Raw genomic sequence first — 144,179 nt, 5'->3', positions numbered from 1 at the left:
TGGTGCGGCGGCTGCAGTGATGCGGACGCTGCACCGGTCCGTCGTGGTGAAGAGGGAGCTGAGTGTAAAAGCGAAGCTCTCAATTTACCAGTCGATCTACGTCCCTACCCTCACCTATGGCCACGAGCTGTGGGTAGTGACCGAAAGAACGAGATCGCGGATACAAGCGGCGGAAATGAGCTTCCTCCGAAGGGTGGCTGGCCTCTCCCTTAGAGATAGGGTGAGAAGTTCGGCCATCCGGGAGGGGCTCAGAGTAGAGCAGCTGCTCCTCCACATCGAAAGGAGCCAGCTGAGGTGGTTCGGGCATCTGACAAGGATGCCTCCTGGGCGCCTCCTGGGGTTGGTGTTCCGGGCATGTCCCACCGGGAGGAGGGCTTTAGAGCATATATCAACAGTGTGCATCGGCAGTGATGCTTTTCTCTTATATAAAAGGTAGGGTGGCCTTCTTTAACAAAAAGAAGACAGCCAGAGTGTCTGGTGTTTATTTATAAGGCTCTACTTCAAAGACTTTCTGGTCACCTGTAATCTCTTATTACATTTAAATAGAGTATTTACAGTGTCAGGTCACAGGACTTTCTAACACCAGCTATACATTTTACTCACGCTGGGCTTAGAAAAACTGGATGAATGGGCGCTCAGTGTGTTGAGCGGGCGACCACGTGACATACGGCTGAGAGCAGCCGGCCCAAGTTTGAGTCTGACCTGCAGCCCTGTGCATCATGCCTTCTCCTCTCTCTCTCTCTCTGCCCCTGCTTTTCTGTCCTTTCTTCACTGTATCTATCAAAATACAGCAGGAAAAAAAGAGCCAAGGTCCCGATCTCAGCGAGGCTGCATGTTTAAAGGATTTAAGAATCATCATAATAAAATAACTTTATCCAGATAATTAATTTGGGGTGTTACTCTTTGTTTGTGGAGGCATGACCCTGGATACAAACATCACAGTGAATCAAGAAAATTAGCTAAATGCATTAATTACGGCCAACAAAGATAAAAAATTATGTGGAGGGAATCAGAGAATCAGAGTTAGTAAGCATAACCAGTTAGACCACTACCCAATAACACAGTCTGATGGTGAGAGTTAGCAAAATAATTATAGATAGTTACTAGTAACTTTGAAAGAGATTTTAACTGAAAATTAGGTAACATTCCATCTAACACAAGGACTGAGTTATCTTATATGTAATATCTTTATACGTATAAAACTTTTATTAGAACTAACACAAGCAAAGGCACAAATTAAACATAATAAATGCCGTAACTACACGTAAAACAAGAGTTGTACATGATTAATGAATGACAATTAACAGTAACCTTCACCTCAAATGCAGCTGATAAATAATGTGGTGAGATCAGAATCGTATTTAAAAGAAGAAAGTCGTTTAAAGTTTTGGAAACTGAGCAAACAGAAGAAGTCTGGATACTTCTTGTATGTGGGTCAGCATTTTTCTGAAGGTTGCTTGCTGTGGTTACACAAAGTAATTCAAAGCTGCACAAAGACTTATGGTCTCTTTATATGTGAGCCTTTGAAGATAAATCCACAAAAGTCACATCGGACCAATAGCGAATCTGTTTATCATTCAGTGGCTATTCTCAAAAATGTGACTTTTGAACTGACGTAACAGGAAAATAAGTCCTGGAGATTTAATTCAAATTCAGACTCTCAGCACTGTTTGGATTATCATGGCATCAAGCGTAACGGTGGGCAGATTAGCGTTCTGTAAAACAGGAGAAATAATGAGCAGAGGAAACACGCTGCTGTTCGCCTGATCGGTCCTGCAGAATTTATTTAGCAAGCACAAGCAGACATCTTTGCTTCTTTTGTCACTTAGCTTAACCACAGTTGTTCACTGTCAATCAACAGTATCAACATAAAAGAAAAATGCAGATAAAATAAAAAGATACACATTTATCATAAACAAATGAAGAAAAGAAGCCAAGGTGTCATGTGAATGGTTTGTTGTGAAGGCTTACATTCAGTCTTCGTTGTGAAGTGAGCTGTAACTCATTCTTTAGAAGTGAATTTAACTTAGAGCTGCAGGAAAACATGTTTTTCTCTCTCTCTGGTGTCTTTGGTGGTTGAAAGATTCATCGTATGGTCACACGTCCAAGCTGTTAAACATTTGGGAGGCTTGCTAGCAAACATGTCGTATCTATGTTTTTAAATTACAGCCATCTTTAGGAGTGTGTTGTACTCCGTGTTGAAGAATATTAAATAATTCCTTAAAGTTAGTTGGAAACAGAAGGTCCTTATGTGTGACAGGTATACAGCTTTCCCTCCTGCTGTGTCTGAATTTACTCCTGATGAGACAACATGATGTCCCACCTTCTGCTTCTCTGGGATTGTAAAATTCATATATTCTTACTTTTTATGGTCTTTTATAACAGACATGCCGAGAAACTGTTTACCTCTTTACCATTTACATCTTGCACTATAAAGTTTTTGTAGTCCTGAGGATTTTTTTCGAGACTTTTGCAAAGATTTTGGATATATTCGAAATATAATGACCTTGTCTACATAACACACAGTTGGCTAACAAAAAATCTGAGCTTGCCCTTTATTAATCGCCGATAAGTACTGTGTGTTTGCATGGGAACTACAGCACTTCAGCCAGCAGAACCAGCTTCAGCACTGGTTGTGTGGGGAAGCCAGATGACATTATTGTGTGGTGTGACCTCCCCAGGCCACATCTTGGGTTTCCCCTCCCTGCATGAAACATCATTATACCTTCTTTATCTCCAACAACCAGACTTGCCACCATTATTACCTCAAAAGCCTTCCTACATGCAATCCCTCCGGTCTGACATCACACAGCTAGTTCTCATGACACTGATCACCTCATTCCCCACGTCACATTACTGCCAGAGGGGCTGGAGATAGGGAACTTTCAGATGGAGAAGAGTGTGCCTTAGGTTTGTGCGTGCAGTACGAGCCCTCAACAAACACTGTGTGTTTCTGTGTAAGCTCTGACTGGGACGACAAATTTCCTTGTAGGCAAGTTATAACAATCTATCACGCGGAGCATTTAAAAGGCTGATTAAACCAGCAAAGTATTTATTGATCTGTTTTGAATTCAGATTTTAAATTTCCATGCATGACGTGCAAGGAAATAGGAACCTGTTGCATTGTTATTTATTCTGATTTAAAACACAGAGACATTTTTACATTTCTCAAAGACTTTTTCTTGTGGGATAAATGCTGTTCGTGCTTTCAAGTCTCACATGCTCTGGACAGTAAAATCAGGCTCGGGTTTGGGGAAAGAAGGAGGTGGAGAGGGAGGGTGGAGGGGCCTTCCTGAGAAGTCAAATGACCTGAAATATGATCACTTTAGTAAACCTCTGAGGCAAGATTAAATTCCAGTGTCACACACACTAGGTTGAATTTCTTCAACATGCTGAAAAAATTTTTTTATTATTATTTTAACTCTCCAAACATCTATTCCTTTGCTAAAAGATTTGTGAGGGGGGAACTATTACTTCATAGCTAATTAATTTTCATACAGTGCTCATAAAAGCGCACTGAGACGTTACACTGTGTGTGTGGAAGTAGTCATTTATCATAATTTGTGTTTCTTAGAGTCGGTTATTAATTGGACTTTCTTACATTTAATGCTGTGTTTATTCGGTCGACTGTAGACATCCAGGGACTTTTTTTTAGAGGAATAAAAGTGTGCATGACCGGATCACACTACCTTCTCCATCCCTAGGAAATATGATGTTATGTGATGGGATCACGCGGGAGTCAGTAAATCCGGTAGTCATGCGCTAATCCGGTATTTAAGGTCGTCGGTTCAGTGGTTTTGGGGGGGAAACAGAAGTGGAGTCTTGCGTGGGTGCATGGAAGGTGGAGGTTTACACCCACTCATTTGGCAGAGAAGAAATAACTTCTGATGTGAAGTGATGCAAGTGTATTTTGGGGGAAAATAATTAGTTCAGGTTTGTACTCGAAGTCAGTCAGTAAAAACAGACTCGAAACCAGCCGTGCGTAAAACTTTGGCAGCGACTTTTCTTTTTTGGATAATGTGGCAGTTCTGCTTTTTGGTGATTGTGGGCGCGGTGGTTGTGAGCGCTCAGTTCCCCAGAGAGTGTGTGACTCCAGAGGGTCTCAGGAGTGGACAGTGCTGCCCGTCGCCTTCTGGACTGCCTAATGACCCGTGTGGCTCCAGCACCGGGCGTGGACAGTGTGTGTCGGTGGCGGTGGACACACAGCCGCATGGGCCTCAGTACCCGCACGACGGACGGGATGATCGGGAACGATGGCCCAGCCGTTTTTTCAGCCGTACCTGTCAGTGTAACGGAAACTTCAGTGGTCATAACTGCGGCCGCTGTAAACACGGATTGACCGGGCCCAACTGTGACCAAAGAGTTCCTGTTGGTAAGTGCAAAAAAGCTGCCAAAAATGTACCAATTACGCGCATCTTGGGTATTAAAAACTGATTTCCAATTAGCGCGACCGGTTGAGCTAATATGTTTTTTTTTCTCCAATGCTATAATCCTCCAGTGAGAAGAAACGTGATGCAGCTCAGCGCGGAGGAAAAGCGTGCGTTCGTGAACGCATTGGACCAGGCCAAGCGCACGGTGCACCCCGATCTGGTGATCGCAACGCGGCACTATCCGGGCATCTTTGGCCCTGACGGGAACACCACGCAGTTTGAAAACGTCTCCATCTACAATTACTTCGTTTGGTCCCACTATTACTCCGTCAGCAAGACCTTCCTGGGCGCGGGGCAGGCCAGTTTTGGGGGCGTGGATTTTTCGCACGAGGGCCCCGGTTTCCTGACCTGGCACAGGTACCACCTGCTCCAGCTGGAGCGAGACATGCAGGTGAGATCTATAACAGCGTACACTGTAGTATTGCGGATGTCATTAGGGTCTTTTTAACTCAAATTTGAAAAAGAAAAAAAAACTAACTGATTTTGTTGCCTGAGAGTCGCTAATCATCACTTAATTGTTTATCGACATCTTTAATTTACCAGTTTAACACCGACAAATGTCCTTCTTGCCTCCCACCACCCCACCCTCCCCTGCCCGCTTGTTTTGTTTTGTCTAATGCGCTGTAATGGCGAAGAAATCATAATTGACGAAGCAATGTCACACCTTAATAAGCGAGCAGCGCGCAAAATGTGACTTTAACCACTTCAAATTAGAGATTGGATTCGGTCTGCACACCATCCATTTGGAGAAAACAGCACTGAAAGGAGCTTTGTTGAAGAGGCGTTATTAGACTTTAACGATCACGAAAGTGACACGTGGAGAATGTTAATAATCCGCTCCAGGGTCGGTGTTGCATGCATCAGTCGGGTCACAATTAAGGGCAGAGAATGAGGCTGCTGTGTGTGCTGTGTGGGTTTGAACCCTGTCAGTGTTGGACTCCTGCAGAGAAGCTCCTTCCTTATCCTGAGCAAGTTTCTGGTTTAAATTGGGATCCCTAATTAGTGTCTTGTTTTTTGTTGTTCTGTTTTCATCCTCAAATCTGTCACACTGGTGAAGTTTGAGGGAAATAATAATAATAATAATAATGGATTGCATTTATATAGCGCTTTTCGGGGCCCTCAAAGCGCTTTACAATTCTACTATTCATTCACTCTCACATTCACACACTGCTGGAGGCTCTTTTTTTCTCCAGTAAGAATTAGAATGAACTGTCTCTGCTTCTTGTCCTGCTGCATTTAAATCATATAGGTAAGAATGCCTGGATTTTATTAGTGTGGTGGGGGGGTTTCTATCTTCAACTCACTCTTTTACCCGACTGGTTTCATATCAGCAAGCATAGACTTTAAAAGTGGGATTTGGTAAGTTTTCCTTTGATAAACCACCGGAGAAGAAGAATTGAAGGAGGGAATAATTCACAGCCAAGCAGACAGATTATGTTCCTTTGAGATTCATGAATATTTTGCCCCTATAAATCCTCTATTGAAACATTTTCTTTACCTTTACGCCTTATCTTAAACTACGAGGTTTTGCATTGGAAAGTCATGAAATAAGTCGGAAGCAGAGCAAGAGCGCTGCACTGCAACTTCCTTTCACAAAGTTTCATCATTTCTGAATCCATCGTGACTTTATAGCGCCGTATACATCCCCCCAACTTCTGTCTTCATATAGACGTTCTACATAACTAAAGGGATTAAAAAGACTTCCACTAGAGCTTTCTTTTTTAGCACAATTTATTAAAAATAAACGAAACTTTAAATTAGATCAGAAAGATTGCAATACCGACTCTTCAGACTGAATGCATTTGGTTTGCATCACAGTCAAATACATCCTTATCCATGGCGACACACTCTAACCCAGCCATGCTTTGATTTTATTCATACTCAATACCCAGGACATGCTGCAAAACCCTTCCTTCGCCCTGCCCTACTGGAACTTTGCTATCGGGGGAAACACATGTGACATCTGCACAGATGACCTGATGGGAGCCAGGAGCAATTTTGACATGAACTCTCTGAGTTCTAACTCCATATTCTCCCAGTGGAGAGTCGTCTGTGAGAGCGTGGAGGACTACGACACGCTGGGAACCATCTGCAACAGTGAGGCTGGAGACTGGTGATGTTGCAGTGATCTGTGGGGGGGTTTTGTTTTGGAGTTCTTTTTGAAAATACGGTAATATCCAGGTTGTTTTCCTTTCCCTCCCTCCCTCCAGGCACCGAGTCTTCTCCCATTAGAAGAAACCCGGCAGGAAATGTGAACAGGCCTATGGTCCAGCGTCTCCCGGAGCCCCAGGACGTGGCAGACTGCCTGCAGGTCAACACTTTTGACACGCCGCCATTTTTCTCCACCTCCTCTGAAAGCTTCAGGAACACCATTGAAGGTGAGCGAGCACAAAGATATTTCTGTCTGTCTGTCATACAACTCTTTTGCGTTCACATACACAGCTTTTCGTGCCCTTTCGTGCTATTTTGGCAGGCTACAGCGCCCCCAAGGGGAACTACGACCCTATAGTGAGGAGCCTCCACAACCTGGCTCATTTGTTCCTGAACGGGACAGGAGGACAGACTCACCTCTCCCCGAACGACCCCATCTTCGTCCTGCTCCACACCTTTACCGACGCAATATTTGATGAATGGTTGAGGAGGCACAGCCCAGGTCTTTCAGTAGCATCTGTTTTTAAAAAACGTATTGTCCTTCATAATGGCGCGGTGAGCTTTTGTGCTAATTTAAAGTGCTTCCCGACAGATGCGGCTGTGTACCCAGAACAAGATGCTCCCATCGGTCACAACAGGCGCTACAACATGGTGCCCTTCTGGCCTCCGGTGACCAACTCGGAGATGTTTGTGACCGCCCCTGAAAACCTCGGTTACTCTTACCAAGCCGAATGGCCAGGTACACATTTGACCCGCACGCCTTTAATCTCGCCTTCAGAGAAATGCTCAGATGACCTGTAATCATTGTTTACTCCTGCCTTTCCAGGTGAAAATTTCACCCTGAGCGAAATAATAACCATGGCCATAGTCGCTGCCCTTGTGGTCGTCGCGGTCGTTTTCGCTCTCACCACGTGTGCTGTGCGTGCCCGGTCTCACAGGAAGGAGGGCCACCAGCCTCTGCTCGGGGATCAGTACCAGCGCTACGATGATGAGAAAAGCCAATCTGTTGTATAAACTCTCTCTCACACACACAGACACACACAAGCCCCACTTTAAAGCGCCTCTTTGTCTCACAGTGACACGCTTGTGTGGTTTGTTAAAGTCTGAATCTGTTCTCACTAGAACATAAAATCATCTCTTTTGTTGCTGCATTTGTGCGTCTATATTTACAAATAGTGCAGATGTAAATATTGACTTTTACATTTCCTACTTACTGAAGACTTTTTATAATGAAAAGGCCCTGAAATAGACTTTCACCCCGTCTCTGCCCAGCGTCACCCCTCCAGGACCCTGAATTTGATCAGTGGTTAAAAAAAGGCCTTAAATCAGGAATTGCATATCAAGATCAGCTGACTTCTAAGTTCAGTGTTTGCTGATTCACTTAACAAAAAGGGGGCACGCCTGAAAGGAATGTGCCAGTGAGCGTTTTACATCCATTTAAAGTAATGAAGGAAGTAATACTTCCTGAACATGACTATCGTTTTACTAACTGCATACTCTACATCATCCCCTGAGTTTATCTGACTTTTTAGGTTCGCTTGGTTTAGCTGCACAATACCAGAAAAGGTATATTTTATCAAAGTGCCCATGCAATTAAGCCATATTACCCACAAGGGGGTGCTGTAGTTTAATTTCTAGAACTCTGCAGGACCTACTGAACGTTCAATAGATAGATATGCTTTTTTATGATGTGTTAAGTTACTGTTTCACCTGACTTGAAATGTTGCTAATAAACGAAGAAGTAGAAGGAAAATAAAGCACAGTGGTGATTTAGATCAAATGTAAAAGAGTGTCAAGAGTCTTTATTTTCTGTCTTTTTAGCTGAAACACATTTTTCATACAATAGTTGAAAAATGTAATTTATACTTTTGTATTTTTACATAAATAATTCTGTTGAACTTAGGGGCTTTACATTAAATAGTTTGGCATCTGGGAATCATTTATGCTACTTAAGGGTGTGAACAATGCAGGCCCACGGGAAAATCACAGAATTTGATGTGGAACAAATACAGTGTAGAAAATTGGCATAGATAGCAGTGGGCATGGATTTCAGGCTCATTTGCTGCCCTGCGCCCTCGTGCAGATGGTGTTACGCGATAAGCGGCACTGCCCACGAGGTTAAACACTGTTTGCATTGAGTTTTTTGCAAAGCAGTGAAACAAATGTTTAGACTTTTTGTGAAACGTCTTGAAATGTCATGAAACCATGACGCTTTCTTTCCAGGCTCTTTACACTACCATGACCTGGATGATTGAGAATCTGCGCAGAGACGTATTTAAACTCTTGACTCAAGAAAAAACTAGAAGAAGTTAGCTTCAGCTGCTTCATTATTCACAAAGGGTGTTTAGTTTTTACACCAGATGGCCTTCTTGATAAGAGCCCCAGAGGCCTTGGGTGACACCAGGGATCTTTTGCTTGTTAGCCAAGTGTGTAAACCCCTGTACTATGGAGCCACTAATCCTAATAAGTGCCCTAATATTACAAAGGTTTTAGCATTAAAATAAACTTAATGCTTAAAGTCTCCACAGAGACCCAAGTCTCCTTTGTTGTTGGGTCAGGAAGTCTGACAAATCGAGGGGTACAACATGGACCTACTTGTTGTATTGACCCCTCGTGACAAGGGAGCAGCCTAACAGTAATCTGGCATGGTGTTGTGTGCGTGTGTCGTCCCTGTGTCTGACAAAAACCTTTACACCGAGCAGCAGGTATACCATCGCCTCAACATCCTACACTGTCGCATACATATGACACAAACAATGCTATAACGACCCCCATACACATTGAGGTGGTACTCAATTGTAATGGAAAATGACCAAAACCAAGCAGAGCAAACTCAGGCTGAGTAGTCGCTAACGAAAAGAGGCATTATATTTTCAGGGGGGGCAGTAACCATGCCCTTCACCCCTCTGGACACGCCCCTGCTATAACTTCATTTATCACTTCTAGCAACCGTCTTTTATTACAGTTACAGGACTCTGAAAGCACCAGTTGACTGTGACTAGTTTCCCTTGACAACACGAGCTCAGCTTGTCGGGGGGGTCACGAGGTGAGAAAATAAAGATAATTAAAAGACCTTGCAAAAAGTTATTCATAATAAAATTTTAAACAGTCATGCTTATTTTCTTTGTGGGCTTTTGCCACCGCTTTTGAAAAATAATATCCTGGAAACACCTCTGCTTTTTTATTTCTCTCGCTCTCTCGTCTCACCTGTAGGGAGTCTGGTTTCAGAGGAAGCTCCCCCAATGGGAGGGTCCGCGGAGAGCGCGTTGTCGTTAAACTGTCCATTCACGAGCTTAAATGGGAGGTCTGTTGCTGTGGCAGCGGTGAGTTTAGCGTCACAGCGAAGAAGCTGCGATGAGCGCGCGCCTTAAAACTTTTATTAGCATACTTTGACTCCACTCCTCTCTGATTAAAGCTCACGCGAACAGCCCGCCAGGCTGTGGGAATATAACCTCCGTGGTCGCAGATAACTGTCCTGACTGCGTGTGTGACACCCCGCGATGGAGGAGGACAACAGCGTCATGCGAGACTTGAAGGACATAGAGACGAAGTTGGGCCGAAAAGTTCCGGACAGTCTCTTTCGCTCTCTCGCCGGAGGGAAACACGACAAGTCCGCAGCGCCGCATTCAGGGAACTGCAAATGTTGCGCTAACTCTGCGGACATAAAAAGACTGGAAAGCAAAATGATGTTTCTCAAACAAGAGATGGTGAGTGTATTGTCTGAGCTCTATAATAGCTTGCAAACAGTTTAAGTCTTCTCTTTAAAGCTTAGTTTCAGGTGTTGTAAGTAATATTTTAATAATTACTTTCAGATAAATGTGGTGGCATCGTTGTTTACTGCCAGGGTGGTCTTGTTTCTTCTGTTGCGTTCAAGGACCTTACCTAGACACAACAGCATTACCTGAGCTCCAGGTATAACCATTAACTGTGAACGACTGTCACGGGGGCAGGTGACAGCCGTTCACACTGTGCTGCGGGCAGAGGACTGTTTGTGAACTCCCGTCACCTCAGGGCGCTCGCCCCCTCTCCTGTCGTATGATCCAGTCCACTGCAGTTGTGCAGCTGTAATTATCTCCCCATGCTTGCATAGTTTTATCTGCAATCACTCAAATTGTTCTCAAATGTCCCTGGAATGTCCTGCTAGTCTCAAACTCCGACAGAGTCGCAGCAACGCGCCATTTTAAAAAGGTCAAGACTGGTATTAGGAGTCCCGAGCAGATGGTGTGTCATAGCCAGCAGACTGACCCGCTGCCACAGATCTCGCTCTGATAGGATTAGTTTATTAAAGATTACTGTAAGGACAATAGTAGATCTGTAATTGGCTTTTTTTAGACTTAAATTTTTGGTGGCAGTTATTTTGTTATGCAAGCATCCTGTAAAAGGAAAAAAATACTAAATGAATTTATTTTAAATGAAGTGAGTGTAATCCCAACTGTGACTGGTCTCTCATTTCAGCCACTAATCCAATCAGACCACTTCCTGCATGCACACTCACAAGTTTGTGCCAAGAAAGTAGCATTTAGCTTTTCTATTGCATTATTTGCGAGCCCAAACTAATCAAAGGAGCAAATGAACTGTAAACTGCAGTCCCACCAGGTCTGTTTGGGGTTTTGTATCACAAATCATGTTTTGCATCCAGTGCAGACAAAAACTGTGCTGCACTAATTGTGTTTCTGATATTCATTTTGTGATAGAGACCCAGTGGTGCCATCCTATTAACACAACATAGCTGCTTGGCCTATAATTCTGGTGTAACTCCATCTGCTGAGCTTCTGTGTGTGTGTTTGTGCATAAGGCAGGTGGTTATACTTGCAAAACAAACACACCGGCAGCAATGTGAGCCAAATGAAGGGTGGTTACAAATCCACTCTAAAGAAAGGCTGTTGTGTCAAAGCAGCTGTCTGGAACAGTCTACCAACCCTGTCTGCCTTCATCTGCCTCAGAGTGTTTTCACTGTAGCAGGATGTTGCAGCTGCCCCTTTACCAATTTTCATTCAGACCGGGCGTTTGTCACCAAGTAGACGCAGGGGGAATCCCTTTTGAATGACTCCATAGGCAGTTCCATCCACCCTCAATAGCATGGTTTGTCAGGGCAGGAAGTTTAGTCAATGGCCATACTGTGTAAAGTAGGCATCGTTTATCCATTGTCCTGAATAAAAACTGTCTCTTGGCTGTGATTTGACATGCGTACAAGTCGTTTTTCCGGTGTCACATGACCCAACAATGACTGGAGTAGATTGTGTTTTCTCTGACTAATTTATCTGTGGGGGAGAGTACTATTTCTGAGACCAGGAATGATCCTTGAACCTTGATGCTTACAGTAGCAATACTGACACTGCTCGTTTTTAGTTGTTTTCTTGGCTTCCACTTTACTTATGAGCTCTATTTCTTGCACTGTTAGTGGACTTTGACTCTGTCTTTAAATTGTCACGCCACAGCTACTGGCAAGAAGTAGTCCAATGCCTGAATTACGCTTCAGCGCGAAATCTACGCCATAATCTTCCAGACCAGTCGGACTCATTGTGATCTGTGTTGACCGGACATGTAGTTACATTTCTCAGGTCCCTTCAGGTTACCTGGAAGGTTACAACATGAGGTTAAAAGGAGTTTCCAGTTACGACTTCGATTTTCCTCAGAAGTCTATATCTGGCATAACTCATACCTGTCTGTTTATCTACAGATTTAAATAGGGTGCTGGTGTTGCTCACGTGGCTGTTACAGGTTACGTAATTGCTGGGTCATTTGCTCCAGTTCTGTCATTATAAATGCTAAGAAGTACACTTTTCACTACTGTGTTTGTTCTTTTGAATGCATAACTGTTAGGCAATTACAACTAAATAAAATACTCTACAAGCTCCCCTGCAGTGTGCTCAGAACAGTCAGACAGTTGAATCTGGAATACCATCTTTGCTCTGGAGATGATGAGAAAATAGTGGGACCAACAGACAAGTCACACAGTAGAAGAAGAATATACTGGCTGGGGAGAAAATAATTTGGTATGTGAAGCATGATAAGACTTTGCAAATGTCATTTTAAGTCAGCCCACAACTCTTTGTCTCAAGCTGAGCAAAGAGGAAGACTGCTAGAACCCAACTGAGATTTTTATGACCAATGCCGATATCTGCTGATTTAAAAATTTGATCTGTCGGGCACATGAAATGTAAACAGACTTCTCAGACATTTATCATGTGTAGTTATTTATGAATCCTCACTAAGATGATATGACCGCGCGCTTTAAAAATAGTCTTGTTTTGTTGTCACGACAAGTAATGGATAACTCGTTTACCTGACTTTGGTCAGATCAGCTGGTAACTGTTTATGGCGTTTCAAACAAAGGCTCTAAACACTAGTGGCATATTTAAAAAGGGAACTTCTTCCTTTTAGTAACAGAAGTACTTGAACTAAGACAAACAATGTCTTTAAAAAAGATTAAATCAGTTACTAGTAAAATAAAAGTAGGTAAGTTACAGAGGCCTGGATGACCTCCTGTATTCCCCAACCAGTTGTCAAGTCGTTGCTGAGAGTTGCTGGGTGAAATTGGTACTAAAGAGGGTCCTACATCAAAAACCTTTTTGTGATTGCTTCGGTCACTAGCAGATTGCCTGTAGTTTGTATGGAAAATGCCTACATGTCTGCCAACAGCTACCGAATACCCTAGGCACATTTTGCAAGTGTTTGTAGACAAGTTGAAGTTTTTCATACAAACTACAGTGGCCACTGCAATCTGCTAGTGGCCAGAGTAATCACAGGATGGTTTTTCATGCAGCCCTCTATACCTTGTTACAACTAATTTGAGCTTGCAAATGACATCAAGTTCGAGCAATTGCCCACAACCCAACTGGAGATCGTCAACCAGTCTCTAGGCATATGTGAAAGGGTCTAATATTACAAGGTGTAGGTTAATTTTTCTTTCCCCCCTTTAAGTTAAGCTTACCCACTGCTTACATTAGCCATGTATTTAGAGAACAGACATATTGATCTGTTAACCATATTTCCTGAAATGCGAAATGCAGTGACCTTACTTGAATGTTTATTTTTCTCCACAATACAGGCAAATCTGCGAGCCATTGACGTAAAGCTCATGCAGCAGCTTATGTCCATCAACGAGGGCATCGAGTCCATCCGCTGGATGATAGATGACAAAGGAAGCGTCGCCAGCCATGACAGCAGCCTAACCGGCAGCTTATACAGCCTGTCGGACAGCCAGGACGGCGCCTCGCTGCGAGGAAGCTTCAATAGTTTGAATGATGGCAACAGTGACGGCCTGGATGGTCTGTCTGTGGGTAGTTACCTGGACACACTAGCAGAGGACCTCCCGGATGAACCCTCGCCTACGGACCTTGATTGTTTTGTGGATAAAACGGTGATCGACGGCGACGCCTTTGCCAAATCGCCTTTGAAACTCAGGGTGGAGTCGGATGAATACTACTGCTTTGGATAATAATGATAAGCTAAATGTGGCGATTACAGAGGGACTACTGTAATTTGTGAAGAATGGTTTTCAAAAGTATTCTTCACTTTTAAAACAAAATGCTATTTTTTTTTCCTCAAATTGTAGCGAGATGTTAGTAAGTCTTACCTGATGACTAATGTTACGTTTTACTTTCCTGACTCTGTCGAATCGACGCGCCTCTTCAAAGCGTTCACGCTTAACATTCATGTCTTAACACTTTAAACGCAGGTTAATTGAAAGGGTGTTTTATCATGATTCAAAGTTCTTGTTTTCAGCTATCCAATACCTCACCGGGTGTATCTGTCACACTTTTTAGCCTAAAGGTATTTTCAAAGGTGGGTGTGGAAAAAGTAGAAACATCAACTGAACAGCCGATTTTCCTCACTATCTGTGGAAAACCCGACTCTGAGTTTGCGTCAGGTCAACCACAATCAGCTGATCCAGACTAGATTGGGATTTAGCAGCCATTTGGAAAATTGGACATTTCATGCTGAGCGATTCTCGAGGTAAAACAGTTTCAAGTGATTAGTCTAAGTGTCACAGCAAGTGCACTTTGCTTCCATGCCAAATCCTGAGCTCCACTGCTGTATGTGTGAAACTTTTAGTTCTGCTTTTTATTGTTTTTGTTTTGTTTACCGACAAGAGTTCCCAAGTCAAACTCTGCTCAGCAGTAGTAGTTAAAGCATGTAGCCTAAAACACAAGAGATTCGTTGCACAGATTCTTGACTGAAAACCAAAGCAGTTTGATTGTCTCATAGATAATTTAGGGCCTGCTTTAACAGCAGATGGGAGGTTTATAAATGATGGACATATGTGGGACACATGTTTTGCTCTGTGGGCAGATTTTAAATTCACTGTTGTTAAAGAACAGTTTAGCGAGAGCGATACACCGCTGTACATACATGTGTTATTTTTAGCTTTAAAGCTCCTGTGTTGACGTATCTGACGTTTGTATTCGCCTGCTTTTTAAAGCAAAAACTGTTTTTTGTTGTTGTTTTGTTTTTGTTTGATTGCTGATGATCTGTTGTGGAAAATGAAATAATATATTGTGATTTTTCTTGCTCATTGTGCTAAGTTGTTTTGTTTTTTCTTTAAGCAAAGAAACTTCTAAGTATGATGCATTCTGAACCTTTAGGTCCCGTTTTTAGAAACAAACCTCATTTTGGGATCCAAATGAGATGGAACGTGAACCTCACAGTGCTCGCCTTTTTTAGCTGATTGAAGTTGAGAATAATCTCTTAATAATGAGGTCAGACTCCGCGGTGCCCCGTGTAATGTGCCGTGGAAAATTACCCTTGTTAATTCACATTGTTAAAAACTCTAAATTGGGCAAATAGCTGTTTATTTGTAACCTTTAAAATATCCAAGCTGTTAACAAAGGAGGAGTGTTTGGAGTCATTTTCTTTGGCTGGCATAAACTAGCGTTATTAAAGATGACAAATCATGCTGCCAGAAACTCACGAGTATCTGTCATCTGGCTGGAATGACTGGACTGCGTCACTTGAGAGTAACTAAGGCAAACAAAGACGAGACAGAGCTATTGCTGAAATGCCAGCCATGCAGAGTCATTGACGGGCTGTTATGTTATTCTCATTTGCAATGCATCGCGCTGGCTCCTTATCTTTCATGTGATAATTGCAGGTCCAGACGAGCTATAGAGGGTAAGTCTTCATGGGAAAGATGAGAACCCTGCTCTCATCGGCCTGCAAATGAATGAGTGGCCTTTGCCCACTGTACTTCAGCTAAAGACCCCTGTAAAGCTGAACCGGGCTGATTCCATTAAAACCAAAAGATCCGCGTAAATGACAGCGTGACCTTCATGTCAGCAATTCAATTAAAAACAAAAAAATATTCTCTAAACTTTCCCAAATGTAATGTCCCAAAAAATATATCCATATCCAACAACTGATAGCTCATTACTTGCAGGGAAACTGTTGAGACTAGAGTTAGTGGCCGTGAAAGAATTGGACCTACCGAGCAGGTTCTGTCAGTTTATGCTGAATGAGTCTGAGTCAGAGTGTTGCATGGTACACTACACATGAATGGCAGCTGCCATTTGCCCATTTTCTGTGGTTTTAACAAGTGTACGTTTGCTACGTGAAAGGGACTACCAGTTGATGGAGCTTTTAAGATAAAGACAGCTGCCGTCTTTCAGCGCAGCATGCAAGACTCAAACTTTCATCAAGATTAAACTTGAGCCCATCGTCATACTTCATTTCCTCTTGATGCCAACATGTAATGACATCTTTAGAAATTTAAGCAAGGAATGCTGCTGTCAGTGCTTTATTACAGTCAAGTTTGCAGATTCTCCCATCAGCAGCGACGGCCACACTACTCTGGGGGTGAATGACACCAAGGCTTTGCAGAAAACAAACGAGAGGAAAATCGGCTGCAGTCGCCCGTGTTCGGGGGGGAAAAGTACAAAACAATGATTTATTCATTCCTTCAGTTAGTCCTCCGTTACTTCACTTGTGCACATATAATTCCACCGCCGTACAGTCGAGACAGCAGCTTCCAACGGGGATCCATTAGCAAATTAGACACTGGGGTTGGACCTGTGCCACAAGATGAAGGGAAACCAATACTGTCTGGTATCTGGGAAACTGTCACCACGGTACCAAATGAGGATACGGGATATGGGTACTGGAAAGGGGTTCGGGGGGGGGGGGAATCAAAAGAGCCGGAGACGGCACGCACCCCTCAAACGGGAAGCGGCACATACAGGCTAAACATGTCGCCTTATTTTATTCTACTTTAATTAGCTTTTCTCTCTGCGGCTGTTTACTTTGTTTCAGAGTGCTGGAAGTTCTTCTGCAACTTTATATCAACTGGAAAAGTTCTATATGAATAAATATCAGTGCTAAAATAATCTATTTCTTTTATACCAGGATGTAGAATGAATGTGGCTCGGTGGGATGTGCAGTCACACTTGTGGTGGACAGTAGTGCTTTAAGTTATCTTTTCTCTTTTTTTTTTAGCTCTATTACAATAGCAGGCAAGAGGAGCATCATGCTGGGAAGTAATGAAGCTGTGGAAAAGTTTCTGTAGGAAAAATCACTTAATGAATGTCAAGGTCTGCTGTAATGTTTTCCCTCACATGGCATTTTCTGCAGTGCCGATGGGATGATGGCACGCAGATTCATTCTCGTTAGATTATTTTTTGCTTTAAAGTCAGATAAACTTTAAAGAGAAGGTCTTGAAGGAGCTTCGTTGGCCGTCTGCCACGCTGTGAATCTGTGAATTGTTCTAAAAAGGCTTTGTGAAACTTGGCCACTCTTGGGATCTGCTATGTTCACAGCACAAGATGCTTGAAACTGTTTCCGTCGCTGCAAATAATAGATGTTAACGATGGCTGTCTGCGCCTTCTTAAATTACTCTGCTGGCATTTAGAGAAGTGCCCTTTGGGAGCTTCTGTAAACATCACATAGGAACATCGGAGAAACCCAAATACAGAAATTGGACAGCTTGAGAACTTGTTGCCCTCCAGGCTGGTCAGGCTGCATTCCAGTCATAATTAAGCCAGAGCTGAGTTATGAAACTTGATGCAGAGTGCGCTAAAGCAATAACTCGGATGCAGAGCTGGATTTCTTCCTTTAACAGTCCAAAAAAAGAGCGTTGGCATTGGCAAAGGATGCACGCTAAATACAGGGAGTGCTTGGTTACTTATCAGATGTGCAACTACAAAGATTAGAACAGTAACCCATGAGACCTAATCTGCACTCTGCTGTTCAGGAATCTCACTGGATGTAACAAATTACACCTAATTCACCGTAGTGTTTTACTGGTACAGTGAACCTCAATTTGTTTATTTTTCAACTCAACTCTTTTCTACACTTCTAGTTGCTTTTATAATTTGTTTTTTTTTTACTACTTTAGAGTAAATCTGGTGACGCCATAACTCATTATCTTCAGAAACTCCCACCTGTCAGTCAAACACAGATACTGTAAAACACTGACGTATGTTCTGGGTCCGAAAAATGCCTAAAAAGCTGCATTCTGTCTGAAGGCCGTTAGATTGCGATAGTTGTGGTTTCAGAAAAACGTCCAGTCCTATATTAGTCTATGAGAAATCAGCTTTCTGAATTGACCTCTGGAAACACTTACCTGATGAATTTATGGGCTAACTCATTCATTTTGGGTCGTACTGAATAAAAAAAATTAAGACTTTTTAAAAAATAACTATTGGTCATACTGTGTTTATAAATGGAGGATTATCTGTGATTTGAAACTGCGCATGCCAAAGGATACAGTTTCACAGTCACAAGTGCCCCGCTCATTTCAACACTTCAGAATCAGATGTCCAAAACCAATAAGAGAAAGTACAATAGCTCCGCCCACTTTTTATGCTGTCTGTGCTTTGATACAATTTAAGTGGACGGGTTGTAAAAATGCTGGGGTGGGGGGATAAATTGGCTCTTGTTGCCAAAGCAGTTGTTTGCACTAGGTAGTATGTGCATGTTTATCTTTGCTGTAAAGTTTGATATTTTAACATGAGCGTCTATGGGGAGTGACTCACTTTAGAAGCTGTCCTCAAGTGGCCATTTGAGGAACTGCAGTTGTTGGCTTCAGATTTTTAAGTTGATTTAAACTGAAATTGAAACTGATAAGATTTATTCATTTATATTTCTAATCAGTAGTATATCATTAAAAAGTACAAAATGCTACTTTCAGCAGCTGGTCCCGATCAGCACAGTGGAAAGCTCCACATGCTTGGTTAGAGAGACTTGTTAATCTGTTTTTTTTACACTGGATGCCCTCCCGATGCAGTTCCAGATGGATTTATGTCTCCGTCTGAGATTGAAGTGGGAATCTCTGAAAACTTTTGCAACCAGCACATCTACAAGCCTAAAATTATAAAATACTCTACCAGTAAAATTAGCCTAAGTCGTTGAAAGCTAACATAGTGTAGACCCAAAACATAAAAACTCCCTAGTTCGAGATGAGGAGGAGATGCAAATTTCTTGGAGGGTTGTATCAGGAAGGGCATCCCACCTAAAGATTTGCCAAATCAAATATGCAGATTCATCTGGTGGCATGACCCATTATGAATAAGAGAGCAGCTAAAAGAAAGATTAAGTTTAAATCTTAGCCTAAACTGACATTGACTTAGTCTGAATTAAGGATCATGCCTCATTCAATTTAAAATACATTAATACCCCTAACAATCAAGCCTGACTCTATACTTCCTGCATGATCTCACAGCTTATTGGATTAGACTTAGATGGCTAATAGTAGTATCTCACAACCAAGCCAAATCTGTTAAAAGTTGAGGTTTCTAACTGATTTTGCACATCTTTTATTAACACCTATAGTAGCTACTAACAACTGCTCCTGATAACGGAAAATGAAAATAGCTGAAAACTAGCTAAAAGAACCAGAATCATTGGTTTTTGAATGTTGTTATACTGACTCATACTGGTTGTGAAAGAATTCCTTCTTTTTTTTTACACAGGCACAAACTGGTAGAACCAGTTTTACTCTATGACCACCTCTAATGTCAACATGTCTCAACTGTTGAGGATGTATTCCACTGAATGAAATCCTTTCTTTTGTACTGGGAACTGAGGATTGGCTAATTAGTCATCAGTAACCACAAAATTGTAACCTTTATCCCGCTGACTGATTCACCTGCATTTTACTCACGACATCTTAAGTGCTATATAAAATACGTCACATAAAAACAACCACCCCTCTTCTTTTTTCTGTGGTTTAGTTATTTCTTTCTGTATTCTCTCTACCCAGCCTGTTCTTTGCCTTCATTACTCCTTTTGTCTTACGATATGTGGGGTTGCCCAGTGACTGCCTGGCTGCGGTTGATGCATTTTTGGATGGGGTGCCTTTTCCTGACCGCTCGGCAGCAGCCTGAGCCGTTGAGCCAGCTGAGATTAAACAGCAGCTAAATAAGCCGGGAACCTTCGGCAGATAGAGAGAACAGAACAAAACAAGCGTCTATCCCATTTGATCTCCCCTTTTTTCACTCCCCTTTTGCTCTTTCTATCCAGGCCAGGAAGCCTTTCCGTGACTATATTAGGAATCAAAGAGACTTGTACAGAAGGCACTGACCCCGTCAGAGCGTTTGAACTTTTGCTTTGCTCTCCCGATAGCGAGCTTGTGAGTCACGGAGGAGACTGAAAGAAAAAATATGTGGTATTCATTTTTGCTTTGAAGTTTACAGAAGTCGTAGCGTTTCTCATTACTTCGGTCTATTTTGCCTTTGAGATAAACCTCAGCCAGTCAGCGTGTTTGATTTGTAATGTGAACAAAGTAGCCGTGCAGCTGAAAACAGACACAAACAGACTACACTGAGTTATTCCCACATTAATTATTTCCTCGCTGGGTCGAACTAGCGCCAATAAGGAGCTCTCCTAGCGACAGGCCAAAGAGGTCAAGAATCTTTTCAAGTGTTTCCTGGCAACAAGATGACCCTGCGCTGGGGAATACCATCGTTGTAGGCAAGCGTAGTTTGTTTTGTTTTTCCCCAAAATGACAGATTCGTGATTCAACAGACGCTCATTGAGCTAAATGAGGGCAGCTCGGGGTCGGCAGGAAAGCGTTACAATTGATTGACCATTGAGGTCAGGAAACCTTTATCTGATGACTTAATGATGACCTATCACCAGTATATTCACTCATCTGCTGTTTTTGATCTTTTCCCTAGTTCTGCCCATGTGAGTGCTCTTCTGTCATCATTTCTGCACATGTTACACCAGATACTGCAGCTTTCTTGTCACTGTTGGATCTGTGCTCCCCTATAAACCGTCATCCTTCATGCAAAAGAGATGTGATCCTCTTGGGAAAGTACAAATTCTGCTCAATGTCCTGCAAGGAGGGATTCTCCCATGGTCTTTGCGGAGATGCTGTAGTCGCCGCTGTGATCTGGAGTCGTGTTATAAAATTAGACAGTAAAAGAAAACAATCGTATCGCCATTTCTTCTGAAACTATACAACATCAGATATGTTGTAATGTTTGTGGCTCATCTTCGTGCATTCGTAGCTGTCATCTGCTTTTTTGTATCACATCAAATCTGCCTGTTTCTGCTCCTTCTCAGTCTTTCTAACAAATCCACACTGACAGACACACAATGCCGTTAGTGTCCCACCTCTCTGGAGGGCCATCCAAGTTCAAACCACCAAATTTGCCACTAAAAGCTTCCTCTGCACTGCAAAGCTGGTGTAACGGGACCATGAAGGTTTCACTCAAGTGCTTTGGTTTAAGAGGTAAAAGACCTCTAATATCCAAAGAGGGATCAGGGTGCAAACCGGCAAGGTTTCCTTGGCACCCTCTTAAAGCCCCCTCATTCAAATACACAGCTTCAATGAAAACACAGGGTCATTTCTCCTAGAGGAGGATTTGGATGCTCTCCACTGTTGAGATGTAATTTTGGTAGATTCAAATTACCCACAAGTTTGCATGCCAAGGAGAAGCAGATTTAGGGACTGTGGAAATCTGGAGAAGAGTCGGTTTCCTCGGCATGACTTTTTGATTTTGACCAAAATTGTAGCCTTCCAAAATATCTCTTTCTACATTTGTCATCACCTAAAACATCACAAGCATGGTCTGATATGTTCTGAGCTATAGCAGAGATTGTACAAAATTGAATGGTCTGGAGAAAGAGAGATGAAGCGGTGGCACTGGGACGGGATTATTATGCATATCCATCCATCATCTTACTATAATATAGAAAATGAGCTGACCAACTAAAACACAATTTAGAGTCCTGCAAATACCTCCATCTACATACGAGCGGAAAGGGGTTTTCACCCACTGCAGTCCTCCAAAATTTCAATTGCACATCACTTTAAATGGCTGAACTATGCATTAGTCGAATGCTAATTGGTTGATGGGAAGGAAGGAAAGGAAAAAACAAAACCAAAGGCAGACGTTGCAGTGAACACTTTTCTGTTTCGCTTCAGGTCTTTGTGCATTATAACGTCACTCTTTTCCACGGCTGGCTGACGGACCAATAACAGCACAGGTGAGAGTGGCCCACAGACCGGTTGTACCACATACTTTGTACACTGCCTGCAAGGACAGCGGAGCTCTCTCCGTCCCTGGACTCCCACTGCATACAGGCTCTCGCTGTTGAACCATAAATTCCACTTAAAACTGGCACACAGTTACAACTTGGGCCCTGAAGGTTCTTATCTATACCAGGGGACATCATGTTGCTTGGCAACCACCTAATGGGCATAAAATAGATTTTATGCTCTTGTAAGACCTTGTAAAATCATTATATCCATTTATTTTCATGACATGTAATTTATATCCACAAATCTTACATTTTACATGATATATTATGATGTCATCACGTTGCCACACGTGGGTGGGTGTTGGTAGTTACAGACCAAACATTATTGTAATATGTGGATGTACTAGTGTTAATAATTATTAGTAGGCAACACTTGCTATTGAGCACTTGAAATACTAATCGACTAAGCCAATCAGTCATATTTTATGTACAAATGAGTAAACACATGTAAGCAATGTCCAATTGGACAGCTAGACTGGTGCAATCCATCATGACATTCAGTAAAGACACGTGGACGTGATAAATAGCTTCATATGAAACATACACAGTACCGGTTGGGATAATGTTTAACTTTGTCCTTTAAACTATACTTTTTTATGAATGTTTACTTAGTTTTTGATATGTGGACTATTTAGTTTAATCCTTTTAAATCAACATCTCTGGTGTATTAAACTCTTTTCACAGAGCTGAAAGAGGACAAAGAATTAAACTACATCAATAGCACACAATGGATTGTGGTTTTTACTGCTGCTGACTGAGTAAACAAGAGCAAGCAAGCCTTGGTACTTGTATACTTTGCAGTATTATTAAATGACCATTAGTGATGATATTGTATATAAGATCCACTGCAATCTGTTTCATAAAACTGAAGCGTGTCATTTAATTAGAAAAAATATAAAAGGGAAAAAAACACCCCCAATTAATTTTAGTAAAGTTACGAACTGGTCAATGTGTTTAACCTGAAAGTATAAAAAGTAGGTTAAAAAAAACTTTTCTTTATTAATAATACTGTACTTGTGTTTTCTGGCATTCCTCTCCACACATTCAGCTGCTGAAAACTGACGCTGCTGAAAATAGGCCATGCTTTTGTCTCTGATTACTCCTTCATTCAGCCTCCCAGCCCCCATGTACATACCCTATGGGGATAGCCACCTGTCTCAGCTGACTCCTGGGATGCCTCTTTGGCCTTACAGACAGCCCCATTGTGCTGGGGTGGGGTGAGTGGGGCTAAAGCCTCTTAGCCGGCTGTTACTGATAGGACTCAGGAGACTTCTGCTGTCTGGGAAGGTTTACAGAAGTGACAAAGACTAACAGGGTGAACCCTGTTAGTCTTTGTCACTTCTGTAAACCTTCCCAGACAGCAGAAGTCTCCTGAGTCCTATCCTGTATTTTTTGTTGTCATTACTGATTTCAGGTTTGCATTCATGGGTTTGCTCAAATGAAGGATTAGGGTTAATCCATATAGTCAATTGTGCAGTACAGACCAGCTGAGATGACACCAGCTTTAAAATACAATATGGTGACTGGAGAGAGCAAAAGCTGACCTGACAGTGTTCAGGCTGCTGGTTGCATTAATGATTTCCTCTGTGCTGGATCATCGTGTGAATCACTGCTGCGCGGCGCGTTGACAGCTTGTCCGCTTATGTAGATAGATGACCAGATAGTGTGCTCCTGCCTGATGTAGCCACACAGGTGAGGATGTTGTACTTTCTGCTCGGAGACTAATGAAGACTAATGATCTTGCACATTGCTGATAGGGTAAAAGCGCTGGAAAAGCAAGTCAGATTTCCTCGACTGAAAAACTATCGAGCTGTAAAATATCCTGCTAATGGCCACTCAGGAACACCTCTTCAGATATTTATACTTATACATGAAAAAAGTGCCAACCTTCTACATTATTGAGGTGTTTGGTATCACATGAGTAATATGGTAGTATAGTTAATTTTCTTCTACTTGCAAGCTCTTCATTAGAATAAATTCATGGGGAATCTCTGCAGCTTGGCAAGCAATGCAACATAGCATGGATTCCACTGCAGCCCACTTCTGAAAACAGAGGGATGATAGATGTGTGGCTGCAAGCCTTTCACACAGGCATCCTCTTTTGTTGTACAGATGTTGACATTCCAGCTTCAGGAAACATTTTACAGCAGTGTAAATGTTTGCTGTGGGATTTTTGCTTATAATAGTGCTTTTTTTAGCTCTACGTTGTGGCATCAAGTTGTTTAGACTTCTGTGATACTGATGTGGTTAGATAAGTAGCACACGGAGTTGCTGATTAGTTTCAGCTGCTTTGCTGTTAATTAAATGAACAACCCCCAAAACAGGAGTGCTGTAAGACGTGGAGGCCACTGACATTTTGTGGAGCCTGGTTAGCATTTGTCATAGAATACCAGAACTCTGTGCTTTTCGCAGATAAGAGCAGGTTCATCTTGAGCACATGTGGCAGACGTGAAATGGTCTGGATAAGGCGTGGAGTCATACTTGTTACTGTTCAGGATGACCAGTTAGGTGGTTGGTCAGGGATGGTCTGGGGAGCCATATCCGTGGAGGAACATATAGACCTCTACCAGCTTGGCAACTGAACCGTGATTGGCATTAGGTATCGGAATCAAATCCTTGGACCCATTGTCAGATCCTACGCTGGTGCACTGGGTTGAGCTCAGTGATGACCAGATCCAGATCTGGACCACCATCCCTCATCTCATTAAAAGCATGCTCCGACATTGTCAGACGTGTACATATCTGTGGGGGTCATACAAACTACTGAGTACCATTATGAGTTGCTGCAATGAAATTTCAGAGAAAATGTACTAGCCTGCCGCATCATTATTTTTGCTTTAATTTTCAGGGTGTCTTTGAATTCAGCCTTCTATAGGTTTCATTTCCGTGACATCCTTTAGTTCAGCGGTCCCCAACCCCATCGTTTGGTACTGGGCCGCGAGAGTTATAGTTCAGGTGTGAAATTTATGGTTTTCAGGGTTTTTATCGTTATTTTTTTATCGTCATTAACTCGGTTTCCCTGGGTCTTTTCCAGTGTGTTATGAATAAATCCACGACACCTTAAAGGCCGGTCCGTGAAAATATTGTCGGACATAAACCGGTCTGTGCCGCAAAAAAGGTTGGGGACGGCTGCTTTAGTTCGTAAAACAATGCCCCTTCCATATCAGCATGATTTGTTTCCCCCCCCCCATTAAGATCTGACGAGTTCTATAAGTGTTCCTTTTATTTTTGCAGCAGTATTTAGTGTTGCAGTACTGCCTGCACATACTAAAGATAAGAGCCCGAAGCTTCAGACTGCTCTAAAGCTTCTTTGTACTCTTGGCTCAGTATCATGTCTGTAAGATCAGATAAGATCAGATTTAGACTCAATACTTGAAATGTGCAATTCACTTGTATTTTTATTTTTTATTCCTATTTATTCTATTTATCCCCTTTGTATATTTTATTTATATTTGTCTCTGTATTTATATATGTGTGTGTGTGTGTATGTGTGTGTATATATATATATATATAACAGTTCTGTAACTGTAACTTCGGTCGTTGCTGTGCTTTTTTTGGAAGTCGAATTTCCCACAGGAACCCACCCGAGGGATTAATAAAATTCTATCTTATCTTATCTTATCTTAGATATCTTTAATATGGCCAACTGAGGGAAACAGCACTGTCTGTGAACACAGACACCACATGCTGTGTAAACCCTCTATTTATAAGAGGCAAGAAAGCTGACTTAAAGGAGGATTGGCATTAAAGGCGGAGGAGCCAAAACACCTTGTTTAGGGAGAATGGATGAATTGAGGGGGCTGTATCAAGCTGTTCTAGTAGAGTCCAGAATATAATCCCAGGAGTCCACTTTAAAGCAGAATAACTCAAGAATGATGTGTTGTCGAGAATCTGCAGCTCATCTCCAAATAAAGTCTGTAAGAACACTTTGTTTCTTCACACACACCGTATCAATAATGAATGTCAACCCTCCTACCAATGAAATCTGTCAAGTCATGAGAAAGTGCCCCTTAATGGTCTTATGTGTTTGCACGGCCCTGCAGCCATGTCTGTTGGCAGCTCGTTTTGTGCGCCTGTCAACAAACAGAAATGTGCTGACTCTGTGACGAGCACGACAGGAACAACACCGACTGGGCCAACGTGTGCCTTTATTCCGAAAAGCCATTAACTAGATCCTCGGAGCGAGGCGGAAACTTAGCCAAAAATGAATCAGATTTCACTGGAATAATAATAAACAGTGATGAACGGGTAGCGCCTCTGTCGTTTAGTTTGCCTGCAGGACTCTCCGCGTATCAGAAGAGCATAAATCTGTTCACCTGACTGCAAGCAACAAGTTCACGCAGGTCTGATGGAAAGGGGTTTTTTTGTCCTTCTTCCTTTTGAATTCCCTGCAGCTTCAGTGAGATGAAATCCTCGCAGGCAGATGACACTTTCTGTCTGACATTTTCTCAGGCATGTGTTCAGCGGATCTGCCACTAAATAAATAAGCTCTGAGAGCCTCGTAAGTAGCTGTAGGGCAGTTATTGTAACAGGCAGCTATTTAACATTTAACATTAGCATTCAGGGCTTTGCAGCATGCCTTTTTTTCTGAAGGAGTCCTCTTCACGGATAAGAACAACAAATGTTCATCTATTATATATATATTTCACCTAGTGTCATCGCCTTTCTGGGCACACACACGCACAGTTTCCTGGTTCACACGTCTTTAAGAGCGGTTAAAAATATTTCCCTCCTGAGGAGTCTTTGCAGAACCAGACTAAAGAACGTGCTCTTATCTTTAGAGGTGTCGCAACTTTGTAACCCACGTCGCCCCCTTTCTTTCTTTATCATCAGCGTGACAGCCAGACAGACTCTCGCCATCAGTGCAGTCCAACCGCAGGTGAACCTTTGGCTGTTCCCTCGCATTCCCATGATGGGATTTTTCACAATGATTAGAGGACATGGTTACACTCATTTTAAGCTTGAAATCTGCTACGGAAGTCAAAACCGGCAGAACTATCTGACATCTGTGGTGGGTGGGTAGGTGGGTGGATGGATGGATGAGGGGATATAAGGCGCAGTGGCAACAAATTTTTAAACAGTTCAACCAAGTCATGAACTGCAGTGATTCATTCACCTGGTTAGGGACATGTAAACATGCTTTAAAGCACTACAGAGGCCTTCTTTCAGCACGCTGTGGTCTCATTTGGAGCCAAGTGGAAGTGCTCGCCTCTTCGCCCTGCGGGGCATCCTCGTAAATCAAGCAGAAGAGCTGGTTTTTAAGTGCAGCAGCAGCCACAGCAGCAAAGGCCATAGAGCTGCTTAAGTTATTGTTGCTCTTTGACAAAATACAGAGGAAAGATGTTGTTCCAGGTCACCTTTGGAATTTGAGCTGCATTTCCACGTTTGTTTCTTTCCTTATGTTGCGCAATACTTTCGAAAGCATCGTTCCAACGATGATAGTGAAATAAGACGACAAACTTTTCATTCAATTCACAGTTCACAGAACATTTGGGGCTTTCTTCACTTTTTCTTTTTCTTACTTAAATATCTACAAAATTCCAACATTATATCTCACCAGTATTTTCCAGCATCTCCAGCGCAAACACTGCAAACTTACATCATCAGCCTTGAAGCTATGACCTGCTCTGTGACTCTACAAAGGCTGTATTTTATGACTTTATTAACCTTTTACAACAGTACAACGACAATTGAAGGTTAAGGGGAGATAATAGACGTGTGATGCAAGTAATGACTTGGTAACCTTCCAGATAAAAATAAAGATTTCTGTGGTTGATAGCTCCAGATGGGTTGTGTTGCCCTCCACCAAACTTTCCAGTTCACAACCATTGCAGCCCAGTTTTAAATAGCTGTTATAGCCTGAAGGACTAACAACAATGCCTCTAAATAATGTCATCTTCACGATTGTAAAAGCATATCGACGTGAATCCAAAGTTAGGCGAGCAAGTTGAAGCCTGAGCGGGATTATTTATAGCGTGCCATGCGATTTGACGATCAGCCTAATGGCGCTGTCAGGCTTGTGGAATAAAGATGGAAAACTGGCTCAAACAGCAGCGAGGCCTGGAGGCATGAATGGGCTTTCATCACACTCGCTCTTCCATGATGCATTGAAATCAATAGGATGCTCTCGTTCTCAGCCCAGCGGTGCGGATAGGTGTCAGTCAATACTATGCCCCATTAACAGATGAGGAACGAGTGCATTCCAATGTGTCTGCGAGACCTTTGACATGTTGCGACACAGTGTTATTTTGCAACACTGTTTTGCTCCGCTGATGTTTGATTCCCGATGATATATTGCTTTATGCTGATATTAAAGATACTCAAACTGTGAAGCTGATTGGCTTTAGTGATTTCTTGAACGTTAGGTAGTAGGTGCCAGTAGGTTTGCAGATTTCTTTATTAGAATAATATTTTTGACCTTTTAAAAGATAAACTGTGATAAAAAAAAAAGAAGTATCCATTTAATTTTGCACTTGACCTTCCACACAGGATGATTTGCAGTAAGCGACAAACTCCAGAGCTGGAAAATGATGTCCAGACCAGTCAGTACCCACAGACTCAAAAAAAAATACAATAACACGAAGAAATTGTGACACCTATGAAAGAGCTCTTTTATGCATCTCCTGTTTAAATTCGTTCACGCTTAAAGTTTTGCCCATGTTGGAGTATTTTTAATGCCGATACTGTTTATATAGTTATATATTGCACACTTAGTTTATGCAAGGTTAATTTCCAAGAAGTCTGTACTCCAGCTTTAGCGCTAATTGCCCTCTAGCCTAGCTAGCTAAGTTTGCTAGGTTTAGCTAAACGCTTAGCACTCTTCCACATACCTCTTTTTCAGTTTTGGTAACATAAATAAATAAAGTAAATAAAAGCCACAGACCCAATGCTTAATTAAGGCCATAAAAAGAAATCTAGTGAGGAACAACAAGTGCAGAATTGTTTCTTGTGCAATGCTACATCATCTTCACCTGGACAGGCAAAGTAGCACGTAGCATGGCTGTAGGCTGTTTGGTTAAGCATAACAATTGAGGGCTGTGTTCTGAAATTAAATGAGTATTTGATGAGGAAATACCAAGCATGCACAATAAAAAGCATGCTGTTCAAAAGCCTTGCCTTGCTTCAAGCTCAGATAGCCCTATGCACACCTCCAATAGGCAAACACAGGTAATTCTTCCACCCCGAGCTCAGCAAACATTTCCCAGCAACTATGTCACTGCATTACTTTAGACACAGCTCATAAAGCAATGATTACACACCGGTTCTTATCAGACCCCAGCTGCGGTGATGTAATTCGAGGCTGTAACTGAAATGCAAACATACCAGGGGAAACACATGAGGTGTGTTTGAGGCAAGCAAGGGTGAAGTAGCTTCACATTACCCCTGCACACTCGTGAGATAGTCTGTGTAATATGGCTCATTAACACCGTCTTGTCTGTCTAGCCAGAGCTGAGTCCTGAACTGTTTGTATTGCCAACATGTAATAAGAGCAGTTAAAGGGGGTCAATACCAAACATTTAACGCCAGTGCTTGGTGCTCCTTCATCCGACGTGCGTTGCCGTTGTCTGTGTAAACGACCCTGACGCTCCACTTTGTGCAAACACACCAAAGGGAAGGTGGAAAGCCCATCCTGCATGTGATGTAATGTGGCTAACTTGCAGGTTTACTTTAACAGTCAAGGAACAGGAGGGAGTGCAATGACCTGCAGCTATACTCGCAAGGAGGGAAAAACCTCACTGTAAATCATGACAGCGCTCCGCTTCCTGCTTGCAAAGTGGGACCTTGACATAATTTGGGGTTATGATGGAGAAGACGGAAAGTATGTGTTTGTTTGTTTGGATGTTTACTCAGAGGAATATAATTGTCACCGTATAAATTTAAAGTGGGTAATTCAAGCCTCTTCTTTTTTTTCTTTTTCGTAAACAAGCCTGACAAAGTCAGACGTGAAACATACGAGTCAAAGACTGAAAACGCCACATAAGCAAAGCCCTTTCCTTCTTCTTCTTCTTCTTCTTCCCCGTTCATTCTTGCAGCATAAATGCTCCTCACTGTGGGTTTGAATTGTTAAGACTTGTTTACTGGTCTTAGATAATATTTAGCCTCAGCCATTAATCATTAGGGCCCACGTCAGTAAAGTTTAAAGATGCAGTTCGATCCTGATCTTCGAGCATAACCAGCCGTTTCCTCACATTCCAATCTTTATTAATAATCTAATTACGCTGAATCAATCCATTCAAAACGTCAGTTCAGATAAACTCTCTCCCGAAGCCATCTGTCACATGTGTCTCCACTTGTCGCCAGCGAGCACCCCCACCCTGCTCTTGTTATCTACAGTTGCACCACTGTGTCAAGAGGAAAGGCTGTTAAAGAGCAACTAACGCACGCTGACTCAAACAATGCAGGGGATTGTGGGAGCGTGTCATGGGCTGATCTTCCTGACAGGTAAGTAAAGACTCGAGGCAATGGGGTCACTTTCCAGGAAGGTCAAACGACTGCCTCAGCTTTGACAACCGCTGGGGGGGGGGGGGGGGGGGGGGGGTACTGTATACTCAGTGTGCTCATCATGAAGCAATTTAACACCAGCGCCGCAGTGGAAATTTAATTAGTTTTGCTTGTGTAAGCCACGCAAGAGAGCGTCATCATAGAGACATGTAAAGGAGTTGTCTGATGAAGCTAAAGATGCAAGCCTCTTTTCAATGATGCCGAAGGGTCCGTGGCATTATGATTGTTCAGGAGATGGGGTTGAAACGAGTCACACACAGATACGCTTATGGTGGAAAGAAATGGGAGACGCATTGTTCAAGTAGGCATGGTCCTCCCTTTGTGTAGTTCTAATGTCACATAGACTTCCGCATACCCTTCTTAAAAGTCGCCTCTTCAGATAAGGAGAGTAGACAGGAGCATGTGTGTGCACTATCAACAAGCAGCTCGGGTGTCCTTGACGCGCATCATAGAGCCAAAACAAACAGCAGCAAACAGAAGGCAGGTCACTGCGCTCCTAAAGGCGCCATCGTGCTCGACTTTTGTCACAGTTCTCTCCAAAATAGTGAGACTTCTCCAAATACAGAGGTTAAAGAGGGGAAATTATATATGAAGCCAATGAGGTAGTTAGAGATGAGGGACCTTGTTTAGCCTAGCGTGTTTGTTTATAGGGTTAAAGTTGTAGATGTGACAGCGACAGACTGGTGACCTGTCCTGGGTGTACTTGCCTTTCATGCAAACCAGAATAGGAAAAGGGGAAGAATAACATGTGAATGTTTCCACTTTTATGAGTAAATTATTAGACAAACAAGATTATGAAGACATACACATTTACCATTGGGGGTTTTTTTTTATTTGGGAGTATTTAAGAGTCTGTTTCTTTTCCATCTACTCAGCTTCACTACTGACGCTCTCATACATGTTAACTACCGGTATTACCAAAGCATCATTACACCAGGAGTTCACTCGGTATTACATTGAACAGAAACATAGATTATTCTACTTGAGGCTCAGCATGTTTAGCACAGGTTCATGGACAAATTCCTTCACAGATGACACAAATGATAACATTTTTTTTTTTACTTTCATGGCTAATAAAAAGCTGCTTTGTCTGTCATCAGTTAAAGCTTTCCCACTAGCTCATCTATGTTTGCCCTCTGAGTAAACCCTTAACCTGCATGGAAGTGTCGCAACGCATCACAATGAAAAGTCCTGTATTAGCAAGTAGGCTAACATTTGCTGAGATTAAAACACGAATTAGCTTGTTTATTTTATGTGGCAGTGTGAGGAAAAACTAAAATGCTCAATTACATTAATAAACACTCGAGAACTCTCAGTCAGGGTAAAGTTCACAGAGATGCACGTGGAGACTGATGAATGTGTTTGTTGCCCACAGCTGTCTGTAGGAGTTTTTCCATTGATTTGTGCAGCTTCAGAGGTTCTTCCAAAGCCAGAAAATGGTAAATCATAGTGTGTAGATTTTTCACACTTCAACTAAGTGAGCGCTCAGTGATAGCTTTACAGTTAGATAACTCACGTAGATGTCTGAGCCCCGTAATAGCTGTTAGAAAAAGACTCTGTTTACTAACTTTTTAACATTTTTCCTTTATCTGTTCAAACTGCTATGTAGGCATGAATGTTTCCAGAACTATATCTAGCATGGGACCTTTTGTGATACTAGATTTGGACAAATTAATTTTTCTCAAAAAAATTGGGAAAAAAACTATCTATGCATCCAACTGCATGGTGGTGGTGGGGTCCGGGGGCCCACATGCCATTGGAAGCCCCAGGGCCTCCAGTAATGCCGATGCCTTCCCTGCCCATGAGGAATGCCTGCTGCCGAGCCCACTCACAAACTATGTTTCTATCTGCTTAACGTTCAGTCGTCGCTGGAGCTGGCAGTAACACTGAGCGCCGAAATGTTTGAAAGGCATCGACAAATCTAAGCTGCAGGGTCAAACACATGAGTCATGGAGTCGACATGTATGCAACAGTACATCAAATAATGTAACTGTTATAATTCGTATTTATGAGGTCAAGAGAGAAGTCTTTTTTCCCATGTAAGAATCAAATGAAGATTTGTCTGATATGTTGATACTTCAGTCTTTTTATGTTTTTGGTTTTTAAAAGAGAGATTTAGCTTCAGCGCCATTGTCGTGGCCATACATTCATGTCAAGCGTGAACAGCGGCAACACCTGATCCCGCATCTAAAAGGCTTGTGCAGACAAGCCGTGTGTAAACCAAGCAGGGTCTCTTGAACCTGGAGGAGGGCTGGAGAAACCACTAATCCCACTGGGGGCAGTTAAAACAACAGGTGCTTTGGGGGGAGGAAGCTCAGCTGTCGAAAGCAGGGGGTGACTGACTTGGGGTTTGCTTTGGAGCAGCTGCAGGTAGAAGCACTGGGTCTTGACCTGGGAGGGCCTGGGTGAAGGAGTGACCCGATGGTTGATCGCGTGAACTTCTACAAGAAAAGTCCCGCCATGTTCTTCTCTGAGAGTCCGCCGAAACCAAAAAAAGCCCCCAGACCTCATTAGACAGAGGACTTGTGGCTGTGCATGAGCTGTGGAGCAGCTGTGCTTGTCAGCGTGTGGACAGATGGGATGCCATATTTTAATGGAGAGCTTCGTCTCTTTCTATCCAGGCTTTATTAGGTCCCTAGTGACAACAGAGACTCTATTCAAGCAAGACCATACATGCTGTTCCACATAAATCTTTGTTCATGCGTAGGCCGCTTTTCATTTAAACTTACTTTATCCCCTGACTTAGATCTGTTCGCCTTTCATTTAAACATGACCTGCAGCGACAGCACACCGCTTCTCTCCCAGATAGAAAATTTATATAGCTGATGTATCGCTGTAGCACGGGATGAGTGCGGCACAATAACCCCTTCGGTGGCAGTTTCAACAACAGCTGGCGCACTTGAAAAGTTGGCACGCCGCTCAAATGCGATAGCTAATTTAATAAACACACGTTTATGGCTTGATAAGCTTCTATTCCTGCTGGATTTAATGACAGAATGCGTTTGAACTCTTATCTCACGTTCAATAAAGTGCAAGATGAAGAAAAATTGGGACGCTGATTGAATCCAAAGGTCACTTTTATTTAATTCAGTGTGAATAAATGCAATACTGTCACTTTTGACAGCTCTTGAAAATGCATTTACGGGGATATAAGACAGAGAACAGACAGAGAACACGCTACGCTGCACAACACCTGTCCAATGACGTCGAAAACTACAGAATGGATGACTCTGTTTCGGGTAAACAACAAGGTCATAAAGGACTCTTTAACCACTCATTCATACAAACCTAAATAGCAGTCAGTTTACTTTTCTGTGCACTTGCAGGAAGTGAACAATAATACTTAAAAAATACTGTGACATAACACCTTACACATCAGCTTTAGCAGCACTATATTTCAGTGAACGGCTCTCACATACACTCACACACAGACACACTCAAGCCGCACTTTCACATCTTTCCCTTCAAAGTCAACACGCTTCACGTTTCCGATATCCGACTTCTCGCCGCTTCAGAACTAAAAACTACAGTGACTTCACGATACATTTGATTAAGAGCGGTCTCAGCAGCGTATGGAAGCCCGTTTCCGCCACTAACGGAAAACAAAAAAAGCATCCATGACTCGAAATTTCAAGAAAATAACTCGAAATTTCGAGTCATGGATGCTTTTTTTTGAAATTTCGAGTTAATAGGTCGAAATTTCAAGAAAATAACTTGAAATTTATGGATACTTGCTTTTTGGGGGTTTTTGTGGCGGAAACGGGCGTGTGCCGACAGCAGTGCAACGCAACGGACAAATAACGCTGTTTTAAGCTAATGCAGGCGTTAGCTAAATCCTGCTATAATCTCCTAATTGTCTCGAGGGTACTTCTTTAATTCTGTGCTCTGAACTGAGTCCGGGGTCACCCCTCAGACTGTTAACAAAGTAATAATAATAATAATACAGGAATACAATTAGTGCTGCCAGCGTTAATCTCGTTAAAATGACGTTAACGCCATTAACGCGGCAAATCACCGTTAGCGAATTAGCGCGTATCCCCCAGTGTGTGGGGCTGGATAGCGCTAACGTGTTAACGAGCTAACCGCGCTAATGTGTTGACGCCATCCAGCCCCACGCACGTGGGGATCCGCGTTAACTCGCTCACGGAGATTTCCCGCGTTATGGCGATAAAGTAATTTTAACGGGATTAACGCTGACAGCACTAAACACAATCCAAAGTGTCCAGTGAATACTTCAAATCCAGAGTGGTGGAATGTTTCTAATACTATTTACAGCCTCGTTGAGATTCCCATTACGACTAAGTAAAGCCTTCAGCACAACACGTGCTTGTAACAGGCCTTCAAACATCACAGTGGCGTAAGCTTCTTCATGATCACACTGTTTGTGTTTCAGTGTGCGGGTGCTTTCACAGACGAGCGCCTCGCTGCTGCTGCTGCGAGTTTGCAGAAAAGGTGCGCGGAGGTGAAGAGAATGCTGTTGTGAGCAGAGGATAAGGAGTGGGTATAGTGCGTGTGGAGGTGGGGGCGGTCTATGACAGCACGGTGAGCGTGACGGTTCCTTTGGTCCTCTTCAGAATGCTGACGGCCTCTTCGTGGGAAACCCCCTCCAGAGTCTGCCCGTTGACGGCCATGATCTGGTCTCCTCGCTTCAGGCGCCCGTCCTCTGCAGCTGCGCCCTAAACACACACACACGTGTGCACACCATCAATAACAGAGGCTGTCGGTTCTGCAAAGATAAACAGTGGCACAGATAAACGCCTCTCACCTTTCCAAAAACAGTTTTCACATATATGGGCAGGTCTCCGTGGGGGCTGCCGTACCCTCCGACTATACTGAAACCCAGCCCGTCTGGTCCTCTATCAAGAGTGATGGTCTTATACTGAGGAGGGCTGAGGGAAAAGGTAGAAGGCATTTAAAGGAAAACCAAAGCAACAACCTGTAGTTCTCCTCCTCTGAGCGCCCCTGCGTCTAAGAACATCATACCTGAGGTCGTCCTGGAAGATGCAGCTGGGCGTGAGAGCCCCACCGACCTGCTCCTGAGGGGGACCCGTCACGGTGGTGTCGCCACCTGCAACCACCTGGAGGTGCGTTAACACACAGACACAGAACACAGCTCTGTTATAGTAATACTGGCGTTGATTTACTGCCCAGATAAAGACTGATAGCATGATGGTAGTGCTGGATGAGGGCGCTTTATGGTGCTTCAAAGCCTGTGACCGCCACCCTTTGTCTCGTCTGTGCTCAGCTGAACACTTTGAACAGAGATAAAGGGAAGAATACGACACAAGCTGCAGCTTATCTGCCGATTTATCTGGTAGAAACATAGGAGGTGAGAGAAGACGTTTATAGGAGACCTGCAGCTGTATCGTTCCTGTCGCGTTCTTGAGCAGGGCGACGGCCTGAGAGTGGCTCATGCCTTCAGCAGAGGTTCCACATATGCTGACGATTCGGTCGCCGATCTGAAAAAGTGAGAGTTTAGAACATTTTGGGGGGGAAACAGTGCAGATGTGCAGTGCAGCAGAAACTTTTCACACTTTCCAAAGAACAGTTTGGATGTTTCGAGCAGCCTGCTGCATGTCAGCGTCATAAAAGTGGTGCCCACCGCCTGAAACTCGCATCTGTCACTGCTGATTTCTGTGCTTTCATTATTAGACCGCACAAAAAACGTAAATTCACGGTTCAGCTGAGTAATTTCATTACGCCGCGCTCTCTTTTCTCTTTCAGGCTGAAATGATAAAACGGCATGAATATACCATTCAGGATTCACCCTATTCATTTCAATGAGTCTTTCTGTGGGCTTAATGGCCTTAATACAGGAGTGGGAGATTTATTATCCACGTTAGCAAATGGCTATTGTCCTCCTCCAGCCTCAGTCTAACACAGTTTCAATTGTCAGTTTTTCTGTGAAGGTCACAGCTAAAGGTTAAGGGCTCGCGGCCTCTGGGAGCCGCTGAGAATACATACACTGAGTGAGTGGGAGTAAATAAATGAGATTCGCATTAAATCCCACACAAGAATTGGAGATATGCATAATTTCTGATGAGAGCCAAAGATTTGAGAGGGAGGTGGCCAAGAAAAGGTCTCATACCTTGAGATTCTGGGTCTGAGCAGCCAGTCCGACGGGATTCATCATGGCGATGAAGATGGGGATGTCGCCCAGGGGGCTGCCCACTCCGCCCGCTATGCTGATGCCCAAAGAATCAGCGGGGCCTTTAGTGAACTCCACTGTTCTGACTTCCTGATGCTCCGGGTCTGAAACAAACGCGTCGCTCTGATGACTCGTCTTTTCTTTTCCCGCAATTTGACCGACATTCGCAGTGGATTTCGATCTGCTTGTTTACACTTACAGTCTTGCCGTACTTACATTCTTGGCTTGTACTAAGCCTGTCAGGGTCACCAGGATCTGAACATGGCTGAGAGACCACCTTGGCGCTTCCTGTCTCACTCATCTGAAACAAAAGCATTCAGAGCGCTTTCTTGTCAGGCATTAGATAAGAGGAATTTCTATTCAGCACCAAAGCGTTCATTTTCTGCCTTTATTTTTTTACTAGTGTAATTTTGCATGATTGGGTTAAAAATAAGCTACTTCTATTTTAACCACTATCTCATCAGCTACATTACCTGGCTGCTTTGAGACAGCCTTCTTTCCGAGTGGAAGGGCCCCGCCTTAAACCGCCCCACTTCCATTTTGATAGATCCCACGCAGCACTGCAACACAACACACAGGCATTATTGTACGGTTATTCGTCTTTAATTGTCCTGCACACATTTGACGATTGCGCATGCGGGGCGGGACTACCTTCAGCAGCGCAGCCACGGCCTCCTGAGTGGCTGACCGGACGTCCTCACCGTTGACCGACAGTATCTGGTCGCCCTGCATCAGCCGACCGTCAGCCTCCACCAAACCTCCTTTCACGATGTCGGACACAAACACCCCTGTGTCGTTCCTGCTCGGAGAGACGGGAAGACTGAGACGCGGCAGTAGGCACGACACATCTGTGACCGCGTGCAGCACTCTGCTGAGGATCGCTAAGCCCCCTTTCTCAAATTGCTGACCTTAATCCTACAATTTTCCAGAGCTCTGTTTTTTAACTTGTTATTGCTGGTACAGTATTGATCTGGCAATTTCAGGCTTTTCCAATGGAGCTGCCTGAGTGTGGCTTGTATAACAGAATATTAACCAGCGATCACTTTGACAGTATTGTGCTGTTGGAGGCTTCGGTTCACGGTCAACAGAGTCAAATTCTGCGCTCGCTGTGAGCGAGAATATAACGTGCAGGAAGAAAAGATGACTTATCTTAAGCCTCTGCCTTTTCTTCTTTGTTCAGAAGCACATCTGAGCCGTGGACTTTGCATATCTGAGGTGCCAATCTCCACGTGGATAAGAACTAGCACAAGCAGTAGCTGTGAAGCAAGGCAACTTGATCCCACTCAGTCCTCGGTGCCAGAGATACTTGGCTGTCACAACTGCTCACCACTAACTGCTAGCTTGCATATTTTCCTTTCTCGTAGGTCGTCTGGGCTCCTGTCTTTTCCATCCTTTTGAGCATTTTAGCCTTTTTCTTGCCACGTGTGTAGCAAAACCACTGTGACAGAGGCCGAAATGTTACAACTGTGTTAAAAACTGTCCAAACTGTTTAACCTTTGACACTAGCTTGGGATATTTAACCCTGACCCCTGTCTCCTCACAAACTTCGACCACGGGACCGAATCTGTCAGCATAAAACATTTACAGGCACGCAGAAATCCAGAGGGCTTATAGACGCTCCGCAACCTGCCTGCTCTTATCCCAGTGATAACTTTGTAAATCTGTCTTTGCTGATCGAGTGCTAGCAACAATAGCGGGATTTTCACGCTGACGCAACAAGTGCTTTCAGCTCCGTCTCTGGTAACACAGCGAGGCGAGAACCGCCACTAGTACCGAGGAGAATGACTGAAATACAAACCTGTTCTGCTGACTCATATGAAAATGCAGTCACGCAGAAAAAAAACCTTCATTTAGCCACGATCTGTTCAAGCTACACATAAAAAAATTATGATCTCTTTTTGATTTCCTGCTGAAAAAAACATAATGATTTCATGTCTTTGTAACAGACATGTCGTGTGGGAAAGAAGGGATTTTACTTAATCTGCGTGCTTACACCAAACACAATGACTTTTGTTGGTACGTAAAACTGGTTTAACTGATGGCTGCATGGACAGAAACATGATAGAAGTAAAAGCAATGACCTCACTCTCCCAACTATGGAGTATAAAAACAGATAAAATACAAAAGGTTACCTCTGATCCCGCGATCTGCATTAAAAAAAGGTCAAAACAATATAATTATAAAGTAGGCTGATAATTACATTTCAAAAATCTAGAATGTTTTCAATTCCTTGTTTGCTTCTATGTATTTTCCAACACGCTAACACCTACTGTGAGCCAGAAAGCACCTAGTGGAGTCACTACTCTGCTATTGTTATATGTAAAGGCTCGTCGCCTGACGCTCTCAGCAGCAGAGCTGATTCTAACAACGTTCCCACCTCCTCCCGACAATGCTCAGTCCCAGGCCCTGGCCGGGATTCTTGTGCAGCTCCACGGTGAAGGAGTCCCACAGGTCTTCCTCCTTGTACTGGGCCTCGTCCCTGTAGACCGCCAGCCGGACCCTGTGCGGCGTCTGCCGCAGCACGTTGATGGCTTCGTCGTGACTGGCCGCTCGCAGGTCGATGCCGTTCACCTGTGATGAGAGAATGCGTGCGTAGGTTTTGATCCAGCTACTCGCTCGGCCATATTTGGTTAAAGTAGCAGAGGCCTTATCTTCTGTTCCAGTGTATAAGTTAACTGCAGCGGAGGATTATATATAAAAAGTTCTAACAGCCTCATTTATTGCACAAAGTTTCCTTTAAACCGTTTCTGCTTTAGATATAAGGAAACTAGGTCATTCCTTTGAAATCACAGGCTGATGCTTGACTTAAAGTACAGCAGGGAAACCTTCCCACAAACCCCTGTGAGATGCTCCAGTGGTCAGTCTAAGAGCGATGCCCAGCTTTTCTTCTTTTCTTTTTTCAAACCACATTTAAAGGAGGGAAAATACCATATTATCTTTCACCGTGCACACGCAGTGGATTTTATTTTTTCCCCATAGTATCTAATGGCATGACTGCAGAGTGGGAAACTGCTCTTTTCACTTTCCCTCGCTGACCTTATTTTCTAAACACAGCAGCCTGGCTCAGGGACAGGAGGGAATAGTGGAGAGCTATTAAGTCATAAGGGCGTGTGTTTCAATTCAGATCTAGTGATTGAGCTACAATAACTCAACTCCCGGGCTCCACCCCTGCCCTCTCTCCGTGACAAAGCACGGGGTCAGACGGAGGGCAAACCCAAGTAAGAGCTCGGGTGCTTAACTTGTCAAGGCGCATAATGCACACGGGATTTGTACAGGTTTTCTTTCACTTTTCACTCATAATCGCCTCGGTCTGCGGTATATTATCTTGCTAAAAGCAAAAAGCGGTGCTTTTAGAGGTTCTTATTGCTGTTAATATATATCTATGCTGTTGCTCAACATATATCGTATTGTCAGACTTTAAAAATCCAAGCGTTCATGCTGAGACTCTTTGGGCATGTCTCATCGAAATATAGTTACGCTCATTATGCTGCAGCTCACCTCTAAGATTTGGTCTCCTGCCCATAACCTCCCATCTTTGGAGGCCGCCCCTTCTTCATAAACTTCGTGGATAATGATGGCCCCCTGGAGATAAAGAGAGAGAGAGTGGAAAAAGTGAGTTAATTAGGACAAAATAAAAACACACAAAACAAAACAAAAAAAAAAAGATGGAAGGGAGACATTTAGCATTTATTTGGAGGATATTAAATGGATACAAAACAGATTGGGCCGGGAGGGGAAAGAGTATTTGTTGACTTTTTAAAGTATGTGTACACAGCAAATTTTTTTGTGTGTGTTTGTTGGCAAACAGACATAAATTTGGATTACTGCTTCTGTGAATGTGTGTGTTCCTGTGCTCCTGAGGTTGCATTCCAGGGGCAGGACGTTGTCCGCCACGGCTGAGGCCAGACAAAGAGCTGCTCCCCCAAGCCTGACTGAGCAGACAGAATAGATGGGACGAGGGGAGGATGGCAGGGGCAACGAGAAGAAGAGGAGGAGGAGACGAAGGCCGTGACAGCATCGTTTCCTACATTCCTGAGCCTCCGTGGCTTATGAGTTATGCTACCAGCAAAGAATCTAAGTGGGTGGCATTGTGGCTGGGAACGCACAGCTAAACCTGCAGATTTACTGTTTGTTATTATTCAAATCAATAAAAGTTTATTTATATAAAGTGTCAAATCACAACAGAAGTTGCCTCAAGGCAATTGTAGTGGATACAATAATACAGAGAAAACCTCAACAATATGAGGACCCTCCTGCGAGCAGGCACTGGGCGACAGTGGGAAGGAAAAACTCCCTTTCCACAGGAAGAAACACCCGACAGACCCAGGAAGACAAGACGAAAACAAACTGTGGAAAAGAGTCACGTTTTATTATTATTATTGACTAAATCTAAGCACATCAGGGAGACCAGCTCACGTTTTCCCCCTCATTAGCTGATTGCTACTGCTATTTGTCTGGTTTCCTACCAGCAGAGTGTCACAGCCTCCCACGATGCTGAGGCCCAGGCCTGTGCGGCCCTTGGAGATGTCGATGGTTGTTTCACAGCCGGGGATGATGGGGCAGGTCGTCGGGTCAGAGGCCAGAGCGGAAGGGGTGGATGAGCGACTAAGACCTAAAACGGAGAAGCATGTCTGTTCTTTTCACCTGACAAAACTGACAATACAGTTCTAGAAAATTAAAACCAAGTAAAACGAACTCACTGGTGGCTGCTTCCGCCTCTGGCTGACTTGGGAAGATGCTAGGCATGCTGGGTACGCTAGCGAGGACTCCATCTGAAAAGCTTGCGTCCTGGCAGATCGACTGGACACAGGAGAAAGAAGAGGGGATCTCCTTTGTAGCAAAGGTTAGCTTCACAGGACCTGTGGCTTTTCTCAGCAGTGATGAGACCTAAAAAAACAAGAATACCAATCACACCTTTCACCTTGTGGCTACTAATAAACAGCACAGACATGAAAGGTTATTTCCAGAGTAACGCCCTTACCTTTTCAACAGTGTATCCGAGCACAGACTCGCCGTTCACAGCTAAGAGTGTGTCCCCAGGTTTCATGCACCCCTCCTGCTCACAGCGCATAAACAGCTTTGATTAGCAAAGGCAGCTAAACGTCCACGGTACAGAAGGTCTCATTAGGCATGACATACTTTGCCGGTGTGTCCCTGCACTTCAGATATACTCTCAATCTCAACCCCGGCCTCTGTGTCGCCCTCAACAAAAGTGATGCCGAGTCCTCCGTCCTCCTGATGAAGAGAAACGCTCATTAGTGATAAAAAACGTTTGAAATTGCACCACCGCACACGCAATACCCACGCTGACAAACCCTTTTCTTTAACACGTGCTGGGTAATGGAGCCGTACTGTACCAGTTCAAGAAATCAAGTCGCCTCCAGAGATGAATCAGCCCCAGCTTCAGCTCACATCCTTCACACTTCTGATCTTTTGCTCCCAGAGAGGCCTTTCAGGGCATTTGTCTTCATATTAATGAGCTGCCTATGTGCTACACTGTTGCCACCTCTACCGCATGAATGATTCAACAATTGTAGGGATTGCATAGTTTTTCCTCTCTCCTGTCTCTTTTGCAGTTTGTTTTAGCGCTCTTCAAAGGCCAACTTCACCTGAATCTGCCTGAAAAGCATGTTCCCACTTGATCCGTGTTGTAACTGATCTTGTAGAAAGTTTCCTTTATTTGTTGAGGTGGTGAGATGTCTAATGTTGAGATCTCTGCTTCCGCTCGTGTTGTGCAACTGGATGCAATTTTATCGCTGCTGCTCAGAGGATCAGACAATGACCTTTGGAAAACTGCCTGCTTTCTGCGAGCTAGGACGTGGACCCCACAAGGAGTCGGGATCCATTCCTTATTTAATATTTCAGTGAACTGAGCCTTTAACTCCCATTGGAACGTCTGTTTTGTTTACTTCACCTTCTTTTCCCTCAAAATTTTCTGTCTTTTCTCAGCGTTTTGGCATCCTGTCAAACTTGAGTGGTGTGCTCCCGATCTGTCTGTCTCTGACGTGCCCCGCTGGCTTATTTAGTGTGTGTGCGTAAGAGTATACACCTCCCTCATTACCGCACTGTTCCTGAGACTTTCTCCCCGTTACTGCCTGTAACGCTGTGTGTTTTGCGATGTCCGCGGGTCATCCTGCGCCTCTCACCTTCAGATTTACGATGTGATGAACGTAGTTCGAAGTATCGGCGTCGCCATTAGCAGCAGCTTCTTCTGGCTGTGAAGGAGCAGGAGTAGTGAGCACACCATGAAGTAAATAAATCAGCTAAATTTTAGCTGGTGGGAGTACAGTGCTGGATGCGTCTACATTACTGCTTGTGGTTTGTTTTACTGGGAGTCACACACAGGCACGGGACCACACAAAGAAACTTCACATGCATGCGTGCCGAGCACGAGACAGACTAAAAGCCAAATTACACGCCCAGATGTAAAAGTAATGGTTCTGTTTACACGTTTAAAATCTCATTACGAAGCACCAACGTGGCTGTGTAGTAGCTGTAGGAGTCGTGTCTGTTCCAGGGCTTCTGCATGTGTGCATCGTGTGTTTTCTATGCGTGCCCATAAGCAGAGTTGTACCTCAGCGTGGGGCTCCACAGCGTCTCCCTCGTGCTCCCTCACTGGTCCCACCGCCATGTGGTCGAGCGCTTCGGTGTTCCTGTTTCACACAGTCATAACTCACGTAAATCGTCGCTTCTCAGCTTTGTGACAGCAGAGCTGTGATTTACGCCAGCTGATCACAGCGTATCTTTCAGGAAAAGGATGTGAGTCAAGTGGGAGGCTAAGTACTGTGATCCGGAAGAGGGCCAAAAGTAGGTCAAAGGTCAAATACGTCAAACTCTGTAGGGATATGTGAGCTAATGTATCCGTATTACATGCTAACTACATCTGTTTGACTCCCAAAGCTGACCGACTCAACAACTCCTGCACCAACACCTTTTACATTTGACTACTTTCAACTTCCACGGTGCTTTTTCAAATTTGTAATTCTACCCTTTGGTGTCATACGATGAATTTGAGACATAACGCCAACACAAACGGAGAATGTAACATCGCAATCGCAGGGGGATGATAAAGTAATCATAATACATGTAAAAATCGAAATCATTTTCATGTTAATAAGCGCTGCATTTGCAACGTTTTGTGCCGTTTCATTGGCCCACCCGTTAAGGAGGAGATGGGGTAAATGGAGACATACTTAATCTTTATTTTATGTTTCCCAAAATGTGAAAACTTCTAGATTAACATGCAAAAAGTAGATTTTATTTAGTAAATATTCACACAGCCTAACAACATCATGTCAACTATCTCAACTCTGTAGCTGCTCTCTTATTCACAAGCAGGGGTCAGTACAGCACGTAGATCTACGTACTTGATTTTGTTACAGTAGATGCCTTTCTAGGCCCCAAAGGTATCGGTATCGCATCCTGGCAGCTTTTGCTTGCTAGACATCAACCCCTACACTATGGAGGGATACACTCTCTGATAAGAACTGCACTACATTTGCATTTCTCCCTTTAGCCCTAATTCTAGCTTCGTACTCCAGCTATATTTACAGTCACTGTCACTATATTTTTAACTAACTATTTAAAACGCATTTCCTCGCAAATACATTTTTCCATCGTGTCTGCATGTAGATATCTAAATTAACAATATAAACTACTATTTTAATTCACATTTGTTTGATAACTTTCATTGTTTTTTTTTGGTTTTTATTAATAATTCAAGCTAAGTATATCTCATATTTTTAGCTGGCAAGCTTAGACTGTCTATGCCCATATTACTAGCTAACAGTGTGACGTATTAGCCATGCTTTAAGCAAGCTATTTTGCACATTTTACACTTTTTGACCACTAAATATTAAATTAAAATATAGTTTATGGATTTACTTTGGAAGTCTGTTATTTATATTTGTCACTAACGTTCAACTTTTGCTCTTTATCTCTTTTGGTAACTAAATAAAATAAATATCTAAATAAATATCATCTGTATGCTGTAGAAATGTTGTATATTTTAGTGAGTGTACCACTAAATCTGAAAACCTTCACAATCATCAGCCAAGTGCCAGCTGGTGTGATGGGTTTAATATAGTTTTTATTAATATTTATTGATTACAAAATATTTCAAGTTAAACTATACTTTATGAATGCATGTATAAGTTTGGTATGTGCATGTGAGAGACTGTGTTATTAAGCATTACAGAACAGAGGCCATTATATTCAACCTGTGCTGCATCCTTCTGTTGAATGACAATAGCTCCATCTATTGGCTTTTCACTAACATTACAATAACTTTCCTGAGGCTCAATAACTGCATGCATAGTTTCACAGGAGCTTTAATAGTGATGAAAATAACTGTTGATACCTGACAAAGATGATTTTGACTTTGGATGGAGCGCTCTTGATGATGGAGGACGCGTTCTGATGACTGTGGCCGTACAGAACTTGTCCGTTGATCTGTAGCACAACATAAAGTTTATTGCTCAGAAAAGCATTTACAGAATTTGAGACTTTTTAAAAAAAAAAAAAAAAAGCAAATGAACAGTGAAACTAATTTTATACGCATCTCACCTCCAGCAGCTCATCCCCAACAACCATACGTCCGTCCCTGCCGGCCGATCCGCTGGGGTCTATTCCCACCACGAACACGCTCATGCGTGAGCGGTCCCTGTTCCCTGCCAGGCTGAGGCCCAGGCCTGTTTTGCCTTTCTCCAGCTCAATCATGTGGAGGACACCTGGGAGGCTGCCATAACGCTGGATTATGTTCTCTGAAAGAGGCAGGTGAAGTCGCGGCAGACAGATGTAAGCTGACAATACAAGTAAAATAGCGCCAGACTGGTCTCGAGCCCTATCGCTCCGTGTAACGTTTCCCGAAAGAAGAGCAGATATTTGAAATGTGTAAATTGCAGAGGAACCAAAAGTAAAAGGTAGAAGTTTGTCAGCAGAATTTTCTATTTCAGCTTCACCCTCTCCCATTTTTGTCTCAATCTTGGCTCTTTTGTTCTGGTTCCAGTCTCTTTTCTTTGTCTCTCCACCTCTCCTGTCTCTGGTGTGTTAGATAGCCACTGTTCAGACCAGTGGGCTCCTGTTGTTCTGGGCTCCCTGCCACTGTTGAACCATCAGTCCTGTACTAATCTCCACAACTCACCTCCCCTGGCTCAACCTCATCAATCTTATTCCTGCAGGATGGGCTCTGTCTATCTCGCTCTCACACACACACACACACACACACACAAGGGCACATATACACATATACTCCACAATCCCAGGTGTTTGGAGGCTGTTCTTTATGCTGATTGCTCGCCATCTTTCTCTCTGGAGCAGTGAGTTCATCCTACAGTTGACATCAGAGTGTCTGCAGGATGATAATGGCCTAATTGGGACACTGAGTCCTTCAGGTTTTTGCTGAGGCACAACCAGCTCAAGCATGTGAATCAGTGCACGTTTATGCCATGCAGGAGACTTTATGGGCAGACATGTAACTTGGAGGACCTCTTGTGGCCATTTGCTGTTACTATATAGTGTAGTATGTAAGCATATATTTTTACTTCCTCCCACTACAAACTGGGTTAAAATATTCCTGCTGTATGTGATGCAGGATTACATTTACATCAAACATTTACAACCTTGTGATATTTCACTGCAAAATTAAACACCCTACTGCAAAAAACACAATAAAAACCAGACAAACTAAACTCACTCCAATTATATCCGTACTCGTCCTCGGGCTCCTCCCCCTCCTCCTTTTTCTCCTCAGCAGTCTCAGCAGGACTGCCAGGAATCTCTGTCAGCGTGTCTGTATCAGTCTCTCCCACATGAGGCACCACTGGCAGGGTGAGGACAGCGCTGGTGGGAGATGCCTTTGCCGCTTCACGCTTCGCCAGCTGTCGCGCCACAGATGGAGGCAGAAAACAGTTGATGAGTGAAAGGTAAAGAAGATAAAGAAGGTTTCATCTCTCCATTAATGTTTAAATCAATTGGCTGTCAGGTTCACAGCGAGAGGAAGGCGCCGATGCAATCAACAAGAAGCCATATGCTTGGTTTCCTTTTACATGTACGTTAGCTGGAAGTTATTGATTCTATGAGCTCTGATCACCACTGGGATAGCAGCACTACTCCAGCTCGCACCAACATGTGTATTTTTGCTACTTTTTCTTTTTAATTTAATGAAAAGCAGAGATCAAAATTAGAGAACACCTTACATGCCTAAATGTCCTGTATTTAAGTCACTGCTTCTTCTAATAAATGTAACAAAATCCATGAACAAGAGCGATGGAGTTAGCAAATAGCTAATACTGGCTAATACGCTGGGCCAGTATACCAGCAGGTCTCTTGTAGGGGGGGGCCTTTTCTCTAAATGACTGTAACACTACTAACTAACACAACACAACGATTGTTATCAATTTCCCACACTGCTCTGGTTTGATCTTGGTCTTGTCCACAGTTTAGCCACTGCTTGACTTTCATAGCCACAGCTAGGTTCAGGATCAGGATTCCAGGCTAGCCATCATGCATTATTTTAATGCTCTCACATTCAACAAGTGCTTCTGTTTCACGGGGTGACAAGAGGCACCGGCCTCCATAGAAAGTCTTGGCTGACTCTGTTGGCGTAGAAGCTTCTCATAGACATTACTCAAGCACCAAACCATGAAGCCCCGTCCTCCAAACTGACCCCCCTCTGCTCCCGTTTGACCCCGAACATAAAACCTCGCGTCGAAACTGAACCTTGCTGTCATCACTACAGTTCTTCTTCACCGTCCATGTGATGTGTCCCTCTGTGGCCTTGTGATTACTTCTCCCGATGATGGGCTTGGTCGCTGCACATTCTTTTTTCTTTTTTTTAAGTGGACGACTGGTGTTACAGTAAATTTTGATCTCTACTATATAATTATTAATTTAATGATCATCTCTAAATTTAAAATATTCACCCATCAGTAATTCATAAGCGCACTTACCTGTAACAACTCTGACTTCTGATCACTTCATTCATTGTTGATCTTAAATATAATGCTCGAAACTCAAAATCATCCATTTAAAACCAGAGTTTTGATTCTGTTACGCTTCCGAAAACGGACTAAAAGCAAAAAAGGCAAAAACTAAAGTAAAGGAAGAAAGATGTTCACGATTCCACAAAAAGAAACACACACACAGGAAGTCGGACGGTGGAGGCGTTAGGCCACGCATATGCATGTATAGCACGTCAGGACATCTCCGATTCACGGGCTGCCGTGTGACACGCTGACATATTCGTGCAAGCATACACGGAAATGGAAGGTGGAAAGCACAACACAGAGACCCACGAACCTTAAACGGGGTAGGAGTGAAAGGGTTAGTTGGGGAGAGGCGGAGGAAAAGTCTACTGTGACTGTCACCTTCCTACGGAGAAGACAAAAAGGGCAACTTTAACAGACAGCATCGTTCTGACAGGTCAAGTCAAAGGCGTGTGCCAGCGTTGCGTCGACAACATATCTCGAGTTTATGGTGAAAGTTGTTTTTTTTTTACTGAATCTATTTTAACGCCGTGAGCGACACCTACTGAAATCTAACAACAAACACAACAACACTGATAGGCGCTCTGCGTGCTCGGTAATTAGAAGTACCAACCTTGTCCTTGTTGTCCCTTGTTGCGGCTGCAGCAGCTCTCTCCTCACTCGAGTCTGTTATCGATGACTGTTGCATTTAAGACAGACATGAAGGTAAATCACTACTCTGCACCAGATAGCAACAACAAAAAAGGACTTTGAAATTAATTTACGTCACGTATGGACAGCAAATTCATAACATCCACTTCAATGTCACCAGATAGTGAAAGATACTGTATCACAGTGCGGTGCGACGCACGGGCAGTAATCCCATAAATATTAATGGGTCAACGCTAAGTCTTAAGTGTTCGGAATGACTAAAGCTGTGCTCGGTATGCTGTGTTATGATAAACCATCTGTTTTGGAAATCCGCATTTCTCAAATAAAGGCAAAACTTTCACTGCTTCTGCTAACTTGAAGCTTGGCAAAGCCGAGAACTGAAAGCACACAAACACTCGGACATGCCAAAACACTGATGTGTCGAGTGAGGAAAGCGTGCCCAGCACCGCGCGCCCGTCCAAGCTCGACGATTTCTTGAATGATCAAGCTTGAAATGTTTTCTTCTTTGTTTGCCAGAAACTTGCAGTTTATAATTCTTCACACAACAGTATTTGTGTTGACTGCCGACCGTCTAATCAAGTTGTCTTTTTTACATTGGCAACGAGGCACTCGGGACAATGTTGGAGGGATAATTTGAATAAATCGCCTTTCAAAGCTGATGACAGGAGAAAAATTAAAAAGAAAAGGAGAAGAAGAAGAAAAAGCACTTACAGTAAAAGCCTCAACTATCGTTTTCGCTTTCTGCGGGTGCAACAGATGGGAAAGAAAGCAAAGTTACAGAGACAGAAAATGAATATAAACACCTGCTATCAGAGGTAAATTTAAAAACAGGCATCGTGCACAGGTTGGAAAATAGTATCCGTGTCGAACAGGTCCAATCAAGTTGCACGCAGGTCCAAACGAAAGACACGCCCACACAAACGCGAGGAGACACAGCAGACGCAGGCTAGGTTTCTAACCTGAGGCAGGGAGGTTTGACGAGTGCAGCGAAGGCTCGACCCGCTGTGGCTATTTAGCTGAAGGAAGGGCAGGGGTGGCTTCTAAAAGCAACACAAGACCGACAAGCTGACAAACATTAGAGATGATGTCTGAGCCTTTCTGACAAAATTTAATCAAAGGTAACTGAGGAGACAGAGAGAGATTGAAATCATTAACGTTTAACTAACGGGTTCCTCGAAGACGGATATTTCCTTCACGTGGAGGAACTGAACAAAGCCTCTCGCTCTCTGAAAGCGTAAATGTTTCAAAGACTCCTCCGGGCTACCTTGAGATTATTCACTGCTTACAACAGAGTGATTTGAAACTTCAAGGGAAACAGCACAGATGTAGTTACTGTGCTCTCTTAGGTGGCCCTCGGTGGCTGCATTTTAAAACAGCTACTACTGCTCGGACTCCACTGCTCAGATATATCATCCATTAAAAATGGTATTTATCTCATGATTCGGTTTATTGTCGTGGATTTCACTTTAGCCGCACTCAGCGCTGACCCCAGTGACTCTGGAGTGAATTAGAAGAACGTCTTCCTGCAGCCGCAGAGCCACAATTAATGCCCTTATTATTTTCTCTTATACTTTCAGGGTTGCCAACTTAAATCCCCTGGAAAAATCTAATTTTTTAAATATATACAGACTTTCACCCATCATAACTCAAATCCACATATATTACCATCCACGAGGTCGATTTAAACAGATTCTCCAGCAAGTTTGACTAATGAGCCTTGCTAATAATGTCTCCTTGTATCACTGGATGTGTTCCTGAACACATTAACAGCAATGGCGACAACTTAATTATTCATCGGCTAGTTTATATTTAAGGCCATTTCTGAGGAAAAATATATATACACGGCTGCAACCTTTTTAATAATTAAACTAATAAGAAAACGAAAAAGCAACTGGATGAAAAACTAAAACGAAAATGTTTTTATGCCTTCAATATGCCCTCGGCTTTTTACGTGCAGACTTTTTTTTCCGTCTAGGTTTTATATGTTTTTAGCATAGACTGTATACAAAAATGGAGGCAGCCTAATGTATTCTTTTTAATGGCCAACAGGGGGCGACATCTCTGGCTATCGAAAGCAGTCCAGTTGTTTAGAAGTCTATGATGAAATGACCTCCCTGTGCATTGGATTTAATAGTGCAGTACCTATTTTAGTGATGGGTTTATACTTAATTGCTAGCGTAATACAACACAATGTTGGCCCATTTAGAGTAAAATACACAGATATATGGGTGTGGTAATATATCCTCAGTTCTTAAATGCATATCACCCCGATTTTATAAAAGAAATGGCCAAAGAGGACCAAAATCCTTAACTCGAGAGCTCAAAACAAGACAAAACTAAAAAGGCGGTGGCTGACGTTCGTCTATCAGTATGCCCTACAATACAGCACAAAAGATTTTTCGGCTGATATAAAGATAAAAAGTGCCAGCTGTGCTATTCCCACAAAAAGCTGGCAACCCTGATATTGTAGAGTTGATAATGACCATCTTTATATGAGGTATCAATTAAATTTTAATAAGCCCCGTGGTTAGAATCTAGTGTGCATGTGCAATAAATGTCACCAAAGCTCACCTTCAGCACAGATGTGTCTAAAATAGTGGCCACATTGATTTTAGCGCTTGGTTAAAAGCAGCATTTGGGGTCGCTGACATTAAACAAATGATTCAGTTCTTTTTCTCCTGGAGGGAATTTAGAATTCTGCTTTATTTCCATTAATGCGCACATCGTGTTTATTTCAAAGTCAAAGAAAGACTCAGCCACCAGTCTGAGAGACAAAGGGAAAGAGTAGGGAGTGCAGATAATGCAACTAAGATAAAGTGTGATGGATAGCTTAAGCAATAAAAATGAGGGAGACAAAAAGAGAAAGACAGATTACCTGACATGTGCGAGGTGGCATGTGTGTGAAAGCGGTGGTGAGTTTCTTTACTGCGGGCGATGAAACTGGGCAATAAACTGACTCAGGCTGAGAACGCCAAGTAGAGGAATAGAGATGTAGGTTGAGGCAGCTCATATTGTAGTAACTACTTAAAACTGTTCTGAGTACTTTAAAGAACTAGTTTGGTATACAGTACTGTGTAAATGTTTCCTACATTTTGCTAGCAAAAATAGAAAATGAGTAAACAGAGTGAATCATTTCCTGAAGTAATCATCAGGAATTACATTCAAAGCTCTTCTTTGGATGTTTCGGCCTGTTTGTTCTGTTCTCTTTCAAGATGATCCCACACTGCTTCAATAATGTTGAGGTCTGATCTCTGGGGAGGCCAATTCATGACTGATAGAGTTTCATTGTGTGTTTCTAAATCCAGGTATGCTTTTACTGCGTTGGCAGTGTGTCCAGAATCATTGTCTTGTTGAAAAATGAAGCTGTTCTCAGGCAGATGCTTTCCAGATGGCATTGCATGGTGGATCAAAATCTGATGGTACTTTTCTGCGGTCATAATTCCATCAGTTTTGTCAAGATCCCCACACCACTGACTGAAATTTATCCCGAAGCCATGACAGAGTCTCCACTGTGTGTTTTACAGATGCCTGTAGATACTGTTGTCCTTCTCTCTTGACCTCCTCCATTTATTTATTTAAGATGATTTGTACTGAGAACTTCAAATTTGCGCTGTTGCCACTGATTGTGTAATTTGGCATTACACTCAGTCTTTTCTCCCAGTTTCCCTTGAATTATTGACAGCCACCCGTCTACTGACACCATTTCTGATGAGGCATCAGTGAACAGTAGATGGATCAAGTGAATGGTCAGATGCATCTCTCAGGTTTTTTCCTAATTTTTTCCTACTTCTTAAAAGCTGACTTTCAGACACTTTCAGACACAGGTAGCTTTGTCCTTGTATTTCTTTAGTTCTTCACTTTTCAAGTTTCCTAAAAAATGGACAAACTGCACAACACGCTGAGATATGCCAAGCTTTCAGTTAATATCTCGTTGGGTATCAAAAGACGCTTTTAGCATTTTTTGTTAAAAATGTATGTTTTTGTGACAGACTGCTTGTAACAACGTGTGTAAAGTATAAAGAATTTATATTTGTATTTGCTAGGTTGTCTGTCACGTGTAGATACAACATCAGTTCTTTCCTTTACTTACTTTGTCTTTAATTTGAATAATTCATAGGTCAAAGTTAAGTCGCTTAACACGTAAAAAAAGTCTGAAGATTCTGAAGGTCAGTTTTTTAAGTCTTTAATAAAAAAAGCTCAAGACTTTTGCACAGTACTGTAACTTTGACCAAATAAGACATATAGTTAAAAGGTAACTAATTACGTGTCTCTTTTTTATTGTATTGTTTTGAAGTTACAATCAGCCACTAATTAAACATTAAACAATTAAATATTAGCAGGCTACTGAATTAGCCTGCTAATGTTTTTGTTAGCCTAGCTCATGCTAGTATCAAGTGCACACTGTATTTCAGTATTTCTTTAGCTAACAACCATGACAGTTAGCTAGCTTTTAGCAACTAAAAGCTAAAAGGTTTATTCTAAACAGTGTTAACTTTTTAGATAATAACTTTAGTACTGTCGAGCTAACTGCTAAAAAACATATCAAAAATAATAAGACAACAAGGCCGAGAACCTCTTACCCAAAATACTACAGTTACTGTTTGGAAAACCAAAAGAATAAATCAAATGATGCTACAAATCCACGCAGAGCTCAGGGGAACTGCAAAGTCAGGTTCGGTCAATGGCCCTTATGCCATTGTTCCAAAAACACTGATCATAGCAGCTTTAATATCATTCTTGACCTCCTCGTGTCCTTCCCCTGTTTTACATAAGATTATGGTTTGTTGTATGCTTAATGAGTAACCAGAATGTTTAGGAAAGCATGAGGGACTATCTCCTAATGTGTGAAAGGTGATGAAAGCAGGGAGCCACGCCAGTAGCAGCCTCAGCAGGAAACGATTTAGTCATGCTTTAAAGGCCTGAGGGCACTTTCAAGCAACAAACGGTGTTGTTGATACACTGTTTCAGCGCTGCTCTTAAAGGTTAAAACACGCTAATACATTTAATATGCCAGGCAGGGTTTGCTGTCGCTCCATAAAAGAGTTCACATTTACTTTCAATGTACAGACAACCCAGGACAATAAAGGGGTCGTATACGGTACCTGTTAGCTTTTTGAAAGTGCCCTAAACGGCCTGTGCTGAAACACAAAAGTTTTACACGAGGTAACAAAAAAGAAGCTGCAGAGTGAGGATATTGTGACCTTTACATTACGAGGTAGTTACTGGGAAGCAGACGCTAATATACAGACTTACCCTGGGCCTCTGGATAATACTCTGGACCAGGAAGGAGACAGGGTTCCCTGCCCTCCGTATGGCCTCCACTGCCTCCTCATGACTAGCATCTCTTAGGTTTACTCCGTCCACCTGAAGGAAGCATAAAAAAAAAAAATTCTAGCCATTTATTTCAAACATTTGAGCACTTTAGTCCAAACGAATAAATTACATCGATTGTTCTGTGACACAAAAAGTCCCTTTACCTCTACAATTCGATCCCCAGTCTTCAGAGTCCCGTTCTGTCCAGCAGGACTGTCCTCCAGGATGTGCTTGATAAAAATGCCCCGCATCACCTCTCCAGAGCTCAGCCGGCTGCCCATCCCTCGGCCACCGACGATACTGATCCCCAGGGACTTGCCCGGCTCTCGGAAAAGCTCCACTCTGAGGAAGGTACCAATAAGGGATTGCAAGAGTTTTCACTTTAAACCTTGTGACATTTGATACGTGTACAAAATTGAATCAAAAGGTCAGGTACACATGTCTGTGTTCACACACTTCCTCGGTTGGTTCCAGATGTTATAAGATGCGCTTTCTTCTCCTTCTCCGTCTTCGCGCTCGGGGAGGTTGGGAATTTCTCTAAAAATAGAAAAGAGGCTCCGCATATAAACATTTGTCTGTTCACCTTTAGGTTTGCCTGCAAATTGCATAACAAGTATCACTGTGGCAGGGGGACGTACTTCAGCGCTGGAGCTGCCACTGGAGCTGCGTCAGTGAAGATGTCGTCTTTAGGCTGCTCCAGGCTGGCCTTGTACTCCTCCAGATACTCAGCTGGGACATACGTAATGCTGAACCCCCCCCCACCACACACATAAACATAAGCACACACACACATGAATGAGTGGATATTCACAAACTACACAACAACCTGGCCTCCATATTTATAAACCCTATTACTCACCGTTATTGGCAATTATGCCCCCATTCATTGCAAAAGCACAAAGTAATTTAACAAAAATAGAGGAGAACACGCAGTCAAGTGCAAACTGGAACCAAATCCTTACAGCTACCCCCCGCCGCCACCTTTTCATTAAACAAAACAGCTACTTTTAAACCTGCTCATTTACATTTAGAAGCCGTTGTCCCTGCATCAGATTTTACTTCACGAACGAGACTGCAGCAAAACTGACCTCAGTCTATTTGCAAAAAACTTCCCTGTGACGAGGTTGAGACGCTTTCGAAGTCCTGCATCACCTACTGCGTGACCGACGTGGAACAAATTTGATGGCTCTATTATTAACACAAACAAACTCCCTTTAGGAAATGAAACAAAAGAAAGCTGACAAACTGACGTTTCACAACAATTCAGAGTGAGGCTGATTCTCGGGGGCGCATTAGCACATCTGAGTGAAGCTAACAGATCTTCAGCAGATGGGTTGATTTTGATTTGTGTGTGTGTTTTTTTTTAAAAATACATGGCATGCAGACAGAGGAAAATGAATGAAATAATGAAACGGATGAGTCAGTTCATTAAGAACATCACAACAGGCGGTGAGAGACGTGGCAGAGCTTATAAAGGAATGATGAGTGGAGGGAAAAACAGGAAAAACAGTGCGTTATGGTGTTTAAACATGTTAGTCACAATGGAAGCAAGAAGAAGACGTACAGCAGGTTAGGTGCTAAAAAAAAAGTGGTAGTCAATCAAGATTTATCCAGATCTGTTGTCACAGGAATAAAAATTCAAACATTTGTTAAAGCTGGTGCGCAGCTTCACAGTATTATTATTTAAATGCTACTCTGTGTATCTGACAGACATTAAAAACAGCATCTTTAGCAGCTATAGTCATATTTCGCTGTTGCTTTGGCACTCTGCTGTAAGTAACTGTCTGGAGAAAACTCTAATAGACTGTCATGAAGGTCGGCAGCAGATGGAAAGAAAGAGAGTTTGTTGTTGTTGTTGTTGTTGCAGAAAGACCACCAGCATGGAAGTTAGTCATACTCACACATAAAATGGGCACAGATCGTCCTCGGGTGCACAAGCAGATCTAGAATGTGAAGAGTTGGCTTTTTTATGCACCGAAGCTAACAAACTGCCAAGTTTAGTTCAGCAAGCAGAACTTGTCAAATACAACATTCGATTTACCTGTAAGGCAAGTCCTTCACAGGGCAGGGTTTCAGGCCAACAGTGTAACTTTAGTAGTGCTCATTTCTTTAAAAAAATAATCTGTCAGTAACTACTGAGCCTGCTGTATTCTGCATTTATAGGCTCATTTAAACGGACTCTACCACGCGGCTTACATAGAAATAGCTGAGAGGAGCTAATAATCATTTCATGCACTCGGTAATGCCAGACATTACTAATTATGTGCATATGGGCTAAATGAAAACTAACCGCTTGAATTTAAAATGATACAGGCATAAGCTTCACATTTAAGTCAAATGAATTACTGCAAACCGCAATCTGTTATTTTTGGCCACAATAATGGTCTCATTGAAATCATAATGCATGCTATTGTTTCGCATAAACGTGTATATAGATTATAGCCTTTACCCCATATCTGGCCCAATGAGAGAGTGCCTCCTGAGCATGGCGCGGGCCTGGGCGTTGGTCAGGTTGGCAGTGGGCTCTCCGTTGATAGCCAGGATGAGATCGCCAACCCCGAGACGTCCATCCCGGCTAATGGATCCTCCGTGGATTATGCTGCGGATCAACATCCCCAAACCGTCTTTCAAGGCGCTCACTGTCATCCCTTTGAAGAAGATGAGCAACTGTTTGATTTAAGTGATTTAAGTGACTTGAGTATTTCAGAAACTGTTGATCTGCTGGGATTTTCCCACACAACTAGCTTTAACAAGGGAAAATATCCAAAGAAAACGCCTTGTTGATGTCAGAGGTCAGAGGAGAATGGCCAGATGGCTTTGAGCTAAAGGCAACAGTAACTCAAACTACCACTCATCATAACCAAGACCAACAGCACATCGGACCTTGAGGCAGAAGACCACACCATTAGCTGCCACTCCTGTTAGCTAACAAAAGGAAACGGAGGCTACAGTTCACGCCAGCTCACCAAGGAGTCTCATTCGGATGGTAGGGTCACAGTTTAGTATAAAGAACACGAAAGCATGGATGCATGTTGCCTGGTATCGGCCTTTTTTGTGGTTTAATGGTGTGGGGATATTTTCTTGGCACACTCTGAGCCATTTTTACACTTTGTGTTTTTATACTGTGCCTACTCTTGGCTCTGTAAAACATCAGTGAGAGAAAATATCCCAACATTTAGTTACCTCAGGAACACAGTTAGACTATATTTTTGATTCTCTTCTACAAGAAAATCCATTCATTCTAGAAACTGTCAACATGTTGATAAATTTAATTTTCACATCTGTCTCAATGGAGTGTGACATAATATCTCTGGAGGCTCGTCTTCATCTGCACATACTGTCCATCATTCTTTTTATCCAGATGGGAGACACTCCGGCTAAAGCCTTCGACTACATTTTAAACTCCCTTTTGCAACAGCTTGATGTGTGAGAGTTCATTTACAAACTGTTTAAAAATACGATTAGTGTGCTCTATTTAAGAATGAATTCGGTCTAAGTAAGCTGCAAATTGAGAGCAAAATATGCCGAATATTCTCCACCCAATAAAAACCTTGAAAGAGCACAAACGAGCAAAATAAGAGACGATTTTCATTGAGGAATTGAAGATTTTAAACTGTAACTTCATAACACCTATTTGTTTTAGAAGTTCATACTTAATATTCTTGGAGCCAGTAGCAGCCCCTTGGGCAGGTTTTGAAATGCAAATAATGAGTATGGCGATGGGATTAGACTTTCTGAGTGGAAAACAGTCAAAAATTGCTTCTATCATTTTTCCATAAAACTGGATTTAGAAAACAGGAGATAAAAGTAAAGGCCAAATGCACCTTTCAATCCTGAAACCTCATTAACACTTCTGTGGAAAATGAGAAGAAAACAAATAAAAAAAAACAAATTAACGATTGTAAAGAAATGAGCACAAACCCAGGCTGGAGTTGCCCTTGACGACTGTGATAGTCCTTTCAAAATTGCTCCCTGAGGTCAACGTTGCTTTGTCTCCGTCTTCTGCAGATTCTTTCGCACCAGCCTCCTCGTCCTTTAAGGTGATAATTCAGTACACTTAGTCATGACAGTAAATAAATATATTAATAAGGCCGGATTCCAAAACAAAGCAGGGTCTCTGGAGAAAAAGGCAGCGATTTGACTGTGAAAATCATTTTAAACAAATCAGCTTAGAACCTTTTTTATCTCGCGTTTGAAGGCAGCCTCTGAGTGGAGAGACTTTAAAAAAGAAATGATGGAGGATTATTTCCTCGCTGTTATAACGCACCTTGTCACATGTGCACAGCATAGAATATCCATTTTAATCTTATCTCCTGATCTTATCGCGAGCAAAAATTTAGACTTGTTAAATTCTTACCTTCATCAAAACTCTTATGTCTACAATCTCTCCGAAAGAGATAGCAGGCTCCTTCTGATAGTTAAGGCTCTCCACAGGTTCCTCCAGCACATTCGATCTGCTCCCAATTTCAGCAAACGGGCTGTATGAATTTGTGCCGTCCTCTGGGTCTTCTTTGCTCGGGAGCTGTCCCAGGTACTGGTCGGAGCTGCTCAGAATAGCATTAAAAGCCGGGATGTGGCTGGTCAGACTCGGAGGAGCGTAAGAGGCCGACTCCTCCGGAGAGAAGACTTGACTATTGTCTGCAAAGCAGGGATGCTCCTCCAGCAAGTTCAGTCGGGCTGTAAGCTGGAGTAAAACAAAGTAGAGCAGATTGAGTGAACATTCCCACTCTGTTAGTTAGACAACTGCCCAACAGGGACAATTCATCTCCCTCCATCGCTGCCGTGCCCTCCTTGTAATGAGCCACAGAAAAGCCATCGGAGGCCAGTAGAAAGTGGCATAAATTACTGAAGATCTTGAGAGCCGAGTGCATTATGCAGTTTTATTATAACAGCGTTTAAGACTTTATTAGAACCAGGCTGAATAGTAATGGTTCTCAGCAAAAAATCCTTCTGGGAGTCTGAACAGAAGTTAAAAAAAATGCAAATGTGCAAATATATAAAACATGAGAGTCTCAGTATATAGATATGTACTTAAAACAGGAAATATGAAGTGTAATTTGAAATAAGACAGCACTGAACTGGGCTTTGACAAATGGAGGAAAGTGAGATGGTTTTACTAAAGGCAGCTTCCAAAGTTAGGGATTAAACTGTTGTTATTATTAGGGGTCATTTATTACACCAGTTGTTTCAAAGCTTGAGGTCAGAACCCCCTCATGGATGTACAAAATATTAAATAAGTAATTTTTTGGCATGCAAAGCAGTACTACAAACTAATAGTTCAGTAAGAATCACTATATACACACCTCAGTCAGAATAGACAGGACCAAACTGTTTCAAATTTATAAATATACTGCTCAAAAAATGCACAGGAACACTTTGAAAACACATGAGATCTATGTGGGGAAACCTGCTGGATAGCTACACTGATTTGGACTGGATAATGTGTTAGGGATGAAAGGATTCCACCTCGTTTGATGGAAATGAAAATGATCAACTACAGAGGGAAGAAATCAAAGAGACTCTGAAAATCAACGTCAAATAATGATGCGGCAGGCGAGTCCATTTGGCTGAAATTTCATTGCACTCCAACTCCAAATGGTACTCAGACGTTTGTATGACCCTCATGTGCTTGTATGGCTCCAAATGAGACGATGGATGGTTCCAGGTCTGGACCAGGGCATCACTGAGCTCCTGGACAAGCTCCTGAGATGCAACCTGCAACCATTATGTTTCTGCTGGATGGGCAGAAACATAATGTCCCAGAGGTGTTCTTTTGATTTAGGTCGGGCAAGCATGGGGAGCAATCAATGGTATCAATTCTCTCCTAGAGAAACTACCTGTCTCCTGAAATCTACTCCATGCTCTGTGCTGGGAGACAGTGGCACATATTGATGTGCCACCCTGGATGAGTTGAACTACCTGTGCAACCTCTGTAGGGTCCAGGTATTGCCTCATGCTAGCTCTTGTGACACTGACCCTAATCAAATGCAAAAGCATTCCTGTTGTGGAGGTTGTCTCATTGTTGCCCCTCTAGTTCACCTGATGTCGTTAACAGTGTTGGTCAAGTTACTTGAAAAAAGTAATCAGTAACTAATTACTGATCACTTCCCCAAAAAAGTAATCCCATTACTTTACTGATTACTTATTTTCAAAAGTAATTAATTACTTAGTTACTTTTTTAAAACACGATTTACAACCTGAAGAGGTGATAAAGCGATAGATCTTTCAGCCCAATTCTACTTTTTCTACATAATCCATCATACAAAATGTAATCAAATGAAAAAGTCTCTTTTTTTAACTTGTTTTATCAGTTTTAATCTTTTAACTTTATGCATCAAGCAAAAATTTAATTATATGCAAAATTCTCTGACTTGAATAAATTAGTTTAACATTTAAACCTATTTTCTGCACATTCCAGCACATGAAATAAAATATTTTTTGTGTTTACACTCACTCTTTCAAATAGATGCCAGTAAAACACAGCAGAAAATAAATAAAGTCAAAGACTCAGCGGTCCTGTTGCTCTATTTTCACCTGTAAAGCAGGACTGCGGTAGGCGGAGGTTTACCCTGGTGCAGGTGTGCCGCGGTCAGTTGAAGAATCCGCGAGTTTCTCTGTGAGTTTCCCATTACGTCGTAGCGCACTCGGTGCTTACTTGGAAGTTTAGGGGTTGTTTTCGCTGTAAAAATAAGTTTTCTTCCCACGCACAACGGACGCTAATGTTTTTGTCACTTTTTATGGAATCAAACTCAAAGTAAGGTCAGTACTTCCACGCTTTAAACCAGAGGTGTGGACTCGAGTCACATGACTTGGACTCGAGTCAGACTCGAGTCATTAATTTTATGACTTTAGACTTGACTTGAAAAAATGTTCTAAGACTTGTGACTTGACTTGGACTTTTACACCAATGACTTGGGACTTGAATTGGACTTGAACCGGTTTACTTGAAAAGACTTGATATTTTACCCCAAATATAAAATTTAACATGCATATTATATAGAGATTGAAAATGTGACGTCATTCACGGGTAGAACCGCAAAGGATTCTGGGAACTCGTGGCAAGCGGTACTAGCGCACGCAGGCTTTCAATTAAAATCAGTTATACAGCGATAAAAAGAAACACAAAAATGTCAAGAAGCTGTTGTATTATTAACTGCAATAGCCGGTCGCATGACAGCCACGGGAAGCCGACGGGTAAAGAGATCGGTTGTTATCGGATTACGTCGTTGAAGAGAAATTGTTCGAGCCATGTTTCCGAAGTAACAAAGACGCGACGGATGGTCTGGATTGCAGCCATTCAAAGATCAAATATAACGTCCCAGAACCCTCCAGCTCACAGGTTAGTCTGCTCCAAGCATTTACACGAAGGTCAGTGTTTTTTAGTAGTTAATACGTCATTTTCATAACATAATTGGTGATATAGGTTACAAGCAAGTCTGGCGCTGAACAGAAATTGTGGCGCTATGCTCCTTTATTTATTGTGCATAAATAGTGAATTGTCCTGACACAATATTGCGTTTCGCTTCTGTTATTATGGTACATTGACAAAAACATATACTTTTATTCACAGGATAAAACAGGTTTTTTTGTATCACTAATTGCCCAGTACGATTACAGCATACAGTATTGTTGTCACTGCTACATTTCTGTGATGAACCAGAAATTATTTCCACTACTAATTAATTACCGTTGAGCTCAAAGGTCCTATTAATAAACGGTTAAGGAATGTGTATTTATGACGACGATTTGTGAGACTGGTAAACTTATGATACATACGATGGTCTTTCGTTCTACACGGTGCATTTCAAGGTCCTGCACCCATCCGTCGGTAAACTGTACCTGGACTTGTTGCAGTGACCTGAAGTTACTAAACTTCATGAGTGTGTGCACTCACTCCAAGAACCGTATGATTATTAATATGCATATAAATAAAGAAGCTATTTTGTGCAAAGATGTCAACTGTAAGAATGCTGTGCATAAACATTTACTCTGCTCCATGTATGATGATATAGTGACTGCTCTGTATAAAAGTGGCACACTGCTTGATAAACAATATAAGCATAAGAAACCTAACATCAGACCTGGCTGGAAAGAACATGTATCCATGTACCATGATGAAGCTCGCATAGCTTATAAATGTTGGGCCATGGCTGGAAGACCTAAACAAGGCCCAGAATTTGAACAGAAAAAATGTGCGAATGCCAGATATAAGTACGCTGTTCGCTTTATAACTAAAAATGAGCAAATGCTGAGAGCAGATTCTTTGGCCAGGAAAATGCTGTGTAATAATACGGCAGATTTTTGGAAAGAGGTGAAAGCTCTTAATAACTGTAAACCATCTCTACCATCAACTGTTGAAGGTGTTTCTGGGGCAGATAACATTGCAGCATTATGGAGACAGCATTACAGTGCGTTGTTTAACTGTATAAAAAGTGAACCATATGAGGACAATCTTGACATGAGTAATGACACAATAAGTGTAAGGACACATGAAGTATATGAAGCCATTCATAGGTTGTCTGATAATAAATCCTCTGGTTTGGATCACATCACTGCAGAACATTTAAAACATGCTAGTGTAAGGCTAGCTCCTCTTTTAGCACTCTGTTTCACTGGGTTTATGATTCATGGCATATTACCAGACTCAATGCTGTGTATTTTACTGGTACCAGTTATGAAGGACAAAGCTGCAAAAGTGAGCTGCTTGGATAATTACAGGCCGATTGCACTAGCCAGTATTTTATCTAAGGTGTTAGAAAGAATCCTGTTTGACAGAGTTAGTGTGTTCATCTCTTCTCTGGATAATCAGTTTGGCTTCAAAGCACGGCACTGACATGTGCATATATGCACTCAAGGAAATAGTCAGTTTGTACAGGGCTAAAAATTCATCTGTCCTCATGTCTTTCATTGATGCCTCTAAGGCTTTTGATCGAGTGAACCACAGAAAACTTTTTGATAAAATGAAGAGATGGGGAGTTCCTCAGTACATCGTGAGGATTCTCTCTTACTGGTACGCTCATCAGAACATGCAGGTTAAATGGGGAAGCAGTATTTCTGCCCCCTTTGGTGTCAGCAATGGTGTTAGACGGGGTGGGATTTTGTCTCCAATTTTATTTAATTTGTATGTTGATGATTTGTCCATACAGCTGAGAGCCTGTAACACTGGGTGTATATTAGGTAAAGCACTGATAAATCATCTTATGTATGCAGATGACCTGGTTGTTTTTAGTCCAAGCAGTGCTGGGTTACAGGATCTTCTTAATGTCTGTACTGAATATGGTGTGCAATATGACATTGAGTACAATGCTGCTAAAAGTGCTGTTTTGATATGTAGAACCAAGCAGGATAAACAGCTAAATTTCCCTTTGTTTAAACTGGCAAAAAAACTCTTGAAGTTCATAAAAAGGTGAAATACCTCGGTCACTTTATTACTGAGCAAATGAATGATGATGATGACATATACAGACAACGGTGTAAGCTCTATGTGCAGGCAAATACTATTGCACGCAAATTCAGCTTTTGTTCACTTCCAGTTAAAGTGGCTTTGTTTAAAGCATATTGCACACCGCTATATACTGCCCCCTTGTGGTCATCCTACAAACAATGTAGCATGCAGAAGCTGCATGTTGCATATAATGATGCGATGAGAATCCTTTGCAGGATACCTAGAAGTGGTAGTGCCAGCCAGATGTTTGTAGCTGTGGGTGTTTGGACTTTTAAAGCACTTTTAAGGAAGCTAATGTTCAATTTTAGAGAACGACTGGATGGTTCGAGTAACAGTATAATTTTAGCACTCACAGATCCGACAGTGAGTGGTTCCCGTTACTCATCCAGTCTCAGAAAGCACTGGTTAAAGTGTTTGTGTATTTATTGATTTATTTTAAGTAATTGTGTTTTATGTATATTATGGTTTTATGTTTTTACAAATGTTTTAGATACTTATTTATATACATATATATATTTAATGGTGTATACCTTGTGTTGGGGGGGGGGGGAGTGTTGTGTGTGTGTGTGTTTTTTTGTTTTTTTTTTGTCTTGTTTTTATGGACATGAAGTCTGCCAATTAAGATTGAATTGAATTATAAAGATCCATTAGAGTGTTCATCATATCGTCCTATATCACTCTTAAATGTAGATTTAAAAATACTGTCAAAAACACTTGCTCTCAGGCTAGAGCAACATCTACCATTGTTAATTTCTCCAGATCAGACAGGTTTCGTGAAGGGTAGGCATGGTTTTTTCAACCTGCGCAGGTTTTTGAACATATTACACACCAAGTCAACTACAACCCCTGAAATTGCCTTATTACTCGATGCTGAGAAGGCATTTGACCGGGTGGAGTGGGATTATCTGTTTTATACTCTGCATAAATTTGGATTTGGCCCTAATTTCATTTCATGGATTCAGTTACTCCTCACCTATGGCACGTGTTAGAACAAATTCGTTATTCTCTTCTTATTTCCCACTTCTCCGTGGTACGAGACAAGGTTGTCCCTTATCCCCTCTTCTTTTTGCATTATCAATTGAACCACTGGCGATTAAACTGCGAGCTGACAGTTGCATTAAGGGCATCTTCAGAGGTGACCAGGAGCACAAAATATCCTTATATGCTGACGACCTCCTGCTGTATATGTCAGAGCCTTTATGCTCTCTTCCCCGTGCTCTTGCCATTTTTGAATGTTTTGGTAATATTTCAGGTTACAAGTTAAATCTGCATAAAAGTGAACTTCTCTGTGTCAACTCTATAGCCAGAAAGATTTCATTTTCAGGTTTTCAATTTAGCGTTAAATCAGGGTATGTGACCTATCTGGGGGTTAAGGTTACCCACTCATACAAAGATCTTTATGAAAGAAACTTTGTCCCGCTGCTTAAAAATACTGAGACAGATCTTCAGAGGTGGAACAATTTACCACTGTCATTAATTGGCCGCGTCAATTCTATCAAAATGAACATACTTCCCAAGTTCCTTTACTTATTTCAATGTATCCCATGCTACTTACCCAATAAGTATTTTATAACACTGAATAAGCATATCTCTGCATTTATTTGGAATGGCAAAAGTCCACGAATTCGTAAAGATTTCATGCAGAGGACTAGGCCAATGGGTGGATTAGCCTTGCCAAACTTTCAGTCTTATTATTGGGCAGCAAATATTCGTAATATGCTGTACTGGATGAGTAATGTTACTACAGAGACTCCAGCTTGGCTCCAAATTGAGTCATCCAATTGTGGCAAAATTTGCCTATCAGCTTTGTTGAGTTCAGCTCTCCCATTAGAACTATACACCTATAAACGTAACCCTTTGTTGTATGACTCGCTCAGAATCTGGGTGCAATGTAGGAAAAGGTTGGGGTTACACTTAATGTCAATTAAAGCACCTATCTGCTCAAACCATATGTTCCCACCCTCCATGATGGACTCTGCCTTTAAAATATGGGAAAGTAATGGCCTTAGAAATATCAAAGACCTTTTTGTAGATGGGATTTTTGCCTCATTCACGCAGCTCCTGAAGCAGTTTAATGTTCCTCGGCACCATTTTTTCCGCTATTTACAAATTCGTCACTTTGTAAAGAGTCGATTTCCTTCATTTCCGGAACTACCTGAGGAAACTTCTTTGGATAAAATTATTAATATAAACGTTCATAAGAGAGGGGCGATTAAAGAAATCTATGCTATACTATTAGATCTTCAATCTCCTTCTCTCTTCATCCTTAAAGCACAGTGGGAGAAAGACCTTGGGATGACTATAACAGATGAGCTCTGGCAATCTTTTCTCCAGAGGGTACACTCTTCTTCGATATGTGCCAGGCATGGGCTCCTTCAATTTAAGGTCCTACACCGATTACATATCTCCAAGGAAAAGTTAGCCAAGTTCTATCCAGGAGCTGACCCTCTGTGTAACAGATGTAAAGCAGAAACAGGTTCGCTCCTTCATACCTTTTGGACATGCCCCAATCTTCATACCTATTGGGTGTCTATATTTAACACTCTGTCAGAGATGTATAACGTTAAATATGAGCCTTCTGCTCTAACGGCTATCTTTGGGGTGATACCTCAAGACATCACTTTGCCAAAATGCTATTCGAATTCTATTGCCTTTGCTTCACTTATCGCAAGGCGCCTTATACTTTTAAGATGGAAGCAGGAAGCTCCTCCCACACATGAACAGTGGCTTGCGGAGCTCATGAGGTTTTTACATTTAGAAAAGATGAGATATACACTGGCAGGTTCAACCACCAAATTTCTTAGGGCATGGCAGCCATTCTTGATGTACATGGAAACATTTAAAATGACCACCTTATCATGACCAGATACCATATCTCTATATCGCTATCACAGCTAACTGTACGCTGAATGTCCCTTATACATTTTATTTTTCTATTTGTTTGTTGTTGTTTGTTTGTTTTTTGTTGTTTTGTAGGGGTTTCTTTGGTTTGTTTGTTTGTTTTTTCCTTCTCTATTTCTGTTATCTTTTGGGGTATTGTAAATACTGAACAGCAAACTACTGTATGTTCAATGTTTTGTTGTTAACATGCTGCTGTGACTGAAAATAAAATTTATAAAAAAAAAAAAAAAGATTGAATTGAATTGAATTGAATTGAAATAAATATGCTAAGATGAGATAGCTGACTTCATCTAACTAGCAAATGTTGTCCAGGCTACGTTGGTGATGCAGTTTTTTTTTAATGTGTATGATATTTTTGTCATGCGATTTTAAAGCTGGTCCTACAACCGCATCCAAGAATAACATGCAGCTTATCTCAGAACTGTCGGTGAAAATTATTCTTGGAGCTAGGTTTAATTGAGCTGCATTTTAAAGAGGTGCAATTTCACAATTTGTGTATATTTTCTAAGTTCACTATTTTGTCATGTGTTGAGAAAAACACAGATTTTAAAATTACATGGTCTAATATTTACATTTAGCATAACTGCAACATTATTTTTTCGTTTTTTTTTTTAAAGACTCGAAAGGACTTGAAATTCAAAGTTTCAGACTTGTGACTTGACTCGGACTTTTACACCAGTGACTTGAGACTCGACTCTGACTTGCCTGACATTACTTGAGACTTGACTTGAGACTTGAGGATAAAGACTTGAGACTTACTTGAGACTTGCAAGACAATGACTTGGTCCCACCTCTGCTTTAAACGCTGCACGCTCATACTCTCTCCCACAATCGATATGTGATCCACTGTTGATCTGCACACAGCTGTTGTCACTAACGGCGCACTCGCTTATGTCACTGTCGTGAGACATTCTCGCAAAAAATCACGGTTTTAGTAACGCAGTAACGCAGTAACGCAGCGTTCCTACGGGAAAGTAACTGTAATCTAATTACCGTTTTTGCAATAGTAATCCCTTACTTTACTCGTTACTTGAAAAAAGTAATCAGATTACAGTAACGCGTTACTTGTAACCAACACGTGCCAAAGAGATAAGATATATGCTGAAGAAAATGAATGCAGAATGTCCCAATTTTCTAATTAAAGTTACAAATCATTCCCCATCCAAACGAACAAGCTGATAGTCAGGTAAACAGAGAACTCACTAACTTAAAGGCAGAGACATTCTTGAGGCGAGTTACAATGTGGTGAACTTTACATTGTTGTTCAGGAAACAGGCACGGAGTGAAAGGTTAAAAAAAACATCCAGCCTCACAGTCCGGAAAAGCTGGTGCATTTCTTACGGTCACTGATGTAAATTTATCAAGAGACTTGTTGCTTTCCTCTGGAGCACATGATCACGCTGAGGCTGAGCTGTCGGGCTTGGTACAAACAGCTGAAATGTATTTTGTGAAATCCCCCAGTACTATAAATTGCCACGAGTCGTCCTGCCCCACGTTCGTCCCTCTGGGCCGCCCTATTATACGATAAATTACGCAGCGAGGCCCTACAAATAAGGTCGGCTGTGGCCTTTGGGAAAACTGGAAACACACAGATACCCTTAGGAAAATAGTTTGTCTGCTCCTTACTCTTTTTTTGCGGGGTTATTTTCCTTATAATTTAATATCCATTTGGAGAGTTTCAGTTCTTGGGGCTGTGGATATAACACCGAGTTCAGTAATGTAGTTACTGCCCTAACAAAGAACAGAAAACATGTCTCATGACATTTTGGCCCTCCATAGCAAAAAACCCCAAAGAATAATGACTACATGCTGTAAAGCTCATTGTGACAAAGGGCACGAGATGGTGCGGTAACATTTAATGAAATGAGGAAAACAATATCAAGCTGTGCTTCTCATTTCAGTTACATTTTATAAATAAAGGTCCTTACCTTAGGTGTGGATGAGTGTAGGTAATCCAGGTCTGTGCTACAGGTGCTACCATGGAGAGCGATCATGGAAGCTTGGAAAGTGTCGTCCTCGATCCCGGAGTAAGAATGACCTAACATCTTTTCATCAGGCAGGTCTGCATCACTGGTATCAATCTGCCGTAATGGATCAAAATACAAATAGCTGGGACACTTAGGAAGAATCACTAATCATGCTATTGTAGGAATGTAATGCAAGTCAATCAGAATTGATGTAGCTACAGCTAATGAAGCCTTAACAATAAAACCCTCAATCGACTGCGTGTATTTATTAGAATACCATTCATATAAGCTAACTGTTGCATGATTACAAGCATGGTACGCTTCAAAATTACGAGAAGGAAGCAAAAGTATAAGTTGTGTTTCCCTTTTCATGAGCTGTGATTGATTGATTGATTTTTTTCAGTTTTCCCAGAAGCTAACTAACCAATGCAGGCTCTGCTCGGTAAAGGATGCCCTCAGTCAGTCCTTCTTCCTCTCCTTCTTCAACCAAAATACTGTTGAAGTCAAATGATTGGATGGTGGGTGATGAAGTTATTTCCTGCTCACCATATGGGTGTGGAGAGTGGGAATATCCACATATTCCCTAAGAAAGTGGAGAAATTCTTTCAGTGTCCCCGGCTTTATGGAATTACACTACATTAACCAAAACCTAGAGCAAATAAATTAACATGGAATGATGATGGAAAGCGATGTTACATTTTTGAGGATGCTGTTATTTAACTATAGAGTTCAATCATCTCGACGTTCTGAATTTCATGTTTTTTACATGCATTCTATGGAAAGCAAAAGAACTTTTGCAATTTACTGTGAGTAGCGTGCACCCTAGAAATGTATGAAAACCAAGATGGCATATTGCAGGATTACACTAGTAAGACTCAATTTTGAGAGGCAACACAACAAAATACTTCTCAGAAGTCCATTCCACGTCCTGCAGCAGAGCAGGATAACTCCACAGAGGCTTCCAGCAGCTCTGTAATCCAGCTAACCCTGGCAGCCCAGAGGTCTCGCTGAGTAATCCAACGACAGATTCAATACAAGAGAACTGCGGCTCTACAGCTGAAAGAATGTAAGCTGTTTTTGCAGGGAGAGAAACATCCTGTACAAGGAGCACAGCTGCCTGGAGCAATGAATATGCCGTTGGACGGACCTAATATCTTGACAGGTGCCCTTGTATGATTAAATGTACAAGAGGGGATGTGCTACTGGAGAATTCGATAACATAATAATATAAAACAAAGGGTCCAGGGCATTTTAGGCTGGTCACCTCCCCTGAAAGAATAGTGGGTGGAATGCTAAACCATGCAGCCTACCTCCACACTGTTTCCTGCATGAAAAATTCAAGCCCTTGTAAGCTGAGCTGTCATGACTGGAGACTAACTTGTGTGATATATGGACTGCTGGATTTAAAACCCTGCATACGTAGAGGGACAGATCCCTGACAAATACTGCAGAAAATTCACAAAAGCACAGAGTAAATCTCAGTAACTCTGACAGGTACACGTACACTTAATACTACAATCACGCAAAACACATTTGAACTTTGATTTTCAAAGCGATTTAAAGTAGAGGGGGGAAAAGCAAATGCTTTCTAATAACAATTCTTACAGGCAGTGGTTTGGCGACTCCGATCTGGACCTTGCCGAGCTTGGCCCCCTTAAGGGCCTGGACGGCATCCTCCAGGCTGGCGTTCTCCAGGTTGCTGCTGTTAACGTACATGAGTCGGTCTCCTGGCAACAGCCTGCCATCCTTCTCTGCGACACCATTGGGAACCAGAGAGCGAATCACAATCACCGTTTTGGCCGGGTCCAGTGGGTCCTGTGGTGATGTTAAGCCAGCACAAGTCAATGAGTAAATTATCACAGCCTCATATGGAGATCACATTGAATTCAGGTCATTTTCTTAACCACTCCCACACACACACGTGGGGTATTCATTTCTTGTGGGGACATCTAATTGACATAATGCTTTCTCTAGCCCCTTACCCCAACCCTAACCATGAAAAATGAATGCCTAACCCTTAGCCTAAACCTAACATATTGTCACTGAAACCACATTTTGAGTCTCAAAAATGCCTTCAAACTTGAGGCGACCATAATCCTGGTCCCCACAAATAAACTTCCAATTTTTGGCCTCCACAAAGATATGAATACACACTCAGACACACACACACCACCGAGCTTTTTCCATCTAATAAAAGTAGCCCATATTGTGAATATGGCCACGTTTAAATATCCTATAATACAGAAATACGCACAATGTAGACACGTTTAAAAAACTAAAGAAAAAAACTCATCATCTAAACATGTTAAAAAAGGATCTGTTACCTGAATATTGATATTTGTTACATTTCCATTAAACCCTAGAACATAATCCCACCTGGTAATCCAAAATGCTGAATCCCAATCCCCCTTCTCCTTTTTCGAGCTCGATATTCTGGATCTCCAACTCCCACATAGCCAAAGGGGATCCTATCGCCTCCTCGCTCACGTTGCCCTGTGTCGCCGCTATTGTATTCACCTCTGGGTGTTCAGCAACCACTACACCGCTGAGGTCTATTTGATTCTGCACAGAAAGGAAAAACCCAAAATCACTATGTAACCCCATGCCTTCGTCGCTATAGGCTGCTCCCCTCTAGTTCTGTTTCTGGCTCAGGTTTCTGGCAACAGATGAAAGGGAAATATCTTTGGGATGCTCGGGCCTTAGTACATTATCACAGATAAGGCGAGAGAGATGAAAACCCCCTTACCCAAAGGAAAGCTGCTTTTGATGTCTCATATCTCTAGCAAATGTTGCTGGCTACTGCTGAGGTATTGCTAGAATTGGTCTTAATAAACACTCAGCCTTCCCTGCTTATCACTAAGTCTTAATCCATCATGGATGGCAGTGTGGAAACCCGATAGAGCAATTGACAGCAAGCTAATAATGGTTGATGGGTTAGAACAGAGAAGGAAGACTTAAAGAGCATCATTCTCAAATTGCTTTAAATGCACAGGCAGGAAAACATATTCTATGATGTGGTAATGCTTTCAAAAGGAGGCCTGCATATGCATCGTCTGCAACAGTACTTTCTTAGTAATATACACCGGACAACTGATTATCTGAGTGTTAACACAGATATCTAACCAGCCAATCACATGGCAGAAACTCAATGCATTTAGGTATGTGGACAGGGTCAACACGATGTGCTGTTCAAACAGAGCATCAGAACCTTGTTGAATCTGTGCCATGAAGAAATAAAGCAGCTCTGCAGGCAAAAGGAGGTCCAACCCAGTACTAGCTAGGTGTACCTAATAAAGTGTCCTGTAAGTGCAGACTGCAAGTTTGTACCCTTTTACTTGGATGTTTTTTGTAGTATTAAGTATTAAACGGACTGCAGCATCATGAGTGCAGGTACCTTCAATTTCGATGTTGTGGACAAAGCCTCTGATTCTCTCTGCTCAGCATCCACCTCAGGCTGAAGGTCGGGGGCCGGCCTGCAGCATGTCACGTACACGTGGAGCGGAAGCTCCTTCAAGATTCTCACTACTTCTTTGTGGCTCTCACCAATCAAGGAAATGCCATTGACCTAAGAAAGGAAAGGTTAAAACTTAAAACTAATCATAATATGAATTTAAAATCAGGACCAAGTGGTTACAGTACATGTCACGTGGGATAAAGTGCCTCTCAGCAGCTGAGCCTTAGCTAAACGGATCTCTGCTGCAGATCTTTGTGGACATTTTCTTACTATTCCTCCTAAAAAAAAAAAGGCAAAATGCCAAAGAATAATTTTAGTAATCCCAAGAAGCACTTCTTATATTTATTTATTTACTTATTTATTTTATTTATGTGTGGGAAGTGGAAAAAGTTGTAAACTCAGTACTGACACCTTTTCAACCTACGTTTGCAGTTCTCAAACTTATTTTGGCACCTCAACCCTCCTCAAAAAGAGAGAAGGGATCATTAACCATACGAAAGAATCCAGTTCATTTTAAAAAAGCTTAACACAGCTGCAGTAGCAAATCCCTGTTTATTTTCTCCAGCTAAATCAGATTCATTTAACATTGATTCACCCCATATTTTCCCAGTAGCCTACTACGCTGCACAGTTTGCAAACCACTGACTTAAGTTATTGTGGCAACAGTTGCCCAGCAGAAAGGGAGCAACATAGCAACATTAGCATTAATCTGCAGGTTGGCGCCACTCTTGCAGAAAACAGGAGGTTTTTAGACCTTTGTACTGAAACGGCCTCCTGCCAGAGATGGAAATGAGAGTGGTGAGAATAAACCGGAACAGCTAAAAGGCAAGCCATGAATACAAAACAAAGACCTAAAAGTAGCAAAAACAAATGTAAAACCAGGAATTTATTTACCATAACTCCAAATAACTCATTTGGAAACATACTTAAACAGCTGATACACCACTGATTAATCCAGCTTTCAGCTCTATGTGGAGTGATTTTTATTACTTTCTTTGGGGGAACTATATTTGGGGAAATATATGGAGCGTAACCTCCTCAGACTTCACCCTCTTCCCCAAGCATCCTTGAATTAGGTGAAGTTGTATCAGAAGCTTATCCTCTGTTGGTGAATTTTTAGGTAGGAATCATTCCTAATAAGTGAAGCCCATACATGCCTTATTGGCATATACAGCAGTTGTCAGGCACTGTGTTATAACTACAAAGGAAACACCACAAAGACCATTATAATCAATGTAAGTACTTCCAGAGTTGCTGTATGACAATATGTACTGCACTAAAACTGAGCTCCATGAACCAACCAACCAACCTTCTGTAAATACTAATAACAAATGTAATTTTCGAGTATTATACCTCAAGAAGCTCATCTCCACTGAACAGCTTGCCACAGCGACCGACCGGTCCCTCAGGAAGGACAGATCGGATGTAATGATGTCCGCTGTTGGCTTCTAGACTGATGCCCAGACCGCTGTTCTCGGTAAACTTCTCCACCTGAGCCACCTGTCAGGGTAACAGTAAATCACATCTCTTTATGTGAAGTCTGTCAATGATTCAGACCCTTTTGTTTGATGACCCAGGTCACTGTTATTTTTTACAATATCTGCTATGAATCTAAACAGTAAACTTACCACAACTTCATTACTTGGGCCCAGAATTTCCTGCCACTTCTTCATTAACTCCTCCTCTTCAAAAGGTGTTAAGCTCGGTTCTTCAAAAACACAATATGTTATGCAATAACACACAAAAATTAAGACGGTGTTGTCATAAGCCATTCACAGGTGGCACTGCACCATAAACTTCCAAGTATAAGCAAAGTACTTGAAAATGTGTCGTGGAAGATCAAATAAACCCTTATCTGCTACCATTTAAATGTCTGAACCTAGCAACAGCAGCCGTCTCAGCATGTCCTCACATTGTGTGCTGCTAGTCGGTGCGGTCCTGTCAATAGAAGCCCTTATCTGTCAGATTTGGGCCCAATATCACTGCTAAAGCACACGGAAAAAGCATCTCAGCCTCCTACCATGTTTGTCTTCTGTTAGCTGATCCGTGGCAGGGCTGACATCAGATCCTTCACTCTTTGTGTGGAGCTGCTTTTCATCTGTGGAGACGGTAAACACACAACGGACAGTGAGACGCACAAAGGAGCCATCGACCTTCCACCAGCAGCACACGCACAGCACAAAAAACCCTCAACACTGACACAGAATCTGTTAGTGCCTAATCACTCTTGCTTTGAAAGAGGACCTTCTCTCTTTTCCCTTTATATCAAAAACACATAAAGCGCCTTTGCTAATGTTTGCTAATCCATAAAAATACCAGGACTTTTAATACACGTTTAATGAGCCTGGGACTCATTTTTGTCTTTGGGGTTCCGCAAGGCACAGAACTGGTCACCCATGAAATGAATACTTGCCATGAAGTGAATTTTATATTAAAGTCTTTTAAGTTCCAGCATACAAATACGACTCAGCAGATTGTTATGGAAGGATGTGACAACAGTTTAAGTTAATGGTTCGATTTCTTTCTGTTGTTTCATTCATTTAATGATTGAGCAAAAAGCACACTGTGCACATACACACACACACTCCTGTTTCTCCTATACTCAGGGTTTTCAAAGCAGCCAAAAACTACTCTACCCTTCTTCCCTTTAGTCTCTCTCATAGCTGTTGGTTTTCTGGTTTTCTTCATGTTTCAACTTCCTAGTGCTAAAAATAATCACTTTCAGTCTCCATCTATTACTGCCGACACTAAACAACTTGTGCAAGTTGCTTGACTTTCTTCTGCAACAGCCCAGAGGTCCTGGCATTAAATAAGTTTCTTCTTATTTAATGCCAATATTACATAAATGCAAAGGTATTAGAAAAACACACAAGAACGAAGATAAATGCAGGTTTCTCCTTGGTTGGGATGTTATGCATTGTGCACTATTTTACTATTCTGAAAGTTGATCTACTTCAACTCTCAACCAACATGATGCTAAGTTTTGGATTCCGTACAAAGACGGCTGTTAAATTTCTAGCCAGTCTGACTGCTACGAAGGGTAGTGCTTAAAAAGCACTTAACTATATTGCCATATCTGAGAAAATAGTTTTTGTCCTCTTGGCACTTGTCAGCAGCGTTAATTAGCATATTTCAACCTCTAATTAGGAGCGACGGGGCTGTAACGTGGGAGTATTCTGCTGCTATTATGAGGAGGAACCTTTTAACCTGCAATAAGCAATTATTTTTCAATATTAGGAATTGGTGTAAAATGGTTACTCGCAATATGAAAAAGTCGATTTCTCTGCAACTGAATGATCCTGTGTTCAGGCTTCAGCTTCCTCACTCTATGCATATGATGTTGTTTTAGGCCATAACTCCAGCCAACAACATTTGTGTGTGGCAGGAGTAAGTTCTGTTTGCATCTGTTTACAACACCATAAAAGTGTCTGAAATTTCCTTTTGGAGTCACATGGAAATGACTCCTCACTGCATCATGAAACTCCTGTCTGAGCCAAATTTACACATCAAATGACACCTTTTTTGACAGGATGATGAGAAGGGATTTTTTTTTTTTAATCTATCCTCATTAAATTTCTCTCACTTAATCCATCCTACCTTCAGCAGCCTCCTCAGCTTTCTTTCTCTCCAGCTCCAGCTCCTTCATGACGGTGGTGGTTGTGGGGATGGTGGTGGAAGGGGGGAGGACGGTGACAACGGGGGCTGTGACAGGGGGGATCTCATCGGGCCTGAAGCCCCGCCGGATCAGCTTAAGGTGGACCGTCTGGCCCGTGTGTCTCAGCACTTCAACTGCCTGTTGATTGGTGTATTCCTGGATGTTCACGCCGTCGACCTGCAGAGGGCGATCTCTCGTGAGCCGGTGGATTAAAGGAGAGGCAGAACGGCTTGCTTGCACAATATGAGTGTGCTGAAGCGCCATCTATGTTCTTGCTGGAAAGAGATGAACTGCAATGGCATTAACTAAAGACTGATTTCTGCACCCGAGTGTCGTCTAATCCACGACTTCATTCATTTAGGTCATTCAGGGCAGGTAGGAAGTAGATAGTTTTAAATCCCTCACAATCATGAGCGTTTAGATGAACTCCCAAAGCAAGTCCATCCTCACACACCAGCACACAAGTAAGTCAGAACTTCTTCAAGAAAACATGTAAAAACATCCACTCATGGCTTCACTGTTAATGACCTACAGTAATGAAATTACAGACTTAACTGCTCGGTGTCCTGTTTCAAAACTCTTTTATATTCAGAGTCGCAAGAAGAACAAATAAAAAGCATAATTGGGAATTATTCAAATTCATGCATCTCATAATTTCCCTCCATTGCCTAAATGTGTAAATTTGATCACAATCAATGATAATATGAAACATTTGCTGCATGTTTGATCTCGTTCTGCTGAAAACAGAAGCCAGCCGTAACCAAAAGAGCATAATTAGTGTACTTACTGCTATAATCTGGTCTCCAATGTGAATACGGCCATCTTGGTCTACAGTGCTGTCTTTTGTTATGCTCTTAACAAAGATACCAGAGGGCTCTGAGGAATCAGAACAGTTGAGACACATAAATGGGTGAAGACATTAAATGTGTTTCAATTTGTGTTTCAATAAACGGAGGGCACTTTTTACTAACTTTACAAATTACAGATCCCTGAATATAATCAGAAATTTCAAACTATTTACAGAACGATCAGGTGTTCGGCATTCAATAAGATGCCACACAAATTATTTGTACCACTCCACTATAAAGGAGAACGTCACAGCCTGATACCTGCAGGCCTGACAGCAGCAGGCGTATCACTGCTCCTGTTTCTACCTGGTTTCTACTCTGGTTTTACGTGGCCTATCAACACAATTTAAAAACTGGCATATATAATAGAAATATAAAATCTCCATATTATTTTTAAAAAAATCAGTTTTTCACCTGAATTCTTATCTCCAACATAACCAGCAATAGTGATCCCGAGTCCTTGGGTGTTCTTAGTAAGGCTCACATCAAATGCCTCAGCATCCTCTTCCTCGTAGCCCTGCGTGTAGACGCAGAGAAATGAGTCAGCATCACAGCAGAAACCAAATGAAAGCGATGTTTTACTTTGGAACAGAAGAAAGGAAAATTGCGGCACATCAAAATACATTGTTTAACTTTGATTAATGAGCGCTCAGTACCTGTCAGCCAAAAATAAGACTCACAGTTACTGTGTGTGATCACAGGGATATGATGTTTGTCATTCACATTGTGAGTCACTAATAATTCAATCAAGTCAAAATAGAAGCAAGTGCTGAAAATGGCCATGAAATTGCTGTTTGTAGGAGGCTCTGAGCTTTTTTTTTTCCTTCTTTTTCTGGGAACGTAAAGCAAAGTGTGAGTCACAGGTGATGCAACCTGCAATTTTCTTTAATTGCATTTGTACTGGCTTGTCAAGCAGGAAGAAAAGATAAAACTGGATATGAAGGACCTGAAGTTTATGTGTGAAGTTTTTTATATATATAACTGTGTATGGTGTGTCTTGCATGGCAGGCAATTACCATCAGGATGACGGGTTCTCCAGAAAACGCTTTATTGCGAGGATAGTGCGAGTCATAAAATCAATTTGAATGAGACACGCGTCTCTGTGATGTAAAAAAAAATTAAAAAGAGGTATTTGGGTTTACAGAGGAACAGATGCCCTTACCTGCTGTTCGCTGACAGTGGGGAGCACCACAGGCATGACAGAAGCAGAGGGAGTCTCTTCCAAAGGACCTCTGGTAACAACCAGCTTCACCCTGTTCCCGCACTGCCTCAGGACCTGGGCCACCTGGTCGCTGCCCATGCCGAGCAGGTCGGTGTCTCCGATTCTCAGGATGTGGTCCCCGCTGTGCAGGCGGCCATCCTGTGGCAAGAAATGATTTCTATATTAACTCTGTGCTCATTATGGCATTGTCACTCCTAAGTGACAGGTAATTCTGTGCTTTCCTGCAATTACTCATTACACATAACTGACAGGAGTCATCTGTCTAGAACACTGAAAGTGTCATTGGCTGTGAGCGATGAAAAAAGACATGTCCTAAAGAAGTGACAGACACAGCTAAAGAGTCACCTGATCAGCAATGCCTCCAGGAAGTATAGTTTTGACTATAACCCCGGTGGTTTTTCCTCCAACAATACCAAAGCCAAGACCGGTGCCATCGTTGACAAGCTCAATCGTCTCCACATGTTGCCACTGAGACAGTAACAGAAGTGAAACACAATGTTACCCAGTGTCTTATTAGGAAAAATGTACATCACTTAACAGGTATGTTTGTTTTCTGTGTCGTGGTGCTGGATGGGGATTGCAGAGCAAAGAGCAAAGTGCATGTAGTTTCTTAAGTCCCCACATGGAAACTGTGTCAGATCACAACACGCTCCTTGCAGAGGCCCCACTGGTGTGTCAGTGTACTCATTACCGCGCTGGAGTTGGCTGATAATGTGCTGGCAGCAGAGGGCGTGCGGGACACTGCAGGACTGGCCAGCTGAGGTATTGGCCCTCTGGCCACTGTGAGCTGCACCCTGTCTGAAGCACTCTGCAGGATGCCTATAGCCTGCTGGTGGGTCACTGTCTTGTCCAGAGGCTGGCCATTAATGGCCAATATCTGGTCGGCTTCTTTGAGTTTCCCATCGCTGTAACGGGGAAGAAGCATGCAGCAGAGGCAAGGACACAGAATGAGAACCCTTATAGTCACCAGATACCACATTATAGCTTTAATCTTTGTACCTGTAACTTTGAATTTGTCTTTGGGTGAATACATTTAAGGGTGTTTATATCTGAAACATGAAAAATGCAGCTTCCACTCTTTTAGGATTGGTGTGACGCAACATGTGTTGCAACAGCTCACAACAGCTTTACTCTGGTATTTCCTGGCAAGTATAAAAGTATCTCTAATCTCCCAAGACAATCTGTAAACGCACCCACCTGACTGTCTGAAACAAAGTCCTAGAAATTTCAAATTAGAAATCAACAATTAACCAGATGCTGAAAGAATGTCTGGAAGACTGCATAGCAGCATGTTTTTCCTGCATACCAGTGAGCGACACTTCCTGGTTGAATTTCCTGGATGAAGATGCCGAGCTCTCCGCGGTTCTCGCTCTTTAGGCCCACCACGCTGAAGCCAAGACCTCCGGACACTGGCTTCTGCAGATCCACATGCGTCACATAACGTCCCTGCGTAATACACACACAAACCTTGTATTACATATATATATATATATATATATATATATATATATATATATATATATATATATATATATATATATATATATACACATTGGCCTTGTGCTGATTCACTAAAGCATCAAAGCTACAGGCAGCCTTTAGAAGTCTATTTGAAGTGCCTCAAGAGAGAGGAGCACTGTGTGGAGTTTTCTTCTTTTTTTGACTCTCTTTGAATGTTTGGTTTGAGTTATAGGACTTATTAAAAAGTAATCTTGCCTATTTTTGTGTAAAAAATCAGTAAAATGTTAAAAGATTGACAAAAAAAGTCTACTGGGGTTTCAAAATAGACTTGCCACAATAGCATTATTTTAGCTTATGCGCATCCCTTTTCTTCTGCATATCCAGTTCTATTCTATTCATAAGCCTATCCCAGCTGTCGTAGGGCGAAACACAAGGTACACCCTGGGCAGTCACACAGAGAGACACTTTGGACTGTGGGAGAGAGCCTGAGTACCCACACAGACACGGGGACGACATGCAGATTCCACACGCTTTGTCAATATATGCCATCTAGCTTAAACCGACAATAAATTAACAAAATGTTAGCACGCATTACAATAACTGCCTCCCTTCTAGCTGTTTGTACCTGCGCCATGGAGTGGATAATATGTTCAAATTCTTCGGATGACGTCTTCCCATTGGCGTGCGTGGGAGCTGGGGTGTCTGAGCAGGAAACATGGCTGCCATTGGGCTTGGCTGCTGTGAGATCACTCCCTCGTGATAAAGGGACACTCCCCTGAAATGATAAAACAGAAATGTGAAAACTACAGATACCTCCCTGACACTTCTATGTTTACTCCTGGATTTTGGATCTTCCTTCTACATTCCTTTAAAGTGAACATGAAACACTACATATATAAAAGTTTACCCATCTTTCGCCTGATTGGCTGGCATACAGTGCTGTAGTATATAGACAAAACATAAAGAAAAGCATAATAGGTCCACATTCAAACACATGAATGCTATTGAATCAAATCCAAAACTGCTGGGCTTTCAGTTTGAATGGGGCATAACAGCTCAGAAAATCTCCAAAGCGATCCTGTACACAGCAGCAGTTGCTGGCTTTAATCCAACCAAAGACAATTAAAAGTTTTAAGGGACAAAACAAAAAAAGGCCCATTATGCCTCATTTGTACTCTGAACATAAAGATCTTGCAAATTAAATTTTAGACACCAAAACTCTGGATCTGAGTGTCTAAAAAAACCACCGAGATGGCAGACAGTTTGTTATCCCTCCATGATTAGCTGCATCTATGGCACTCTAATCCTTCAGGAGATAATAGCTCTTAGCTGATGTTCCAACAGTGATGAGGCTCCAAATACAATATTTTTATCGGGGCCAGGGAGAAGCATCGCTGGCCATCTGGATGCTTTAATATGCTTGGCTCTTAATTACTGCAATGACTTTACTTGTGTGACAGATGAATTACATGAAGGCGACAACTACATAAAACAGTGTTTTCCCGATTTCATTAGCCAAAGGGTGTAATGCTTATGACTTTCCGAATTGGATTCAAAAGGACGGACGTAATGCACGGCAATAATTCTATAAACACTCCATTTGGCATATGGCGCTGCCAGGCTAAAGCTGTCCTTGTGAACTTGTGAAATTTGCATTAGGAAGTTGGACTGTGCGACTTTCAGAGCTTCGAGAACATGTACTGTACATCACGCTTCCTTTAAATACAGTCCCAGATTAGCACTCAGAAACAAAACTCCATTGGACAGGATGCATTAGTGCCGCACACAGCAAACAAAACCCCGTGGGCCCGGCTAAGTTAGCGTAGCATGCTGCTAAGTTGCCGTGCTCATGCATGAGCTTTGTTAGCTGGGGCCCAGCTAAGAGGATTAAAGTTCCAGTTTGGTTCTTGAACATTTAAGAAATTGTTTCTGCCCCACTTCACACAGTGGCAGCAGCCTCTTTCTCATTGGAGAGTAGGGCCTTGTCGCCATAGCGACGTGGGCTAAGCAAGGCCTAACTAGCAGAGCCAGAAGATGGGCAGTGACTGTGTGTGTGTGTTTGCGTGTCAGCCTCAAAACACAAAAACAAACCATCTCCCCAAATTGGTTCTGATTTACACGGCCACACAAACACAGCTTGGGTCTGAAAGCCCCAAAGAAACATAACACACTTATAGTTGTTGCTTTTTTATCTATTCATTTCTCAAAAATATTACTATTGTTATAACACAGAAAAGGTCCATCCTTTGGTTTGAACGAACTTTAAGTTGAATGGCTGCTTCTTAAGTTTTCTATTATAAAACAGAGGAATCTGCACACACACACACACACACACACAAAAGAAGGTACCTATTCTTGAAATAAGTCAAATCGCTGGCGCACAAAAATGCCACGGGGCTTTTTAAATCTAAATTCCACAAGGGGTAAAAAAGCGAACATCCCTTCCTCCCAGTGCATAGCTCGCATACTTTCGTCTCTTTCTCTGAAACGCTTACCCTGGCCCCTTTCCTCTGTGACTTGAGAGCGCTTTCCTTCCACTCAGATGTTTAATTCTCAATGGGGGGAATCAGCCAGAAAAAAGTATCTCTGCTCATGTACCCATATTATATCTGGCTTGTGTGGACCCTGACAGCAATTTGGCCATAGCGGCAAACACTACTGGGAATGGGGATTGAAAGGGTGAGGGGAGGATGTCTTGACATAAGCCAGAAATAGAATCAGTGAGGTCACCAAGGAAGCAGGGAGAGATAAAAACCTGAATAAGGATATCAGAAACATTCCAGCCTAGCTGAGGTAGAGCTAAAGCAGGAGTTCCAGTTTTATCTTAGAAATTCCTTTTTTTTTTTTGTCATGATGCTGAAAAAACTACTGACAAAATCCCACTGCAGGTTCACTGAATACTGTTACAGGCCGGTCAGAGTGAACGAATTCAGATTGTCCCACAGACATGTAGAAATAGACAATAGCTGACCTGTAAGAACAGACACTTTAGCCACAACAGCAGGCTGGTCAAGGTGCAAAAGGTGAAGTCAATCAAACGCTAATGAGATTGGGAAAAGAACAAAGGAGGGAAGTAAAAGCACAGGAGGCCGTATGAGGAGCTAACCTTCAAAATGAGACGTGATGACGGAAAACACTCAACATAGAATTACAATAAATACGTGTTTAAGGCACTGACCATCCCTTAAATGGTTGCTGTCTGGAGTTTATGTGTTAAATATTAGAATTTAGCATAATTTCAGTGGTCAGAAGCCAAATATTCTCAAAACGCACCAGTCAGCCCAATAACTCCAGCATCACTTCCACTGCATACACAACTTCAACACTCAAGAAGGCATTTAGTGCACACAGTGTACGACATGTAACTAACGGCAGTATCCAAAATGAGTCCTGCCACAACTGTCGCCAGTGTGAAGCCATTTTGAGACAACTATTGATAAGTTATATTAATGTATAAATATTACATTTAAAGTAAGTAGAAAGTGTTTTTAACCATCTGTGACATCATATAATCTCTATCCTTAAGACACACAGTCTAAGAAAAACATGGCATAAGAAATGTGAGCCAAATTGGAGAAAATATAAAACTTTTAAGCAAAAAGGTTTGGGGTTTACCTGATCTCTGAGATGCTGGACAGACTTCTGCAAGGCCAGGATCTGATGGAAGAGGGGGCTCTGGAGCACTGACTTGAGCAGGCTGAGCTTCTCCTCAGTGGGCACTTCTCCCCGCTCCTTGAGTTTGGCCTGGAGTCGCTCCACCGCCTGCAAGGCACGCTGCGTGTCTGCAAACCGTCGCATGTTTCAGTGACAGCGCCAGAGTGAAGGCGACGATGCAGGCAGCCGGAGGTGTGGGAGTGACAGAGGTGGAGAGAGGTGGCGAGGACAAAGACTTCATCAGTTCATGGGTGAAGATAGCGAGGGTGGGAAGAGTGTTTGGATATTACCTCATTTATTCATTTAGGCATCCTGATTTAATTATTAAGAGGATTCTTTTAAAAAAAAGCCTCCACAACCATTTGAAACATGACTTTAACATATTTATGTTTAACAATAACTCAATGACTTGTAAATGTATAGGCTAGGCTTAGTTAAGGCCGGTTGACTCTCAACAGGCCTATATCAAAATCATGTAGCCACAAGCTTTTGCACAGAAGAAAAAAACTCAATTTTCAATGCACTGCTTGTTTTTGGAATAGCAATGTTTCCTTTTCTTGACTTTAGGGTCAAATGGTGGGTTACACAGGAGCGTAGAATGAATGGTTACCAGGAGGAAAAAATAAAAGGACTGGGACCTCCACGCTTTGTTTGCTGGATCCTCTATAAGCCCTACAACCGAGTAACTCCAGAGTGGCTTGTTAGTAAGGATGGGCCAGCCAGACGTCATCTGAGCAAAAATGAAGCAATTTCAGAAGCTCACCAACTGTGACTAACACCTAATAGGCCGTGCACGAGGTCCAAAACACTTTTTGCACTGAAAAGCTTTGCTGTTTGAACAAAAAGTTGTAAATAGGCCAATAACACTTGAGCCCTGTAAGATTTTTTTCTGCTCACCACTGGCTCAGTCCAGACAAATGTAAAATTTCCACTGTCCTTCCCTCCATGTGGATAATTAGGAATACTAAATCAATGTGGCATGGACAGTTAGGTCCATAAGTGTCTGAACAAAGACACTTTTCCACAAAAGTATTGCATTAACTGTTTACGAATTGCAGTCAAGCTAACATAATTTTTAATATAAGGACTGTAAGAACCCATTAGCATAAGTTAATGCTGTTTTTCGCCCGTGTAGATGCTGCTAGGTGTTTACTGCAGTCACCTTCATGTGCTGCTTGTTTGAAGCCCTTTGCTGCAATTAGTTTTGTCTTTAGTAACTGAAAAGCATGCTCTGTTGAACACTAGGTCCCTTACATGTTCATTGAATTGATTCTGTAGTATTCTTTGGGTCATTTTCCATTTACACTCTGAAACACCATCCAACCAGTTTTGCATTTGGCTGAATCTGAGAAGTGTATAGCTCTTTATACTTCAGAATGTATCCTGCTGCTTTTACCAGCATCCACATCAACAATAAACACGTGTGACCTAGGTCTACCTGTAGCCTTATATACCCATAGAATAACATTGGCTTCACGTATGCTTTGGATCGTGAACTGTTCCTTGCCTTCTCTCATGCTTCTCTCTTCCCATAATTCTGGTCTAAGTTAACCTTGGTTTCATCTCTCAAAAGACTTTTTTCAAAACTGTGCCGGCTCTTTTCGATTATTTCTGGTCTAGTCAAAGTCTAGTCTGTCCTTCCTGGTGTTGGGGGTAACCAGGAGTTTGTACCTTGTTGCATGAAGGCGTCTCTTGATTGTATGATATGCCTACATCCTGGAGTGTAGTCTTGACTTGGTTATATGTTGTTGCAAAGTTGTTTTGATTAGTCGTTCAAGTAATTCTGTAACTACCCATTTTAGTTTTCTTTCGATGTTGAATGCACCAGACTGACGAACTCTCTGACAGGTTTATTTGGGTTTTTCAGCTTAATGATAGCGTCCCTCATTTGCATCATTGTCTCTTTAAAACCTCAGATTGAGAGTTCTATTGAACTGCTAATGCTGGCATAAAGTTCAACATTTGGACTCATTACTTCCCTCATAAATGAGTAATGAGGGAATCGACCTCACCTGCCAATGAAACTACTTGTCAGTCAAATGTCCAACTACATTTGAACGTCTGAAAATGGGGTGCTATGTATAAAAATGACGGTAATTTCTAAACAGTTAATGCAAAACTGTTGCAAAACCCCTTGAATTAAAGTTAAAAGTCTGCACTTCAGTCACATCTTGACTAATTTAATTAGAAATCCACTGTGACTGTGTACAGAGGCAAAATCACAAATAATGCGTCACTGTCCAGAAACCTAAGGACCTAACTATGTGTGAGTTTGCAGAAGAAAAGCTGGTCCTTGAGCAAAGCCTAAGGAGTCACAGATACATCAGCCAAATGTGCTAATTGCCATAGACCTACTGGGAAAGAAGATGACATTTACCAATGGCAGGAATAATGAGCTGACTAAATGTTTAACTGTAGAGTGATAAAGAGTTGAAATACATTAAAACAAGCTTCTTTTTTTGTGAAACCCAACCAATAAATCTGTATTTTCAGCCAAAATGGACTTATTAAAGATCTGGAGCTATATGAAAACTCTGATTTTGTTTTTTAATAATAACGCAGAAACGATGCTTAGGCTAATTTAGAATTAGTGTTATCAGTTTTTCCAGCAGAGCAGTGCCTGGAGCACACGTATTCATCACAGTTCATCATTTGCAGCTGACAAACACACAGTCAACATTCGCGTCCTGAGAGTGACCACAGATTGCTGTTTTAAAGAAAGAAGCTGGCAGCACCAATTTGGCGTCATGCTTGACAGTTGGGCAAATAAATCTCTATGGGCACAAACAAACAATCAAATTTATGGCAACATTATCAGATATGGCAACATTGGCAGCCCACGGACATTGAACTGAATCCAGGGCCTCTTACGCTGGTTGAGAAAACTCTCAGCTTAAGCCAAATGTGCAAAGCACAGCCAGCAGAGACGGACACCCAAACCCCCGTGCAAAAACTGCTCATTTTTAAAAGAAGATTTTCTTTTTTTTTTGATTATGGCAGTGTTGAATCTTAATTAAACCGAGTACTGGTACTGGATTCAGCAGTCTGCTATCATGACCACATTCAACCCTAAAGCTGGTTCAATCATGGATGAAATCATGAATATTTTATAGATGCCTGGCATAAAACAATTAAAAAACCAAACACTTACCCATTGTTTCTATCATTTTTAGAGCGTCGGATGAATGTGTAGTGTTCCCTTCATCAAGGCCTGAAAATGACAAATTCAGTATTTAATGTCTTTTTGTGAGCAATCAGAGAACTAAATATTAGACCACTAATTCACGCTGTTTCCTTTTATTTTTAACTTCCACAAAGCTCTCAGAGCAAGAAAAATGGCTCATGCTCCTCCTGGGTTCTCCTCCCAACTTACACATTTTCTGTTCAAAAGATTAACATTAAAAAGAAACTAGATTTATTTCATTTCTGTTAGGTCCATATTTATCTCTGAAGAATGCTTCACTGTGTGCATCAGAGCACCATTGTGCTGAATAACTGTCCCAGTTTGTCGAGTCTCTCGACAAACCGGCTGCCAGAAAAGCGCTTCTACTCAAGCTTCTTAGTTCCCTTGTATTCCACTAATGCTCTTATTGATGAATAAATACCAAGTAATTTACATTACTGAAATTTCATGCAGCCGGTATTAGATGAAGCTTGAGTATCCATTTTGCTTTTATCAGATAAATATCACCTCACTTCATACAACAATGATAATTTTCGTATTTAATTGTTGTTCATTTTTTTCCTTATAAATTACAAGTTTACACTGACTTTTTATTTGCAGTGTTACTTAGCTCATAAATGAGTGTTTAAACTGTTGGTCAATATTAGGAGTGGGGGGTGGGCGAGCAGATAGAGCACAGTATCGCACTAATTTAGGTGGTGATATTGTATTAGTTCTGCGACACCAAAAAATACATATTTATTAGCTAAATTAAAATTCGTTGGGTATTACTACAAACAAGATGGATCATCTCGTGCAACACCAATCTGAGATAATGGTAAGTGTGCAAACTTACTTTACACTGGCTCGACCAAACTTGTGATTGTCCAGAGCTTGAGGGTAAGGTAAGGTGATAGCACAGGTCACCTGATACGAGGTAACCTTTCTGCAAATAGTTGCAGACTGACTTGGAATGACTGCAATCGCTCTCAGGGAGATTGTCAAAGGTTTGCAAATAATTGCTGTCTAATTTACAGATAGATTGAGTCTTTGTCAATGAGCACAACGCGAGAGGACTCAACTCCACTGGCTGCCAGTTGTTTGTATTCTGGTTATATTCCCGTAGAGCCGGAAGGCTGCTGAGTGTAAATGTAATAGTTATGCAGACAGATTACATGTAATTGTCAAACTGACCCCAATCAATCGTAGATTGATATTATAGCACAGTGAGCTGGTCTTATGGCAACATTAATGTCAGGTTTTAGTGACAGTGCTGGTGTGTTTAATTGTCATTTGCCTTTTCATTATCATTGAACAACAACATTATGATGGTTACCACTGGCTTTTATAATGTCTATGGTAACACACAGCAAAAGAGGAAAAAAGCGCTTATATTCTGCACAAAAAAATACCTAAAGGGATACCTGATTATGAAGTAATCAGCTCAGGAATTTATAGTTATTATTTTAAATTCCCTAAAAGCTGCTTCAGTAAATCACCCTTGCTATTGACTGGTGTCATCCTGCTCACTGTTCCTTTCAGACACATATTTTCTGACTATTTTACCTGGAAAAAGTCTTAATTTACCAATATTTCATTGTACCATTGTGCTTGAAATCAAAGTCTCATTTTGCACAATGGGTGGATTCAAACATCTATGTGAAGTCTGGCTATTTGTTCTATCGAATCTGTCAAAAAAATATATCTTTGTGAAACTGACTCCAAATGCTGCCTTGGAAAAAAAACTGTTACCTTCAAAGTGCATGCAATCAGATCAGAAAGGCAAGAGAAGGAGCAGTGACTCCTCTACTGTGTAAAAAAAAAAAAAAAGACAGTGCCAATAAGCTCATAAAGACTCTCAGTACCTTTAAAGCTTTAAAAGCTAACAGTAATGCATGATGAAGGTGATCATGTTGTTTATATTTGCCTAATTCTTTTAAGGGGTGCTTGCTAACAGAGCCCATGCAGGGAACATGGCACTTGGCTGCAGAGAGTGGCTTTGTAAGCAAGCATGATATGACTCAGGGAGACGTTACACGATTAAAGGAGATTGCTCAGACAATTAAAAGCCCTGTATAGACTCTCAGAATAGCTGCAGTATCTGTGGCAAAAGGATCACCACAGCTCTGGTTTGTTTATGCATTTGCTTCACTCATTACTGCATGTGTCCTACCTTTTATGCTGAGTGATGAGCTAGTATGTTAGCCGTGTATTTCACTCATGTAGTGGTGTATTTATGTAATAAATCTGCCTTCACACGCACCTTACAGTCACTTGTGGCAACAGTAGTATACTATATGTGGGTTTTTTTCAATGACATATGTGGTTCAGTGTCTGAAAGTAGCTTTACCATTCCTTAAGTGAATCGCTTAAGGATGCACACACTATAGTGGTATGTAATGAATCACAGAAGGCCGGAGGAGCTCATTAGCCGCTATTACACACTAGATATCAGCCTCCAAAAAAGTCGTTTAGCTCCGCGGGTAGCATTTCCTTGCGAAAATAATCATTAGTGAGGTTTGTGGCGAGTATAGTTAGCTAATAAGAAAACGCAGTTATTTTATCGCGGAGTTCCTACCCACCAAAAATCAAAGAAATTAGCACTATACCCGTGTTATTTCTTGCTTAATAAAGCGTTTAGTACGTCGTATTTGTTTAAAGCTGGTATATCCTGCCCAGGTTCGGTGGCGTTTTGAATACAGTCGACAAGGCACTCGGGACAATCCGATTTTCTCAACCCCTCCTCCTCCTCCTCTTTCCCCATCTCATCTAGCAAGAAAGCAACAGGCTTCCCGACGCGGGGACGGGAAAGAAGTTACACACTATCAGGGCTCTGTATGGCCACAGAAAATCGCCCAAGCTGGCTTCTTGCAGTATATATAAACACTTTTACTTGAAAAAAAAAGCCTCTTGGATCTATTTAAAGGCAGTCTGGTGTGATTATGTGACCAACCGCTACAGAAGACGTCTCACAATGTTTTCCTCTAATTAGCGACATTAAAGCTAATAAAGGGGGTGTCTAGCTTGAGAAAAGCTGAAGTTAGTACACACCGAAGACTTCAGTAACGTTTCCTTAAGCGAATCCCGTTTAAAGAGAGTCACTTACATGAGTGTGGACGCTCTGCTTTCCCGGCGGCCAGGATCTTGAGCTATCCTCTGTTGTCCTGCGGCTAACGGCGCACTGACTGGGGCTTAAAGATGGGGCGTAGAGTAACTCGATCCTATGTGGACACTTCCAGCGATAGCCGCACCGACAGTTCAGCTGGGGCTGAGGCGCCGCTTGCTGGCTGCCCTGACAACTAGGCCCTACATACATGGAAGAAGGCCTGGCTGCCGTGTAGGGCCAGAGCTAAAGTCCCAAAAACAAAGCAAACTCACATAAACTTTAAATGCACACTTAAAAAGAAGTGCAATTTCAACAGTACAATTAAGTTTGTCTGCAGAACAGAGAAATCCTGCTCCTGTAAATGAAATAACTATTTGTGCATAAATTGTAAGAAATAAATGTGTAAAATTATCTAATTTCTCAGATTAAACTGTGATTATAACACTTTTTTTGGGGGGGGGGGGGGGGGGGGGGTTATTTAATAGAAAAGGATCTTGTTTAAATTACTGTTAGAAAAAACCCAGAAATTTATATAGATTTTTTAAAAACATGAATCTTTCTGTTATTTATTTGCTTATTTGTTAGTTTGGTGTATTATTAATGAAAACAAGGGATTTCTTTATCACTAGGAAGAGCTGTAAAACTTTTCAAAATACATTTTAAAGTAAAAAAGTTATGGCCTCCCTCAAATTTTCCAAAGCTGTCCAGTGAGCCAGATCAGAGCCTTCGCTGGGTGGCATTTGGGAGAGGGTGAGAGGTAATGTCTGTAATGGACATTATCTTGGCTAGTATCCTCTCACCCATCACCTCTATGGAGTCTAGGGGCTGGCCAGGATGGAGCTGGCCCTCTTTACCAGTCAAAAGTGCCAAAGTGCTACCCGACTTAATAGATGCTGTAACAAGAGAGACAGAGGGGCATGAGGGGTTAACCTACCCTGCCTATAAACCGACATTTAAGTGGAGAAAAGACAGCAGAAAACAGCTTTCCAACTGCTTTCATGGGGCAAACAACAGGAAATTACAGATAAATCACAGCAAAACTTTCACAGAAGGTTATTACCTGAAAAAAGTTGGTCTGGGAGACAAACACACACAGCCCAGCGATTTTGTCTGAGGCAGTTAAACTTGGCCCTTAAAATTATTACTTTTGAGGAACACCTGACCTCAGCGACCCGAACGTGAATCACAGGTGCAGAAGTGTATTTGTTTAAGTGCCCTTGAGCAAACACACAGTCTCTAAAATGCATAAAATACACTATAAAGGAAGAGTAATATTGCGCTCATTCATATTAGATATATTGAAGTTACCGTGAGGCCCATGCCTACCATGGCTGGAGCCCGGGGATGTATTTGTTTTAATAATTCATGTTTTCTCTGCATTTTTTTTATATGCTGCACTAATTATAAACAATTCAGCGAATTGTTGGAACGGTTTTCAGTCAATCCAAAGCATTTGTGTGAGAGTCCAATCAACAGGGCAGTTTATGCTTCTAATTAAATATGACTCCCATGCACTGCTAGCTTGTTAACCACATACAGCTCACCCACACACTTATGCATGAATACTTCATGCTGCCACCCACACAAGTTCATGGAAAAGCTAGATATTTGTCTAATGAACAGTATACTCTGTGCTTTTATTACTTCACAAGATGATGTGATTTTAACTCAAAATGCAGAACATTTAGTAGACACGAGAAAAGAACTTGTCATCTGTTAATTGTGACTCAGATCTAGCAGCACAACAGAAATGTAGCAGTGCTGTAATTTGCATTGTTTTCCACATTGTTGCAAAGGAAAAGCAACTATTAGGCACTGGCTGGTCAAGAAAGCCTCTTAATACTATTTCTGCCCTCTCCAGAATTGCTTTTATTTTTATGGATCAAGACCTCAGAGGAGAGCAGGAAAGAACAGGGTCAGTCTGTAAGAAGTCATTTCACCAACGGGGAGAGGGATACAAGCTGCTTTCAGGGAGCTGATACTGACTAAATCCCTTCACCATTTATATCTTTACTTCCACCTCCCTGCTTATCCACCCTGTAACTCCCCTCTTACTCTGACAATAAGCCACTTTTATGTGGGAGGTCTGACTCAGCCAAATGCTGAGAAAGACAAGAGATTGAAACAAGATAGAAAGGAAGAGAGGTGGAAAAAAACATCTTAGCTCAGTGTTAAGCAGCTTCAGCATTTTATATTTTTATACCTGCCTGTCACAGGCCTTCAGCATTAGTCATTGTTTGAGACAGCCTAGTTAAATCTGTCATAAATGGATTCAGATCTCTTTTCTCAATACTCTGAAAAAGGATTATTTTAGCTGCATTTAACTGTTTTTTGGACCAATTCAGCATTTGATGTACAAAGCTTTGCAAAAGTCACAAATCATCCCTTATGTCCTTATATTTTGCTTCCAAGGAGTCAGGTTTTATTGCTCTTGAGCAGTAGTTCTCCAGGGTTTCTGAAGGTCTGTCAAAGTTTATCTTTGGTCACGGGCTGCTTTTTACTCATTCAAAGAGATATTAGCTGAAAACTTGGCATATTTCGGCACAGCACCTCAGAAACTGGGCAAGTGAAGTATAGAAGAAAAAGTAGCAGACCTAAAACGTTATCTGTTGCAAATGAACAGTATGTGAAAGCAATGTCCTTAAGAAAAAGGTGGGAAAAAGACAGCAAAGAGTTGACACAGGACATGAGAGATGCTACTGGACCTTCAGTTGATCCGTTTACTGTTACTGAAGCCTCATCAGAAATAGTCTCAGTGGAAGAGTGGCTGTCAAGAAGCCTTTCTTAAGAAAGGGAAACAGGGAGACAAGCCTGAGATATGCCAAATTACACAGCAACTGGACTGAAAATCAGTGCCAACAAGTCTCATGGAGCAATTAATCCACATTTGAAATTTTGGGTTCAAATCATTGTCAACAGAGGCACTATGATGGGTTGGAGCTGCATTTCAGTCAGTAATGTTCAGGGATTCAAATATTATTTACAGAAACAATGAATTGGAAACATAATTACACAGAAATGTACAGTCAGATTTGGATCCACCATGCAATACCATCTGGAAACGACTGACTGACTTCATTTTTTAACATGACAATGATCCCAAACACACTGCCGTTGCATTAATATTATACCTGGATAGAAAAACACACAGTGGAACATTATCAGTCATGGATTGGCCTCCTCAGAGCCTGGATCTCAACGTTATTAAAGTCATGTGGGATCCTCTTGACAGGGAACAGAACAAAAGGGAGCCAAAGAAGAGCTTTGAATGTCATTCAAGAAGCCTGGAGAACTATTCCTGAAGACTGCTGAAAGAAATTATTATTATTTCACATTTTCTGAGCAAAGGAAAGTTCAAGTTAGTTGTTCAGTTCTACATTTTATACAATTTATTATGATTTAAATTTCCAAGTGTTCAAAAATATGAATATAAGAAAGTAAAATGTGTCAGTATTTCAAATTTGATACTCATATGTGTCCAATATTAGAGTTGGTGTAATTTCTAGTACAACAATCTAACTCTGCACCTTACACATATAACAATAAACTCCCAGTTCTGTTGGGACCAAAGTCTTTCTATGTGACTATATGTGACTGTGCTAACAGTAACAAAGGGACTGGCACACTTAATATCCATGTTAACATGATTAACACTATTACCAACATATATGTTGTGTGAATAGTGTGCGGAAAGCTAATACACAGTACTTTGCACCACTTACGTTCACACAGCCTGATTGCAATTGACTGTGGAGATTAATTCGACGAGTGATTATTCAAGGGCGCTGTGATTCCGCAATACAACAACATTTTAAAAAAATCACAGTTACTTCCTCTACACTGCACGAAAACTACACATTTTCATGAAAAGTACAGCTTTCTAGATATCATGTTTTGTTGGAAACACACTTGCTATATGAAGTCATATGGTGTAATAAAAAAAAAACCTGAAGGAATCACAAATTCAGTGTCTGAATCATATTGGCAGAGTGAATGCTGGTATTGTCTGACTGTCTTGATTTATTGCCAATAAATCCATCAACATTCAAATAGCCTTTGGAACAAAATTTTCCCAAATGGTATAAAAAAAGCTCACGGAAAGATCTGAAAGTCGTACTTTTATTTTTCATATTAAAAGGTCTAGCCTGAATAATTCACTAAGTACTTGTGCAGCACTCTATAATACAGCTTCTTGACCACTGTGGGAGTGTGTGTTGGGTCAGTGCTAGTAAATGGCAAAACAAAAGGAAAAGACTAGAAGATTTAAGAGTTTTAAAACTAGAAGGTTGTCTTGATAGCGGCCTTACAGTAGGTATTTCTAGTCTTGTATCAGTGGTTCCTCAGGGTCAGTAAACTGAAAATTGAAAGTTTGGCCTGATATTGTCGTCGAGCAAAGGTCACATGAATCGTAGGAAATCAATAAGCCTGGTCCTGTTGGGAATGTGAATGTGCAGATGGAATTTAATGCCGGTCTCGGGGCTACTTTTGAAGATTTTAGACACTTTGAGAGGTCGTTTTGTGTCTTGGAGGGTTTAGTCAGAAGGGAAGTCATAGGGTCACCCAAAAATCAATCACCCTCTGCCACTTGAGAGCATGAATGTCCGTGGCAAATGTCAAGCCAATCGAGACAAAAATAAAATCAAATGAAAAGAGTTTTTTTTAAATGACTGCTGAACTGCAACCCTTGCTTTTCTCTGGTACTCAGCACAGATCCGGGTCAGACATGCAATACTAAAGTAAGAAAAACGAGTTTACAAGACAATGGTGGTATATTGCAAGTACAGTATAATCAATAAAGAGCTTTACGTGCTATGAAAGAGTATATTATTTCAGAATTTCAATGTGCAATAACCAACAGTTGTGATATGAGTGAACGTGATTAGTCATCAAGTATCTTAAATGTGTGAGCGTTGGCATCTGTGCCATTACTTGGTATTGTTAGGTGTGGCTGTGTGCAGGCAGGAATAGGACCCAAGGTGCAGACTCCGGAGACAGACGTGAACTCAAAAAAGGCTTTAATTTAATACTCAAAATATAACAAAACTAAAAAAACTCAACACAAACTTAAACTAGAGAAATGACAGAACACACAGCTAAGAAAACGGTAGATCGCGACACAGACACAGAGAAACACAGGGCTTAAATACACAGAAGGAGCAATCAGGGAATGAATAACAGGAGGGAAACACAGCTGGGGCAAATCAGAACTGACGAGACAAAAGGAAGCGTCAACGACCCAGGCATCCTAACAGTACCCCCCCCTTAAGGGCTGGCTTCCAGACAGCCCAAACCAAAACATCAAAATCAAAAAAAACAAAAACAACCCAACCAGGGTGGGCGGCAGGGGAAACAGGATGGAGGGCTCGAAACAAAACAAGGAGCCAGAAACAACAAAACAAAAAAGTGCAAACACTGGAGCCCGGAAAGCAACAGAACAAAACACAGAAACAAAGTCCAAAACAACAGCACCAAGGCCCAGGCAAAGTCCAAAAGCAAACAAACAAAAGAGCTCACGAAAGGCGCAGAGGCCCAGGCAATAGTCTCAAAAAAGTTCAGGGGGCCGGCCCGGAGGCTGATGGTCCAAGAGCCCAGAAAACAGTTCAGGAGGGAGGCACCGACGGCGGCGTAGGTCAGGAGGCCGGCCGGGCGGGAGGCACCGACGGCGGCGTAGGTCAGGGGGCTGTCCATGACGGCAATGACGTCCAGTCATCGGCCGGACAGAACGTGCAGGCCGGACAGGACATGCAGGACGAGCAGGCCGGACAGGACGAGCAGGCCGGACAGGACGAGCAGGCCGGACAGGACGAGCAGGCCGGACAAGATGTGCAGGAACAGACAGCATGGAGACCTCAGGAGCAGACGAAGCAGAACACTCGGAGGCCGGACCAGGCGGAGCAGCAGAGGCCGGACCAGGCGGAGCAGCAGAGGCCGGACCAGGCGGAGCAGCAGAGGCCGGACCAGGCGGAGCAGCAGAGGCCGGACCAGGCGGAGCAGCAGAGGCCGGACCAGGCGGAGCAGCAGAGGCCGGACCAGGCGGAGCCGGTGGTGGCTGAACGGCTTCGCCAGAACCATCAGCAGACACTGGGACGTGCTGGCTGGGTCCTCCCGGACCCCCAGCTGACGAGGCAAGAGGCTGAACGGGCCCCTCGGACCCTCCAGCGGAGACAGGTGGCTGAACGGGCCCCTCGGACCCTCCAGCGGAGACAGGTGGCTGAACGGGCCCCTCGGACCCTCCAGCGGAGACAGGTGGCTGAACGGGCCCCTCGGACCCTCCAGCGGAGACAGGTGGCTGAACGGGCCCCTCGGACCCTCCAGCGGAGACAGGTGGCTGAAGCTGTTCCTCGGACCCTCCAGCGGAGACAGGTGGCTGAACTGGCCCCTCGGACCCTCCAGCGGAGACAGGAGGCTGAACTGGCCCCTCGGACCCTCCAGCGGAGACAGGTGGCTGAAGCGGTTCCTCGGACCCTCCAGCAGAGACAGGAAGCTGAACGGGCCCCTCGGACCCTCCAGCGGGAACAGACGGCTGGACGGATGAGCAAACAGGTGAAAATATAATGGGCCGAAAAACACTAACCTTAGCTTGATCCATAAGCTCTGCAACGCCAAGTCCCAGGTCTTTAGCCAACTTAGTTATGGCAGGTGGCACTCTGTTTCCAGTTCTTTTTGCCAGCTGAGGCACGGAAAAAGTCATAGGCTGAGAATCTGCCAGAGAAACAAAAGGAGTCCTAGACATAACAGCAGCCACAGGGGCTGGCCGGAACACTAAGCAGTCACTTTCTCCCAAAACTGGAGTATGCTCAGTCGTTCTGGAGTGGCAGTGGCGTGAACGCTGTTTACTCCGGGAAGGGGGAGCAGGCGAACCGAGACGCGAAGCCTCCAGCTGACCAGGCTGCAGATCCTCCGGCTCACCACACAGGAGCAGTTCTCCAGAACCTCCACCAGAAACACTGTCCTGCTGTGGCAAACGCAGTTGCTTTACAGCGAGCTCCGTCTGCTGCTGCGTTGGTGCGGAGAGAGAGATAGCCTGCTCACTGGCTCTGACATGCTCCCTCCACGCGGCTATGGTGTGGCTCAGATATGTGTCCACGGAGAACTGATGAAGCCGGGGGTTGGTTGTAATCATTGCCTCGACCGCGCTCAGTCTCACAGCCATAGCCTGCAAGCTATCGGCCTGAGCGGTGCGGTCCAGCAAATCAACCAACCCCTTCATCTCAGCCTCAAAATCCGAGTTGGAACAGTCTGCGGGGTCCATGTTCTGGTCGCGATCTTCTGTTAGGTGTGGCTGTGTGCAGGCAGGAATAGGACCCAAGGTGCAGACTCCGGAGACAGACGTGAACTCAAAAAAGGCTTTAATTTAATACTCAAAATATAACAAAACTAAAAAAACTCAACACAAACTTAAACTAGAGAAATGACAGAACACACAGCTAAGAAAACGGTAGATCGCGACACAGACACAGAGAAACACAGGGCTTAAATACACAGAAGGAGCAATCAGGGAATGAATAACAGGAGGGAAACACAGCTGGGGCAAATCAGAACTGACGAGACAAAAGGAAGCGTAAACTGAACACACTGAGATAAGACAGAGACCTTCAAAGTAAAACAGGAAACACATAACAGACTCACATGCAGGCACTACAGAGGGAACAGAGACGTGGGACCAGGGCAGACACAAACACTGACTGAACACGGGGATATAGGAACTTAGGATACACATAGACGCGAACTAGACAAGGGGATGCAGGTGATAAGGGAGACAGAGCAACTAAAGAAGACATAGACATAAGCCATAAGACAGAACTCAAAGAAACCAAAAACTAGACAGTATAAATAATATCGTAAACTCAAAAACCCTGGGTCAACGACCCAGGCATCCTAACAGGTATAAGTCGTTGATTGCTAACCCGACCTGCTAGCTTATTACCGACAATTTATTGCCTCCACCGTCTTTTCAGCTTTCTGTAACGCTACACTAAAAGGAAATTACAACCTGCATTATGTGAAAAAGCTGTGAGAGAAGGTAACAGACAGACAAGTCCTCAATATCTGACCTCAGGGAATCTGACAGCTGAAATTAGGGCCTTAAAGCTCATATTTCACAGTGAGTACTGCTCTCGGTTTCATTATATAGCACTGAAGGGCTTCTGAATGCACTGTGAGTCACAGCAGGTGAGGTGAGCAGCTATAACGTTGAATGAATGATGTATTAAATGTCCATTCAGTCTTTAAAGGTTAGCGTTGCTCTGTTTCGAAGAGGGAAAAAAAAAACTTTGGTTAATTTATATATGACCAAACTGCTCCTTTCACCAAATGTCTTTATATTTGAGTCTTCACCTATTATTGTATTTGATTGACACCGTCACAGCATGCTTTTCACTGTGTTAAATTGCAAGTCTTCTTTGAACAACTCTACAGGTGGTTTGACTACATTCACTGCTGTTATGAAGGCATGTCATACAGACTCTATCCGACTGTGACACATTATATAATGTTGCCTTTAAAACTGAATTTAAGTGTTCAACTTTAGGTTGATAACTCTTGGGTAATAGTTTTAGCCTTTGTCTTAAGAAAGATTTTCACATATTTCTTCTATTATAACTCAGATTATAAGAATTTAAACCCAATTTGTTTCTTGAAGAACCTTAAAATGAATAGTAGCCATGCTAACAGCTGTGTGAGGAGGCTAGTTAGCATGCTAACTTGTTGATAGTAAATTTTTTTAGCATGTTTAGCTTTGCTTCTTGGTTGACCATATTTAATATGTATGTGAATTAGCACTAAACAAAAAGTACAGTTGATTTTGAAATGTGACCTTTAAAAAAAGAACCCAATACATTGGAAATTTATTAAGTATTTATGGCTCTAATGTAGCTGTGTGCTAGCTGAGACATGACTAGCATACAGTAGCTGTGTCCCAAAACGTAGGCTGCATCCTCCGGAGCCACTTTTTTAGACCGATTACGTCACAGCGACGCGACGAATGTTGTACCAATTCGTAGACTGCTCCGAATCTGGCCGACAAATGCATCCTCCTTTTCCCCAGATTTGAAGGATGGGTCGGGTGTATCCTTCGTGGCCCACCATATCCCAGAATTCATAGTGCAGCCTAGCCAATTCCAGTTTCCGACAATGGCGGCTGCTACTAAGTTTTAATATTACTCTTATTACTCTTTGTGTGTTACAAAATAAACTTTTAACATATTTTCAGGGGGAAAAGTAGCTGTGTAAACTTCAAATATCTGCTTGGTTTATCAAGACGTCACATATTTGCACAAGTGCTCAGACGTTTTCAGAGACGTCTGTTACCCACCAGATCCATAGTGAGCTGGGGGTTCAAGGGTCACTAGAACAGCGGCGAGAACAGCAGACTCCCGGCTTAATCATTTTCAGACCCCCGCGGTCTTTCACTGCTCAGGTTAAACATGATATATAAGTTACTCAGATAACTGAAAAATGTTATTGTTTGGCTTTTTTTGGTGTTTTATTTGTTCCGGAGTAAATCGGTTTGGCTGAAATCTGAAGCCTAGACCGCCCCATTTCACAGCCTTGCACTTCCAGCCTTCTCGATCCTCCGAAGGATGCAGCCTAGGTTTTGGGACACAGCTAGTATCTCCCTGGAGAAGATGAGAGAGTTAAGCTAATAATGTTACCTTTTAAGGTAAGTAAAAATACTGTGGGTACAGGCGTTTGAATATTTGTCATAATTTTTAAAGCCAAGTTACACTGACGTGGCTTGTATTTGCATCTAAATCACTTTGTCAGCATCTTATTTTATCAGCATTTTCACACCACACTTTTAAGGGAGATGATCAAGGAGTTGCCTGTCACGATGATAATAAATAATGTAGTGTTGTTTGTTGAAAAGCTGAGGAAGTAGCTGCCATGTTGCATGTGTGACAGGGTATAAAAAATGGTTCTTGTCAAGAATCTCTAAGAAAACTGCTTTTTAACTGATCTTTGATGTAGCGATAAACATGACCACCTGCTTACAGTACGGCAACATTTCTAGACAGCCACTTACATTTTGAGTATGAGCCTATAGAAACACAATACACTGAATTTCATCAGCTTCTAAATCAAAGCCAGATGTGCTAGCAAACAGATGCCTAGTTTTCACAGGACTTTATGCAGGTCTGTGAAAAACTAAGTACACCACAATTCAATAACTTGTATAACCATCTTAGCAGCAATAACTTGTAGTAGCCATCTTCTGTATGACTTTATCAGTATCTCACACTGTTGTGGGGGAATTTTGACCCGCTCTTCTTTACAGTGTTGGTTCATGTCATTGATATTTGTGGGTATTCATTTATGTACAGTTTCTCTAGAGGACCCACCACAGTATATCAATCAGGCTGAAGTCTGGACTTTAACTGGACAACAGCATATTTCCTTTTTGTTTCCCCCAAACATTCTGTTGTACATTTACTGCTGTTTTTAGGATCATTATGTTGTCCTACGTTAGCTGTTGGACAGATGGCCTCAAATCTTCAGGAGTTCATGGTCAACTCGGTGACTGCAAGATTCCCATATCCCGTGGCTACAAAACAACCAAATCATTACCCTCCCACCACCATGCTCGATAGGCATTTATGCTCATACGCTGTGTTTGGTTTTCACTAAATATGGTGGTGTGCATTATGGTCAAACATCTCCATGTTTGTATGTCTGTCCCAGGGACATTGTTCCAGGGGTCTTGTGGTTTGTGCAGCTGCAATTTTGCAAACATAATCTTTGCTACCATGTTTTTTTAGAGAGAAAAATCTCTCCAAGCAAGCCATACTTATTGAGTCTGTTACTAATTGTGCTGCCATGAACTTTAACATTTAACATGTTATCTGAGGTCTGTATAATGACATATAGCTCTTGGGATTTAGCAGTTTCTTGGAGCAGTGCACAGTCTGACCTTGGAGTGAATTTGCTGGGACGTCCACTCTTGGGAAGATTGTGGCATTGTGTTAACACACACCTGAATGCTTCAGATCAACAAAATTCTGCTTTTAAGCTTTTTCTTTTTTCCACATGAGTGTAGATGCTAACATTCTTTGTTGTCTGGTGCTGGGCAGGTATTTCACCCATTTTATTTCTAGAACAGCTATCATACAATGTTCCACAGACAGAAGCAGTTTAAGTGACAGTTCAAGGGTTAGTGGAAAGATTGATCCTGCTCATTTGTCCAGGACTGATTGGCTACTGGGAGCAATGGGAGAGAAAGAGAGATCCCAGAAGGACAAAAATCCAAGTGTCATGAAGACCCTGAGAGCACATCTGGATCACATTCAGCTTGCTTACAGAGTTGGGAATGCCATCATCTACATGCTCAATTGTGTCTACACAAATCTGGATCTACCTGCAGGCACTGTGAGGGTCGTGTTTTTTACTTTTCCAGTGCATTCAATACCTTCAGGTCAACCCTCCAGGGTGATAAGCTGACAGCGAGGCAAGTGGATGTCTCTTTCGTGTCCTGGATTGTTGATCACCTGACAGGAAGACGACAATATGTGCGTCTTCAACATTGTGTATAAAAAGGATATCAGCAACACAGCAGTACCACAAAGGGGTATCCTTATCCGTTCCTATTCACCCTCCACACCACGGATTTCAGCCAAAGACCTGCTATCTTCTGAGGTTTTCCGATGTCTATGGTGGTAAGATGCATCAGTGAGGGTGATCAGATGGAGTTCTGGGCTGTGGTGGACTCCTTTGTCAGAAGCATGAGTAGAATCTTCAAGTCAAAGTGACAAAGAGCAAGGAATTGATTGTGGACTTTAGGAGGACCAGGAAACCAGTGACCCCTGTTCAGTCCAGGAGGTCGATGTGGATGTAGTGGAAGACTATAAATACCTCAGAGTACACACTCACAATAAACTGGACATGATTAAACACTACTGGATTGTTTAGGAATGGGCCAGAGTTTCTATTTTCTGAGGTTTTCTATGAGTGTGTTGTGGCCGGTGCCATCCTCTATACTGTTGCATGCTGGGGCAGCAGGTTGAGGGTCACAGATGGCGATAAATTTAATAAACTCATACGCAAGGCCAGTAACATTGTGGGGATGGAGCTGGTCTCCTTTAAGGTGTTGTTGTAGAGGTGGATTTTGTCCAAGATGAGGACAATGCTGGACAAAAATGATAGAAACAATGGGTAAGTATTTGGTTTTTTAATTGTTTTATGCCAGGCATCTATAAAATATTTATGATTTCATTGGCCAGTCACGGGAGCGCGTTCAGCGAGACTCTGAGATTACCCAAATGCACAGCTGAACGACACAGGAAATCACTCCTGTCTGTGGCTATCTGTACCACTCCTTCATCTAATGCACAGTACACACTGCAGTAACTGTACACAGTTAATGTTTGCACATCCTTTACAGAGAAAATAATAAAGTTTTACAGTTTGATAAGAGGGGCACCTCAGTTTCAACCATATATATTTAACTTGTGTTATATACTGGGATATTTATAATTGAGCTATTTGTATATATTAGAGGTCGTTTTTTATATTTTGTAACTTTGTAACATATTGTTTCATTTAATACATACAATACATGTAATGACGGATCAGTGTGACATTTTTACATTTGGTAACCTGGATATCTTTTCCCTCAAATGAACATATAATGTAACACAAAGCTGAAGTTTCAATTAATTTAGCATATTATGTAATTAACCTGCTTATCTATCCAGTATTTGTGCAATCGCCCTGCTAGCTTCCTGGCACCTTCGCTGTGACAATCTATCACCGATGAACAACACTGTGGTGCTTCCTTTGTACCTTTTTGACTGCAGATGAAGCAAATGAGATACAACATATTACAAAATGTGCCTTAGTGCTGCTGGTAATTGCATTTTTTAGCTCTGGAAAGAACCAGTGCCTCCAGTCTTCATGCTAAGCTAATCTAATAGCCTCTTACTATGGCCTTTCACTTTGGCATCATTAAGTATTCCACAGAGCGAGTAGTCCTCCTTTAATTTAACTCTCGTAAAGAAAGCAAATAAGAATATTTCCTAAAATGTTCACTTACCATTCCTTTCATGTTTTCAGTCAAAGCAATTTGCCGAAAGATAAGTTTACTAAATTGGCTCTTTTGAAGCTATAACTCTTGAAGGAGGAAGTTCTATTTATACTGTTCCTAACTGCATGCCCATATTTGACTGCATTTCTCTGCACAACGGTCTCTCTAAAGGTAGCGATTGTGTCTTGACTCCATATAATTTACTAATAATACAAATATAATGTGCACAAGTCATTGCATTGGCATAAAAAGGGATGACATAAACAGTAAAAGAGTCTTTCCTTTTACATTCCACTGATCTCATTTCAAAGTGTAATGCGTGGAAATCCACCCGACCAATGAGAACTCCAGAACAAGAGAAAGCAGAAGTAGGACATGCACCATTCTCCGTGCCTCTTTGAATTCCTGTAGATTTGATCTCGTCTTTCCCAGACTTACCTACGCCTTTAAATAACATGAATGGCACAATATAAGATAAACTTAACTTTTCAAAATAAACTTTTCAATAAGTGTGCTGATTTTTGCCGGGCCAAAGCCGAGTGCAGGTGTTCTGAAACGCTGAGATGTGGGTTGAGGAAGTCTCTTTTTAGCACAAAGCCTCAGTCTTTCTATTTGTATCATCTCTATGAATGTACTGTGTGTACATGTAGCGACTGGGTTTTTTTTTTCAGACATGTGGAGGTTTAAACACAGCAAAGGTCAAACTCAAATCTCAAGGAAGAGATGGCTAAATTCTACCTATATGTGATTACTAACAGAACTCCTATTGTTAAAGCTTTTTAAATAGTGTTTGATATTTGCCCACATGCTTGCAGAAAACTTTTGGCAGGATTTGCTGATGTTACATTTTTCTATGTGTGTGTAATCTGCTCTTTGTCTTTTTCATGCACGCTTGCACGAACACAACCTTTGCCTACATGGTAGTAGGAGTGTGTAGGATACATCTAACCTCCCCCCCACACCTGCTCACAGCACACACACACACTGATGGGATTCCAAATGCATGAGAGAACCATCGATCTAGTCTTTAATTTCACTACATTCAATTATAAACTCATTTTTTCCAGGTTTTTGTCAAAATCATTATTCCCCTAGTCATTAGGACACAAATTAATCTCAAGTGATGATTTGCTGTCAAATTATTCAAATTTTTCTATCAGGGACGAGTCTGATATGTCTTAGACCTCATATGGATGAGATTTTTAGGAGAAGATTTATTGTTCTGAAAAAAGAAACAAGCCAACACGCGCATGGACACCCACACAGCTGGAAACACAAACAAAACAGCTCACAGCCACTGTGTTGAGCTGTGCTATATTAAGGAAGTCATGACGGTAATAGCTGCTAGACCAACTTTGACCATTTTGGCTAAATCTGGTTGTCTATTCTGAAGTGTTAGTTAATTTTTGCATTTCTGTTTTGGAGTGTGAGGGTTTGGAATGACATGATTGCCTGAGAGTTTTGCCAAAAAAGTGAACTTAGCTTGAAGTGGGTGAAAGAAACGTAGGTGTTGCTTAGTAAAGTTTATTGCAGCTGATGTAATGTTAGATGTAGGTAGGCAGGCACGTCGTGCCCACTGACTGTGGGTAGTTGTGAGTGTGCATGCACTGAAGATAAATTCAATATATAACAAATTAAAGCAACAAAACAGGTTAATTAAAGTGAGATAAAATAAGCAGATAAGCAGAAGTAAATTTCAGCCATGCACACAATTTCTATATGCATTTAATTGACTCTCAGAATGCTGATTAGCCCTTTTCCAATGGAGGCTACAAGACAAAAGCGATCAATGTGTGGCTATGAGAGGCTGTCGTATGTCTTCTTCCTCATCAGAAAAAACAGAAGACGAAGCTTTCCCTTTAATCTGCCCTCATCTGAACACGCCAGCTTCATGTCACTTTTATGTCAAACTTCTAGAGGCAATCTCACTATATCTAGTAACATTTAATCATCACGTTCAACAACAGTGGCATGCAGTTTAATTAATTAATAGGTACACACAAGCTGTATGTCTGCACGTCTCCTGTGTTTAGTCAAGTGTGTTTCTCAATTTCAATAAGATCAAGACATTTCTGGTGTATCTTTCAATACTCTCATTGCAGAAGAGAGCTCTTTCAACTGGAAGTTCTGCACAGCACACACAGACGAACTGTGCTTAGTGACTGCATTTCACTAGAGTCGATCCTCATAATAGTCTGGCAACAAGTCTGGCAAGTTAGTGACAATCTTCTGTCACAAGTCACAGAACCCGGCCTATCTCATGTCTGAAAGGGGCTTTTGTGTGAGCACAAGTGGAATTCAGACAGTTTAAATGCTAAACTTCATGTAGCACAGAGTGCTATGACTAGATAACCACTGTCAATAACATCACTTCAGCTAATGTTTACATTTGCCACCATATGCTACGGGTCATGTCATGCCAATTACAGCTCTGGAAAGTGTGTCGAAAGAGCAAAAGTGCTCTTGTAGCTTAAGAAGGAGACTTTTTATTTGTGTCTTTGCTTTTTTCAAAAGTTATATAGTCTTACTTTAATTGTGTGTAACCTTAATGAATTCATAGATCATAAATCATCAATCATTTATCAGTCATAGAGGACTAAAGTTGTGCGCTGTGAAATCACATGCTTTGATTTAGGCAATCATGTAATATGTGGACATTAGTTTAAAATACGCTCATATGTAATTTTGGAAGTCAGTGCCACTCAATGGAACGATTGTCATGTTGGTCATTTTACCAGTCGTGTGAATATGAGATTTTTCACAGGACTCTATGCACTCTATGTAAGAGAGTAAGTCTGGTGCTGATAATCATTTACACTTGATTAACTCATCATCAGCAAGTGTGAGCACCTCTATAAAAGCAGAGGTTTTGACAGTTTGATGGTCTGGATCATAATCACAATTTTCACAAGAGTGGATGCCCCAGCAAATTCACCCCAAGGTCAGACTTTGCAATGCTCAGAGAAACTGCAAAAAAACAAACAAACCCAAGAGCTACATCTCATACTCTACAGGCATCGGTCATGGAAGTCAAAGTTTGTGACATTACAATTAGAAAAAGACTAAGTCTGGCTTGTTTGAAAGGTTTGTCAGGTGAAACCAAAGAGTCCTTAAAAAGAACATAGCAGCACGGCTTAGATTTGCCAACTTGCATCTGAACAAACCACAAGATTTGTACAGATGAGAACAAAGTGGAGGTGTTTGACCATAATGCACAACTCAACGTTAGGCAAAAACCAAACAGAGCATATCATTACAAACACCTCTTACCAACTGTCAAGCACGGTGGTGGAGGGGTGGTGATTTGGGTTTTTTTTAATCCACAGGATCTGAACACCTTCCTGTCATGTAGTTGAATGTGAACTCCTCTGCATATATCAAAGTATACAGTCAAATGTGAGGCCATCTATCCAACAGCTAACAACAGCAGCATGTGAGAGGCTGGTAGAGTCTTACAGAAAACCATTACTTCAAGCTATCGCTGCTAAGGATGCTGCTACAAACTATTCAATCATTTGGTGCTCTTATCTCATCACGGGACTAACTATATGCGGCCAACTTGTATGTTCAACCACATTTTTCTGTGTGTGTATGTATGTGTTTTTACAACAACGCAAATAGTACTTTCCCAACCTCTATGTGCTTCCCCACAAACAGCTGAGTAACACTATATAAGCTGTCTGAGTGCAGTGAAGAAGATAATTCCTAGGCATGGTAGCATGGTTAAACGGGCAAAATGGCGTCTTCATTACTGGATTCACTTTGCACAACAACTGTCCCCATAAGCCTTAATTTTCCTGAACAGCTTTGTATTTGGCAAGAGTTTCTTACAACAGCATGGTGAGTAGCTGTACAGAGGTTTTTATAGTGCCATGCGTCACTTTATGGTGTTCAATTATGATTGTGTCTCAGGTGCTTAACTCTCTGTATTTAGCAAATCTGTTGGCAGATGGATATTTAGCATTAGCATGTTAGACACACAATTATACAATAACACAGTGTGATAGAACTGAAATGTTGCTGTTTACAAGGAAATAGATATTGAAATGAGCCAGTCGGGGGGAAAAACTGTTTGCTACATACTCCATTTCCTCCTGAATATTTTACCCATTTACATTTCATAGTCTTTGTTTTGTGGCATATTTAAATAAAAGTGCAAAATAAAAAAAAGATGTGTCTAGTTAGATAATTGTCTTTAAATTTCTCTAAAAAGCAACAAAGTACACAAAAAATGGTCTTGAGGTCCAGTCCTGGGATGAATTAGCTGAATTAGCTAACATACACCTAGCAACCAAATTAGCATCTGCTTATTTAAAAACATATACCTCTTTCTTGATTAATACAAACTTATTACAAATTAAAGGAGTTAGTTATAGATTTATTTACCCTGTGTAGCTGTCATGCAGCAGGTTATTAGCCAAAGAGACCAAAACATTTTCCTGCACCAGGTTGTAAACGTGTTTATTTCTGATAAGCTAAGGTTTTGAAACTAGCCTCGGGTAAACAACTTCAGTTGTTGGCTCCCATGCATTAGTATTTTTCTTTAGCCCTGAAGGTTATCTTTTTTTCTTTTGTCCAGTAGTTACTGACTTTTTGGGCATGGGTTATGATGGAATGAATTAGGAGCAAAAACACTGATATAAAACTATTATATTGCCTTAAATTAGCATAATGCAACGCTAGCAACCTGCCCAATATTCACTCGCTCTTTAGCAGCTAAATGCTCCATATATCTGTCCTTTGTTTTGCACTGGGAAGCTGCTGTACAGACCTTTTTTGTTGAGTTTTTTCCTTTATCCAAACCTTTATACTGAAATTGCTTTCTGCTGTGTCTGAAAACAAGGCTGATGAGAGCTGTGAGAGTGAACCAAAACAGTAAGGTTATGGGCTGAAACTCCAAGGCTTCACAGAGCTGCACGCATCTGATGATCTTAGCCGTGTTTCTTCGCGGGTTCATCTCTACAAGCGACCCCTCGCATTTGCAAGCAGCTGTGCGATCAGTTCTTAATATAAAAATAATGATCACAGCGGCTTTAAAGTTGTAAAATTGCCCAGGGCCCACCTTATGCGAAAGATGTTCAGTTTATGATTAGATGATTTCAGCCGTTGATATCTGGACCATGATAACCATGTTTACGCAGTGTTGAGTTTGATTTAATAAAAGCACTTCACCTCCAAAATTGAACCCATTCTAATTTAGCATTTTCGAAGAGGAATATGAAAATAAATGTGCGTGCTTAAAAAAAATAATAAAAAAAAATTCCTTGAAGGATGCTTTGGCTGAAATGAAATGTTTTTATCAACAGCATAATGTTATCTCTGTATTGAGGATAATTTAACAAAGAATTTGCGTAAAGAAATCTCTTTCAGTACAAAGTAAGGACTGAGCTGATACACTTGCTACAAATGAGAGTGAATGTGAAGAAACAGAAGGTATTTTTAAACGTGTGGATGACTACTTGACACGTTTGTCAGTTTGCTGTTTATTGTCCATTACTGTCATTGTCTGATCTGACTTTTTTTCTTTGCTACACAAGAGAACATTTCTGAATACTGACAAGAATCAAATAAAAATACCATTAATTCTTGAATACTCTTTTTTTGTCAAACTTTTATTGGCACAGATTTTATTTTTCATTTCGTTTTTCAAAATTCAACAAAGGAGACTGCTACATTCATGCTGTCCGTGAACATTTCTTATCACTTTCATGATTTCGCGTTTCTTCAATAACACTAGAAATAAGTCTAACTTTGCCTTCATTTCCATGTGTTTGAAATGCCGTTCTGTCCCAGTGCTGGGATGAAACTGTTTATACTTAACTCCTGAAGTGTGTGTTATCCGGAAGTCAAACAAAAAGGATCTGATCTGAATCGGGCCTGTATTCTTTTAATCCGCAGGAAACTGGTTCTCCCAGTATTGCTGTGGTGTTCGCTCCACTGCTAAAGTGTAGGCTTTTAATGTGCACTGGTATTGCATGGCACTTAAGCTGTCACTTTGAAGCTACCTGGGTTTTTATGCAAGTGTAATGTCGGGGAGCTTTGGTCAGTCCTCTACCTGAAGAAATCCATTTGCGCTGGGAGCGCAAAGAAAGCAGTGCCAGGCAGAGATAACGCTGCATCTTTGCAAGAGCGGCCGTCCGGTTATTTTTCATCGGCGTGTTGAGGAATTCAAGGTGTTCTTCAGACGGGAAACAAGTGCAAAAATGTGCTTTACGAGCTCTGTGTTTGCATGGGCTCATTAGCAGAGCACTGGGTGAGTGATTGGATGATTACTTATTGTTTGATTGTAATTAGGATTATTAAAGTGATTAATTGGCTATAGGATGATTGAGAGGGCGAGTGGCTGGCTGGCTCCAGCTGGAGATGGGGTGCAGCTGGGGCTGCTTTCAAAGGTCATCAAAGAGTTTAGTGTTTTGTTTTTTTAATCTCCACATCGATCTGCCACCCCGGGGGTACATTTTGTAAAACTGTCTTCGATTGAGGCTTAAAATGCATTATACTGGCAAAGGTTTTCCCTTGTCTGCTTTCACATGCGTATGAATTGAGCGACACCCCATTCCTAATCCACGAGGCTTAATATAATGTTTCCACCCTTTGCAGCTATAACAGCTTCAAGACTTCTGGGAAGATTTTCCACAAGGTTCAGGAGTGTGCTCATGAGAATTTTTGACCATTCTTCCACAAGCGCATTTGTGAGGTCAGACACTGGTATTGGATGAGAAGGCCTGGCTTGCAGTCTTGCTCTAATTCATCCCAAAGGTGTTCAGTTGGGTTGGGGTCAGTACTCTGTGCAGGCCAGTGAACTTCTTCCACACCAAACTCGTTCATCCACGTCTTTATGGGCCTTGCTTTTTGCACTCTTGCACAGTCGTGTTGGAACAGGAAGGGGCTATTTCCAAACTTTTCTAACAAAGTAGGGACTTTGAAATAGCCCAAAATTTCTTGGTATGCTGAAGCACATTCTAACACCTGAATTCAATGATTTCAATGGGGGAGTGAATACTCTTGGCTATATAATATAAGTAAAGGGAACAGCTGGAGTTACATGGGATAAATATGTACCAGCCTCCAGCTAAGTCGTCTGAATTACTCTTCTTAATAATCACCTAAAATCTCCCCCCTTCTTTCTCTCCATTAAGCTTTTGATGGACACTTCTTACTCCAGTTATATTCTTAAAAATCGCTGAAGCTTCTGAGAGAGAAGCAGAGGATTTCTTTATAAATATTGCATTCACAGGCGCACACACAGAATGTAATATAACATAGGACTCCTTGCCAGCCTCAGGCGAGATATAGGTGGAGGGTTTTTTCTTCTTCCCCTTGCTTTGCAGGATGTTATCTCGTGTTTGCTGCTAGGTGGAGCCCGAGTACACGGCGAGAGCGGCAGTCCGCATCCGAGTTTTTCCTCTCACCTTTCACTGGCTCTCCAAAACCCCTTGGTCTCCGTACAGAATTACTCCCAGCCAGTGCGCGCAATTGGTTTGTCATAGTCGCAGAGAGCTCAGTTTTTCTGGACCCAAACAACTTAGCTTCTTTTTCTTTTTTCTTCTTCTTCACACTCCTCACCTCTTCCGTGGAGCTTTTCTCACAAGATACCCTCCCTTCCCTACCTCCTCTTGTCCCCACTCCTCATTTGCCCCCCACTTAAATTCATCTGGATACTCTTTTTTTCTTCTATTTTAAATCGTGTGTTGGTGTGCGTGAGCGCATGGTGGCGAGAGGGGCTGCTGGCGTTTTTCAAGCTTTTTACGGGACGTGATGTAGCCTCCCCGCACACAGAAAGGACGCCTTGTGCCATAAAGGGATCTAAGGGGACAGTGTACCGTGGATGCAACGCGAGGAAGCCGCTGTTTCATCACTGGATAGTGGAGCAGCAGCGGCAGATAGAGGCGATTTTTACGGGGATATTGAACGGAGCGACAGGAGGCAACACTTTGGAATCGCTGCCCTCCTCTCTCCCTCTCTCTCTTCGACCCCCATCAAGTCTCTCTCTTTCCCCCACACACACAAACACACACTCGCTGTGCAGTAAAGGACTGTACCTGAAAAGACACTTGAAATTAACGCTGACTTTGAGGACGGAGTGCTATTTCCTCCGCCGTTTCTAAATGCGCGGTAAGTGTGACGCTCGTGTTTCTTCAAAATGCATTTGGCCGTCAGTTTGTGCGCATACCCGCCGCTGTCTTCAGATTTGGGGGGCTTCGGGGCGATGATGATGATGATGATGGGAGTGATGGTGATGATGATGATCCCCGTGAATGGACGCCCCCCTGCAGCGGTGCAGAAACGCTCTGTGTGATGTATAATGTCAACCTCGGCGTCCCCTCCACTCTTTAATTACTTTAGCCGGGCTATCGGTGCGTTCAGGTGCAATCAGCGCCCGTCAGATCGAAATTTGGAAATATGAAATTTCACCCCGTTTTATTTATTTATTTATTCGTGTATTTTTGGACTTATTAAACGTCCTGTTGGAGGGTTAAAGTGAGCTGGTTTCCATACCAATCAAAAGGCGCTTAAAACGACATGTAGTGCTTTCCCCCATTTGTTAAATGTCTTTTTAAATAAGTTGCATATCCGCTGCATTCCTATGAATGAAGTTTTCTTTTTCTTAGTTTCTTTGCCTCATGATTTAAGGAGGATGTCTCGCTGTGGTTTGAATGGGATGCAGCTGAGACGTGATTGCAAGGGCTGAACTGTGCGTGTGTGTGTCTTTCAAAGATGCCCGAATAGGCCTGTGTTGTGTGAGGGTAGATGCAGTGGTGTGAGTGGTCTAAATATTTTATAATAGGTAGACTGTGCCTCAAGAGCGAAATATGCAGTTTATTGGCGTAGGCTGTGCGGGATCTTCATATACCTCCACTCTCAGTCAGCATGACTTGTTTACATTTTCTAAAAGTGTCAGTGTTTGCAGCTGAACGTGTGCTGCAGCGCGGGGAAATAAAACCAAACAAAGCAGCAGCAACCACGCAAATAATGCACGGATTAATTTATGCATGCACGTAAAAAGAGAGAAAGGTGAGTCCTGAGCTGAAGGAAGCCGTGTTGCCCGGCGTCTGTGTGAGAGAAATGCAGGGTTGAGGTTGAGGGGGGGCACTGCACCGAATTCTTTGATGTGAAGACAGCACACTGTCTTTCAACATCAGAATCAAAGCGGAAAAGGTAACTAAGCCCATCGCTTTGAATCGGATCAGAAGTTTTCTCATCGCTGCACAGTGACGCCCTTCATTTCCAATTCATCATTTAGAATATGGTTTGATTTTCTTCCTTCCTTCTTCTTCTACTTGTTCTATTTGATGCTGAATAATATAACAGCTGTGGCCTGTGGGGGTGATCTTTCATGAGTTTTTCAGCCAGGCTTTTGGCTTCTTGTACTTCAGAATTGTGACTAACTTCCACGCACCCCACCCCAGCCCTCCTAAAAACTCCTTTTCAGGATGTCATTAACGCCGTTGTTGGCTGTATCCTTATCTGACAATTACATTCATTATGCCGGGGACTGCAGCACCATCTGTCATATAATCTCCATCGGTGAAAATGCCCCCAAGCAGGCGAGAAGCAGACATGTGCACAGCGTGTGCACAGAAACGCACACAGTCAGTTTTCCTCTACCAACAATAAAAACTTTGCCTTCCTCCTCCAGGGGAAACTGGAGGGGACATCCGATGCTTTATGACTAAACCGCAATGTCAACTTGCACTTTGTTTTTCCACGTGTCTCATCGGTCTTGATTCAGCTAAATGTCGCTCCTTGCGGAATATAAACTAGGTTACATTTAACGTAACAGCGGCTGAACCCGACGTCCGGTGGGATACCTGACGGGACGGAGCTGTATGAAAATAAAATAATTCTTCCCTTGCTTTTCCCTGAGCTGCCGTCACGGTAGGAAAATGGAGCTTGACTCGAGCTGCCGCCTGATGTATTGATTGAATCGGTTGCCTCGGGTAAGGGAACGCGGGGAGATGACGCCAGGTGGGGAGGGATGGACACAGAAACAGCCCTGCTGCACTGTCACTTCTTATGCTCTTAATTGTCTCTCAGCTATCTGCTATTATTTCCCCCCTAACCCTCTTTTTCCTAAGCTCTTAGAAATTAAATCAATTTTCTTTAATTTTATTTTATTTTTCCCGGGAATGATCACAACCCTTCACCTTGAAAACCACTGACATGACTCATTAGAGGCGGCGTGAGAGACAAATTCATGCATGCTTTTGTCTGCTGAGTGACTCACTCCATCGTGCTTTTTTTTTTCTTTTTTCCTCACAGTGTGAGCCCAACACTTTGTGCTGGCACATATTTCTTCCTGTTGCATTGTATTACACTAATATGGGTTAATTCAGTGCCCTTGCTGGAAAGCTCCCCCCCTTCTCATTTTGTCGGATCTCTATGATGCCCCCATCCCCACCCTGTTTTTTTAAAACTCCGCTGATGTTGTGTAGCTTTTCAGCAAGAGAATTTCTCTCCTTAGGCAGCTCCATTTATTTGATTTGATTTTTCTTTTTCTTTCTTTTTGGACACAATTGCCAGTCGGGAGGAATCCAATTTCTCGTTGGCGTATGAATGGAGATATAGGCCTCTCAATTTTCTTCATAGGTTAGCTTATGCAGGCTCATATTATGTACAGCGAGGGCTTTTACTGGTGTATCAATTGGGGGGGGAAAAACCCCACTCTACTCTCCGGAGAGTTGCATTTGTCAACATCTTTTGTGATTTTGCATTCAAATTTAGGGCATTTTAACACAAACCAGAGCCACTGGTAAACATCTTCTAGTTGCAGTCAGCGAGGATTATATAAATATACCGATATATCGGTGCATCCCTGCTAGAAACAGGATTAAAAATGAAGTGCAAACTTTCTGGCTTTCAAGAAATCAATTAGACTCTAGAGATGCTTGACTTGTGCTGTAAAAGCTACCTCTCTGGTGGTAAGTTAAAACCAGCGATAAAGACTCCAAACGCTGTACTAATTGACCCTTATTTGAGAAGCACTACAGCAGAATCACTGAGTAAATGAATCCCTCTTTATTCTCTTACACAACTGCCTGTGGTGTAGTCGTCAGACTGAAACTGCAAACCTGAATAATGCTCAAGGTCACGTACTACATGCACAGCAGCAGAGGTCACAGTTATATTTTCTTTTCTTTGTTTCTTTATTTTTGCGCTCATACAAACAGTGCACAGTGGGACCAGAGCTCTGACTGTGATTTTCTTTTCATTTTGTACATTAGCGCTAATGGAGGAGAGGATTTATTTGTATTATTTATTTAGGAGAAATCGGAAGAGGTGGAGATGGCAAAACACAACACTTGTTTTTTTGGCAACTAGCAATTACTGTAGGGCTAGATGAGATTGTTTGCCTGGACCCAGACCTTTAAATCCATTGTCAAGCATTATCAAGCTGCTGCGACAGGGATATTTTAAACCGTCGGTGCTTGCTTGTTTTTGGCACCCCCGAGGCATGGCGACTGAACGGCAAACGGAGGAAGATCCTGAGCTGTTTGTACACGCTCGTCTCTTAAAACCCCGACACGACGCTATGTTGACATCAGTGTTAACTTAAAGTGATGTTAAATTCCAGGAGAATAGTTTGGTCTTTGGTGATTGGTTCAGTGGAGAAAAAAACACACACAAAAAAATCTCCTTCCCACACGGAAATCGGTAAGCGTTGGAGGCGCTGCCGGACTGGAAATGGAAACTGAGATTAACAAGTTGAGAGTTGTGTTTTCTGTCAGTCTAATGACTGCAGCTGTCCATTGTTTTGGGGCTCCTGGAGATACGACAAAATATCTGAAGCTTTAGAAAGCCTTGTGATTTTAAAACCGTGTTATCATCCAAGATGATGGCTGTGCTTTGATATTTGCTCATACTAAAAGTCTGGGGGCTTACTTACTGTACAGTACAGAAAGAGCCCTGCTGTACTGCCCACTGATATTTTTGCTATGTGCTATTTTTTGGGGGGGAAAGGTCCGAAAAGGCTATGAAGAGTAAATCTAGTGAGGAAAAGGTGCTCTTAGTCCAGAGTTCTGTGGGCTTGCTGAGGCTAACTGCTCCCCATGGAGCTCCCACTAGAATTACATGCCCTCATAAGCCTTCTGTGGTCATACTTGCACCACCAATAGGAAAGCTCAATTGATGTAATAAACAGCTGGGGGATAGCGCAGCAACATCTATAAGAACGAGCTGGGTGAAATCATGACAATGACAGTCATTGCACACCTTAGTAATAATTCTATTCAGCTTTATTTATGCAGTGCCAAATCCCAACAACAGTCATCTCAAGGTGTTTTATATTGTAAGGTAAAGACCCTACAGTAACAGAAAAAACTCCCACTGTGAGGAAGCACTTGGAGACAGCGGGAAGGAAAATCTCCCTTTTTAACAGGAAGAAGCCTCCAGAAGAATCAGGCTCGTGGAGGGATGGCCATCTGTTGACAGGCTGGAGATGAGGGGAGGGAGACAGGACAAAGACACACTGTGGGACAAAGAGCCTGAGTTTACACCTGGCTAGTACTAGGTTAAGCCTTCAGAACTGTCTTCATTCTCACAGCATGGAGTCAACAAGGTGCTGCGAATATTCCTCAGATATTTTGGTCCGTGTTGACATGAAAATGACAGCAAATCTACGAGGCATCCCAAAAGATCTCTATCGGACTGAGATCTGGTGACTCGATGTTATGTTCAAGGAAACAGTTTCTGCAGTCATGGAGGGATAGGCATGATCAGCAACAGCATTCAGGTGACGGCAGGATTTCAACAATTTGATTGGTACAAGTAGGTCCAGAGTTTCAGCTGCTCCAACAGTACAGATTTTACACCTGATGGTTTTCCTGATGTAACCATCCCGTTTATCCTAACTTTTGAGCCGCACTAGGAAGTGCACTAGCTAGTGAACCCCACCTGAGGCTGGATTTGTATCTCCTGGTCTCAAATCAGAGGTCTTTCGCATGTAAGGCAAATGTGTTAGCATGGAGACAGCATGGAGGAACACCCTAAAGTACTTAAAGTGTGTCAGGAAATTATCCCCCCACACCATTGAACCACCAACACCAGCCTCAACCGATGGAGCCATGCTTTCATGTTGTTTACGTCCAAATTCTGACGTTACCATCCGAATGTCATAGCAAAACTCGAGACTCATCAGTCCAGGCAGCGTTTTTCCAGTCTTCTCTGTTGTTAGCTGGTAGGAGGGTCACATGTAGCCCATCTGGTTTCAAACCACAGATGCACTAAATGGTTAATTAGATGAACATATAGTGTAATTAGCAACACTTGGTTCTTTGGACTGCTGGTCAGCACTGATTCTGCAGCTTTTGTATGCAGGTTGACACAGATGTTTGAAGAGTATACCTTTTTTCCTACCTATCATAAGCATAACTCAGAACTGCATAAAATCCATGACAAGTGTGTTTTTTAAAATAAGGACACTACAGAAGAAGAGCTTTCTGAAATCTCATAAAGGCTGTCTAAGTGATGGATTTAAAAAACCTATTTTGCAGTCGAATGATTGTTTATCCCTGCGGCTGGATGCTGACGTGCTAAGCATCACACGAACATCTTCAGGGAGTTTTGTATTTGGTGGCTGATTTTTCTCCTGTGTGTTTTAAATGATAGGTAGCTGTGTCTCCTGTATAATCCTATAAACACACATATGTAGTCTAGATACAGTTTCCAAATGTGCAGGGTTTTTTTGTCTTTACTTTATTTAAACCTGTTTCCTTTAAAAGTAAATAAAGAAATCACCAGCTGGCCACCCGCTGGAGCGGATTCACATTCCTCAGGGCTCTTGGTTTTTCAAACGTCCCCAAGATTGGAGTTATCATGCTGTTAGGAGTGAGACAGGTCAGTCTGCTGGGGCCCTTTCTCTGTCAGGAATGTCACACAAGAAGAAAAGCAAAGGCTGAAAAAAAAAAAAGGAGGCACATGGCCACGGAAAGGTCCTTGAGGTCCGTGCCTCTCAACACTTTAGCTGTCCTGTCTCATAAAGAGCTTGGACACAAAGGTTTTGACACAAGCTTTCACAACCCCATGAACACTAAACTGTAGGAAATGGGGTTAGAGTTGAAATGGAGACTTCAGCTGGTGCTCGATGGAAAGGACGGACAATTAGTTCCCTGATTCTGCGTAGCTGTGGAGACAGTGACCCCGGTGTTTGAGAGCATTTTAGATGCCTTTTAAAATGCCGCTATAGTTGTAGGATGCAGGGAAATGCATCAATATTTGTTACGTCAAGAGCAAAGTTTTAGCAGAGGTTACTCGAGGAAGGGTTTGAATGCAAGGCATCAATATTATCTTTTTTGTGTATTTATTGCAGTGTAGAAACATAACACTTTTACCATTTTTTTTAGATATATAGTAAAATACATGTCAGAAAAACACAGGGTGAGGCAAAAACATCTATTTCTGGATTAGTGAGTTCATCTGGTATTTAGTAAACCCGACCAATTTTCCAACAATGCACCTGTAGTAGCATCATTTTCTGATTTCTCAGGATATTTTGCAGTTTCCCTACATAGAAACTTTGCTTATGTGGGTGTTAATATAGCTGGGTGGTCTGCCTCAGTGTCTTTGGCAAATTATCTTAGAGAACAGTGCAAGCTGGTTCATGTGCTGCTGTTGATAACTCTGTCACAACGTAGGCCTGCTTATATTTCCACAGGAGCACCCTTTCATAGTATTATTTGCTAAATTGTATAGAAAAGAGTGGGTGGGCACGTCCCCGTTCATCCGGTGAATAGGAAAAGGACGTTGAGCAGTTCTTAGGTAGGCGGAAGATCACCGGTTGCATGTGAATTCGACTGTTGCTTCAGTGTTGCTTCCGCTCCCGCACTGGCGGAACACCCCAGTCTTCGGCTGTGCTTTGAATTGCCCTGGCATGTCACATTAATTTATGCATTCAATTTTAATAAAGGCCTGCAAGGCTGGTTCGCTGTCAAGCTCGAGTTTATACGTTACCGTGACCGGTGTCAGTGCGCTTTAAAAAATTCTTATGTTTTTCAGACTGCAGTTTTAATTATCTGCAAGCCAACCCTGCACCCTTAATTTGACACTTAGTTAAGTTGTCCCTGGGGGGGTCAAAACACTTAGCAGGCACATTTTAACACTCAACAACCTCTGCAGGCAGAGATACAAAGACTGCATGACAAGAAGGCGCGAGCACAAAACATTAACTAGCTTCCGCAGATATAAATGCAGAATGCGTGCTTTCTGTTTTTCTTGTAATGCTTGCAGATAAGAGCGGCTGCAGTACATGACCACTGAACAGCAGAAGAGTCCAATCAGTCGCTACTTACTTGATGAAGTAAGCACTCACTGGATCTGTATCTCCATAAAAAGCGGTTTCTCGTACGGCGCTGTTAACACGAGGCCCACGATGGCAGACCCGGACCGGGGAAAATGAAGGTTTAAGAGGGAGGGGGAAAAAGGATAGATTCTCGTCTGGAGTGCAGATATGGACCCAAAAATGTCAACTTAGCATTTAAAGCAAGCAAAGCCACTCTTACGACCCTGTCGGTGGTGTTAAAAGGTATCCAAAAGCTATCAAACTGACAAAGCCTGACGGAGCCGCAGTACATCAGCCTCTTTACTACTCTGTAAAATCTGATACATTTGTCTATGTGCATTTTATAGTATAACACCAAAGTTTTTTTGCTACTATATCGATAGCTTTCTTTTGTTCTGAAGTCCCCTCCTCAACCCCTTCCTTTGTGAACTTTAGACGAGGGAAGAGGATTTCAAACAAAGATGCAATGCTTCTCTGAGACCGAAGCCCTAAAAGAAGTTAATTTATGGCCTGTTTGGGAGGCAGGTTTGGGCTTGAATACATAATAAGGTAGTGCACCTGCAGCCGCATACAAATGAATGGAAATGGACGGTTAGTATTTACGCCTCCCTAAACCATCGGGACCTCCTGATCTGACCACTAATTGGCCAGCAAAGAGAGATGAAGATAGCTTCCTTGTTCTCTGGCTGCTGTATCTGCAAATATCAGGTGCAGATTTGCACATAACAACTTAGCCCCCCTCTCAGTCTAGCCATTTGAATAAAAAGGGGTATCGCTAAATGGTTGGTTGCATTCATGTTTTTTGATGATGAATCAAGAAATAAACCAGGAAGTGATATAAAATTAACAATACAGTCGTTCCTCGTTTATCGCGGGAGTTACATTTTAAAAATAATAGGTGAAATCTGCAAAGTAGCCAAGTTCAAACCTTTGTCCAGTATTATATTACAATCCGAAAAATACGTTAACTTGTACCTTCCTTTAGCATGTCCAGAAGTCCTACTTTTTGTGCAATGGTTAGCATCTTCCACTGCCTTTTGGGTGCTACCGCAGGTGCCTTTGATGGTGCAAAACGTTTCGTAGACATTGTTGTGTTTGTTGAGGAGAAAACTTACAAACATGCGGTACAGCACTTCGGAGTCGCACTGCTAGCGATCGAAGATTTTTGTAAAGTTGCCAAGCTGACCCCATTCTGTACTGTACAGGAGACACGGCACAGAGGAGATTGTTTGACGGTGGTCTACAGCCGATTGGGACGCAGAACGCAATACACTGTAATAAAAAAAAGCAAAAAAATCCGCGAAACAGTCAGGCCGCGAAAGGTGAACCGCGTTATATCGAGGGACAACTGTACTCGTCTCTTGAATCCGTCCTGCAGTGTTAGAAAGCGAACCCCGGTGCTTTGACAGTCCTCTCTGAGTCAACTTGGCGACAGACTTTGCGTTGATGGGAAAAGACCCCTGTGCTCAGTAAGGGACATCGGTTTGCCATGACCGGCTTGAGGAGTGAGGAAAAAAGACAAAAGAGAATGAGGATGTATGCGGAGAAGTACTCAAGGAGTTTATGGCAGCGAGGATTTAAGTCCAGCCCTGAGGATGGTCTGAAGCTTGTTTTTAAAGGTAAAGAAGGTGTCTGCCTCCTGAACCCAACCTGGGAGCTTGTCCCACAGAAAAAGACCCTGATAGCTAAAGGTGCTTCCGCCAACTCTAGAAGTACCACAAGTAATTGGGACCTCTGGGCACAGACGTGTACATGTGCCATTTAAACGATGTCGAGTTTGGGTTGTTTCGTCTCCTTAAGCTCTCTGTTTGTAGCTGTTTTGAGCTTCTTTGTTGTGAGGCACTGAATCGCCTGCCCGCCTGGCACAGACGAACCCTCCGACCCTCGGGTCCTCGGGCTCAAGGCTAGTATGCCGGTTCAGGTATCTATCCACGCTTCAGTTCAACATCTTTGAAAAGATCCGAGCAAACTGAAAAACATAAATTTTAATAGTGTTACGCTGTTATCTGTGGGTTATAAAAAAATCCATTATAACATTTTTTTTTCTGACATGCTTTCAGTTCAAAAGAGCTTGTAATTGAACACAAAACATGAATGCCTCGCAGAAATGTGCATTACAATATCCTGCTTAATGTTTTTAAATTAAAATACCATTTCTCCATTCATACCTGATAAGATTTCCTGAGAGTAGACGCTATTTTTTTTCTTTGAAGGCAGATAATTAAAGTGTTTTCATACACATGGATAGCTCCGCGCTGAAAGATTTATGCTTCTATCGCACGAGGGTCGTTTTCTCTTTTTCTTAATTAAGAGAGGGCATATTTGTCATTTATTAAACCAAGGTGAATTCGTGGAGTTCATCAAAACCTCATTCCATTTGCAACTTCAAAATGTATTGCAGCATTTTAGCGTCTCCTCTCTGAGCTTGTGACTTAAATTGATTTTTTCCTAATCGATGGCACGGGATTGGGTTTAGGAGCGTGGGAGTAGGAGGGGGCCGGCGCTGCACCTCAGCCAGCAGCTTCCTCGGCGGTAGCCCCCCTTTTTTTGTTTTTGTTTTTTTTATTCCCGTCTTTATGAAGCTTTGCTCGCAGGGAATGGCGCATTTTAAATGTGCGCACCTGCAAATCCCCACTTCATCTCAGGTTGGTGTAATGACAGCAGAACTGTGTATCTACTGGCAAATATAAACTTCCCTGCCAGCCCTTTGTCACCTCTGGAATGGAGATGACTGAATTGATGCACCGCCCCAATGGAGCAAAACCGTTTAAATGACAACACATTTTTGTCTCACCTTGAACCTAATTGACTGCCTGAAAGCTGGCGTTTGAAAAGTGCTGACAGCGTGACTCTTCTTGTTTGGAAACGGTAGCTATTGACAGCGCCTGTTCTGTGTTGTTTTCCGACTTCCTGTCACACAGGCATCTGTATTTCATATTCACAAGTGAGAATGCATTGTGCCTTCGGAAATAAAAGGTTTTGTGCTTTGCGGATGGTTCATTCCAGACATAGAAGGCTCATGTTATGGGCTTGATGTCGGTAGGCATTAGTATGTATCACATTCCTGCAGGAAGGAGAAGAGCAAATGTAGCCTAACTATTCGAGGTCCAATTAAAAAATGCAGAATATTATTTAGCCACTTTTTTTCTCTTCTTTGCAGTCTAGTTATTATTTCAAGAGGTGCTTGTTAACAAGACACCTGATGACAAGTAGGTTGATGACCCAGGTGTCCACCGGGGTCTCTGTCAGTCATGACAGCTCAGTGACTGGGTAACAGTTATGCTGTCACTGTAAAAAAAACAGCCACCCCCGTCCTCCTCTGATTCCACTCGTACATTGGTCTCGCCTGTGTGATGTTGAGCTGCCTTGGCGCAGTGGTGGCAACAGTGGGATTTCTTAGAAGGGAGCCACAAGACTGTAATCAGTCATTATGTCAGAAGCGAGCCCCATGAGCCCCGCTCCGGCTCATTCAGCCAAATAATAAGCAGCAGATAACGGCACTGGCGTGCAGGCAGGAACAGAGCCCCCGTGGGCTACGAGCTGGAGAAACGGGGGTCTTTTGCTTGTCGCCTGCATGCGCAGAGACCTCACCTCGGTTCGAGGGCCGTATCGGGCGTTTTATGTGGCGTGCAGAATTTTTCACCCCTCTCTTCCGTTACGAGCAAACACATCTCGGGGGTCCTAATAGGCGACGTGTGCGTTAAGAAATCGACACTTTGTGTCCCTTTTGGTAATTTTCAGCATTTCGCCTAACGACTGCAAGTAGAAATGTGACTTTTTAGCTGCGATGTGGCTAAAAACGCAGAGCAAAAATGTTTTCCTTCTTAGTTAAGTTCTTATTTCAGATGTAGTACTACAGATTGTGCACACAGATGAATTTAAACGATGTTGTTTCCTCACGTAATCCAGTCTTTTTGTAATACTTCTTAATGCAGTACATTGAAAGCCTGATTCTGTCCTGATGGAGGCTGGTTGGAGACACAAATACCAGAAGCAATAAAGAAAATAAGCCCAGTAGGGTTGGGTCCCCCCCTCCCTTTCTCTTTACCCGACAATGTTTGATTTCTATTATTTTTGTATTTAAAATACACATTGGATTATTGCCAGTAAACCAACCTAAACGCAGCCACAGATGGCATCCATAAAGCCGTTTTTGTTTAGTTGTTTTCCAACGTGCAATTTCTCAAATGCCACCACAGGACTGCAGACTATGTGATATTGAATGATGAAACAGCCTCCCTCCCCCCTCCTCTTCGTAAGCCCAGATCGCTTCAGCCCCCCCCCACCCTCTCGGAGTTTTGTCATTCCATAACAAGGGTCACAGGCTCCCATTGTCTCATGCTCTAACATTCCTCAGCATGGTAGTATTGACTGGTTCTGCTGGGTGAGCGGTGCCATATAACATCCATACATCACGGGGAAGGCAGACTGACAGACAGTGGGAGTTGAGATGTCAGATCGGCCTCTCCAGGCAAATGACATCCACTCCCCTTCCTGCTCTCCACAGTGATTCTCTATCTTCTGACAGTGTGCGCTAGTTGCGAGCACCGACCCTTCCCCACATCCCCTCCACTTCTCTGTTCCTCGCGAGAACACTTGACATGCTTATGATATAAATTTTTCTTAAGGGTGGATGGCAGAGGAATAATGCTCCCTCCAATTAATGCGTTTGAAGCTGTTCAGAACATACAGTCATGCAAAGATGGAAACGTTATTTGTTCACTGACTTCCACATCATAATTGGTTCACTACCCTGTGCATGCAAAGATTGATAGCTAGATTAATCTCATCAAAATGTTAAGCTTTTATAATCTTCTCATGGACCCCTTTTAACCCTCTCATACATAATAAATGCAGCTAAAAGTCAGGTTGACATGGAGCAAATAGCTTAACACAGTAAGCATGCTAGTCCTGCTTGGGGAAATTGTGAAACTGCAGACAACTGAGTTAACTCGGGTCAATGTAGGTCAACCCTTTGTGGAATTCATTTTGCCCTTAATGATTAATAAGGTAGTAGTTATTGCTTTGGAAGCAATCAGTGGAATGCTGGAGCTCGGCAGTCATCTGTAATCCTGTTTTATTGCACCTGCTGTTGTCTTTTTCTAATATTTCTGTGTGCTGTGCAGTTTCCGCTAATGAACAAGCCGTCATCGATCGGTATGGACAACAAGGATCACCTTGTTCTGCCGTTGCCCGACTGTTCAATCCCGAAGCGTTTTTGTCTCGTCTTGAAGAGACAATCCGCCCCTTTTGACAGCGCCAAACCAAAGGTCCATTTAGCGTGAGTTGTGCTGTCACTCATGAGCGCTCTGAAAGGTTAGGCTCCTGTAATCTTGTTTATGTTTTTGGTCAGTAGTAAGCCTCCCTAAGCCAGCTTTGTGTCAAACACAGCTGGAGAGGCCTTTGCAATTGCAGCAGTGCAGAAATAATTGGTCCAGCAGCTTGGATGCAGCCATGACACACAGGTAATTTGGTAATTTCTGTCTCTCAGCTGGTGTTATCAGTGTTGGACGCCGCGTGTAAATAAAAAAAATAGCTTCACACTTTTTCTGTCGCTTTGATAGGAATTAAACACGACAAACAAGGTTTTGCGGGTTTTCCGATTGCTTTCTGAGGTCACAGATTCCTGTTGTGATAATAATACAGGAGTTAAAATGAAGCAGCTAATATCATCAGTGTCTCGACCTCTTTTTCCATTTCTTGGTGCTGTTGTACACATCCAGTCACCAAACAGCTGGACGATAACCAACCTTCAATAATGACGGGTCCTTCATACGTGATGCCATGACATTCCTGTGGGAAGCCTTTTTCCCCTTTGAATTTAGTCCTGATGACTTGGAGCAGGATACATCCAGCTGATGGAGAAATTTGGATTGGAATGTCCATAGAAGCCACTTTTAATTATACTGGCAGTAAAGGTTGAAACTGAGTTGGAATGAAGTGCTTTTTGTGCATCGATTTTTTCGCCCTGCATCTCCAGACGCCTCTGAGGGAGGCAGAGACAATTGTAACCTTCGCTATCGCTGCACTGCAGACAAACAAGGTGGGCTTCGTGTATGACTTTCCTGCTTCTTTTTCTTTTTTAATACAATAAGAGCATGCACATCAAACAATGCTTTTTATCCAATTAGGGAGTACAACTGAATTGAAAAGGAACTCAGGTCTGGAAAGATGCCACCTGAGCACTTTATCTCGATGGGGTTTTGATGATTTTTGTGATCTGTTTTGACATCTGACAAAGTTTGGCCAACCGTTCGTGGGGATTTTTGTAACTTGGATGACAACGTGTGACAAAGCTTGTGGATGGATCCCTCGAGTTCTTTCTGCACGTTTACCCTGAGGATTCGTGCCCATTTCAGACACGGCGTCTGGTGATCTCACCTGGGTATCTGGAGAGTTACTGCCACCTTGAGTGCCCTCGGGTTCTCGTAGGAGTCCTGTCCGACTCAGCTGTGGTACACGACTCTAAAAAGAGCTTTTACGTCGGAGTCAGACGACAAGTGTATCTTTTGTTTGCCTGTTTTCAGATGACGCTTCCTCCTGTTTTCTTGAGAACTTTTCCCGACCGCGAGCTTTGCACAGTCACACCAACAGATGCGGCAATTCGTCATGCATAAGAAACCCCACTCTGGCAGCCATCTGTCTGGTTGTGTCTGTTACCATGCACCGGCAGTTTGTTTTCATATACAATTTTAATGGAATTCAAAATATGCTGAACCAATCTTACGACCTACAAGCCTTGTTTTAAAATTTCATTCTCGACCTATGCGTAACCCATGTAACTGAAACCGAGAAAGATGCTGACAGTCAACAGTTTCTGAGACCTGTGGAAAGCTTTGCCATTTGGTGTCTCGCTATCCTGTTACCTCAGCTGCGTGGATGGAACAAGTTATCACGCCCAGTTAAAATGTCGTCTGGTCCACAAACCCGATTCCTGGAGGACCAGCATCTTTTCTTATATTTCGCACGGACCAGCAGCTAGTCCGTCTCAGACATATTTTAGGCAAGAGCTGCCTGGGCTGAGTGAACACTTCATATTTAGGGCACTTAATGCCAACCACTCACTTCCTGTGAAGTCCGTGGAAAATTAATCGACCATCACGAAAACTCTGTAGTTAGGAGTTGTGCAGTGTTACAGCAGAACTAGGGCCTGACCCATATTATCTGCTGATTTTAGCTATTTGCCAATTTCAGTCGTTTTAGGGGTATGTTGGCGACATGCGTTTGTAACACCATAAACACAAGTTGACATATAGGTATATATAGTCCAATATAGCTGATTTTTAACTTATTAAATATTGGTATTAAATGGTAAATGGACTAGTTCTTATATAGCGCTTTTCCACTCTTCTGAGCACTCAAAGCGCTTTACACAACTTGTGCATTCACCCATTCACACAAGCACAACTGACATTCACACACATTCATACCCCGATGGATGCATCGGAGAGCAATTTCGGGTTAGTATCTTGCCCAAGGATATTTGGCATGCAGACTAGGGGAAGCCGGGAATCGAACCACCAACCTTCCGATCAGTAGATGACCTGCTCTACCACCTGAGCTACAGCCACCCATGGTCGTAGTTTAAGAAGGATTACGGTTAATGAAAGGGAAATTGCAGGTCTGTGGCTGGAGGTGAAATGTTGTCTTTAATTGATAAAGTCAGATATCCAACACTACCATCCAACCATCTATAGTTGTAAACCTATAGATACAAAAAACTAATCTTAACACCACATTTGTCGCTATTCCATATTCACTTCATTGTACAATTATTATCACATTATAATAATAAATAAAAGGGTAAAATGTACTAATTTGAAATGTGAGCACATTGGAAGAACTCGTGAAACTCTGGAACATTGGATAGTTATACAATGCTATTTCTTTTTAAAGTATTTTAATTTAAATGTTCAGTAATTTATTTTGGCTAACTTTGCACCTGGCAGCTATTACATGTTTCGTAGTTATGGGAAATGAACTTTCATGAAGGATGAATACTTGGTTATGTCGGAACGCTTTTGGGGCAAGACAATTAAAACACATGGTCGTAGTTTAAGAAGGATTACGGTTAATGAAAGGGAAATTGCAGGTCTGTGGCTGGAGGTGAAATGTTGTCTTTAATTGATAAAGTCAGATATCCAACACAACCATCCACCAAGCAAACGGCAAACACTTCGTTGTGCACTGAGGATATTTGGCTAAACCAGATGCAGTGTTTGCTTTTTTTGCATTTACCGAAAACAGGTAGATATGGCACATGTGCTGCCTGCATCAAAGAGCAGCTTTTACATCAGTATGTCTTCAGTTTGCGATTGAACAGATTGCTGCTCACGTCCATGATATTTTCTTGTTTCTTGTCAGTGACAGTCTGGCATTACAGGTGGGTTTTGGGGAGGAGGGGTTAAAGGCACTTTTAGATTGTATTGTAAAGGTTATCCTTGTTTTGTTCAATACCCCGTAGAGAAAATGCATGTAAGGTAGAGAATCGGTGCCGCCCTGTCTTCTAACTTTTTTTTTGCCCAGACTAGCAACTGGGTTTTTTTCTTCATTTCACTGAATCCAGTTACATTTGGTCTTTGCAGGTGGCCTGATGAAAACTTGGAGCTTATCTCCTCCTGTGCTGGCGAAGAACTAAACCTGTTTCTACAGCCCATATAGTAAGATAAAACAGTCCATCGCCACATGGTACCGCAGAAGCATGGAAATAATGCAATGCAGGCGTTCAGTAATAGAAAAATGCTCATCATTTTTTGCTGGGCTTTTTCTCCCCTCAGGGCTACATGTTTAATATGACCCTACAAATGTGATTTAGCTGGCAGGTAGCCTTGGGACTCGGAGGAAGAGACCTTTGCCGCTCAGTACGTGGCAACATTGTATCTAGGTTAAGGTTATCGGCTGATAGTGGATATTTTGAGCAGCAGAGGAAATCTTACAGAAGAGGCGCGTTATCGGGACGAAGGACAAACAGCACATACAACAAAAACCTTTCAAACTCGCTGGTTACTTTCCCGTTCTCTGTGATAATTTGCCGTTTGATCCCTTCACAGCACCTACCCGCATCTTCCCTGTAAACGTTGTGTTGCCGAGCATCAAATTCCAAAGACGTGTTTTCCGTCAACTCTCATCCCACCCCGTCTATATTCATCCCCGATTCAATTACTTTTTTGGATTCAGCGGAGACTCGTTCTATGCTATATTGCTCTCCGATGCGTTTTGCCACCCCACAGATTTATGTCGGAGCTGAAGGATGGCTGTCCAATTTTCTGCATGGATAGCAGTGCTGGTGGCATTGTGTCTGTGTGCGCGCGTGTGCGTGCGAGCGTTTTAAAAGCTCTTGTCAGATGTGCGTTAAAGACGTATGGACCACACTGTCGTGCGATTCTTCCGCGCGTTGCCCATTTCTGTCACATCCTGCCGTTAGCTTGTGTATCACAGTGGTTTGTCATGCGAGTTGCTTTGATCTGTCTGTGTACGCGTGCACGCTGGTGTGCGTTGTGCTGTCACTTTGGTCCTCCTTGTAAATAAGGCGAGAACGCCGAGCTGGAAATGAGTCAAAGCACTTACATTAGTTGTTGAAGTGTTTTGGAGAGTAACTGATGGTGTACGTTGGACTTTAGGCCTTGCTGCATATTGTGGATGGATGAAATGGAAATCAAACTGTGCTATATTATGATGAAGTGTACAACTGCGCACTTATTCGCTCTTCCGAGTTCAAGTTACCAATCTTAGTCTGATCTGTATGATCCAAGGAATTCACTGGGTGCTTCAGTGTTGCGTTTGAGTTCTGACATGAGTATTGGAGGTAACTGTGCCCACTCAATACACTGGCTGTAAATGTCTGCGTTAGAACCGTCCCAGAAGCAGGTGTGTGTGACAGAAGCCAAGTCAAGTTGCACAGAGCAAACCAGGAGGGCAGGAAGTCAAAGGAAAAGCAGAAAGAGTACAGGCAACTTCCAAAATAAAAGTCCCAGTGCAGATTAAACCATCTGCTTGTGACTTTCTGACTGCTCCCCGCGTGACCTGAGACTGTGCAACGAACATCAAAAAACATGAAAAACATGAAATGCAACTGCACAAACAAGCACTTTCTGTATTCCTTTGGTAATTCCTCAGCTATTGTGTTCATTTCCACCTCGATATGTTTATTAGTGGACTCGAGTTGCTTCTTATTTACGTGACACCTTTCTGGACACGCACACCTACTCTGAAGGGTCTCGGTGCAGTTATTTTGGTCCTCACTCGAGTCCAATTACTGTGGTTACATGTGCACATAGAGGAGGAGTGAGGAGTGTTTGTCCTCTGGGCCTCACCTGTAGGGTGTAGAACCGCTGCCTCAGTTCATCCACTGTCTAAAAGGAGCTGTTTTAGCTCCCGTCCCCCTCCTTTTATCTAACGTTCATCAAATTGATCAAAAGGTTTCCACAGCAGGTAGGTGGGACACCCGCTGTGGGAGATAGCCATATTGGGAATATCCACTCTCACTGACATCATACAGAACCAAGCGAAGAAAACCTGTCAGAAGCCGCTTTTGGAGCATTTAGACCCTGAGCTTTTGTTTAAGATGGCTACATTGTTACATAAATAAAGACAAGGCTCACATGCCCACTTTATTCATCCACACAGAGACCTGTTGGTCCACATTAAACCCAGTTTTTAGCTCGAGGAGTCAAAGTTATCAGCGCAGAAACTGTAGACAACCTCAATCTGTCACATATCAGTGGACAGCTCCCCAGCGTGAGGTCACACAGCCCATTACTGCGGCGATGCCATTATGTCTTTCTCTGTAGTCAGAGTGAAAGGTTGCCGTGCCCCCGGATGACCACCCCCACCTCACAGGGGTCCTGTGATATCTCGGTTGTCTCCTTCCAGGCCTGAATGGGCACATTGTGCTGCCGCCCGCTGCTGTTCTGCAGACCACTAGGTTCCTTCACACACACCTGTCAAGCCATGTCCTCGGCGCCTTGGGTACTGCGGCACTCCACAGCCACCCCCTCCTTCCAGCACACACATGATCGCTGAACCTTTGCACACCCGTAGAAACACACGCACGCACACATCCGAAAAGCAGTGATACATGAACAAATAATCACTTGGACCTATGTAAAGACGCGGGCGTGTATACACAGAGACACACACAATTGAATTTCGCCTAAACACAGAGCATGCATGCATTCACATGGAGCAGCACCCAACAAACACACACACACACCGTTATAGAGTTGGAGTTTATTGGAAACACGCCTCGCTCGCTAAGCCAAAAGTTATATTCAGTGTGGAGCTCGGCTTCAGAATTCAGAAAGGGTCAAGTTCCATATTTGACTGGATGGGGACGGCAAGGGCAGGAAAGGTTGGTCGGGGTGCACGCATTTGCACATGGGACCCCCTTCCCATTGCATTCAGGAGTAAATTACCTGTAACTCGATCCACAGGTTCAATCAGTTGCAGATTTTTGGTCTTGAAGCGGAGAGGAGGCCTGCTTCGGGGATAGCCACAGTATCCCTTTCTCACAGGGAAATACATATACCGTAGTTAACGTTAGCTCCGAAAAGATTATCCAGTTAAAAAGTAACTAATTTGAAAATGACTCATTAATTAGTTTTGATTACAGTATTTCCCGGACTACAAAGCGCACCTAAATATTAGCCGCACAAGCTAAAATCAGGGGAAAATCCTGTTTTGTACATACATTAGCCGCACCTGACCAAAAGCCGCAGGTGTTTCAATGTTGACTTATCATATGTAAGAGAATATGCACAAAGGGAATTGTCAGGAAAGAGATGGCTGTTTGGAGACATCACTTTTATTAATATTTTGAAAAACAAGTTATGGGTACATATTTGCACATGTAGTACATAACAGTAACCTACAGCACACCAGAACAATAGATTCGGACTACCTTTTAGGCTCAGGTGCAGTGACACAGCTTTAACAAGAAGAAAAGTCAGTCATTCACCACCATCTTTCTCTTCTTCCTACGCACTAAAACCACCAAAGTCCTCTTCTCCACTGTCGGATACAAACAGGCTCATGATGGCTTCGTCATCCACTCTCCGCTTCTCTCCTTCGTTGTCACTTTCAAAACCAAAGAAATCCTCATTGTCAGTGTCAGAGTCGAACACCCTCAGAAGGGCCGTGGCGGTGTCCTCCTCTCCATCATGCAGCAGTCCAGCCCTTCAAAATCCGTTGGTGATCGTGGATGTTTTCGCACTTTTCCACGCTGTCAGAATCCACCGGTGGAGTTGGGCATAACTTGCTTTTCGCAAGTTTATCGCCGCTCATCATCCACGACTCCCGCTGAACGCGTAGCGCTACTTTGAAGTTTGTTTTTCGCGCTACTTCGTACGGCACTACGTTGCCTGGCGGACGGACATGTGACTAACATACCACTCTTGAACCCCGATCCTTCCGCCAGGCAACGTAGTGCCGTACAACAGCGGAACAAACAAAACAAATCGTCTTACGATATGACAAAAATCACGGACAATCCATAGAAAAGCCGCACCTGACTAAAAGCCGCAGGGTTCAAAGCTTGTGCAAAAAGTAGCGGCTTATAGCCCGACATTTACGGTAATTATTTTGGAGCTGCTATTTTCAATAGTACAAAAAGATTCGTGGCTCTGGAGAATTTTAAGGGTAATTTTCACAGTTTTCTGCTGTTTAGCAGTCTAAGCGATTAGCCCTGAGTCATTACAACTCTGAGAAAGCTGACAGGTTTAAGCTCTCAATCAGATCCAATTGTCTTTCACTTTTTTCTTGGGTTGCTTGGGTTTATTTTAGGACCTCTCATAGACTCAACAACCGGCCAATTTATCTAAAATCGTTCCAAAATGTCACGGTTCTACGTGACTTGACACACGCGGGAAAAAGCACCCAAGCGTGCGTCCTGATCTGTCGAACGCACTCCTCTGTTTTATGACGTCTCATTTGCATCTTCCCTATCTGTCTCTCTCTCTCCGTGGCCTTGCGCCGGTAGCCCTTCACAGAACAAACGCGCCTCTGCGTGTGACATTATCATCAAAGAAAAATGCTAAATGCCTCGATTGTAGATGCACGCGCCGTGCACCCTCGTGAAGGACCTACGTGTCAAGTCCCACTAGTGTTACCCATACAATTTTCCCCTCTATTGACTTTTATGTTCTGTTGCAAGGTTGGTCATCATGGTGGGAATATATATGCATTCTAAATAAAGACGTGTGTGATAGTAATAATGATATTGCTCTACCAAGGTAAACAGCTCTGAAGAGGGAGTTGTGGTGTGAATGTGGTGTTTTGACAGCTTTATTTTTTGACCATAGGTTTTTGCACGTTTGGCGTTGGCTGCTTTTTTTTGTTTGTTTTTTAGAGAAGCCTCTCTGAGCTTGGCTTGTTGGTGAGATCATGTGATAACACAGAAATCTGGCTGTGGCTTGAGAAGCAATCTAGGGCACGAGGACTACAAAAACATGATATTTACATAAATATTCAAACGCATGAGCCTGCATACACCCACGTATGAAAATTTAAAATCGAGGTGCCGCGTACCACTTTAGCTGAATGCTTCATACTCGAGGCTATGTGTTCATCGACTTGTTTTGTTTGTGCTTTTCTTCCCCCCCCCCCCCCCCGTTTTTTAATAAATATGTCCACAGACAAAAGCTCGCAAACAAGAGTACGCGTGCATGCGGCGCAGACTAACCTACAGACTCGTATCCCAGTGTTCGTCCCTCTCCAATTAAGACCAATTAGGGCCAGTGTATGAGAAGGTCTTGTGGGGATGCACTGTAGTGCTCAATGCTATACATCCCTCATCATCTCTTCTCATTTGTATGCCAGAGCGGTGTGAGAGAGAAATGGGAGCTACAGGGAAAGCATAAAGAAGATGATAGAAATGATGAGGGCTTAAAAAAAAGAAAGGAAAAGGTGAGAAGAAAAGAACGGGGGAGTGGGTGAGGTGGGGTGGGGGTGGGGGGGATCTACGGCAGCTAAAGCAGGGATACAGAGAGGCGAAGAGGTAGCGAATTAGTGAGCCTCAACAATGAGGAAGCAGACACGTAACTATACATAATCTACCTGCAGTTGGCAGCTACCTCAGTCAATTGTTATCAGCTTCCCTTGAATTTAATGTGACCCTTGGGAGTGTAGATGCTGCCCATGCATTATAAATGCTGCCCATTGATTTCAGTTGGTGAGCTTTCCCTCCCCTCAGAACGAGCAGGCTCTGACTCACCGTGATTTCTTAAGTGACCGTGGTGTGCAGTATAATTCATTAAAATCGCGTTTCACGAACGGAGCCCTTGTTTTTATTTCGCAGCTTGACTTGTTAATTGTATCAGTGAGATTTAAGCACTTCAAAATCATCTGGATAATATTATAAGGCATATGAGGACCTATGGGGGTCTCCGTTGGTCTTTCAGCTCCGTCCGTGGATCAGGTTTATTCGGCACACCCTACGCTCCAGTTTCTGGTATTCCTGGGTTTGTTTGTAGCGTTGCCTTGCAGGGAGGGAGGCATGAATGCTAGGTTTCCCGGCTGAATATTGCAGTGCAGGGAGACCAGCAACACTACTTTACATCGCCTGTCCGTGGTTTTAATGCAATGGCCGATCGGTTATGTCACAGGTGTCGAACTCCAGGCCTCGAGGGCCGGTGTCCTGCAGGTTTTAGATGTGTCCTTGAACCAACACAGCTGATTGAAATGGCTAAATGACCTCCTCAACATGTCTTGAAGTTCTCCAGAGGCTGGTAATGAACTAATCATTTGATTCAGGTGTGTTGACCCACGGTGAGATCTACCTGCAGGACACCGGCCCTCGAGTCCTGGAGTCTGACACCCCTGGGTTATGCGAAGCTTCCTCCACACGGAGCCGCAATAGTTACATTTGGTGAGTGTCATGGCACGTTATACTCGAAGTGCAGTTTACCTGAGGGTGCAAATGGAATCTTTATGAAGCCTGGTTATTTCTGTCTCCAAGAGCAGCTCATTTTAAAGTCCGTATAATCTATGAAATAGCTGCAAGTAGGCGAATAAGTACCAACATGGCGTATTACATACTTCACAGAGGAGTATGTAGGTTACTTAAGGTTGTCTGGGCTTGTAAAAGATGCCGCCATTTCAATACATTTTCTGTTCATTAGCCATATCTCCTTTGGCCCCGGCGTGCTCGGGCCGGCTTGTCAGTTACAGTGTCACAACTACAGGGTCATTTAATTTAAAGGCCTGCTCCGCCGATTAGAGCTTTTGTGGTGAGCCGCCGTGACTACTGTAATGCGGGTGTTTGGGTCAGCGATGGGCACAATAGCTTAGTTACTCTCGCTGACTTCCTCACTATTGCCTCTCTCTCTCTCTCAGCACATTTTCCACTTGGCTGATAAAATAAGCCACTCTTTGATGAGCTTTCGGCAGGCCGCGGCGTTGTGCTTCAATAAATGCTTTTATAAAGACACACCACAGGCTGTCGACTCGGATCAGTCATACAGCGGCCGCCTGCGTCCGCTTGCCGTCTCATATTGGGACGCCATGTCCTGATAACGGGTTGTTTTGATGCATGATGATAAACGGGTAAAAAATAAAAAGTTCTGTAATGGACAACTTTTCTTCAAAGTGATTTGTTGTCTATGTTAAGACAGTATGAATGCTTAGGTAACCAGGAGCTGTAGCAAAGACAGCAGAGAAGCAATCCATAGAAAGGAAGGCCACTGCAAATGTAGTTTTCCTTTTAATATAAACCCCACTACATTCAGTGTCTTGACGTATTTACATTCTGTAATATAGGACCATTTTATATAGTGAATCTCATTGTCTGGCACCGCAAGCAGGTAGAGTAGGCACTTTTCTTTAGCAGTGCTCACACAGTAGCTGTTCAAGCATCGCTTGCTGCCTCCAAAATTCTGGGATTTGTCCTGTTAAAGCACACTGATGTAGTCGGTGAGGCGGCTGTGGCTAAATCTACTTTGTCTTGTGCCGCTTGTGTTGCTTTCTCTCCTCTTATTTTTAGCTCTTGGTAGTTGGAAACAACACACTCGGGCTGAATGCTTTATCTGGGCAGGAACAACATAAGCTAGCAGTTGTTTTGTATGCTTTTGTGTAGGTGTGTAATTGCTTGTTCAGATTAAAGTCAGCTCGTTTACTCGTCCTTTGAAGGAAAAGCTAGACAGCTGCCACCAGGCTCAAATGCACACTCACGAACGTGAGGAAAAATGCTGCTGCCATACACTAGAGTGTCATAAGGCCGGGATAGCTTGCACTGCTTGCACTTCCTTCTTTAGTTTTGTTAAAATTAACATTACAAACCACGGTGTAACCGTAAATCTTACACAGAAGAAAAGCACGGTTACACCCAATATTACTGTCAGGCGTGGTCAGAAATATGGCCTGCTGCTCTACAACCACACTCAGCAGTGATATTCAGCACACTGTACCACAATGAATCACTTTTGGGGTGTGAAATCAAATTCAGGTTTAAGTTCATGGCAGCGAAAGCTGGATAGTCATGCTGTGTTTCATCACTTTGTAATTTGGAAAGCACTCCTTTTGCCAAGGGGACTGAAAGGAAAAAAAAAGAAACAGGCTACAGTGGATAATGTAACAAAGAAAAGAAGCAGTTTTCTCTGTCTTAATGCAGTGGAGTTGCTACATACTGTACAGAGCCTCCTTTTGCGCTCATGCGTTTCACCAATTGGCAATCATGCACTTGTGGATATCCAGTGAGCCTGGCTAGCTTTCTTGGCACTTCAACAAAATTCTTTTACTTTGCTTTCCCGGTGCCTCCTGCTCTAACTGGTGGCATATCCTTAGCAGCCGGTGAAAAGTTAATAACAGGATGTAAAATTAATCTCAGTCTCAGTTGTCTCACAACTGAGACTGAGATTAACATGCAAGCCTTTTCTCTACTTGCCATTATTAGAAATACCAGCCTTTACTCGGATGTTTTAATGCAAAACTCTAAAATGCAAGCATGCACAGACTAAAGCGTTTTTTCTGTGCATGCAAGAATGCCAAGCTTTTTGATTAAACTTGCTATGTTCACGTCTTGCTTACTTCCAGTTAAAGTCAGGATGCTTTTTAAATCACGGATGGATTATTTTATTAACAAGTAACAATTATACCTATAAGTAACAAAAATACACTTTTTAGAATTAGAAATTCTTCCCTTAAATGCATCCCACTGCAAGGATTTACACACTACGGGGCAGGTTCAGGGCTGGTTTTGGGCAACAAAGATAAGAGATGAGAGGAGATCACTAGCAGCCAGCAGGTTGCTGCTTTGAGCATCTCTCCGAAACGACTGTTTCTGCACATGATTTCTGACAGAAATAGGCATATTTCCAGCTTTACCTTACAAGCCCCACTTTAATTGAGGTTCTTACAATAGTTGCAATAAAAGGAAGATGAAAATAATCAGTGAGTAAAGTTGCAGTGCCTGCGGTAAATGTAGCTCAACCTGTAAATAAAAGGATGAAATCAAAAAGCTGTTTAAAATCGTTGAATTTATTGCAGTCTGTTCAAATGAAGTTGATTGGTATAAGCTTGAATGGATACCAATCACATTATACTTAATTATTAATTATGCAAATAAAGACACCTTTAATTGTATATATTTCACATGTATTTTACTCAGATGTGCAGTTTTCTAAAAAAAAAAAAAAAAAAAAAAGTAAAAAAGAAAGAAAAAGAAAGTAAGAAAGATGCATTTTACTCAAAATTACTGCTTCATGTTTATTGAGGGTGAAATTAGAGGGTGGCTCAAAACCAGACACCAGCTCTGGTATTGGTTTTGGATCAATACCAGTGCGATCAGATCGATACTTTGTTTCTACAATGCAGCCCACTGAACTCTATTAAGTACATGTTGTTTTTTTGGAAATCACGCATTATGAAAACTGTCTGAACCGTTTTGTGTTGATTGTCAAGTCTGTTTTATTTATAGCTGATACACATTCCAGGGGCCTGTTCTTCGTACGTCGCTTACTACATCCAAGATCAAATGACACATCCAAGACCAAACTATCGCGCTAACCGTGAGCTCGCTAATCCGGTTCCCCGAACACACCTGCTGTTGACGATTAGTACAGCTGGACGCAGTAATGTGACATCACTGGGTGTCGTAAAAGGGGCTACGCATCGATAGTAGAAACATTGATCGGCAACCCGCTGATTGGTCGGCGAAAATGTCGAAGGGGCGTGCACGGTATTTTCCGGCAGCAGAGCAAGAACTCTTGATTGAGGGATTTCAGGAGTTTCAGAGTTTAATTAAAACGCAAGAGAACACTGCAAAGGCTGCAAAAGCAAGGAGAGAGGGCTGGCAGAAAGTTGCTGACAAATCAAACTCGTAGGTAATTTAATAATAATAATAATAATGGATTGGGTTTATATAGCGCTTTCCAAGGCACCCAAAGCGCTTTACGATACCACTATTCATTCACTCCCACATTCACACACTGGTGGAGGCAGCTACGGTTGTAGCCAGGCTGCCATATCGCGCCATCGGCCCCTCTGGCCAACACCAGTAGGCGGTAGGGTAGATCTATCATATGACACTATATTGTCCAATATCATATGGCATTATATTATATTATAATATGTTATATTATATCCCCTTTCACATTAGAGCCACAACAGGACCCACAAGAACATGGGAACAAGTAAAAGTGGAATACAGGAGTATTCTACAGAATGGTAATATTTATCTCTTAGATTGCTTTTCGTCTCTTGGCAAGGTAATACTGGCCTGTAATACTCTGTTAGTTTGTTCATAACAGCAACCAAGAAAAGGGCAGAGGAAAAAAAGACAGGTGGTGGTCCTGCACCCCCTCGTCAACAAGTTGGTTAAGTAAATAATACCCTCACGGGAAAATCGATATCTCTCAATGAGCACACTGTCGCGCTGAGCTAAAGGATCCTGTCTATCCCGCAATATACGCTGAATTCTGAGGACTCTCCTTATCAATCTTGCACCTTCCGCAATGGGTTGGTCGCGTATACGGACAGGACATGGCTGCGACAGGCTTCCCAAATCCACCTTCGCTTTTATAGCCGTGGTCTCCCATCTTGATTACACGAAGTAATTTACAATTACTACTCTGAAATATGAATTACATCTGTAATAATCACATACATGTAATAGAATGTTAATAGTACATTTCCCTTTTTTAGGGAATGACCTGTATGTATCTGTGTGAAATCAATAAAAGGATCAAGTGCTGCATTATCTTTAGTTACATTGATGTTATTTATTTATGGTGAAACAGTGGTGGAATATCGCTGTTGCTTTCGTATAAATGAAGCGGACATACCTGCGTGGCCGCGATCTAATCCTGTTTACATAAAGTAAACCTGCTCCCGAGCAGGTTTACGCTTACGGCTCTGTTGCTATGACAGCAAGTCCCGGATGAGCTTCGGGGAACCGAACGATCCAGGATCACGCAAAATCGTCAACAATCTAATCCAGCTAACTTACTTAGCGAGGTACGAAGAACAGGCCCCAGGACTCCAAATAACCCAGTTTCAAAATACATGAAAAGCCAAAAGATGTTACGTTTTGTTGCATTAACAAGATACTGTGGAAAGTACAAATCACACTGATTTAGTGGTCATTAAAGTGTTTTTAGAGGTTGCAAATACAGGATAATTTATCACATAAATGACACATTTCTCTACTCTACATGAGCTGCCTTTGTAGGTTAAAACCCGTGGTATCGGTATTAGTATTGGTAATTTTGGCCCTGTAATTAGTTGGGATTGGTATCTGTATTGGTAATATTGGCCCCCATGTTTACTTGGTATTGGTATCGGTAATTTTGGCCTTGTAATTACTTGGTATTGGTATCTGTATTAGTATCGGTAATATTGGCCCCCGCGTATACTTGGTATTGGTATTAGTATCGGTAATTTTGGCCTTGTAATTACTTGGTATTGGTATCTGTATTAGTATCGGTAATATTGGCCCCGTGTTTACTTGGTATCGGTATTAGTATCGGTAATTTTGGCCCTGTATTTACTTTGTATCGGATCGATACCAAATCTGTAGTATCTCACAGCACTACTGTAAATGTACACTTTCTTATGTTTTGCTAGGCTGCTAATTGAGTGCAATCCTTTAAAAACTCATCTTTAAAGGAGCAGCTAATATATGGATAAGGTGGCATGATTGTTTGCAGTTAAAAAATGTATATGATTATGCAACACTGGTAAAGTAGACATTGGTAGTGTCTGTCTCCAACAAGAAAATTAGGTGATTTTCCAGATAATGCGTCGGTCATTCAGCCTTATGGATGTATATTTCTCTGTCCAGAACTCACTGATGATGTGTTGGAAGCCTCACCTCCCAACTACTGCCAGTACTTTAACACTAATGATTGGACGAGAGCAGTAAATTTGGCTCTGATAGTGTTTCTGCTGAGTGCGAAAGACCAAGGAGAGCAGCAAGGAGTTTATAAGAGGTAAATGTGTAAAATTAAAGCTCTGTCCACTTGCTGTAATTACTGTTAATTAGGTTTGATCAGAAAAAGAAGTGAAATCAAGCGAAAGCACACGATGAAATCCTACCATACCGCCCAGAACATAATTTTTGCTTTCTGTTCTCGGTGCAATTGATTTCTCCTTTTTGTGCAGCAGTATGTGGTTAGGATTGTTGCAATATGGTGCGACCGTGCTCCTTTCCAAACACTTGCAGGCCTGCTAAATGACTGGCAGATGCTCTGTTGACCAAACTAGTTTCAGCAGTTCAGCTAAATTGACCTATCGCATCTGTTTTCTCTGCCAAAGTCTCAAATTTGATCAAACATAATGAACAGCAGATTTGATGAAGCACGTCCCCGGCACTTGTTCGAAAGCCAAGACCGGTTGGCCATTGTGCCTAGATAATATTTAGAAATTTGGCAATATAATTGAGAGCCATTCTTTTTCTTTTCATTTGCAAGCATCTTTGCACAATCTGACAGAAGTAAAGGAATCATTTCACTAAGTACCTTTTTTTTTTTATCATTGGCACACATGCACAAATTATAGACTCTCGTTTTCCCAGTGTCTCTGTCATTTTAAATCACAGCCAGTGCTTTTAAAAGAGACGTGGACATGAGGCGGACAACCCAAATAGGTGAGAGGAAAGAAAAAAAGGTTGTTTTAATTAAGTCAAAAGGAAAATCTACCTAATTTGCATAGTAAACACAGTGCTACCGATTAATCCTTTTTCTTTTTTTTGTTTTTAGCTTATTATTCAAGACCATCCAGTGCCATAGACACCTCAATTACAAAAGCTTTGGTGCTCATCAGTTTTATGATTGCATGTGAGATTTAATTATAAATCATGTAATGATTGTTTTGCGTCACAATAACAAAGAGAACAGCTCGTCGTGTGTTTCATCAGGGATGCCGAAGAATTGCTCTTTCCCAGAACCGCTGAATGCCATTTGATTTTACCTCTGTGTGCATGCTCTTCATTAATACGTCTATAATTAAACCTAACCACTTCACCCCTCGCACACGGATATGGTGCCAGCACAGATATAAATTGAATGCGTTCAGTTGAAATATATATAGTGAACAGGGCAACGCTAAGGATGGGAGACGAGAAATCTCTGAAAGAAAGCACTCCAAAGATGGATTGATACGATGGCTAAAGAGGCAGGGAGGGATAACGAGGGGAAAACTGGAAAGTGTGAAAGGTGACTGGGGGAGGTTTCCATCAAAATGCTAATGTTGTGTGGGATATTTACTGCAGAGTGTTAATGTAGTTTAAAACAGGCTCTCTGTCCTGCAGCCCATCACCAAGCTCCTGTTGGGCCCTAATAAATCAGCCATTAAAAGCTGATGTGACCTGAATAGCACTTCATACAGCGGCAATCGGGCCGTAGCACCAGTATGGGAACCAGAAAGCAGCTGAAAAATTTATGAAGATGCCACTTAATAACGGTCGACCCAGAAGCGAGCAAAATAAAAAGTGTCTGTGTGATGTGGCTTGGAGAAAGTAACGCTTGGACTCCTTTTTTTTTTTTTTTTTTTTTGGTTTTTTTTAAGTAAATCTGTGTCATACAGTAGATGTGCAGATGCCTCTTCATGTTGGCAGACGTTAAAGGTTCCTGCCTTTTAATTGCGTCCCCTGTCGCCCGTTTGGAGAGAATACAGCGAGAGTCGGTGTGTTGCTCTAACATAAGTATGCCCTGCTCTAACTTTTGTGTTCTCTTCCAGGACAGGAAGTGCTTTCCCTATCTGGAATGTGATATACGGGATTTGTTCAGCAGCAGCACTCAAGGACCGCTCTCCTCTCTCGAACTGAGGTATTGTACACTTTTTATCAGCATTTCTGACAGCATCAGACTGTAAATGTACGGCGGCCCTGAGAGTTTAGACGCACTGCAGCTTAAGAAAACACCAGCAAATCGAAAAAAAAATGCTGCAAAAGCACACAAAAAGTCACAAATTCAATTCAACAACAGTTACCTCAAGGGACTCTATAATACTGTCAGGTAAAGACCCTACAATAACTCAGACTTGGCGACAGTGGCAAGGAAAAACTCCCTTCTAACAGGAAGAAGCCTAGGGACAGGAGGGGCAGTCATCAGCCGTGATTGGCTAAAGGCGAGGGGAGGAAGTTGGGATGAACGACACACTGTGGAAGAGACAAGCTAACAGTAAATGGCTAATAGCAAACACGTAGCTACAGCATTATATGAATGATATCTCTGCGTTATCATCAAAATAATGTTGGTCAACATCACAACGGACCAATCACAAACACTCAGTTAGCATTGGCGAAGAAGTTAGCTAATGCTATTAAAAGCTACCATAAGCAAACCGAAACGAGTAACCTAAATTTGGCGGACAGCAAAGCTAACTTGATAATATATTTATTAAAACACACGTTACCATGGCATCTTCTTATCGTTTACACCGGTGAATCCTACTTCTTTTAAGGGTGTCTCAGTGCAATTCTTCCCATGTTTTGGTTGCTATCATTTTTGCAGCTGGTCCGTCACACTATCGTCTCCCCAAAAACACTTTTATTTTGTGAGATTTTTTTTCCTACTTCTGTTGTCTTTAGCGTTCTTCTAGTTGCTGGTGTTTTCTTCAGTTGCGGTGCGTTTGAACTCTCAGGCCCAGCAAATGGGCCTGAAAACGACTCCGTGCAAGTCATGAATATGCAGCGCAACCCAGATTAAGTCTGCAACCCATACACCACCAACCCCACCCAGCACAGCACAGTAATGAAGAGCATTCATGTGGGCCAATTGGGCTGGTACTCTGCGCGCAATAGGATGTTTATGAAAATGATTCACGATAGGTGCTCATCTTCATATGCAAATCTGTGGGACACCACTGTTAGGCCTCTAATTTGTGCCGGCGGCGGCGAGGAGGGTGTTTTTTTCTTTTCTTTTCTTTTGGTCGGTAACCATACGTATCTACGGAGCGTGCTTGGATTTCATTCCCTGATGCAAATGATGTTTTCGGTGTAATCATGCAAAAGCACAGCTGGCTTCCATTTCTCCACACCTCGAGCCTGTTGCTCCCCCGCACCCCCTCACTGCTGACTCTTAACCACCAGAACCTTCCTTGCACCGGGCTCCTGTCTCCTCTTCCCGTCTGTTTGCCGTTGTTGTCTCCTGCAGCCCTTGTGTTTGCTCTCTGCTTCTTGTAGTTATCTTCTTTCCCTTTCCTGTGTCACTTGCCATACCAGCCCTCCCCTTTTCATCCCATCACACACACACACACACACACACACACACACACACACACACACACACACACACACACACACACTTCTCTCCACTGCCACCACCTCCAAGCAACCCTCTTCATATTGAATGGATCCACTAGCCTCGGTGCCTCCTGCGGTGAGCCTGGATTGAATTCAATTAGGGAGATTGTTTGCCCTGCAGAGTTTACTGGTGGGCTCCGTGGATGATAGGTTTGCCTGCCGACTTCCCCTTCTCCCCACGTCCTCCTCCTCCCTCACTCATACACACACACTCTTCCACACACAAAGACACACCACTACATCCATCTACCCTGTTTCCCCTTCATCTGACTCAGTGTAGACACCCTTCCTTTCCTCTTTCTCCTAACAACTTCCTTTTGGCAGTGCACTTGCCTTTCTATTTCCATTTCCTTCTTTTTTTTTGGTGTGTACACTGTTTACGTTGCTTTTCAGGCCCTCGTTGATGTTTTTATGCTATTTTGTGACATCGCATTCAACATGATCAAGGCATAAAAATTGGCACAGTGGGGAAAATGTGTCATATCACCTCTTTGATAAGACCACAGGGACTCATATTCTTCATGTGGCTGTTTCGTGAGAGTTGCTGGGATGGGATTTTTCAGATGGGAACTGTTTTATTTGAGCTTAATCCCAGCAGCTACACACACACATTTCAAGATAATCCCCACCCCCATTTTTTGTTCCAGAATTAATTTTCCCATTTTCTAGCATATCCAGCATAAAGGGAAGGGCAGTAAATGTTGCTGACATAGGAGTAATGGCCACATTAGTTGCAAGGTGAAAATAGAATTGTGCTGTCATTTGAATAACATTGAGAGCAGCAGGCGGTACTTATGCATGCTGCTGGCTTGTAGTTTTAGATATGAAGTGAAAATCTGGTACAGACATAATGGCCCTGGTCTCTGTTCTGTGTAGAAACATATTTCAGGGACTTGTCCTGTAACCCGCTGCTTTCCTTCAGATGTCACGCTGTGTGACTGTGTACCAGTGCTCCTCAGAAATCAGATACTGTATTAGTGCTGAAAGATGTCAAATGAATTAAAAGCTAGGCATCGCTTTGATGATAAACGCCCTAATGCACTCTGACGTGGAATTACGACCTTCGTTTGATGTACCTTTTTTTTGCCTGATTTGTGGTCACTGCCGATTATGTTTAATTCACTTGAAGGCAATGACTTTGTGGGGCTTTAAAGAAAACGTTTGATTTACAAACAAGTGTCATTTGGCAGAAGGATATTTTTCAAGCTAATACGCGAGAAGAATCCTAAAGTAGACCGATTATACTTCCTTTTTCTCTGATACTTGTGCTGTTACAAACCTGTAAATGGTAAATGGCCTGTATTTGTATAGCGCTTTTCTAGTCCCTAAGGACCCCAAAGCACTTTACACACCCAGTCATCCACCCATTCACACACACATTCACACACTGGTGATGGCAAGCTACATTGTAGCCACAGCCACTGACCAAATGCTCGTATGCTATTGCTTTAGCCTGCGCTAAACACTCAGTTTCAGGTGCTGTTTTTCTACTCTTGTGTCTGATTGATGTCAGAGGCACAGGATTTCCTTATATGGTCATCTCAGGTTCATTGTTTGTTTATTCATGCCACTTCAGAGTACTCATTCGATAGCAAAGCTGGGCAGGTAATGCTAAAAGACACGGCTCTTCCATCTGTAAAGAGCAAGATCGAGGTATCAGAACGCAAAGTGTAACTACCGTTATATTGCCAAACTGTGTCCAATGTTTACAGTTTGTTTCCGGAGGTCCACAATGTCAAGACAAAGAGTTTCAATGCCCACGAGCACCAGGTTTTGTTTACCTGACAAGGAGCAGCCAATCAGCGAAAGGCTTTTAGGAAAGGGAGCCTTAAAGAGACGAGTGATGCAGTGTTGCAGACACAAGGCGACCTTTAAGGTGCTGCTTAAAGATTAGCAAGGATTTTATGTGGTTAATAGATACTCTGGGTGAAGTCCAAGAATAAAAGTTTAGAGCTGGAAATTAATATAATAGACCCCATTTTTATCTGAACATCTACAAAGCTGCAGAGCTTTTTAGCCTGTTAGAGAATTGAAGCTCCGTGTCTGTCTGCAGTGCTTTGCATAGCCAAAGTGGCTTCCTTTAGCGTCAACCATTCAGGTTACTTTAACCACAGTGGCCAGAGATGACTTTAGCCCCGCCAGGTTTTTGGTTCTGTTAGCTTAAAGCCCTGCCGTTTGTTTTCATAGCGTGATCCTGCCTGGACTTGTTGAAATGATGCAAAACAGGTCATTTGAATGGAAAAGGCAGTGAAATCCTTTCGGCCTATGTCAGCAGTGTTCTTGAATTTGAATCCTATCCAGAGGTAGTTGACTTTGCACGTCTTTGTTTTTCGTGTCCTGTTACTTGGGGCAACTATGGTCAGGCCAGAAGCAGGCTGCTCCGAGGATACCAGACAGCATCGAAACCCTCTAAATGACCAAATTATTTAAAAGGCACACATTGTTTTGTGTAGTGCACGGCTGATAATGATGACCCTCTGTGAAAAGTGTTGTTGTCAAGACAACCGCACCTTGCTGGGGGATAGATTTATTATGACGTTGTTAAGGTTCAAAATATTGGGGATGGAGACAAGAGAAAAACCACAATAACAACACTGGTCCGGTCGGGTTGAGTCAAACGATGATTTAATGATCACACACGTGGGAGATGGACACTGATGCAGACAGCCTCAAATCTCAAAGTGGTGGAGCATTGCTCAAACTCTTATAGCCTCTGGTTCTCCCATCTTATCATAAAAGCCTAAACATTCACATTCTTTCTCTCACACGGCGCCTAAGCTACGACCTTGGCTCCCTGTTTATCTGCTCGTGCTGAGATGGGGCAGAAAACTCCAGCATGTTCTATTCTCTTCTAATCAGACAAATAAGGCGATGACTTTCTGCGAACAGTATTCCTTATAACTCAACAGTATAATGCATCATAAACAATATCATTCATTCACAATAAATCAGCAGTCTAATGCAATGCAAATCAGTTTAAATACTGCAATAATTATCACCTTCTTCTAATTCAGGAGAATAATGCCAACTTAAACTACATAATAATTCACAATCTTTATTTCGGGGTCTAACATGGCATAAAATAATATCATAATTTTACAACGTGTTTGTGGTCATTTTCTCCCAGTGGGTAGTGGGGCGTGAGGGGGACCTGATGTGAAAGTGCTCCTGCAGCTTTATGAAAATGCTGCTTAGTCATTTCTTTATGTTGATTTGATGATTATTGATTTTAACCTCAAGCAAATTTGTGTCCAATAGCTAATATGCTATTAGAATCATCAAAGATGGCGTGTTTTCGAGGTGAACGTTTTTTGCAGACGGGACTCCAAAAAAAAAGTTTCCATTCTGCCGTTGAGGTCATACGTGATCATTTCTCTTTGAGAGCATGTGTTAACAGTCTCATACTCTAATTACTCTCACAGTCAGTAAGGGGCAGGCAGTTTTAAGCCATTTGTTTATAGCTGAGGGTAAACTTGCACAATAAAACTCCACACAAGGACACATCGAGCGGATGTAACCGTAATTATTTAGTGTTACGTCACCTGGAATGTGTCTGCGCGCTGTATGTGCGTGTACCTGTGCTTTATGTGGTGCTTGCTGTGACACTGCAC

The 144,179-nt window shown here is 42.4% G+C and overlaps 4 protein-coding genes across 8 annotated transcripts in view; 3 read left to right on the top strand and 1 right to left on the bottom strand.

Moving 5' to 3' along the window:
• The first annotated feature begins 4,017 nt into the window (after positions 1-4,017).
• On the top strand, positions 4,018-7,595 carry LOC146636645 (5,6-dihydroxyindole-2-carboxylic acid oxidase-like). Its single transcript, XM_085350962.1, has 7 exons — positions 4,018-4,372; positions 4,499-4,821; positions 6,323-6,527; positions 6,641-6,808; positions 6,904-7,083; positions 7,174-7,320; positions 7,408-7,595. Exons 1-7 carry the CDS (start codon positions 4,018-4,020, stop codon positions 7,593-7,595), a joined length of 1,566 nt encoding a protein of 521 aa, XP_085207088.1.
• A 2,310-nt stretch (positions 7,596-9,905) lies between these two features.
• On the top strand, positions 9,906-14,050 carry lurap1l (leucine rich adaptor protein 1 like). Its single transcript, XM_085350961.1, has 2 exons — positions 9,906-10,288; positions 13,633-14,050. The coding sequence occupies exons 1-2, from the start codon at positions 10,082-10,084 to the stop codon at positions 14,020-14,022; spliced, it is 597 nt and encodes a 198-aa protein (XP_085207087.1). The 5' UTR covers positions 9,906-10,081; the 3' UTR covers positions 14,023-14,050.
• Positions 14,051-33,642: 19,592 nt separating this feature from the next.
• mpdz (multiple PDZ domain crumbs cell polarity complex component) lies at positions 33,643-88,635 on the bottom strand. 3 transcript variants are annotated; one of them, XM_085349621.1, is made up of 51 exons: positions 88,540-88,635; positions 85,422-85,481; positions 82,232-82,398; positions 79,242-79,391; positions 78,462-78,601; positions 77,847-78,060; positions 77,501-77,623; positions 77,096-77,293; positions 76,348-76,450; positions 75,873-75,961; positions 75,028-75,262; positions 73,451-73,528; positions 73,059-73,138; positions 72,784-72,930; positions 71,371-71,541; positions 70,353-70,538; positions 69,582-69,791; positions 68,401-68,559; positions 67,938-68,090; positions 58,021-58,347; positions 57,585-57,696; positions 56,113-56,311; positions 55,565-55,606; positions 54,302-54,409; positions 54,120-54,200; positions 53,828-54,005; positions 53,604-53,714; positions 49,310-49,390; positions 49,062-49,091; positions 48,313-48,378; positions 48,013-48,084; positions 46,409-46,592; positions 45,280-45,476; positions 45,074-45,165; positions 43,289-43,367; positions 42,861-42,929; positions 41,854-41,949; positions 41,696-41,770; positions 41,415-41,601; positions 41,181-41,326; positions 40,213-40,296; positions 39,092-39,285; positions 38,847-38,861; positions 37,366-37,513; positions 37,188-37,274; positions 36,931-37,015; positions 36,655-36,818; positions 35,921-36,025; positions 35,550-35,644; positions 35,332-35,455; positions 33,643-35,242 (listed from the first exon to the last, which is right to left on the bottom strand). In XM_085349621.1, the coding sequence occupies exons 2-51, from the start codon at positions 85,435-85,437 to the stop codon at positions 35,096-35,098; spliced, it is 6,399 nt and encodes a 2,132-aa protein (XP_085205747.1). In that variant the 5' UTR covers positions 85,438-85,481; positions 88,540-88,635; the 3' UTR covers positions 33,643-35,095. The 3 variants fall into 3 exon arrangements, with proteins under 3 accessions (XP_085205747.1, XP_085205746.1, XP_085205745.1); XM_085349620.1 differs by lacking the exons at positions 38,847-38,861; positions 48,013-48,084; positions 49,310-49,390; XM_085349619.1 differs by lacking the exons at positions 38,847-38,861; positions 49,062-49,091; positions 49,310-49,390.
• A 20,399-nt stretch (positions 88,636-109,034) lies between these two features.
• The window catches only part of LOC146636642 (adhesion G protein-coupled receptor L3), a 268,557-nt gene continuing 233,412 nt past the window's right edge, over positions 109,035-144,179 (top strand). For all 3 annotated transcript variants that reach the window (XM_085349627.1, XM_085349626.1, XM_085349628.1), the window contains exons 1-2: positions 109,035-109,672; positions 139,002-139,090. The gene's annotated coding sequence lies outside the window, so the exon portion shown is untranslated. The remainder of the gene's footprint in view (positions 109,673-139,001; positions 139,091-144,179) is intronic.

The sequence above is a fragment of the Diplotaxodon limnothrissa genome, linkage group LG3 (genome assembly GCF_057381915.1).
Source record: "Diplotaxodon limnothrissa isolate DT_005_m linkage group LG3, D_limnothrissa_male_GT1.1, whole genome shotgun sequence".
Classification (NCBI taxonomy): domain Eukaryota; kingdom Metazoa; phylum Chordata; class Actinopteri; order Cichliformes; family Cichlidae; genus Diplotaxodon; species Diplotaxodon limnothrissa.
Note: the sequence above shows the minus strand (reverse complement) of the source record. Positions and strands in the feature narration are given on the sequence as shown.

Excerpts from the sequence above, each read along its gene's own strand:
- lurap1l (XM_085350961.1), top strand. The coding sequence starts at position 10,082 with ATGGAGGAGGACAACAGCGTCATGCGAGACTTGAAGGACATAGAGACG. Across the intron at positions 10,289-13,632 it reads TGTTTCTCAAACAAGAGATG|GCAAATCTGCGAGCCATTGA; the intron begins GTGAGTGTATTG and ends TCCACAATACAG.
- LOC146636645 (XM_085350962.1), top strand. The coding sequence starts at position 4,018 with ATGTGGCAGTTCTGCTTTTTGGTGATTGTGGGCGCGGTGGTTGTGAGC. Across the intron at positions 7,084-7,173 it reads GTTGAGGAGGCACAGCCCAG|ATGCGGCTGTGTACCCAGAA; the intron begins GTCTTTCAGTAG and ends GCTTCCCGACAG. Across the intron at positions 7,321-7,407 it reads TTACCAAGCCGAATGGCCAG|GTGAAAATTTCACCCTGAGC; the intron begins GTACACATTTGA and ends CTGCCTTTCCAG.
- mpdz (XM_085349621.1), bottom strand. Across the intron at positions 78,061-78,461 it reads CCAGGAAGTGTCGCTCACTG|CGATGGGAAACTCAAAGAAG; the intron begins GTATGCAGGAAA and ends TCCCCGTTACAG. Across the intron at positions 54,006-54,119 it reads ATCTGGAACCAACCGAGGAA|AGTGGAGCTTTTCCGAGAGC; the intron begins GTGTGTGAACAC and ends TACCTTCCTCAG.